The following is a 116,543-nucleotide window of genomic DNA, read 5'->3' on the forward strand; positions in this document are numbered from 1 at the left end:
TTTATATATTTTTATTGAAGTTGGTCACATGCAATACAGAGTCCAATTTTACAGGTTGGGATTTAAAAAGTCTTAACTTTCCTTTCCACAAAATAAGGCCTGAAAAAGGTCTTAAATTAGAGCACAAAGTATTAAATTAATAAAAAATTAAGCAAAAAAAAAAAAAAAAAAGGAAGAGGAAGAATATCTTCTTTAGTGGTTTTTCAATAAAATTATCTAAACATCATTTAGTAAAGAGACATGAACTTGAGATGCTAAGATGTTACATTTTGGGGCACGGAAACTTGTTTTCCCTTTAAATGAAGTTTGTTTTTCTGAGCCCATTGGCTGATGTTTACTGCATATTATGCCTTCTTTTATTCTTATGCCGTTATACTTATTTTGATGTATCTTCATTTAAGACATTTGGTCTTAAAAAGTCTTTAACTTTATAAAACATGTAGATAATGCCCTAAAATAATAATAGTAATTGCAATACATTTATTTTCTTGATGGAGCTGTTCATAATTTAAATTGCAGCTGCATACTATAATCACATCACAAGCAAGTCGATTGTAATCCACTCTTCTTTTCCCCTAGATGTTAAACAAAAGGCTGCAAAATGCAAAGACCTGGCCATCTGCCTGGAGATGAGGGCAGCAATTTATTCTCCTTTAGTTTCTCAGCCAACCAGGATAGGTGGCACAAATGGAGTGTTTTAATTAGAAACTGCTGAGACATTAGGGGAAGATGTCAGCATGGCATGGTTTCCCCACAAGAACACGCTGCTTGTGTTTCATCACTGCAAAACAAATAAGGCAAACAGAATTACTCTTACAATGAAGGGAATATTGTGTTTACATAAACCAGTTACATAAAACAGCTTTATAGAAATTAATATTGAATTTCCTGAGTGCTACAGAAATTAACATTTTAGTTTTTGTTCGTTTGTTTATTCTTTACCCCAAAATACGAGCATTTGAGTTAATTGCAATGTTGAAGGAATTCCCCTGCAACTGTAGACTAAGCAATAAACCTGCTTTGCCATTATTATTTATTAAGTTTTTATTGATTTGCTGTTACCTGAAATAAACATTACAAATTGCTTTGCTCGAGTTGTAACTCAAGTAAACATTTTGTCTATTTAACAAGTATTTGTATTGAACATATACTTAAATGCGATGATACATTACAACATAATGTTGAAAATAAAATAAAGTCCCCACTAAAATCGAGGACATATAGTGGATAGAAAAACATTGGTATAAACAACACCACACTCTCTGATGAATGTTAGAGATCAGAATACATTTCAGCTGACAGAGGGGAGAAGGTTATGCTTTTGTCCAGATGTTTACTAGGAGTCCGTTCTCTGTATTTCCTGGGAGGTTTCCATCGCTATGGTGACAGCAAGCTGCTGATGTCATCCAGTCCAAGTCACTGGGGTTGGTGGGCTTCATTCTGTCCTTTTTCCCTCTGCCTTTCATTTACATCAAATCCTGAACACCAGATCGGAATCAAAATGATTAGAGAATGCTCACTTCATAAGCTACCTCTATTGTTTTCAATTAATTCACTGCATGGTAAACCATGCAAATATAATACAGTGAAAGCAATCTGGATCTTTTGAAAGGATGTTGCCTTTTATTCTTCCTCTGACTGCTAATTAAGTTCTCTGTAATGAGCCCTAGAGGCATGCTAATCACATTAGCACCGTATTTACAGAGAGGAGAGGTGTCCAAGGTGTATATTTGCACAAAGGCAGCTGGAATATATCTATAACAGGAAGGGGAAAGTGAAGGAAATGTTTTTAGGAAATGTTTTTAGGAAATGTTTTGCTGATATACAGCATTAGCTCACAATGAACTTTCAGTTCCTTATTACTAATTTCTGTGGAGTTTTTTTTTTCAGCCTAGTCTTGGCTTTGTATTAAACCAGATGGTATAGTATAATTCAGCACGAGAGAAAATGTTGCTTGAGCTACATTAACCTATTATGGTTGAGGCTTTTATTGCCATTAAAGTTATGACGTTGCTATAATTGTATGCAAGTTTCTCAAGCATGTGACTGATGATTTCATTCTACGTAAATGTAAAATACATTATATTCTAAATAACAGCTATTTTAAACAAGCTTTTGATGCCCTAGTGGTACACAACTTTTGAATAGGAAGAATCTGGTTAACAAACTGCTTCACAACCAAAAAAACAACAAAATAATATATGTACATGAACAGGATTTAATCCTGTTAAAAACTGCAGCCTGCAAGAAGTTTGCAGTACAAGTTGTCTGTATGCTGATTTGGAATGAACAGAAGAATATAAATTTACACTTGCAGAAGCCATGCATGCTGATGTTTTGTTGCAGGTTTGTGAGACTCCTCCCCAGACCTTTTCCTTGCCCGCGATCTTGCTCTTTCATTGGTTGCAGGTTGTCATTTCCAGTCAAAACACATTTCACACTGCAGGACTCTGAGTTGCAGACGGGTCTAGATATTTAACATGCTTCTCTCATTTCAGTGTTTCTCTCAGATTGTCTCTTTGATAATACACTACGATTGTTACTTATGTGAACAAAACTGTCAACAAGTGAAAATCATGCCGTATGTACCCAGCATAAGACTAGCAAACAGTCTTATGCAGTTTTGAGATTTTTTCTTTCAAGGTACTAATAGGAAAATGTCAGTTTAAAATGTAAATTTTGTTCTGGAAACTGTATGTGGCTCAGAAAAAGCACCCACTTGAAATAAATATTACAGGGCTAGCTGAATAATAATTTTTTTCTCATTTAAGACCATTTAAAGTAAAACAAATATATTTCCATGGAAGCAGAAAGAGAAGCTTATTAAACAATGAATCAGTTCATTAAAAATGCATGATATAACAGGGAATTAAAATGCAGGTACAATCAGCACAGTATAACACTTTATGGACTTTTGTGTTTGTTTTCATTTCATGTCTTGTGTTCTTTAAGCTATATATCACCGTAAAACACGGGAAGCACCACCTCCGCTGCACCACCACAGCCACAAGGTAACCCACTTTGAAAAGCTATTCCCAAATTGCATTCCTTGACTTGCCAACTCCACTTATTTCCACCCTCAGTGATAACATTTTTGTCAGTGGTGGGTGTAATGATTAGTTGTCAGTGGTTTTTGTCCTTTCTCAGCATGAGGTCCCGCCGAAAACCCTGTTCTTCACATCCACCCGCACATTCAGGCTGAGTCAGTACACTCTGTGTCATTTGCTGTCTCGAACCCCTTCTTCTCCACACAGCCTCTTCCCATCCATTGCTCATTTACCCCAGATTATTCTCATGGCTGATGCTTAACATGGCTGTTAAGTTCCTTCAGACCTCTCATATGGGTAAAAAAAAAACATCCACATTGCGCTCTTCTCAAAATAAAACCAATTACCTGACGAGTCCACGTGATTATAGGCAAACAGAGAGGCTGTGACTTGAGGCAAGCAGTAAAATGATGCAACTGTGGAAAAGTAATAATGTGCTGGAGCCCAATTTGATTTATTGCGAAAGCAAATACTTATCAGTGAAGGATGAACTCTCCAGTCATGTATTTATAACAACCTTATAGATCTCAAGTGTGCAATTTGTAATCTTTTAGGGGCGAAATATTGATTTTTGAATTGAATTTAAAGTGGGATTTAAACAATAAACAGTTTATAAAATATTATTTTTATTGAAATCCAAAGTTTCAGAGTTAAAGTGCAAATTTCAGGTAATTAAAGTTTTGATTGTGTATGTGTCAAAAGTTGCATTCGGCAACATTAATCATATATTCTAATCCACAGCTGCATTCATTTCTCATGTCCTTAAAATTTCAAATGCAATATCTACTCTTTAAAATCCAAATTGAATTATTTAAACCTAATGCTGAATTATTAAAAGCAGGCACATAAGCATGACAGCTCACCATGGTTAAATAATGGTAGGAATTAAAATTAAAATTCAGAATTTTATTATAGGGTTTTTTTGTTGTTGTTGCCCTTAACAAATGTGTATCATCATCAACAGTTTTACTCAATTTTTCCAGTCCTTAAGCATGATTCCAACCAATATTTTCTTCTATAAATATTTGTTTGATTCATGTCAGCGCTATTCAGACCAAAGGTTATAAAGAAAACCCTACAGGGACATGCATATGGGTGAGAGTTGTTCCCTTGCTTCTCAAAAGGTAGAATACTCTGTGTGCATTTGCATGCTAATAGAGGTGTGCACAGTAACACTTGTGTTATCTATTCATCAAGAGGCTGCCAGACACATTGATTCTCAAGTCAGGGCAAAGGTGTACCGATAGATTCCTTGTCAGTGCAGTTCTAATGTTATTCCTGGTACCTGTTTAAAATGAAGTACATGGAATCCATATAATGGCACAAATTGAATATGGGAAGGAAGTGTGCTTATACACAGGTAAAACTAATGCTGTTGCTTACATCAAAGGAAATGCTAAAGTGAGAGCAGGAGGTCCCTGCAGAGGAAACCAGAGCTCTATCTTTTGCAAATGTGTGCATGAATGTGGTAAAAAGATGAGCAGAGGATTTCAACCTGTCTTTATCAATGTAACAAGTGCAGGAAACTTTGTACAGTGAGTTTTTCTTTAGTTTATATTTAGTATGATAATAATGGCTAACAGAGAATCTGATTTTGATTACTTTAACTTTATGTAACTGTTAAAAACAAATTACTGCACAGAATACAGTGACATTGTTTCAGGTATTACACATCAGGTATTATCCATACTGGTGCCTGGACATTTTACAAATTATAACCGTATATTCATCAATTATATAAAGTGAATATTCCAGTCTACTCTATCTATCACTCTCAAAGGAAAAGGTAAAAAATCTGTCAGTAGGGCAGTACCCTTTCCAAAGGTAGTAATATATACATTTAATGTGATAATATGTACCTTTAAGATACTAATATGCACACTTCAGGGGTAAAAAAAAAAAGCCCAGTGATCGCTTTTTTTCCTGAGAGTGTACCAAAATCTGCTTTTTGACTTAAAATTTACTGATAACCACCACAATAATACAGGTGGTGCAATAGAAAACCAATTGGTTTGTTTACTGTTGTCCTGTCTTGAGAAAAGGATACAGACAATATTTCACCTTTTGTGCATGTGTGAATATGTTGGTGTCAGTAACATGCAATATCAGGCTGTGCGTGTGTGTTGCACTGCTCTGGTGTTCCCAGAAAAGAGCGTATCTCTCTAAGAGCTCGTGGAGTCCTCTGACCGGGGATTCTGTTTGAACTATGATTATACATGCCTTAGACTGCTTTATCAAGACTCTATTTTTTTTACCACGATGTATTTTGTTCTTTGCAACTTCTTTTGAAAACATCTTTTTGATCTCAGTCGATGTGGGCCAAGAATTCCCTTTATAATGTTCTTGGATAAGTCTGATGTTTTTATGAAATGTAAGCTTGTCAGCTTTGTTAGATTTGTTTTGTGCGATGCTTCTTCATTGTGCGAATCTCCCCCCCCCCCCTTCTTCCTGTCCTGGTGTCTCTGGGGATGAGCCTGCCAGCCCAGTGATGTAGCATTGGATCTCATTATGGGGCAGAGATGTAATGGAGCCATGGTTGTCTGGCACACGCTAAGTTGTGCATCCCCCATTAAAAATATAGCCTTTAGGACATTCCTAATCTGTCTTTTTGCTATTTTTATTTTCACATCTGTAGCTACTTAATAGTGCGGAAATTTGGAATTAAAATGCTGGATTGTTTACACTTTAATTGGAACATAGTGTGACACTGAAATGCAATACTCCATGAATTGAACCTTAAATCCTGCACATTTTTAATTATAATTATGGTGTATTTATGGTAATTATGGTGTATATAACTATACACTACCATTCAAAAGTTGTTGTTTTTTGAGTCTGTTTTACCAGTGCTGCATTTATATGTTCAGAATTAGCTTTTTGTTTTATTCTTCACTGAATACAACTATTAATTAAAAAATAATAATAATAATTGTACTGGCTAAAACTTTTGAATGGTGTTACTATAGGCTTCATCCCCAATCTTTCCTCAGTAGGATTTGTGAGAAGCCAGTATCATAATAGTGTCTTCTGATTATAGTGTGGGAGTCTTTTTTTTTTTTTACTTAAAAACTGATAACTACAACATGCAACCAGATACACCACTATTCCAGTAACTATTCATGACATATACTGACAGAAATGTAACAAAATATTATTTTGTATGATTTGCAATCTGTTTTCAGCTTCTTTTGCATTGTCTGTTGGTACTGTTCCATGCATGTCTTACAATTCACACTCCTACACACACACACACACACACACACACACACACACTCATAGTACTACTAAAGGCCTACTATATGTTTCTTTGAAAGATGTCCAGCAAGGCAATTGTTGCTAAGTGGCATATGCAATGACAGGAGAGCATGAACAGTCTTGCTTTTACCACAAGGTACTACTGCAGACTGTCGTGTTCATGCGTGATTGCACAGTAAATGAGGGGAAAAAAGTGAGACAGGAAGTTTTATTCTCAGGGTGCTCTCACTCGTGATGAGAATGAGGTGACCGGTCCCAGTGGACTCTGAGGTGAGGAGCGAAGGACAGCACTTCCGCTCACTGGGGAGATGGGACAGCTGGAGGGATAAAAATAGCAAGTGAATTCCACCCCCAAGCTCTTTTTTGTCCTTCTGGACACTGTGTGAGGGTCTCTCTCCCGGTAGCCTGCTGTCTTCCCCACAGACTCTATGCAGGATCCCACTCTGGATTAACCCAGTGCTGGATTCGGAAGCCAATGCCTGTTTCTGTCCGACAGACTGATAGATAGATAGATAGATAGATAGATAGATAGATAGATAGATAGATAGATAGATAGATAGATAGATAGATAGATAGATAGATAGATAGATAGATAGATAGATAGATAGATAGATAGATAGATAGATAGATAGATAGATAGATAGATAGATAGATGGATGGATGGATGGACGGACAGATAGATAGAAATGTACTGTCTGATTATCTATATTCATTTTGATGTTTGTTAAAAATGTATTTGAACAGTGTTAATTAATTTATGGCTGTCACAACATAATAGTGGCCAAAAAAAATCATAATAATGATATTATGAAAGAAAGAAAGAAAGAAAGAAAGAAAGAAAGAAAGAAAGAAAGAAAGAAAGAACGAAAGAAAGAAAGAACCGACCTTGAGATTTCTCATTCATAATGTTGGTTCATTACAGTATTTTCCATTTCTTTAAACAAAGAGGACAATAAGATAGGGACAGGAAGTGAAAGCATACACTCTGCTGGCACAAGGCAACGCCTCCAGCTCTAACAGCGAAGGGGAAAGTCCCCTCAGAAAGCGAGAGAGCACTAGAGAAAACCAGAGACAAAGAACAGACACCTTACGCAGCCCTGCAGACCTATATACATTTTCCTCTCCTTATTGCATTTCTCTTGCCTTTTTAAAAATATTGTGTCTATTTTACCATGTGAAAACACTTTGTGGGTTTTTCTGATAATGTGCTGTTTTGTGCAAGTGCAAAAAGCATTTTGATGCGGTTCTTCTGTTACCTTTACCACTCTTCTAGGAAATACAGACGTCTCCTCATGTTGACACTCCTACACGTTTCCTAAACACTGATTACTTTATGCACAAGACAGCCAGCTTACCATTCTGAAATGATTACAGTGAGGACCATCTTATCATTTAGTCTTCTTATTTTCCTTTTTTGTCTATAGTAAGAGTGTGTGATCTAATCTCTCAGTGTCCTTCAACTGCAAAATCTCAACAAGCCAGAGGCTTAAGGGTCAGCTCATGTGCTCTGATAGAAACCACATACCTAAAAAGGTCTTTTAGAGCAAATTCATGATTGCTCTCCTTTTAAAAAAAAAAAATAGAAAAAATGATAATGGGATGGCATACCTTAGGTGACAGTCAGGCCAGACATAAACAGTCTGCTTTTGATCAACGGAGCAGGGGAGGAGCGCTCCAGCGCTATTTCTGTCCCCTTTTCTGCTTGTCAAATTAAGTGATGGAGTGATAGTGTAACAGCTTAATTCCCTATTCAGTTGATAAGCCCTGGTCTCATCCCATCATCCTTTGAGGGACCATTATATCATCCCAATGTGACATCGAAAAAGTTTCTCACTATTACAGTCTTAAAAATAAAGGTTCCAAAAAGCGGCTTATATACAAAAAGTGCCAAACAAAAAAACTTTCAGTATCTATGAATGTCCCATCAATATTTTTTTAAATATGAAATATAAATTCTCTCTCGGCTTATATTTATACGTGACAAAAGCTTTGTGGCTCACTTTCCCAACTGACTTAACTGAAATCTTTTTGTGTTTATGGTTTTCTTAAGCCCCCATGAAAACATTCAACAAGCACTGTTGTCTTTTTCTGTGTTGACAAGGATTTTCTTTTGAAACAGGAAATGTCCTATAAGGGCTCATTAATTGCTGTAAAAACAAACAGTTTAAATTAATTTAATAAAATGAGTTTGTTTCACTCAAATAGTACTTTATTGCATTGTTTTAAATTTCTTACTGCATAATTTAATATTCTGTGTTTCTTATATTAGTGTTATTATTTCATCTCTACTGTGTAATTCCTGTGTATAACCTTCTGAAAGTTAATTGTACTTAATAGAAGAAAGTTACGTGAACTCAAAATCTGATTGTAGTAAGCTAAACTTTTGACTAAGTTGCAGCAGATTTCTAGTTCCCAGCATGCTTTGCATCAGACTGTAGTGTTTAGATGAAGTGTTGTTTCGTGTGTTTTTGCACAAGTTTAATATAGGGAGAGATGTTAAGGTTTAACATTCTGCTGTGTTGGGGTTTACGAGGTTTCAGTTATGTTCATATTTTGTAGGGTTACCACTGTGGTGAAGAGGAGCCTTTACTTTTGATTCATTTTCCGGAAGAGAATGATTGTAAAATTTAAATGCATATATATGTAAAGTGTTTTTTTTTTGCACAATATTACAATAGTAATAAGTTTTGCATGTTAGTAAGAAGGTAGAAGACCTCAAAGATAACAGACATGGTATAAAATCCACAAAACTCTCTTTATGATTTTTTAAATAGTCTGCAGTCATCCTCTGCTTTCGTAAAAAAGCTTTTTTTTTTTTTTTAAATGGCACAGCTTTTTAAATATCTGAAAGTACACTCTTAACATCAGTCAGTCAAGCATTATAATATGATATTATGATAATCAAACATTATTTAATGATAGAACTAGTAATTAAAATTAAAACTATTTTTGTCATTTTAACTGAACTTTAGACCAATGTTCCCTCTTATTTTTATTTTATGTATTTTTTGCCAAAACTTTTCTCTACTAGACGGACATTTCGGACAAAAACATTGTTTATACCAGACCTGTAGAAGTGCACAATAAAAAGTGTGTAACATTAAACCTTCATGTAACTAAATGATGCACATTTTATGAAGTTTTTATTTACAGTGCTGTTACCAAAAACACAATTTCTATTATAAATAATAAATAAATATAAAACCTAAAGCAGAACAGTTCAGTTCTTTATAATAAAATAAAATAAAATAATCAACACCAGAACCATCAATCTTCACCTTCCTTCTGCATATTCACATAATGCATTGTAAAAAGATCTCTTTACATCTACATCTCCTTAGAACATTTTTTCACCTCCTTAGAATTATACTTCGAAACCACAACACAACAGATCAGACTTCCTTTAACTCTTACAAATCTGACACACTCATCCTAATTATTTATTTGTTCACATATTATTATACATATTTATACAAGGTTTTAGTAATACTATGAGTGTTTTCAATATTATTATCATTATTAATATCATAGAAACATTGAACAGTAATAAGATGATGTTGATGTGATGATATTTTGTATAAGGACGGTAACTGTTTAATGAAGCTCATAACACTAAATATATATACTTTAAATATATAAAAATAACTAAATAAAATCTGCACCCAACATATACAACACTTTAATGCACCACACCCTTCTTTTAATGCACCACCTCAGCTTACATAAAGTAATCTTACTGTGAATGAAAAAAACAAAAAAACAAACCTTGAACACTGACACAGAAGGGAGGATAGGTGTGGTACGTGTTTGGTATGTGTCATTATTACATTATTATTATTACTATTGTTATTACATTATTATTATTATTACTACTTTTTTATTGATATTAATGTTGCCTTTCTTCACAAGGTATTATTATTATCATCACCATTTTTATTATTATTATTATTATGCATGCTAGTACTACTTAAATACTACTACTATTTTTCAGATTGTCATTGCTGTTTATTTTCCTTGCTGTTTATTTGCATTGCTGTTATTATCATTGCTGTTCTACTGCCGTTTTTGTGTTTGTGTTCACCGTATACAGAAGAAGAAGAAGAAGAAGAAGAAGAAGAAGAAGAAGAAGAAGAAGAAGAAGAAGAAGAAGAAGAAGAAGAATTCTACTACTAATAACAAAAAAGTGCACTAAGGACTAAGCTGCTGGGTTCATGAATATTAATCACGTTGTCAGCGTTCGCTTGAACTGATTTGCTGAAATCAAAATAGGGATGAAAATAGGTGAGAGCCAGCCAATGAGAGAGCGGTTTGTGTATTAGTTCTGCCCACTACTGGAGAAACCGGCATATCTTCTATTTGTTCTTAAAAGCTGAATAATTCTAAATTTTACAGCAAATTACAACAAAGAATATCGTTTACATGTAGCGCATCAATTCTGCATTGTATAAGACTCTATCACTCTCTCTATGTCTTTCTTTGTTTCTATGTGAGAAACAGTGCTCTCAGCAAAGTGATGGCGAGTTGTGCGCCTTCACTCTGGAGTTTACGGTACGTCAAACACAGGTGCGCTGCGCATCCATTGAGATGAAGTGAAAAAGTACAGATTGCTTGATGGAAAGTGAAACTCTGAAGGAGTGTTCGGCGAATGAACATATATCTGTGCTAAACTTATACTTAGCCTCCAACTTACACACTGAGGAGTGAAATCGAAGAATATATTAGCCATGGCTAACAATAAAAATGATTTAGTCACCCAGAAGATTCAGTCGCATATGAGAGTGATTTACTTGCATTGTAAAGGGGTGCATTTTCAGTTGTGCCGATTTAATGTTTGTTGGAACCATGCATATAGCCTAGTATAAGCTGTGAATAAAAAAAGAAAAAAAAATTACATAAATATCTATCAGTTTGATGCATCATTAGGCTACTGTATAAAAGTATTAATTTCTTGCACAATTTTTTAACAGTACTGTATAAAATAAATGAAGTAGAAAAATATAGAACATGTATTAAATCAGTAAATGACCGCATAAAGGCTATTTTAATGTCTTTTGAAGCCATTTTTTTAAAAAAGATGATGTAAACAATACAAATGTCACATTATTCAAGATTCTTTATTCATTATTGAGTTTTCTTTTATTCCCATAAAAGGCATTACACACATAAATGATTTTAGATTTTATTCTACATTAAAGCACATTTTATTTAAAAAAAAAAAAAAAAAAAAACTGGAGAGGGGCACTAACTGTGGTGGTAAGGGTTGTTCACAAGGGGGAGGGCTGGCCCTGTGAGAAGCACTTTGATATTGCTCTGTTGATGAGAGAGAGTGTGTGCAGAGCGAGAGAGCGAGAGAAGCAGAGAGCTCTGTAAACAGGCTGTCAGAAAAGAACGTGCAGGGACATTTTCATCCGCTACAGCCAAAGGCGAGCGTTGCGTACAACACTGAAGGATAATCACGAGAGGGAGCGAGCGCGAGCGAGAGAAGGTTTCATTAATTCATGCAGGAGGGAAGGGATGTTTCTGCCGCTGACTGAGCTGGTTCCACCACTGCCTGTAGCATTTTTTTTGTGAGTCCATCCATGCTGTGAACGTGACAGCACTCAGATCAGGCAGGATTTGACGGACACCATCACCTGAACAAGCAGAGGTAGGGTACAATTTCTCACACACATCTGTTTTCTGCTCACTCACTTTCTTATAAGTGCAATCTGCTGAGCCACTGACCCTTGTTTTCCTTTCACGTTGTCTGTTCTCTTATGTCAACACGGAAAGCCTGCATATTAGATACTGTTGCATCAAAACGTGCTCATTTATCTAGCTTTTTTTAATTAATTGGTGTGTTTTGTCTTTATTTTGGTTTTCTGTTGCTCACAGGAGATGATTTTGAGTGTTTCCTGTGCTTTGTAGAGTTCACGAGAGGATGTTGCCTGCTTAGTGCTTTTGTTATGGTCTCTATTGTCATAGTTTGTCTGTCATGTCAGAGGTGAGTGCAGATAGTGTTTATATTTCACACTCAGTTGAGAGATCAGTGCCATAGGATGATGGATAGATGGCTTGTTGATGGATTCTGTTGATATGTGGGGGGAATGCAGCTCGACCATTTGACCAGGTTTGTTTGTCATCTTCCGTGATGTCCTGGAGCGGCCCACAATCTCTGTTGTGAGGGAATGTAATCAATTTTGATGTGTGGGATGATTCATTCTCTTCACAAACCTGTGCTGTCATGTAATTGGGAGATGCTCCTAAATCTCAAATCGGCTTGCTTAATTACTGCTCATCATTTAATCACCAAAGGCACAGGGTCTTCATGTCTCAACAGGATCTGTGGAGCAGAAACAGTGTGAGGTGTGTGTGTGTGTGTGTGTGTGTCAGAGAGAGAGAGCTTTTTCGCTGTAGCTGCTTGAAGACGCAATTCATGTTGTCAGTCTTCAGAAAGGGCTGAATATTTGTATGCATGTTTGCAATTAGATATGCTCTCATTCATTAGAAAAAGACACGCTGGGTAGAAACAAAACAAAAAAAGGCACACTACCCAAGGTCAAAAACGGCAGTCAGCAGCGGAGTATCTTAATGGAGTCCACAATAACGGAGAGCCTGAATAAACACTCACTGATCATACTGTTGTCTTTGGCTTGTCTCTCATCTTTACTATGCTGCTCTTGGGTAGATGAATATGTTTCTGTCTGTTGGAGAAGCACAGTGATTTATCCTGGTGTCCTCACTGGAAGCACACATTACGAAAGCCACTCAGAGGGTCTGTTTTAGTGTGAAAGTTTTTAAAACAAATAGAAAGGGAGTATGCTGTTTTATTTTAGAAATACCATATAGTACTGTGGTTTTCAGTACCTTAGTGTATTTCCTCTTTCTATTTCCATGTCATGATCAATTACTGTACTGTCATAATAGTAATAATATTATTAAATGTAACAAAAATGTATTTTTTTTATGTGAATATACAATATTATTTATGTGAATATAATTATATATTTTTCTGTAGTTTTAGTTGTTTTTTATGTTATAAGTTTCTCCTGTTGTTGTAAAATAAGAAGAATCGCATCATATTAATTATATGTAGTATTTGCTGCATAATGTAAATTGCATTCATTTCATATAATATTTCTTATACATTATCATTGCATTATATATATATATATATATATATATATATATATATATATATATATATTACTTTTTTTCTGAATTCAGAAATATGGAAATATTGCTTGAATATGTTTATTTTAGAAATATAAGTCATTTTTCACCTTTGGTCTGCCACTTTGTTAGCGCTCTGTTGTTGATGTTGAGTTACATTAATAGACATCCAGACCGGATTGAAGGGCAGTAGGTTTCCCTTAAGCTGTGACTCAGAGCAGGTATTGCCTGGCTTTTCCATCTCGTTGCATTGCAATTTCGAACCAAACCCTCCTGTTGCCATGACATCCAACCTCTGTAAATACTCCCAGGATTTTCTGAGCATGTAGGCCCCAGGAGAAGAGAGAGAGGGAAAGAGGAAAAGATTGCTCATGTTTTTTCAGCTCAGAGAGTCACTTAAGGAATGGTTAAAGGCTAAATTTATTCCCTATTCTGTGTTCTTCCACTTATTCATATATGAGTAAAATTAAAAATAAAATTAAACTGGACCCTGCTGTAAATATATAATTTATATATATTTTTTTATATGTCTGCATCATTTACTTTTATTTATACTTCATTTAAACCTTTATAAAGAGAAAAAGAGACTCTTTAGATTGATTTTCCGATTTGGCACAACTGCAAAGCAGCCCATATACCTAAATAATGGGATATCTGTGTTTTGAGATTGATTGCTTTATGTATGCCTATTTGGCATTGCTCAATTTCAGCAGTGCATGTCAAAGGCAACCATCCATTACATTGTTTTGGACCATTAAGGATATTATGCTAAGTCTCAGTTCAGGCAAACACTTTGCTAATGCATAAGTGGTAAATGCAGATGTAAGTAATTACAGTTGTGAACATCACAAAGATTGCTTTGTGGTTGCTCGCACTCAGAGAGTCATCGAGTTGTGTTTGATGTGAGAAGAGAAAACTCTAAAAGGCATGTCATGTAAATGCATCAGATAGGCCAAACAGCAATGGAGTAAGCACCAACAGAAATGCTGGTTAAACGCTTCTGTCTGCTCTTTAGGCCTCGATATGCTTAGCTGATTCTGCTTCTGTGAAATCAGTAGGAAAAAATGAATCTTTACTCTGACAGCAATACCTGCACAGGCCCAGAAGAAGATCCATACCTAAATGCCCTCAGTGCATTCATCAATCAGATGAAATTTCTGCTCAAGTTGTGTGTTCTAATGTGTGTGTGTGTGTGTGTGTATGTGATTTTTGGTTGTTTCTTCTCTTGCTGATTTGTTCCACTGTTCCTTCTTTGGCCATACATTTAAAAGATAAATTTAAGCCAATATAAATATACATTTTAAGGAGCTTAAAATATGTATTATGTGTGTGTAGAGACTAGAGAGGATATAAAATGTTATGGATATATAGGACATCACAGGGCTGATTATAAAATGGCTGTTGAGATTGTGACATTGACTATTACAAACTTGATCGTTTCAAGAAAAATGATCTGTTTTGTACTGCCTTCAGATCTCTACACACAACAACAATGACAAAAAAAGAAAAAAAGACTTGCTGTTGAAACTGTATTCACCCCCATGGTCCTCTCACACATTGTGTGAAAATTGTAACCTATTAATATGAGTGGTGAAATAAATATGCACTGCTTAAAACAGAAAAAAAAATGTTTTTGTAAGCAGAGATGTTATCAAGTTAACCATCTAGACTTGTTGCAATATGCCCCCCCCCCCCATTCTTAATACTCTGTAAGCACATGACTGGGAGTTTCATGGGAAAAGCCATTTTCTGTCAGTGAAATGGACCTATCGGGTCTCCTCCAGACTCTTCCCTATGATTTGGCAATGTCACATCTTTAGCTGCCACTCTCATCCACTTTGTCAGAGCTCTTTCTGCCAGCCGCACGCCAGACCGTAGAGACTATCTGTGGAGAAGTTGAGACAAAAATATTACACCATACCTTATCATACTTCAAACTGTGACAAGCAACTCTTTGTGGGTTAGCAAAACTGTAAAAACTGTAATGAGTGGTGAAGGGTGCACATGTCAGCGCCTCTGTTGGCTCTGACTGGACTGTGACCTCTGCAGCCCAGCCGTGTTGTTTAATTCTATAACAGCCTGTTTATGACAGCTGGGATTTTGGTATATCTGTGCCCCTCACTAACCTCCCATTGTTTGGCCAGCTAGTTCCCAGAGGTTTTTCATTCATCACAGCTACTCCTGTGTATCAGCTGTCTGTGTGAGCCTGTCCGCTGTCCCACTGGAGGTGTGTGATATTACTGCCATAGCTGGACAGCAGTGCACCTCTCCCTCTCTCTTTATCCCTTTCGGAATTAATGTCCTAATTTGGTTGTGTTCTTCTGCACGGTGGTTCAGGAGACTGGTGCAGTGGTCATACTCAGAAGATGAATCTGAGTAGGTTTTTTTTGTACTTTCTATTTATCAAAGAATCCTTAAAATGTATCACAAAAATACATATGTTCCACAAAAATATAGTGATAAAAATGCATCAAATCAACATATTAGAGTGAATTCATTGGAATATATTGCATTAAAAAAAAATATATATATATATTCACATAGAACATAGCTATTTTAAAATGAAATATTTCACAATATTATTGCTTTTTCTGTATTTTTGTGTATGTCTTTGGGTGTATAGAATAAATAGAGTTGAAATGCTAGCATTTATTTCAATATAATTTGGTTTGTAAAAGTATCTGTATCTGTTAATATTAAATACATTTTTACCCATATGCATTTGAGGGACTCAAATGCATCGACTTTGTAGAATGAGCCAAAAAGGGACTAAATATTTTCATATGCCGAAAATAAGGTTAGGGTTTGTTTGGGTTAGTCTTTAAAAGCAGTTTAATTTAAATACAGTAGTCAAAGGGAGGTCTTCACCATGATGTGCAACAAATGTGTGTGTGTGTGTGTGTGTGTGTGTGTGTGTGTGTGTGAGTGTGTGTGTGTGTGTGTGTGTGCATGCTTGCATGCGTGTGTGTGTGTGTGTGTGTGTGTGTGAAACAACCGTTTCCTATGGTAATGAATAGTGCAAATATGATTAATATGGTTATAGGAAACCGAAAGGGGCAGAGTGGGAAGGGATGATGTGAGGAGGACCAAAGTTGCTCATACTGTAGCCCCATCAACAGCTCAACTGAAAATCGCTGAGGCCACTGAGATTTCTGGTTTATCTGTAAACCACTTTTAGATCCGTGAAGTTTCTTTCCACTGTGGGCAGTACAGGAGTCCATCACATCTGTCACACTGAAACTGTTGCGCCCACATTAAAAATTCTTAGTGCAAATCATTCAAACATTCCCCACAGAAAAGCACTATATAAATGTAAGGAATTATTCAAAAAAATCGTACAATTCTGATACAAACTATTTTACTTATTATATAGAGAAACTATCAGTGTGTTACGTAAAATAACTTATAATAATGAATCCGAGAAAGGGTAAAATAAGGAGGTACATCTAAAAAGATGGTCACATAAATTCTACATGAAAAGGAGATGCATCATATACCGAGCTGATATAGTTTATAGGGAAGTGGGGGAGGAAGAGAGAGAAAGATCTAATATAGATGGCTACAGAGAAAGGGATGTGAGGGAATGGTATAAATACTCCTGGGCTGGAGGATAATGGAGTGTCAGTTGGAGACAGAGAGGCAAATGGAATAACGTACATGCATTTCTTCACTGCTAGACAGGAGAGAGTGGAGGGAGAGGGAAAATAACGAGGCTCATTCTGTTTAATGGGACTGAGAGGCAATATAAGTAACTCTGAGTAAGATCTGCATTCACCGAACAAGCCTATAGTTGTACAACATGCTCTGTGTCCCAGTCTAGACCACATTCCTGCTGCAGTCTGATCTACAGAGGTGTTTTTTGAGCTTCCACTGGCTTCTAAGTCAGGTGGACACTTTAAGAGCACCTTCAGGGTTCAGCAGATAGGATTCAGTGTGAGAAAGATTGTAAACAGTCGATGGAACTGTCACTGCTGTGTTTTACTACGCCTTGTGTTTGTCGTCATGTTTATGTGTTACTGTGATGTATTGCAAATTGTAGTTGTGAATTCTGGTTGTACTGTATACGCTACGTTTAAAAGTAATTTTATTCACTTTTTTTCTAGTAAATGCTGTTCTTTTGAACTTTCTATTCATCAAAGGAAAAAAAATACAGTTTTCACATAAATATTAAGCAGAACAATAATAAGCAATTTCTATTCTTTGCTATTATTGCAAAGTACTTTTTTTTTACTTGATATTTATTCAGAATTAAAGTATAAAGTATGGATATACATTTTTCCTGAGGAATAAAATATGTTGCAATTTATATATATATATATATATATATATATATATATATATATATATATATATATATATATATATATATATATATATGTATATACTAGTCATGTTGTAAGTTAAGATTTTTACGTCATATTAACATCTTAAATTGTTAAGAGAAAATGTGTTGAATATGCTTCAGTATATATATATAGAAATCATAATCATAAAGCACCATGTTTAACCACTTCAGCTGTTATTTTGATTTTTTGAGAATTAGGCATATGCAATATTGGACCCAGAGTTGATGTGGTTAAACAGTAATTAGTACAATAATAATACGGAGCATGTTTAATTTGCGGGGCTTTTTGCATTTGTTTATACTAGGATAGTGTGGTGTAAGCAGGAATATTGGGGTGTGGGGGGGGGGGGGGGGGGTATAAAGGTAAATCAGTAGAAAAACTCGAGATGTTGAACATCTGAATGTGAGAACTTGTCATATTAATATTTGTATTTGTAAGTTGAAATTTACCCTCACAGATCCGATGTGAAAAGCTGAATCTTTCAATTTGCACACACAGACAACGATCAAAACACCTGTGTTTTGAATTGGACGTTGTAGATTAATAGTTACAAATGTTCACAAATTCACACACAAAAAAAAAAAATGACACACAAATGTTAACAACATATTTACTTTAGCACTTTACTTCAGTTTCACTGCACAACGTCAAGTCGGCACTTACAACCTCTCAGATCTGGCAGTACAAGTTCAAATCAGCACTCTGACTTTTGCTACTCTTTTTGGAGTATTCCTGTTGCAAAACTCACTTGTGCACGTGTATATGGAGATGTGAGAGAGCAGAGCCGGGGGCGGGGCTTTGGTGCAAATTAAGACATTTTATTGGTCGATGCCCAACCAATGAACAATGCCAGCCATTGCTACTTGCCAAGAAAGACATTTGTGTTTTATGCATATGTAACAGTTATTTGTAAAACACTGCAAACTGTTTTCACTGAATATCCTTTTTAATTCATTTTGTCATTCAGGAATTATCTGGTAGACAAATAATGCAACATATTTTATATGTATATAGACGTTGTGCAGCAAAACTGAAGTAAAGTGCAAAAGTAAATATGTCGTAAACATTTTCTTTGTGTGAATGTCATTCTACACATTTGTAACTATTAATCTACAACTTCCAATTCAGAACACAGGTGTTTTGATCATTGTCTGTGTGTGCAAATTGAAAGATTCAGCTTTTCACATCAGAGTGTAAATTTTAACTTACAAATACAAATGTTAATATGACAAGTTCTCACGTTCAGATCTTCAACCTCTCGAGTTTAGCTACTGATTTACCCCCATGGGGGGAGTGGGATCAGGATGTGAACCTGACTTCCAATGAGCCACCAGCTCCTATATATGTCACAGCATCGTAGCTCTGACAAGCTTAGTGATTTATGAAGTCTAAAGACAGGAGTCCATTTAGAGATCATTTTCTAACAATAGTGGAATTTCTTTTTTTTCTCCAAACCATTGATTTACACTTTTGAATGTTATCCAAATGTATGAACCTTTGTGTACTTGATTAAGAACAATTCCTTGCATCTACAGTAAGTTGTTCACCTTTATCATATACTAAATCAAGTGAACAGGATGTGTATCAACCATAATTTGATCAGATGGCATTCTGTTAGAATGTTGAAATTTTGATAAGATATGGATTTATTATATTCCTCATGAAAGTGAAGTGACATTCAGCCAAGTATGGTGACCCATACTCAGAATTTGTGCTCTGCATTTAACCCATCCGAAGTGCACACACACAGAGCAGTGAACACACACACACACACTGTGAGCACACACCTGGAGCAGTGGGCAGCCATTTATGCTGCGGCGCCCGGGGAGCAGTTGGGGGTTCAATGCCTTGCTCAAGGGCACCTAAGTCGTGGTATTGAAGGTGGAGAGAGAACTGTACATGCACTCCCCCCACCCACAATTCCTGCCGGCCCGGGACTCGAACTCACAACCTTTCGATTGGGAGTCCGACTCTCTAACCATTAGGCCACGACTTCCCACTAAATATCTTCAATCCTAAATATTGTTCGTTGCATTAGGCCCTAAATTCTAGGTTGGACTGCCACAAGTCCATTAGGTTGGTTTGTAAGCATAAATTTACAAATTCTATATGGGTTTCCCTGTAGAAATATTGGTGCCGTGCACTTCCTGTACCTTTTTATGTTTATGCTAAGGGAATATGAGAATGATAAAACGTCTTGTGGCCTGGTACATACACATAACGCACCAGTGCACACAAACTCCTCCAGATACACACAAACCCATAACCGCTTTCAGTTCATCTCCTTGCTGCTAACTTGTGACGTCAGGTTGCCAGGAAACTGTCTGAGCAAACAGAATCCCTCTCCACACAGAGGGAGGCCCAATCCTGTTGATCAGCGCGTGGCTCCAGCAGTCCATTAGCACACATACAGACACTTTTGCACAATACAGCCATTAACCTTGTTTCTTGATCCTTCCTTTAATGTACACGTTTCCTTTACTGGCTCATTAGTGAATTCTGTCCTTGACAGTAATAATGTATGGTTGTATAGCTTACATTGTTAGGAGGAGGATGCAAAAGAAAATACTATGATGAGTGATGAGGGAAACCCACACAGGAAGAAACCTGGGTTATTTTTAACTGTAAAGAGGAATAGAGAAAACAGAAAGGCATTTTGCATGGTGGGAGGATCAGAAATATTTTCCATTGTGTGGCGATACTAGAATTAAATCCGTCACCACAAACCTTTCATCTCATTCGATGACAGTTATGTTTATAGTGTCTGTACTCTTGTTTTTTTTTTTTTTTTCATCTGTTCACCTTGACTCTACCTTCCATTTTCCATTTTAGCACTCAGTACAGCATGTCTTATTTCATTAGGACAGAGCAGGCAGATTTAATTTTTGCAGTGTTCTAGCAGCAGGAAATTACAACACCTCGATAAAGCTACATTTTTTTTTACATTTTTAGATAAAAGGCAAAAGTCTTGATGACTGATGCAGAGGAAAGTAAACAAGTGAACTTTGACCAATTAAAGGACAGTTTTACTCACATGTGACTCACAAAGTTTGGTGCAATTTGTAATGTTGCCTTGTGAAAGCAAGCCGAACCAAGAAGAAAAGGCAACATTATAAGAAATTAAGTACCTGTTTCAGAACAAAACAAACTTCTTTTATCTTAACACTTTAGCATCTTAAAAACTGCAATACATCAGACTTGAAAAACGTGAAATATGAGGGCAAAAACCAGAAACATCCATCTAGCGCATATTTACATAGAAAAGCAATGGAAGAGAAGTGCAATGGAATGCAATACCACTGTCTGCGAATGGCCCTCCAGTGTAATGTGCTGACATTCTAAAATTCTTAATGTGAAAAACGCTTAACGGTTAATGGTGTTTTTTTCACATTAAACATTTTCAAATGTACTTTTAAGTGAAGTCTGTGAAGGTAAGAAGGATGTTAAGGGGAAAGAGGGATGTGAAGGTAAGATGAATGATTACTGAATCGAATGGACCAGGGCATATGTTGGACACTATAGTCCAGAAAAACAATAACTATTTTGTTGTATCAATCATTTTATGATCATTTTAATAGCTTATAAAAATCGATTTTCCATTATGATTGAAAATTAAAAATCCCTAAAATTACGATTTGTGAAATAATAACCCCCCCCCCTATTAAAAATCCCTAAAATTACGATTTGTGAAATAATAACCCAAAATTTTGTTTAATTTTGGGAATCAAAATATTGTGTGTAATTCAGAGTTATTGCGTTGGGCCGTTTCCCACAGGAATAATTCAGGTCTATTTTTGATTCTCTGTGTGAAATGTTCCACAAGAGAAAAGCAAATTCCCTCTGAAGTCACAGATGGTAACAAAAATGACGTCCTTGATATATGGACCAATAAATCCTTGTGAAGTAAAATTATTTATGGGGGAAAATCAATGGTGTTTCATATGGAGTCTCTTATTAATTGAAACGTAAGCTGTTTATGCTTACAGTACACACTAATGTCAGTGTTTCCATGAGTTATCACTGACTTATTTATCTTTCTGTTATTCCGTCTCCTACCAGACAAGCTTGCATGATTCCTCATTATTGAATAGATCATTTAATTATACAAAGATAATCATCTATGATCAAACTTAATTTAAAGCGATGTTTCAATTACGATTGTGTTTCTGTGTCTGTTCTAGTGCTGAAGAAATTATGTGAATTATGGACATCTTTTCTGAAGTGAGGTTATATGCATATATTTATGATTATATTGGCTTTTAAATAATGTTTTAAAATGCTAAATATATATTAGCATGTTGTGTGTGTGTGTGCTCTCTTGTCTGAAAGGTCCATAATACAAGTCAGTTCAGAGTTTAGTTGGGTTGGATGATTTATTTTGAGACTTGAGAATAACAGGCAAGATTCCACTCAGTTCTCTGTTTTGAAACAGCTGTACTAGTACCTACACCAAGATCTTAATCTATATCTATTCACAACCGATGGCCATACTTTCCCCTATATTTGCTCTTTCAATTTTTGTTTATCAGTTACAATAATACAGGTGCTTCTCAATGAATTAGAATGTTGTGAAAAAGTAAATTTTGTTTCAGTAATTCAACTCAAATTGTGAAACCTGGGTATTAAATAAATTCATTGCACACAGACTGAAGTAGTTTAAGTCTTTGGTCCTTTTAATTGTGATGATTTGGCTCACATTTAACAAAAACCCACCAATTAACTATCTCAACAAATTAGAATATGGTGACATGCCAATCAGCTAATCAATTCAAAAGGTTTTCTGAGCCTTCAAAATGGTCTCTCAGTTTGGTTTACTAGGCTACACAATCATGGGGAAGACTGCTGATCTGACACTTGTCCAGATGACATTGGCAGCCTTCACAAGGAGCCACAAACATTCATTGCCAAAGAAGCTGGCTGTTCACAGAGTGCTGTATCCAAGCATGTTAACAGAAAGTTGAGTAGAAGGAATAACCACTCCTGAGACGTCTTACCTGGGCTAAGGAGAAGAAGAACTGGACTGTTGCCTAGTGGTCCAAAATCCTCTTTTCAAATGAGGGAAGTTTTGTATTTCATTTGGAAACCAAGGTCCTAGAGTCTGGAGGAAGGGTGGAGAAGCTCAAAGTCCCAAGTTGCTTGAAGTCCAGTGTTAAGTTTCCACAGTCTGTGATGATTTGGGGTGCAATGTCATCTGCTGGTGTTGGTCCATTGTGTTTTTTGGAAATCAAAGTCACTGCACCCGTTTACCAAGAAATTTTGGAGCACATCATGCTTCCATTTGCTGACCAGCTTTATGAAGATGCTGATTTCATTTTCCAGCAGGATTTGGCACCTTCCCACACTGCCAAATGCAGCAAAAGTTGGTTAACTGACCATGGTGTTGGTGTACTTGACTGGCCAGCAAACTCACCAGACCTGAACACCATAGGTAATCTATGGGCTTTTGTCTAGAGGAAAATGAGAAACAAGAGACCAAACAATGCAGATGAGCTGAAGGCCCCTATCAAAGTAACCTGGGCTTCCATACCACCTCAGCAGTGCCACAAACTGATCACCTCCATGCCACGCCGAATTGAAGCAATAATTAAAGCAAAATGAGCCCCTACCAAGTATTGAGTACATGTACATTACATTAACATACTTTCCAGAAGGCCAACAATTCCCAAATTTTTTTTATTTTATTTTTTATTGGTCTTACGGAGTATTCTAATTTGTTGAGATTGTGATTTTTTTTTTAAATGTGAGCCTAAATCATCACAATGAAAAGAACCAAAGACTTAAACTACTTCAGTCTGTGAGCATTGAATTTATGTAATACACGAGTTTCACAATTTAAGTTGAATTACTGAAATGACCTTTTTCACGACATTCTTATTCATTGAGAAGCACCTGTACATTTTTAGGGCTGTAAAAGAACACAAAAACACTGGTTCAGTGTGTTTTTAAGGCATGGTTCGAGTCAAGTATGTTTTTGGTACAGCGGGGGAACAAACAAAAAAATAAAATTATTATTATTATTATAATTAAATAATGGTTTGAGGAACATACTATGGATTGGTCTTTAAATAAAGTCTGTTTTTACTGCTGCAACTGGCTGCAACACTCTCTTTGTACTACAGTTTTTGTTGTAAATTTAAAAATAGATTTGAAGTTCTTTCACGTGCAAAGTATTGTACATTTAGGCAGAATTATTGCACTCACATACTATTCCACTTCATCTATTTGACATGTATGTGTGAATCAACACTCATTTAGTGAAGTCTGTGAAGTCTAACACTTCCGATATATTTTGCTGGTGATGTCAAAGGCTGTTTTGTGGTCATGTGGTGCATGCATCTTGAATACAATTTAATGTTTAACCAAGAATGATTTATTTTCCTTTGTATGACTTATGTACAATTTGTGTAGGCCACATGATACTCCTTGTCTTCGCCCTCCCTTGTGTTCAAACTTTTTTCCTCTGTACAACAAACATCACACATCACTCTATGCTTTTTAAACCAGAGGGCATTACTCCCTGGCATGCTGTAACTCATGGCAGCGCTATCAACTTCATTGATTTTTGTCTTTTCCTCTTCTCATCACGGCAGTTTTTCATGCCTTTGCTCCTCGCAAAAGGTTTTATGTCAGTTTCTTCCCTCCCTGTGGATGAGCTGGCAAACTGCTGATGATTTTTCTCTCTGCTTAAACTTATCGGGAGTGTCTAAACAGGGAGAGAAACAGAATTGAGAGAGAAATAGAGACAGAACAGGAGTATTCAGCAGACAGAGAGCGAGAGACATTGATTGGTACATCATGCTGAGCACAGAAGCTGGGCAGGCCCATGTGAGTCATTTGCTGAGCGGCCCTTTGAACTCTCAGCTATATAGAGGAGAACTGCTATGCTGTGTATAACTGAGTGTACTGGAGCAAACGAGATGTCCAAATGAAGGCAAAGACAGCATACAGTATGACTTGTACACCTTGTAAAAAATATATATAAATAAAAGAGAGAGAGAGATTTATTACTCTCTCCCAGTAGTAAAATAGTATTACTAAGAGGCTGCTTTTTCTTAACTTGGGAGACTTAATGTTGTTCCCATTTGTTTGTAAGGTATAAACCTGGTCTTAGATGTTTGTTCTAAAATCTACGGTGGCCGAGAGAGCTCAACACGCTGCAACTTAAGAAAACACATGCAAATTGAAAAAACATCAGCAAATGAAGAAAACATCTTCATTAGTTTGACAACAAAAGTGTTGCAAATCATCACAAAACATGCATATAACGAAACGGGTTGCAAATCATCACAACACATGCATATAACGAAACGCGCTGCTAATCATCACAACACATACATATAACGAAACGCGCTGCAAATACTTCACAACACATGCAAATTAAGAAACGCTGTAAATCCTCACAGCACATATGCACATTAAGAAAAAATTAATGAGGCATTGCAAATTTATTTTCATTAACCTTGAAACTATATTTAGCTGAGGATATTAAAGTTAGCCATGTTAAAGGGATAGTTCACTTTCAAATAAAATTTTGATATGTTTTAGCTTACCTCAAGGACATCCAAGATGTAGGTTTCTTTGTTCCCTCAGTATTTCCCATTTTGATATTTTTAGGTCCAACCATTCTTGTCTGTGACTCACATAATGGATGTCTATGGTCACCACCTCAAAGAGCATGCAAAGAGGAGTCAAAATTAAACAATTCCCCATCATAAGTACACATTGATGACCTAATACAAGAAATTAGCGGTTTGTGTAAGAAAACGAACAGTATTTATATATTTTTTACCTTTTATACACAACCACGTCCAACTGATCTGAGTTCGCGAGTGCTTCCTGATATGACGTCTCGCGGATGTGAAAGCCCCGGATGTGATGTCTCGCGCATGCACATCACTCATTGTTTACCACACGCTACGCTTTCAATCTGCACTGTCTGAAATATAATGCAGTAATTGTAATAAATTAATGTTTATAATGCACCCTATAATCGTTGCGTTTATAATAAAAATACAACACATTACTCACTCTATTGACAGCGTGCCATTGGGTCCCTCTGGCATTGGACGTCGCCTCCAGTTTATACGTGGCAAACTAAACACAACGTGCAAAACTCTGCGTCTCAACAGCGGAGAAAAATCAGGATCTTCAGTCAGGCAGGTGTGTGATGTGATACTGTCAATGTCCTCTCGTCATCTTGTAGTTGTTCCATTCGTGACAACATATGCTCTCTACTTCTGTTGGCAACACTTGCTACTAAAACACCACCAATTTTGAAGAGATCTCCGTCTCTGAGGCTTGAAGACGTGCTGCTTCAGCGGATCGCTCATGAGTACTTGGTCTGTGTATTCTGTTTCAAATAAATATGGTTGTGAAAAAAATTCAACGTTGTCTATGGATATATTGAAATCGTCTTCCATTGCAATTTCCTGTATGTCTAAATATGTTTAGATCTTCACAGTGAAAGGTAATACTTCCGAAATCTGTGTAAACCATAGGCAGTAAGTGTAAACAATGAGTGATGTACACGCGCGAGAGATCGCTTCCGGCGCTTTCCGCGCTTGTGCAGACTAAAGCCAGAGCGCGCGCGCACATCACATCGGGAAGCACTCGCGAACTCAGATCAGTTGGACGTGGTTGTGTACAAGAGGTAAAAACGATATAAATACTGTTCGTTTTCTTACACAATCCACTCGTTTCGTGTCTTAGGTCATCAATGTGTACTTACGATGGGGAATTGTTTAATTTTGGCTCCTCTGTGCATGCTCTTTGAGGTGGTGACCATAGACATCCATTATGTGAGTCACAGACAAGAACGGTTGGACCTAAAAATATCAAAATGGGAAATACTGAGGAAACAGAGAAACCTACATCTTGGATGTCCTTGAGGTAAGCTAAAACATACCAAAATTTAATTTGAAAATGAACTATCCCTTTAATTATTATATACAAGTGTTGTGAGGATTTGCAGCACGTTTCATTATATGCATGTGTTGTGAAGGATTTGCATCACTTGTGTTGTCAAACTGATAAAGATGTTTTTTTTTTATTTGCTGGTGTTTTTCAATTTGCATGTGTTTTGCAATCTGCAGCGCGTTGAGATCTCTCGGCCACCGTAAAAATCTCTTGAATGGAAACAAATGAGAGAATTACTGTAGATGTTATTCTTGAGATTTCCTCTGAAACTGAAACAGCTTCAAAATGGGGTGTGTGATGGTGCTGTAGAGGTTCTGCCAAATATTGTAATGAGAATATGAAAAACAGAACAAAGATTAGTTTAATTGTCCCTTTCACATTAAAATCTATGAGGTAAAATGAAAATATGTATATAGTACAGCTAACTGAAAATAAAAATAAAACCACAAAACTTTTTATTTTATTTGATTATATTGCAAGATATATACAGTATATATATTTAGTTTGGGAGCGCAATTCCATAAAAGTGTGGATGGGAGTGAAAAGTCTTGTGGTTGATCTACTGACAGTGCACAAACGAACACAGACACAGTCAGTTCACATCCAAAATGACCAACACTGCCAACTGATAGCAGCTCAAATTAGCACAGGGTCACAAACCAGCAGAGGCAATGATTACCGGTTCTGTGTATTCTTCTAAGGCCACAGGTGCAAAATGGTTAATTCCTGCTTTTGGGGGGCATTAAATAATGGTGCAAATACCAGTAAATTGACTACCACAACTCTTAGTAATTCTGCTTTTTGCGTTACTAACTCTGGTTCTTCTCTCTCTATAGAGTACATAAGTTGAAAGGTCATCAGCTGCTCCTCCGTGTGCACCTGGCACCTCTCCGCCGCAGAGCTACTCCAATCCCAGCTCCTACCGGTGGCGCAGCACGCCTCACCTTCACACTGCCTTCGTCCTTGTGGCCCTCCTTCATTTCACAACTCCACATCGGGGACGCCGATTCACCATCTGTCACTAAGAAAAGGCGACATAATCATGCCAGATCGTACCATGTCCTTCTCATACCTCACCTGAGGACGATCAGTGTGGTTCCCCAGGCTCGCCGCGAGCACTCTGACCGTTGAGATGGGAGATTGGGTCTGTCTGAGCCCAGCTGAATTCTCCCAGCTGCAGCAGTACAGTGAGTGTAAGTATCTGGGCACAAGAAGCATCTTTCCTCTGACCTCTGGCAGGTTGATTGGAATTTATTTTGGGGCTGTTAGGTGTATAAGCATGGATAAGAGGGTTTGTTGTCTCAACTTCCTGTGTTTAAGATGATGCTTTGTTTAATATATTATGTAGGAGGATGCATTCTGCAGCCAACCCGCTGGACTTTTAGGAAGCACTGCTAGGAATGTAGGCTATATTGATGTAACGCATCAATGTGCTGCCAGTGCTCTCTGCGTCGGTATTGATTAACAACGTTTAATGCAGTTATTGATGCAGACCACTTTATAAGCTAAACAGGCATATGAAATTTTCAATAACATTAAAAAGTGACGGTCTTGCTTATCATCAGTTTAATTATTTTGCAAAGGAAATGTGTTATGACAGATTTGAGGGAATGCAGGATGGTTTTATTGATTTGATGGGGGGGGACTGAAATCGGATGCTAAAGCAGGATATTAATTCAGAGAAATATCTATTATTATAAGGGCTTTCTGTAAATCTGACTCATATTTTGTTATAGGACTGGCTTTGCTAGCACATATGCATGTGTAATGAGGAAGATTATGCTTCATCTGGTCAATAAGGACCTGCTGTTTGCCATTCTCACTAACTACTCAGTTCAGCCTGAGAGGAAGCTTTAGTCTCATCAGCATTTATACTTTCAGTGTTTTCTTTGCAGACAAATTATGTGCATGTTGTGTAATTTGCAGACAGCAAAGCAGGTGGCTGGCTTCAGGCTTGAACTCAAGTGCCAAGAAGAACATTAGAGTGCAAATAATGCAGTCTTTGAAAACATTGCGGTTTGTGTATATATATATATATATATATATATATATATGTATGCATGTATGTATATATTAGCTGCACGCTGCCAGAAACAGTGATGTTGGTTTGATGCTGGCGGGTGCTGACAGTCAATGTAGAGATCATGGCTGTGCAATTAATCGAAAAACGGTTTTGATTTCGATTTTGGCCTCCAATGATTATGAAAATACAATAATCGAGATAAAACGATTATTATGCCCCATTCCGCCCCCTTTTGCATCGCTGCACTTTCGTTCCTCCGTAAAAGCCCAATTACATGTGCAAATCAGTAAAATCATGTAACATGACATTTGCAAAATGGGACGTGCTTGATTAATGGAAGTTTATAGTTTTTAATTTTTTTTAAAAGCGTGACAGAGAACTTGCCCTGCTCCTCGGGAGGAGATATGCGCTCAGAGACGGAACAAAACACGGACATGTAAAATCATCTTTTAGCTTAAGGTGCACGCATAAACGGTCAAACACGCAAAAATGTGTCAAAATGCGGCGCTTAGTGATTATTTAAGTATGCCTTCGTCGGTCCTGTAATAAATGAACGTAAAGAGTTGAGAATGAAAATACTTGCGTGACTTGCGGAAATTGCTTACTTGCGGCTCTTAAAGTGACAGTGGGCTATTTTTCCTGCTGCTACTGTGTGTTTATTAATCAAACAAAAAAAGACAAAATCACACACTGCTCTTGAGTGAAGGACTTTTTTTTAGCTTTATAAAGAAACAAAAAAGTTTAATTCTTACAGTGAAGACTATGCTGTTTTATTTTACATTTGATTATTCATTTTTGTAGTACGCTGTAAACTGTTGAGACTTGCATAAAATAAACATTATGACAATGACAATGACAATTTATTTGTATAGCACTATTAAAAACAACAGTTGTTGACCAATGTGCTTTCCACATGTAATCCAACATAACATCACAACATTGAGTCACATAAATTTCACTTAAGTATACAACATCAGACCACCAGAAAATAAAAAAAATTAAAAGCACATAAAATCACAAACATTTGTAACAAAAAAAACAAAACAAATTAACTAATCTATTTTAACAGATACGAGTTTAATCGAAAGCTTTTGAAAATAAAAAAGTTTTAAGTCTGGATTTAAAAGTAAACAGGGATGGAGCTTGTTTTAAACTAATAGGTAGAGTATTCCAAAGCCTTGGAGCAGCGACGGAAAAAGCTCGGTCTCCTCTACACTTGAGCCTTTTTGTGATTTAAACATTAAATCACAAAAGTTTGTTTCATTTGTATCTTTTTATTCTACTGTATTTGTCCTTTGCTTTTTTATTACGGACAGTTTAATTATTTTTAATAATTTTGAGGACTTTTTTTTTGAAATTTTTTTGAAAAGTTTTTGTTTGAAATTACGCTAGTCTCTACAATGTAGAAGTCATAGCAACCTTATTTACAGGAAATACATATTTGATAAGTATCTTTAAATAAATCACTCATATAAAGTTTTGGTCATATGGCCTCTTCATAATTGTGTTAAATAATCGTGATTACAATATTGAACAAAATAATCGTGATTTAGATTTTTGCCATAATCGAGCAGCCCTAGTAGAAATCAGTGTATAAGTGTAAGACTTTTGGTTAAAAACCAGTCAAATGCAGTATGTCAGCACATAGTGTAATTAATTAGATTTAAAAAAAATTGTTTGATGGACTTATTTTTGTTTAAATGGCAAATTAAAAAAAATAATTACAATGTTAATGAACACTTACTAAACTTTATACTAAACCTCTAAATGCTCCTATTGTTGTTATTATCTGCACAGGCTGCACTGGCTAATATGTATTTCAAAGAGTCCTTTGTGCCACTTTAAGAGGTTACCTGTAAAATTACCATGAAATTTCCAAATGAAGCATCTGTCAGTGCTTTGTCAGGTTAATTGGCTTGTAGGATCCTGGTAATAAATCTAAATCCTCATGAAGTCCATATAATTCCTCTACTTTCGTTGAGGGCGACCCCTGGTATCGGATTTGATTAAAAACCCTTGAGAAACAGTGAAGATTGAATAATCAGTCAGAAGTGCTCTAACCCTGAACTCGGCCAGCATGCCATATTTAAGGTATAATGCCTTCAAAAATAGCAAATGCATGATGTGGAGTATATTCTGGGATACCGGACATTAAGAACTCAGTAGGTGTAAAACGAGGCATTAATCTAAAACTTAATTTCATCTCACAGATTAATTTGCAGGCCCGCCTGGCACAGATTATAGCTGTACTGTAAGGTAATTATGAGTGAAAGTAGGATTTCCAGGATTTCTCTATCAAATATATATATATATATATATTTAATACTGTCAGTCAAAATGTCCCATTCCAAAGACCAGAGATCTATTACCTCTGTGTGTTTGACCTCTGACATTATTCTACATTTTGTGATTCAGGATCTGAAACTTTAACAGCTTGTAAACCTCTGATTGATAATAAAAGTGTGATGTCAATCTTTCCGACCACAGAAATCACCAGATTGCTTTGTTCTGGATTTTACGTGTTGAGGAAAGAATTGTTTTGCTCAGATGAAACAGTGGGTGAAGTTTGGTTTTCAGTCATGAGTGTCAGTCGCATTGCCTGGTGCCTCCACCTGTTTTTCCCTTAACCACTGAGTCTCTATAGCCCCTTTCACACAGAGATTTTGGATAATACACAGGTAATGTGTCCCGGGCAGTTGTTTCCGGATCGTTTTGATTCATTCACACTGTCAGGGATTTCCCGGAAACTGTGCGTGCATTCACACATAACCCGCAAAGGTCCCGTAATGACACGTGACATCAGAATGTCGAAAACACAAGTCGAAAATGCTAGACACGTTAACTTTCACTTAAGCTGGTGAACAATCTTCGCTTCAGTAAGGATAGTGAGGAAACTTATGGTAACGTATGGTAACCCTCGTTCCCTGAAGGAGGGATCGGAGACGCTACGTCGGTGACCGACGAATATGGGATATCGCTTCGATAGACCAATCTACTTCGAGTGTAAACTAAATGAGCCAATGCACATTGGCATGCAATTATTGCATCCAGCTGCCGCTGATCACTGCGTGAGTATAAGAAGGGAGCAGGTGCAATGCACTTTTTCGCTGAGGAGCCAAGCCGAGCTGGGGACCCGGCAGCTCATGGGTGCTGCCCCTTCCAGTGCCCTGTGCGAGCCGCCTGCGCCCCTATTAGGTGTAGACCGGGGCTCAGAACAAGTAGCTCCACTCACCGTTGACAAAGCACTACCTCACTGGGTGAGATTGGATAACACTGGGAAAACGTACCCAGTCCGCTTGGAACCGGGATGCTGCGGAATCCCCATCCTTCCCGAAGGAGGTCTCGGAGGCAAATACACATATAGCATCCATTTAGGAGTATACAGAGAAATTTGAGGTGATTAAAAACCCTCTTGGGAAGGCAGAAGTCTGCCGGGGAAACACGGGCTCTAAGGCTATACCGTGGACTATACACATACGAGTATCGCTTAGGTCTCAATATGGAACCCACTCATTCCACCGCGTCCAGCTGCTTAGGGTGATGGAGGATCTCAACAGGGTCTACAGTACAAACACTCTGGAGCAGTTTAATCAAGCCGACACTAACCGGGGCCTTTCAGTGCCACTACCCGTTTGAGGTGAGAACACAGGAGGATACCGGCTCTACACGAAGGCTATAGAACCTAGCGAACGTGTTAGGGGTCGCCCAGCCCGCAGCTCTACAAATATCTGTCAGCGAGGTGCCACAAGCCAGTGCCCAGGAGGATGCAACACTTCTAGTTGAGTGAGCTCGCAACCTGAACGGGCAGGGCACATCCTGAGCCTGATAAGCCAGGGGCCTCAGGATTACCTGGGAGTCAGCCAACCCGAACTCTAGGCACGAATCGTCGACCGAAAATGCATGCAGGCCCCTACCTTCTTGATGGAGGCCAGTGCAAGCAGGAGCAGGGTTATCAAATGAAAGAAACTTTAGCTCAACTGAATGCAAAGGCTCGAATGGGCCCTGCTGTAGTGATTTAACCACTAGAGACAGGTCCCAAGAGGGTATACAGGGGGGCCGGGAAGTATTTAACCTCCTGGCACCTCTAAGGAAGCTAAAGATGAGGTCATGCTTACCCAAAGACTTCCCATTCACGGGGTCATGGTATGCAGCAATAGCAGCAACCTGGACTTTGAGGGTAGAGGGAGACAGCCTTCACTCTATGACACACCTTTTACAGCATTAGTTGTTCACACAGAGCTCGTTCCGGGCAATGCTACTAGGTCCCCAACCCAGGATCGATCCCAAGAATCAATCCCGGGAAGTGTTTGCGTTCTCACAGAAGGCAATCTGGCAATGTTCTGTCAATTTTCCAGGTCCAAGTTGCAGTGTGAAAGGGGCTTATATAAGGACTCGCCTAACACTGCTGCTTATTATTTGAATATCTGACTTCATTTTAGGTGTGTTTTTTTCCAATTAAACTTGACAGTTCACCCCAAATGTATGTTGTGTCATTTTAGACTCACCTTCGTGTCATTCTATACCTGTATTTATGTTATTTATTTAAAGGTACATGAATGCTGAAAGAATCTATAAACTGTTCCTTTATAATGTCGGTTCATATAGTGACTGATCGGTCAACCTCAAAAAAGATAAAAACTAGAGATGCATAAATTTCAGTTTTCTTGTCCGATTCTGATTTCCAATTCTTTTTATAAGTGTGACCTTTTGATACCGATGTTAAATATTTTTTTAACATACAAATAAGAAATTTTGTGGAAAAATGCAATGATACTTTTAAATATGAAACCAAACCACCTGTAGGTGGCAGCAAATTACTGTTTTGAGTCATTTAGTCATTCAATTAACCAATTCGTTCAAACGCCGAATTCATTCAGTCTTTATAAATGGGTCACTGAATCATTGACTCAATCGATTTGTTCAAAATGTGAATTTATTCAGTAACAAAATACCGCTGTGTGTTGCTGGGAGACACGTGTGATTGGAACTATTTGCATTTGTGAAATTGAGCAAAAACATCAATATTGTGTCTAAAATATAAGTCACTTAATTTTAACTTCTTGTTTATTATACTACTATTGTATAAAATCAGTGTCATATTGCAATGGTGTTGATATTCAGGGGAAACATCTTGGTTGAGTAATGTTGCTTACCTATATAATATACTATAAATATAATTTGATCTCTAGCGCAGTATGCATCTACAATTTTCTGTGTGTGCTGTGGTGCTCATTTGTTTTAATTTCTGCACGAGTCTGTCTCTCACACTCAGACGGGTTGTCTTGAGTAGCTGAGGAGCGTAGCGGTGACATCAAAATGGACAATGTTTGCAGTCATTATTTATTTTTTAAGATTTATTATAGTATTTTTATATTTTTAATTAGTTTACTATTGTTGTCACAAATCAAGTGAATTTAAGTCAAATGTGAATTTTGTTTATTTTCTTAAAGGCCACTAAAAAACAGCAGAAATTGAAAGCAAAGAGATTAAGCATGTGGGAATAATAAACATTAACATACATGTAGCTAGTCAATAGTAGACGGTGATGACTACTATCGGTGGAAATTATCAGATTCTGTGAGAAAAGCACCTTGTTCTGCCCCCTGGGTGGCAGACAGAAGACGTTTGAAAACCAAGGCGAAGCTTATGAAAAATAAAAATGAAGCCTGGGGCCGCAGGCTCATTTCTCCTGTCCTAATGTTAATCAGCTTTGGTGACATCTATTGCTCAGCTATTATCTCTGCTAATAAGCCTGTTTTGTCAGATTACACTATACAGTACATCTAATGTTTCCAGTAATAGATACCAAATGCAAGGCATAACTTTTTTCAAAATGTTATAAATAATGATGCTTGTAGTTTATGTTTCAAGTACATTTCTGTTGTGTTTGGAGATAACTTTGCATTAAGACTTTCAACTCATGCAAATATGAGTTACATTTTGTATTTATTTATTAATTTTTTTTTTCTTATTTTTATGAAACACACCCAGACGCAAGATTAACAAATGTTAATTTGATTGACAATGCCTCATGAAAAGGAGATGTGCTGTAGAACATCAGCCAATATGTTGGGAGCTAAAAGTTACAGTTACAGTTTGCCAGTAAAACATAAGTTATCTAGTCAGCAAAATCCATATCAAATTTGGTGTCTTGGGAAATGCTTTAATTTGCTTAACAGAAGATGCTAATGGCATATACTAGTTCTAATTTCTATTGTTTTTATAGAAAATAAAATTGATAAAAAAAAATGTTATCATTAGTGAATATTCATATATAAAATGGATTGATAAATCTTTTCTGAGTGGAAAACAACACACTAAAGTGTAACTGTCGGCTGTTAAGTGCTATTAAATCTGTTAGCGTCTAATGTCTATAAGCTGTTTCTGCATTTTCAGGTTTCTTGGATGAATATAAAGTTTAAAGAACTACATTTATAGCAATTATTTATAGCATTATAAATGTCATTGCTGTCACTTCTGATTAATTTAATTCAAATTTGTGCAAAATGTTATTTCCTTAAAAGAAAGAAAAAATCTGACAGACCCCAAACTTTTAACAGTATAGTGAATCTAAATATTTCCATTGCCGTATATTTTGCAAAGAGTACCTACACTTGCGAGTACAGCTGTATATCTGTGTATAAGTGTTTTCCTTTATATTTTGTTTTTCTCCAGATTCCTCCAAGAAGCTTAAAGATGTCCTGGAAGAGTTTCATGGAAATGGTGTCCTCTCCAAGTACAACCCTGAACAGGTATGTAATGGCAGGAGCGTATCCGTGATCTCGCCTGATTAAATGATCTGTTTAGAGGCAGTGGAGCCTCTGGCTGTGACTTGACAGAACACCAATACAACCTGACTCTGGCCGCAAGTCATTACAGGAAATGCTTAGTCATCCGCTCCCTGAAACGAAGTGGCCAGATATTGCCTCCTGTTAGAGAAGGTCCTCACTGACATCATGAAGCCCATGCATCACGTTGCCGTGACAACAAAGCCAGCGGGCAGCCACATCTATAATTTGCTTTATGGAGTGTCACCATTATATTTCTCTCCTCTTCTCCACACTGACATACATAAGAGGCTGCTCAGGGTTTGGCGCCGCAGGTTTTTACCCAGAGCCATGGCTGAATCAATAGTGAATAAGCACCGGTGGCAATTAATGGTTCTGAAGCTGACGCCAGGTTGGCTGTGGTGTGACATTGCATGCTTCGCTTTGTTCATCAGTTCAGTTGCAACCACCTTTAAATCATAAAGTCTGGGAGAATCACAAAATGAAGGTGACATTCCAAGAGTGCCACTGTGCTGCCTACTTCTGATGACAGCCTTGTATTTCACTCATGGATACAGCCTTGATTGACTGTTTGACTGAGGTTGGGCTGTAAATATCCTTCATCACAGCCTCAAAAAGTCACAGCTAGTTTGAGTGCCTTTTCATTATGAGGTTTAATTATGGTGACTCTGTAACCTTTGTCTGTAAAAATGGGCGCCAGTGAAAGGTTAAAGAAACCATTTCATTGTTTCCTGGATCATTTGAGAGCAGGGCCAGTCTCTGTGTTTTTGCACTTTTGAAAGCCAGACAGGAAGTTTCTCTTACAGCCACTGCTGGCTGTGCTGCTTTTCACACCAGCAAAACATATAAACGCATTTGCTAATAGTGAGACAAAGAGAGTCATTTGGTTTCAGTTACTTTACCCTTCCTGTTTGTGGTGTGCATCTGCCTACCGTTTGCAGTCCCTCAAACATAGCCTACCTTTAAATTGCATTCAAGTTCCTCTTTTTTCACCACCATTTGATTCTGTCCTACATGCCTTGCCTGTTTCTGCTTTACTGGCTTTTTGCCCGTTTCCAGAGTTTCATTTCAGCAACAAGAAGGATCCAAAGGATTTAGGTTTGTTCATTCCTGCAGTGGTATGATTGAAGGGGAATTCATCCACAATGCCATCAAAATTGTCTTCAACACAGATTTTGTGGGTGGTTTTGGTGGTTTTTGGGTGGTATATTTAATTGAACAAAAGTGACAGTTAAGACACTCATAGGGCCCTATTTTAACGATTTAAACGCATAGTGTAAAGCGCACGGCACAGGTGCACTCAGGGCGTGTCCAAATCCACTTTTGCTATTTTAACGACGGAAAAATGGTTGGCGCCTGGGCGCATGTTCTAAACAGGCTGTCCCTATTCTCTTAATGCGTAATGGGTGTTTTTTAGGCGTAACATGCAATAAACCAATCAGAGTCTCATCTTCCATTCCCTTTAAGAGCCAGTTGCGCTCGTGCCAAGACAGATTTGCTATTTACAAGGCGGAATTTGGCAAGCGCAAAGACAGAACGCGTCTCTGAGATGAAACGGAGCTGCTCGTGTGCGAGCAAATAGATTGCCTAATTCTGATACATGTGATGACTATCCATTATGACATGTAGGCATGTTTATATTTAATTAACCTACAAAAAATTCTTATGCATTGTAATCCTTTAATTTGTAATATTTGGCATGTTTGTGTGCTGCTGTGCGTACCCGTGTTTAATAAGCAACCTATACTATTAGCTCTTTAAATAACAAAGAAAAAACATTGACTTTAGACTTTACACCAGGTTTGAACTGGTCTATGGCGCAGTCTATTTTCAGCTCTTTAAAATAGCATTGCGCCAGCAATGCGCGTGAACACACCTCTTTTTTAGACCAGCACGCCTATGGGGGCACAAATGGGTGCAAATGCATTTGCTAATTAAACGACGTGGCGCTGGACGGGAAAATGCGAACAGCGCCGGACTGAAACTAGCAAACACACTTGCGCTGCGCCTTGCGTCGCATTGCGCCGGGTGTATGATAGGGCCCATAATGTTACAAATGATTTTTTATTTATTTATTTTGACCTTGCTATTTATCAAAGAATAGGGAAAAATGTATTTCCATAACAATTGTAAGCAGCAATTATGCAACATGAAGTTGAGACCAAAATGAATAATTATAATAAAAGCTTTGCCATAACATGAATAAATTATTAAAATCTTTTTACTTTAAACTGTAAAACAAAACAAAAAATATCTTACAATCTCCAAACTTACTGTAGTGTATTTTTGTTTTGTTTCTTTTTTTCCCCAGCTATGCTAAGTTTTATTTCAGTTGACAAGAATTTTTTCATTTAGTTTTCATCATCGGTAATATAGCTGTTTCCTTTTTAGTCCTTTATTTAATTTTTGGCTGTTGTTTTTTTCAATTTTTTATTACTAAGAGAAAATTATCACCTTAAAGAACGAAGTCCGAATTATACAAATAATTATCTCGCCACTAAACCTGCAAAACAGCATTAAATACTGAATAATGAGGATATGAAAGGTAACACCATTCACTGATCCCTTCCCTCTGCACGAACAAACACTGCAGTGTATATAACCCCTCTTTCCCTTTACCCTCTTCATATATCTCTGACTGCCACACAGAAGCAAGATGTTCTCATCCAAGTAAGATGTTAACTTCTGGGTTTGCATGTTCTGTGGTTCAATGTGTCTACAGACTGCATGCCCCGGCCCATTCCTGTCTGACAGGATAGTCTTGCTATAATGTATACTGAAGGTCAAAGGTCGCACCCACTGCTTTTTAATGTGAGCCATGTGTCTGTGATACTTTCAGTTGTATTAACGAGATCTTCATCATGGTGTTTTTGTAACTGCAGATTGTTTCTTTGAGCTGCAAAAAAATGTGTTTTTACTATTCTTTAATGTGTGTCAGTGGGCTCCCTCTGTCTATTGGTTGCCATGTGTCATAATGAAATGCTTGAGCGTGTCATTCATATCCAAAGACAGGAACATCCTCTCTCCTGAAAACATAAAGGAGCAAGAAGCTGCATATTCATACATATCGTCTTATGCCTCATCATCTCTCCACATGTCTCCTGCAGCCCATCGACTATGAGGGCTTCCAGCTATTCATGACGACCTATCTGGAGAATGACATCCCTGAGGAACTTTGCAAGCACCTCTTCACCTCCTTCAAGAGCAAGAATGGTGGAGGCAGCTCCCCTGACACCTCTCGATCTGGAGCAGGCATACTAGGTAAATCATATTTTTTAAAAAGCCTTTATTCTATCAATAACGGGTCGTAAAATATGGATTTCAGATTTCAGTTTTAATGGGAGAAACAGGTGTCAGTTTCTTCTGAGTTTACTGTTTTGGGAGCTAAGGATGAGCAATTGCAGTGAAACACTCTTACAGTTGGGTCCAGAATCTAATCCATTTTAAGCCTGGAAATAAGATTTTGAACCTCAAGACGTAAAATAAGAAATTTTTAAGAGTCACTAATCAGACTTTTGGAGTTCAGCTAGGGCACTGCTGCCATTAATGCAAAAGGGGTACAAACCAAATAAAAATAAATGATTCAGGAAATACTCAGTTTACTGATTATTTATTTTCTAATGGAAAACATATACGCTACCAATCAAATGATGAGGTTGGTAAAATCGATAACCTACTGTTCAAACGTTTGGGGTCGGAAAGATTTTTTACAGGTGCATATCAAAAAAGTAGAATATCATGGAAAATGTCATTAATTTATGTGATGGCAAAGCAAAATTTTCAGCAGAATTCATTCATTTATGCTGATTTGGTGCTCAAGACTCAAACATGTTGATGATGAACAAAAAAAAAATAAAGTACTTTCACATTTGGTCTCAGATCCCACTTTATCTTTTCATTTGAATTAGATTAGATTATTATACTGCATGACCAGTTTGCTTGTAAAGCTGTTTATAACAAACTCTCAGCCTCAAATAGATGTCTGGAGAAACCTGCTCTTGTCGGGAGACCTGCAGCCCGCTTTATAGGCTCTTCATGACTCTTGAGCCATTGTTCTATAAAGAAAAAACTTTATGCATGATGCAAGCATGATGCATGAGTGCACTTTAATGAAAAGACACCCATGGCTTTGCGTCTGAATTACTTCTATCATTGTTGGCCTGAGGTGATTTATGGCAAATATTAGTTGACTGAATAAATAGTTAGACAGCCAACAGTGCCATCTAGTGCCTTGATTTCTCTGGACTGGCAAATACAGTATAATCAGTGTTTTCTGTTGCACCATTTGTCTTTAATGCAACTCAGTCAGTGAATGTAAACGCTAAATGGCAAACTCATTATTGTAGTGATAAATCTGCCATGTTAAGCTGTCCTGGCTGGTGGCGCTCATAAACTATCCCAGCTATCTTTTCCTTACATCACGTGACTCAAACGTTACTTCACCTGATGTTGTTATGTGTTGTCTTGGCAGCTCTTTTTATGTAGTTGTGTTGATGTCAAACAAAGCAACCAGTGACAGATATGATTTTCATCCATCGTGTCAAGTCAACCACTGTGCATTTGTGGTGACAATCGTGATGTACCGTCAGCTTCCTCCTCAGTACCTTATGCAATATTAAAAATGTCTTTCTACCTGTCGGGTTTCCAAAACCTCCCACAAACTGAACAGTTCAAAGCACTGTCCAGGTGTAAACAGACCTGTAACAGGCCAGTAGCAACAATATCCTGTATTATAATGTTCACACAGGTTTTACACAAATCTGTGTGTACACACAGTGAATGAGGCCCTGCGCTATGTTGCTTCCTGTCTCATTTCAGTTTGGCACTTTCATTCTCCCCTTTATCTTCCTGTACTGCTTTTTTCATGGTAGGTATGAATGGGAAGAGTATTTTGTGTGCTATGAGCCGACATACACCAGAGAACTCTGCAGGGATCACTCAAGGCTCAGGGGCCACCACATCACCCTGCTCCTCCCGCTCCTCCTCACAACGCTCAGGCACAGGGGGCCACACACCCAGAGGCCCCCACCGGTCGCCCGGCACACAGCCCAATCCCCCATCGAGCAGCAGCAGCAGCAATGCTTTGGCTCTCTCCAAAACCACCAACTCCCCGCGCCTCTCCCCAGGTCAGATTCGGGACAACTTTTATCTTCACTGCACTTTTTACGCGTGTAATCCATGACTTATAAAGCAATATTGGCTGATCGGAATCATGATACTTTCGTGTTATATCTGCTATCATTACTCATATATTATACATATTCTAATTAACACTCTTCCAGAGCGTAATCAATCTGAAAATCGTTCATCTCTCCGGAGGAGTCCTTCTCCACAAAAAGGATCTCCATCACCCCAAGTGGTCTTCCTTAAAGACATTGTGTGCTACTTGTCCCTGCTGGAAAGGGGAACACCAGAGGACAAGCTTGAGTGTAAGTTAAACATTTTTCAAAAAAAAAATTTCCTGTTAGCATTTTTTTTTTTTATCTTTGCTGTCTTTTGGGAAATTTTAAGAAGGCTTAATTTTAAGACTTAATTTTTAAATATACTTTTTTTTTTTGCATATTGATAGTTGATGTTAGAGCTTGTTCATGTAAAATCAAAGACAACGTGTTTCTTTGTTATCATAGTTTATTGCACATATTGAGGACATATTAGGTTTCTTCCCTTTAATCCCTATTTTATTTACACTAAGACAGCATATCCTCATTAATTCCCACTTTTCCAAAGTTTGTCTAAAGAAAACCAACAGTATTTTAAGTAATTTTGTAAATTATGTCTCCAAACCAGTCGTGCCAAAGCATAGTATCAGTCAATAGTGACTAATGCTATGTGAAAAGTCCCCTCATTCTTGGCTGTCGCAAATTTCATTTCTTTATTGACAATTCATATTTAAACACATCATATGAAATGCAGATATGGATCTTTTGAAATGTTTGAATAGACCATTTAATTTCAGTAACTGAAGCCTATGTGAGGCAAAGCTGAATTTTCAGCAGCCATTACTCCAGTTATCAGCGTAACATGATCCTTCAGAAATCATCCTAATATTTGGTACTTAAGAAAAATTTCTTATCAATGTTGAATCACAGTTGTGCTGTTTAATATATATATATATTTTTTTTTTTTTGTGGAAACGGGATTCTTTTATTCCAGATTATTTGATAAATGGAAAGTTCAAAAGAACAGCATTTGTTTGAAATAGAAATTTCTTTACTGTCACTATTGATCAATTTAATGCATCCTTTTACGAATAAAATAATTATGTTCTAAAAAAAAAAAGTTATTAGCTATTAAATCAGTTTGAGTCTGTTTTTACATATAGGTACATTCAAACACACCTTTGTCAGTTCTGTGTTTTAATTGACCTCTGACCTATACATAGTGAAAATGACAGGAGACTTCCTCTTATTTCGTAAGGGCTTATCTCTGCTCCTGGCCTTATTTACCATGGAGTTAGCTTTCTTTAGCATAGGAAGTTATTTCTGCCCAAAGCTAATCCTCACTAGCTGCCTCAGTCTGCCATTTGATAACCTGAGCTCCAGGTGCCAGCATGGGCTCTGTACTGGACAAATATTTGCCACACGACAAAAAGATACAGTCTCTTATCTTTCACTTCTCTCACCCTAAAGTCATGTTCAGGCTCTACGACACAGATGGCAATGGTCTGCTGGACAATTCGGTAAGTCTGCAATCTCCATTATAATGTGTAATGTCTAAATGTCCAGTTATTTGGCTTTGTGGTTAGAGACTGTAAACAACAAAGAGTTAATAATGCACAGTACACCTTTAATGTGAGATTTACATACACTGTTATAGTACATGATGTCATTGTGTTGAGTTGTTAATGAAGTGATCATCTTTAAATGTTTCATTTATCTTAACACTATCAGGACTCTGTGATTCAGAGTCTCAAAATATTATTGATCTTTTTTTTTTTGTAACTTTAAACAGATAGTTTGGCGAAGCTGTAAATATCAGGCTTCATAAAAAAGTGAATTTGAAAACTGTATGCTTTATAGTGTATAATATCTAAGGCAATTATATCTGTTCGATTTAGGAGCTCGACCGCATCATAAACCAGATGGTCCATGTAGCTGAGTACCTAGAATGGGACTCTACAGAACTACAACCAGTATGGATCACTTTAAACATTACCACCAGGCAATCCTATCATGCATAGTGGAATCCATATGTTACTGTCCCTTATTTTTTATTGTAGATTCTGAAGGAGATGATGGAGGAGATTGATTATGACCGGGATGGAACGGTCACATTAGAGGAATGGATCAGAGGAGGAATGACCACCATACCACTCTTGGTACTGCTGGGAATGGAGACGGTGAGGAGAAACTAATTGTGAGTCATAAAGTGGAAACTATGCATTAAGATACAGTATCTTATTTCCTGTTCCTCTTTCACAAACATTCAGAATGTACAGGAAGATGGGCAGCATGTATGGAGACTGAAGCATTTCAACAAGCCAGCATACTGTAATTACTGCCACACTATGTTGTTAGGAGTACGAAAACAGGGCCTTTGCTGCTCACGTGAGTATCTATCTTTCTGTCATATATCATCTGTGATTTGGTCTAATCATATCTGTTTTGTTCTGTCTGTTGATCTATCTTTCTGTCGTTCTGTCCATCTGTAATCTCTCACCTTTTTGATGTGTCTGACCTGATGGTGTGTAGTTGTCATTTGAAATGTTTTCCTTCAGTCTCTCACGCTCCATCTCTCACAGTCCTGTCTTTTGTTTGGCAGTATGCAAGTACACAGTCCATGAGCGCTGTGTGTCCAAAGACATTGCTCCTTGCATTAGCACCTACGCCAAGTCCCGCAGGCACACCAATGTGAGTGCATAAACAACACACGCTTACAAATGAACACTTCTCACTGTTTAAACATTGTGGACAAGTCAGAAAGGCTATGAGAACATCCTGTGTGTAAGGTCTTTTTTCTGTACTGAGAACTAGAGGGGAAAGACTGAGAGCACACAGCACCGTTTAGTCACTGACACCTCTTTAGAACTTGTGCTCCCCATGCAGTAACTACCGCAGAGATGACAAAATAATGTCATTAGATTATGAGTGTATTGTGTGATGTGTTAAGTGATGTGTACTTTTAGTGTAAAAACCAATTAATTTTCATTGAATAGTGAAAATGTCAGTTCGCATACTTAAGGTGTTTATGAAGACTTGGGGCTTGTGTAAAACTATTATACACTATCAAAAGTAATGTGCTTTAAGTTTCTTCATTAGTCTTACCTTCATCTCACATACTATATATTGTAGTATTCATTTTTTTAGTGACTTTTTAACATTAGTTGTTAGACTAAAGTAAAAATGCAATCTGCAAGACCCTTGCAGTTCTTCCTAGAGGATTATTTTGAAAGCTTTGACCAACAACAACAAAATCTTTATATCATAACATTCTTTTAGTAGATTCCAACATATTATTATTTATTTACTAATATCCTGTGTATTCAAGGAAATTGATATATATATAATTCTATATATATAATAAAACCTCCTCACTTGAGGTTTTACCTTGTGAGGTGATTGTTTTAGTCATTTAAGTAAAAAAATATTGCAGATAGTGATATAATTCTGTTGCAAATGCCTTTTAAATGCATGACAGAGCATGATAACAATTTCAGTAATGTATAGATGGGCTGCTGGATTATTTCCTAACTAAATAATAAATAATGATTCTCTGTTCAATGTTTTTCTAGGCTATGCAGCATGTTTGGATGGAGGGCAACTCCCCAACAAAATGTGACAAATGTCACCGTAGTATCAAGTGCTATCAAGGTCTAACAGGCCTTCACTGTGTTTGGTGTCAAATCACTGTGAGTATATACTTACTTATATAAGTAAGTTAGTCAGCCAGTAAGAGTCAAAAACTTTTGTGTTATCTTTAGTAATATTGTATTTTTAGTAATATTTAATATCTAGTAATAGTAATTAGATTTATGAGCAAAGACTAATGGAAATGTATTTTGTTATGTTTTTCCTCATTAAAAATAACTTATTTTATATATATTTTTTTTTTCTAAAAGCCATTTTTATGTAACTTATTAATACCACTAGGTGGCGTTCTTCACTAAACATTCACACCATTTAGTGGATGTGACCAGTATAGGCCTAATAAAGATGAGTGTCAGCACTTACCACTCATTTAAAGGCTTTTTCACTGCATAATGATTTTTATTATCACATTATATGCTCCTGCACTCTCTTTGAACCATCTCTTCTGACAGTTTGAACTCTAAACCTGCAACTTAATTATTATCAACTACAGATTATGCTGTCCTCTTTATTCCTACCATTCTTACTGTGATTTCTTTCTTAATTCTGATTAGTGAGGATAAACCAAGAAGTAAAAAAATAGATCCAGTCCCTTCTTGATGTTCTTTTTTCACTAGTCCTCATCAATATTTGTGTTTTCCAGCTCCATAACAAGTGTGCATCTAACGTGAAGCCTGAGTGTGATGGTGGACCATTAAAAGATCACACACTCTTACCATCGTACATCTGCCCTGTTATTCTGGTGAGTTCGTTCTCTCCCACTGCACTTTTTTAAAATGCAAGGATCCCAGTACAATTTTTTCATGGGTGGGTCCTGGACAAATTCTTCATGGGCCTACTCTCTTCTGGGACCCAAGAGTACTGTAAATTTTTGAATTAAATATTCATTTTAAAAGTAATTGTGTTCCAGATAAAATGAATCCAGTTAAAGTCTTTTCAATAAGTAATCAAGGAAATCAAGGTAATTTAGAAACATTCAAAATTCGGAGCCAGTAAAAATTTTTTTTGTTTTTTGAAAGAAGTATCTTATGTTTGGGCAAGGCTTCATTTATTGGATACAGTAAAAAAATAAATTAGAAAGAAAAAAACCGTCTCTAGGTTACGAATGTAACCCTAGTTCCTCGAAGGAACGAGACGCTGCGTCAAGCGCTTTGGGGAAACGACTTTGGCAAGATCAACTCTGAATATCGTGTGCAATCTGTCCAATGGAAGAGCGTGACGTCACAGGCGGGGTGACGTAGCGACCAGGAAGCTATAAAGGCACGTGCCACGCAGCTGGCTTCAGCTTCTAGTAGGGAAGCAAGCGCCGGCAGGGGTGCCGGGAGTATGGCTCTGCGACACAGCGTCTCGTTCCTTCGAGGAACTAGGGTTACATTCGTAACCTAGAGACATTCCTCTTCAGGAACTCGAGCTGCGTCAAGCGCTTTGGGGAACGATGTGCCAACGCTGCCAGACTACCAATCCCCTGCCTAGTGTGTATCCGAAGAGCACAGCTAAGGCAAGAGGACAGAAGAGCCAGGAGCGGCTCGCATATCGAGATTGTAAAATCTGGCAAATTTAGAGGACGTGGTCCATCCTGCAGCTTTGCAGATTTCCAAGAGGGACACACCTGCTAGAAAGGCCTTAGAGGCAGCCATCCCCCGAGTAGAGTGAGCCTTGGCTCCCAAAGGAAGGGCAAGACCAGAGGACTCATAGGAGACATTGATAGCCTCGACTTTCCAACGACTAAGGGTCAGATATCCAACGACAATTGGTCAGATTTTCTCCACAGGGCAGCTCTGTGGACGTATATACAATTTAGCTTCTCCTGGTCTGGCTCCCGAAAGGGAGGAGGGCAGAAGGCCTGCAGTACTATAGGCTGTGGCGCAACAGAGGGAACTTTAGGAACATAACCCACTCGAGGGTATAAGAATGCTTTGGCAAAACCAGGGGCAAAGTCTAATTAGTTAGGGGCCGCCGAGAGGGCCTGAATGTCTCCAACTCTCTTTAGAGACGTAATCGCCAGTAAAAGGGCAGTCTTAAGGGTCAGATGTCTATCTGATATATCTTGAACTGGCTCAAATGGAGCTTTACAGAGAGCCTCTAACACCACAACAAAGTCCCACGGGGGAATACGGGACCGTACTGGAGGTCTCAGCCTCAGTGCACCGTGGAGGAAACGTGTAACTAGGGGGTGTCTACCCACTGACTGACCATTGAAAGGGACATGGTAAGCAGCTATGGCTGCCACATACACCTTTAAGGTGGAGAGAGTTAACCCCGCAGAGAGCCTAGCTTGGAGAAACTCAAGAACTGTACCAACTGGGCAGTTAACAGGGTCAAGCTGGCGGTCTCTGCACCATGAGGTGAAGAGTTTCCACCTCAGGGCGTACAGTTTCCTCGTAGAGGGAGCTCTGGATTGGAGGAGGGTCTCAACAACCTCAGTTGAGAGACCGGAAGCTATGAACTGTGCCCCCTCAGGGACCACACCCACAACTTCCAAAGCTCCGAGCGAGGGTGGATTATTTTGCCCTGCGCCTGAGAGAGTAGATCTGTACTCTCGCCAGAACTCCCGGGAGCAGAGCGATGGGGGGAAAGGCCTACAGACGAAGCCTCGGCCAGGTCTGTGTCATGGTATCTAGTCCCAGTGGAGCTGGGTGAACTAGAGAGAACCAAAGGGGACATTGCGATGTCTCTTGAGTCGCGAAGAGGTCCACCTGAGCTTTGCCAAATATCTGCCATATCTGCTCCACCACCCCTGTCTCGACAGCATGTCTGCTCCCACATTCAATCTCCCAGGAATATATACTGCTCTTAATGAGAAGAGTTTGCCCTGGGACCACAGGAGGATCTGGTATACCAGCTTGTACAAGGGGAGCGTGAACACAGACCTCCCTGGTGATTGATATTAGAGACCACAGATGGGTTGTCGGTGCGCACCAACACATGACGGCCTCTCAGGTCTGGGAGGAAATATCTCAATGCTCGATACACTGCTAGCATTTATACACAATTGATGTGCCATGTCAGATGGCGACCGCTCCAATATTACTCAATATTGGTAGGCTTTGCTCCCGAAAGCGAACCTCAGAAACTTGTTGTGGAAGGATGGATATGTGGAAGTATGCATCTTTGAGATCTATTGTGACAAACCATTCCTCGGATCTGATTTGAGCTACAACCTGTTTGACAGTGAGCATTTTGAACTTCAGTGACATTACTGAGAGGTTTAATTGACGTAAGTCTAAGATCGGACGCAACCCCCCATCCTTCTTTAGAACTATGAAATACCGGCTGTAAAACCCGGATTCCCTGTCTAGAGGAGGGACCACCTCGATGGCCGCCTTCCTTAATAGGGTATTCACTTCTTGTTCCATCACCAGAGCCTGCTGGGGGCCGACAACTGTCGGTGTAACCCCATTGAATATCGGCGGTGGATGGCCGAACTGAGTACAATAGCCTCTTTCTACTGTGTGCAGGACCAATTGAGATACATTTGGCAGTAGTTTCCACGCTGCTAAATAATGTACTAAGGGAATCAGTCTCTTGAGACTGATCTCTGGTGTAAGAGGCCCCCGAAGGGGTGGCGAGCTTCCCAGCTCCGCTACGCTCGCGGGCGGACATAACGGAGTTGCGCTCGCGGGAGACCGCTGCGCCCTGAAGCACTGGCAGGGTTGGCAGACCAGCCTCCAGAGGGCACTGGGGTGAGACGGGCCCCGTATAATGAGGTGGACACCGCTCTACTCCAGTGGGGGCTACCCTCAGGGTCACTGCGCCTCTGGCGTCAGGACCTCTTTTTCGAGGACTTCCTAGCTTCGATAATTGCACGAAGATCCGATTTAGCTTTGGAAGTCCCCGACTCGAAGCGACGCTCAGCTTTTGAGCCTCCCGGTATGAGGAGCTTGCCTGTGGCATGGGTATCTCCCGCCCAGATAACCCACGAGAGCGACGAGGGAGGAAACTCTGGAATGCCGCCACCTGTTTGCGTGCCTCCTGGAACCTGTCGACGACAGTATTGACTGTGTCGCCGAACAGGCCCGAGGCTTGAAGCGGGGCACCATAAATGCCTCTCCGCGGCCACCAAGGCTGCCATAGACCAACCAATCGCGCGAGCGGTCTCTTTGGTAGCGCAGAGGGAGAGATCAGCGGTCCATCTAAGCTCTGCGATATCGTCGGACTTGATCCCCTCTCCCTCGTCTAAATCTCTCAGGAGGTCAGCTTGATATGCCTGGAGGACGGCCATAGCGTGAAGGCACGCCCGCGCCTGACCTGCTGCCACATAGCCCTTGCCCATTAACATTAATGTTTTCTTTAACGGTTTCGTGGGCAAGGCCGGAGCCTTCAGAGACGATGCCGAACCGGGTGACAGATAGCTCGTAAGTGTCTGCCCAACCTGTGGCATCGCTCTGTACCCTCGATCAACGAGCCCCGTGACATTGCCATAATATTGAGAGTCTGGGCTGAAGAGACTGGTCAATTTGGGGTGGTTCCATGATCTCGCTAATTCTTAGTGGAGATCGGGAAAAAAGGGAAGGCTCCGGGATGGAGGTGGTTGCCTCGGCCACAGAAATCGTTCATTTAATTTACTTCTCGGCTCTGATTTTTTCTCTGCAGGCCACTCGATTTTTAATTTATCAACTGCACGAGTAACCACCTCCAACAGCTCCTCATACTGGGGCGATAGGGGTGGCGAATCCCTACTAATAGTCTCCACATCCACCTCATCAGACGAAGAGAGGTGGAGTGTCGACCCCTCGCCCTGGGGGGAAGAAACCGACGAGCATGCTTCCGAACCCAGGATTTGGGCGCCGGATCTGGCAGATGAGGAAGGAGATAAGGACTGGCCCGTCTCCATACCCTCCGCCAGATCCACCTGCGAACCCCACGAGTGCTCTTAGGCATTATGTTGTTTATTGGGACAGACAACAATAAATAAGACTCACAAGACAGACTTTAGACATGCACACACAGAGCGATTGCTGAAAGACAAGAAGCTGAAGCCAGCTTCGTGGCACCTGCCTTTATAGCTTCCTGGTCGCTACGTCACCCCGCCTGTGACGTCATGCTCTTCCATTGGACAGATTGCACATGATATTCTGAGTTGATCTTTGGGCGTTTCCCCAAAGCGCTTGATGCAGCTCGATTTCCTGAAGAGGAACTAATATTATGCATTTTACAATGGAGCTATTGAATGCGTGATTCTGATTGATTAAATTATTGTCCAGGAAATGCAAAAATGCACAGCTATGAAGTAGTTCCAAAGGATTTTTTCTGTGAAACTACTTTTTTTTCAGGAATCATTGGTGAATAGAAAGTTATAACAAACAGCAGTTATTGTGAAATAGATTTTCAAATAGAAACAGAACTTGAAAATTTACTTGAAATGCGCATTTTTCAAATGATTGTAAACATCTTCACTGTCACTTTTGCTCAGTTTAATGCATCTTTGCTATATAAATTATCGGAATAATATTCATTTCTGAAGCACACACACACACATACATACACATACATATATGTAAAATGTTCTGAAGCACATAGAAAGAACTTTGACACAGACTCTATGATTGAGACTTGAACATTTCTAGTCTAACGACCTTGTAAAACGACCTGTAAAAATAAACTCAAAATTTCTAAATTACAGGGAGGTAAATTAAAGGGAGGTAGAATCTGAAATTATACTGGTCTTATCTTTTTGATCTCATACAATATGTACATCTGTCTCACTCCATCTCTGTTTGTTGATGTTTACTGTAATTTCTCAATATCTGTAGGACCGTCATTCTGCTGTCAAAAGAGGTGAAGGAGAATCATCCCCCAGTACCAGCCCTGAGGACAACAGCCAGTGTTTCAAGTTCACCGGTGATGGTCAGGCACTGCAGGTAACCCTCAGCAGACACACTCTGGGACTGCAAATCTGTGCAGCACACATATGTGTGTTTGTAACATTTTTCTCCCTTTCTGCCTCTAAGATCACCCCTCTGCCTGGAACGCACCCCCTCCTTGTGCTGGTTAATCCTAAAAGTGGTGGTCGGCAGGGTGAGAGGTAAATGTCTTTGAAGCTCAAACTCTTGCATCAACTCTTATACTGCTGTAATGGTTCCAATGAGGAGGTTTGTCAAAACATCTGAAGTCAGTCGAATCTGCATAGACACGTTTAACAAAAGTCTCACTCTTTTTCTTGCTTACTGGCAGTGTCCTAAATACCATCAAAGCTAGCAGGAGACAGTAATGCTGTTAAAGGAGGAAGAATGTGGGTGTTGTTTCAGCTCTCACCACCCACCCAATGTCCTCCGGGAGACCAGTTTTGGGATTTTGTACTGGCATCACCATAGCAACACCATTTTAAATACCATTAATTGGCCGGTTATCCTCCATTATTAGACATGTGCTCAAACAAAGACGTGATAACTGCCTTGGCCCTAAAAAAAGAAAGACGATTTTAGTGGTTCTTTGATGCAAACAAAGGAACAGAATGGTCACTGTAGAATCATACTCTACCAAGTGTATTTTTCCACCATATTCACCCTGAGCAAAAAAAAAAAAAAAAGCTCATTGGTCAGACTTGATACTTGACTTTTTTGACTCTTTTGTTTTTGCAAAGGAAATGAATGAATTCTTCAGAGTTGATAAGTGCACAAATTATCACCCCCACATTAAAGCATAGCTTGTGACGCACCTTAAACTAACAGCCCATCTTACTTTCTTTCTCTTCCTCTCCTCCTCTGTGTCTCTTTGCATACTAAAGGGGCAGAGTAGCTAACACAGTTAGAAGTGAAGGACATCGCAGAGTACTCAATAATCATTTTATTGCTTCAAGGTTATTGAGGAGCACTGCTGCAACAGCGTGCAATCTGTGTATGTGTGTGTCTTTCTTGACTTCTTTGCTTCCCAGGTTTGTGCGGTCTTTTATTATAATGGATTGGAATGATGGTGTTTTAAGAATATCATTCCTCCATATGTGTATCTATCTGTGTCTTCTCAAGGAACAGTTCAACCAAAAATAGAACATTCTGTCATCATTTAATCATCCTCATGTTGTTCCAACATTAAAGCTGCGACTTACAGTCTGTTGATTTGATTCATTAGGGGGAAAAGGCCAAATGTTATTTTTGGGATTTTACTGAAAATAAATATGTGTAATTCAGATATCACCAGAATATGCTGAATATTATTCTGATTGTTTTATTGTTTTAACGATTTAGAAAAAAAAATAACTAATAAGCAAACTAGATGTAGTTCCCTCTCGCGGCTGGAGACGGTAATATTTTCTATTGGTTCATTTCTCTTGGTTAATTTCTCTCAGTTCATGTCAAATTAATTGATAAATAAGTCGCACCTGACTATAAGTCGCAGGACCAGCCAAACTATGAAAAAAAGTGCGACTTATAGTCCGTAAAATACGGTATCTCTTTAAGCCTTCTATCGTAATGTAAAGTTCACAGTGATTACATGTTTAAAAATGTCATTCCTCTATGTGTGTCTTTTAATGCTTTTCTGCTCTCATCTGTCTTCAACAGAGTGCTACGGAAATTCCAGTACCTGCTTAACCCCAGACAGGTGTACAGTCTGGATCGAGGAGGACCCATGGTGGGGTAAGACTACTAAAAGCGACCATCAAATTTCGAGGGAGATATGTACGAATAAAACGTTTTATTGAGTCTTGACAGGGAATTGCTCAAAAACAGCTTGACATTCTCACTGTTGTTTTGTTCTGGCATGGCTTCCTCTCTCTCTATTCTTTTTTGCTTCTACAAACCTGCAATAAAGTGAGCCAACCTGCAATCAGCTGGTCTGAGAGAGGAACCGCTCACAAAGTAGAGATGACTTTGAGAGACCTATAAGACATTTACTATGACTCAAGCAGCCCCCTGCTGAGTAAATATATTCATTCAAGCACTGAATGTTCTTCTGAGCCTGTCAGTCACGACGAGGCTACCACTTTAAGCAAATCCATTTTACTAAAGCCTCTTCACCTGCCTTTAACAGAAGGCCAGCTCAGGGTGGTCCAAATCAGTTTCAACCCGGAGTGCAGCAGTGGATTCTGAGAATGTCACTGTAAGAGGTTCATATTTACAAATGATTTTATGAACGCCAAATACCTATGTTTATAATAGAAGTATAATAGATTTGAATTTTTTAGATTTGAATAGAGACCAAAGTAGATGACAACATTTCTTATTTTCATTTGTTTTTCATCAAATGTTTATTTTTGATTGAGTCATTTTGATTAGCGAAAACTTTTTGGATGCAGTGGATGAGTAGCACAACAATAGTTTTAGGTACAAATAACAACAATGATATAGAACAATATACTTAAGATGGTATACAATAGATCTTTTGACCTCAGAAGTACCTGATGGGAAATCATCTTAACATCTTAAACCAGTCTAGGATGGTTCACTGAACTAAATTGGTCTCCTAGCATGGTCAGGTTGGTTTGTTAGCGGGTTTAAAGAGATTTTGGCTGGCTTTAGGCTCCCACCAGCTGGTCACCCAGCAAAAACTAGCTTGACTTAACTGAAAGTCCAGCTTAAATCAGTTTACAGTAGGCTGGGTTAAGGATTTTTTTTGTTTTACCATTTTTATGTTCATATTAAAGTTGTCAAATCTGAGCACAGTTTGAAACATTAATATCTTTTCCGGGGGACTTTTTCATTCATGGCGAGGATGTTGTTGTTGTTGACATAGTTTGAACATTTCCATGGCAATACAGCAATAAACCTGAGAAGATACAAAAAACAGAACTGCTTGAATTGACTGCATTTTCATGGTAAATGTAGTAGAACATTTACTCTTTTCTTTCATGCTTGTCCTGCATACTTAAAACATGCTGCATTATCAGAGCCATCAAAAGAGGTTACACAGTATAAATTTTTCACACACTTGTGTGTCAGCTCTGCTGGCATGCTACGTGCTCAGTACTATAGCAAATCTCGCATGTGTCTATGCAGGACATGTCCCAGTCACCCGTGTGCAGCAGCACACGCTCCTGATCAGCAGAGGGGGATGTCTTCTTCAGCCTCTGATTGTAAAGAGTAAAGAGATAGAGCTCAAGTACATACATAGAGAGAGAGAGATTTTTAATTAAGAGTTTTATTATGCTAGGACGGGTTACATTGATCATTTGTTTGAAAACATGGATTTATAATTTATTTGGTTATTTATTTTTAATTGTTTTGTGCAGTCAGCTGTTTCTGCTTCTGTGACTCCCATTTGAATTCATTTCTTTTTTTGTCATAGCTGGGAAAATAAGTTTTATTCAAGTGCTTGTCTCATAGCTCTAGACCAGTTCACTAATAAATAAAAAGTCAAAGTTATAGGACTCTGACTTTAACAGTCAGAACTGTAGAAACTACAATGCAAACTTAATTAGCTGATATTTAAAGAAAGGTATGTTTTCGAGGCTCAATGGGTTCGACTTCCAGAGATTTTCTCCCATGACCCTGTAAATAAAAGCTGCACAAATCTTCTGTAACATCCTTCAGATCAAACATACAGCACTGAATAGTAAACAGTACGTTGCCACTGGGGAATAGTGTGAAAGCTGTAGATTGTTGGGTAGGTTTGCTTTGCTGCAGTGTTGTCACTCCACGGGATCACTTTAATTATAGGACCAAGGAAAGTTTCCAAGCAAATACATTAAAAGGCAAGACTCCATCTCATTGTTTTTTTTGTCTCCCAGGCTCAACTTTTTTCGAGAAGTGCCCAATTTCCGTGTGCTGGCCTGCGGAGGCGATGGATCAGTGGGGTGGATTTTGGACTGCATTGGTAAGTACGCATCAGCATTAGTGCTTTCTAGAGCCGTAATATTTAACATTGTTACATGTTCTTAATAACAGATCATCTGCCTTATCACTTTATATTTCCTGTTATTTTGCATCTGCATTTACGCTGAGAGATCAATAAAGCATGTCAACCAATTCATTGACAAACATTTGAACAGTAGGGCATATTTCCATACACTACATGAGGCTGACTCTAATTTAAGGCACATAGAATCATAACGTATAACCATCAGAAAGATGACAAATCATTGTTTCTAGGAAGCGCATTGACTCATCTGTGACCTCTTTCATATGAGTGAATGCAGAATAACAGTGGAGATATAATGGCCTGTCTTTCGCTCTCCTGACAGCAGTATTGATGTTAATGGACGAGTGCTGGAGAGGAACCTGTGTGGGCAGTGTTAGATATTGCCACTAAGTGATTTAAACTCAACTTGGTCTCCAAACCTTTGGCTTGAAATTGCAATGGGCTGGTGGTACTGAAACCTGAACTTAGATCAGAAGCGATGTGCTCTTTATCCCTTTAGAGAGTCTTTAGCCTGGCAAATTGAGGAGGACAGGGACACTTGTGGGAGTTTGTCCTCCTAACAGCCCTAAAGTGAATGAAAGCCGCTCTGCTATCAGTCCTTGCTTGTTGTTCTCCCACATGAGCTTGACTGGTAAAATGTCTGCTGTTGATGATTACTCAGAGAGCCCCTGCGGTTAGGCAGTACATCTCGCCATACGGACCAGCACTGAAAACAATGTCCCCGCAGTCCCTGTGCACATAGCAATGAGCCACACAGGGACCATCAGCATGAGGACAGAAAGATCCAGCTCATCATGTTGCCTCCTTTCAGCAGAAAGCACACTCTGCTGTTTGTCTCAGAACAAGAGAAACAAACACGTTTACTGTGGATTATTGTGAGGAATGATATACACATCGATGCATGAAGCACTAGTCAATTTTATATGTAACTTCGATGCCTTTTTAAAGGGAGACGTTAGATTAAGTTCTTCAACAAGGCCATGGAAGGATTCCTTGTTACATTTTGTTTAAAAAGAATGTAATATGAAGTTGCATATTAATATATTTACTTTACTGTTCGAAAAAAGTTTTTAAGAAATTAAAATCAGCAAAGATGTATTAAACTGATCAAAAGTGACAGAAAAGATGTATAATCTTACAAAAATGAATCAGAATATTGGAATGATCACTTGAAGTCTAAAGTAATGGCTGCTGAAAATGTAGCTTTGCCATCACAGGAATAAATTGCAATTTATAATATATGAAAATAGAAAACAGTTATTTTAAATAATAATAATATTTCACATTATTACTGTATTTTTATTCAGCCTTGATGAGCATAAGAGGTTTCTTTCAAAAACATGAAATAATCTTACTGACTTTTGAATGGTATTGTACATGTGAATCCATTAAATATAATCATAAATATGTCCAAATTAAATGTGTGCTTTATTTAATGTTTACTTAAAGTTATACATTTTAATGTTTCTCGAGGTGCAAAGTATAAATGCATATTTTCTTTTTTCTTTTTTTTTTCACAAAAAAATGTAATAATACAAAATATAATTAGGAAACAAAAACTGGCTGACCCCCCTTCAGCACTGCTGACACATTTTTTGAGACTTGAATTATACCATATATAAATGAAAATTTTTTCTAGCAGGTTTTCTAACACTCCCTCATGTTACATTATTAAGCCAAACAAATAATCTTGCCCCAAATCTACAGCAAAACGCCGAGCCAGTGTTACTGTGTACAATGTTTTCACCACCACAGAGCCCCTGTGTTTACACTTTTTAAGGAACTCTGCACATTAAACTGGGATAATAGAGAGTGTTTTAACATGGAAATGCCACACAGCAGCTTTAATAACTCTCTGTTTCTCAACAGATAAGGCCAGTTTTGCTCGACATCCACCTGTTGCGATCCTGCCACTGGGTACCGGGAATGACCTCGCTCGCTGCCTGCGCTGGGGTGGAGGTGAGGAATGAAAAAGAGACTGCCCACCAGCAGTTGAAATGAATTACCAAAGGTCTTTGAAATTAAACTTAAAGGACTTAACTTCACATAACCGCTCGAGTTTTTTAAATCTCAGCGCAATCCTGCATAAACCCTTCAAAAGGATTTTTAGACTGCTTTCTTTTAAACATTTCCACACACAGCTCTCAACAGAAAGTCAGACTGTAATTATCAAACTTGATCATAGCTAGCTGAATGTTCCAGAGACCACACTTGAATCTTCATCCCACAGAAGACCACGCCAAACCAATCAAGTAAATTAAGAAATTAAAATTCTCTCTCAGTATTTGCCTTCAGCACAAAAGGAGAACTTTTGAACAATGTACTGGCACCATAAAAGAAGCCTGTGTGCTATTTTCCAAGTTTTTTTAATCCATACTGCTGCGACTGGACCATTGTGACCAAACAGTTGGTGGTACCCATTGACTTTCATCGTTTTTTTTTTTCTGTATTACGGAACTAAATGGCTACCAGCAACTGTTTAGTTACTAACATTCTTCAAAATATCTTCTTTAGTGTTCAGCTTAATCAAGAAACTTATACACGCTTGGACCCACATGAGGTTGAGTACATTTTTGGTTGAACTATTCCTTTAAAATTATTTATCTTAGTTAGTTGCCAAGGCAAATTTTCTCATTTAAAGTAAGCTGAAAGTTTTTCAACAGCATGTACATAATTAATATGTATATATTACATTTTATTTCAGCTATATCACCGAAAAAGATGATATAAAAATGAATTCAGTTACAGTCATTTCTAACAAGAGATAAATAAACTATTATTTGACTATATATAGACTTGCCAATCATTTGCCAACAAGAGACCTGCACGGTTTCATTCCTGTGTGATTACACATACTTGTTCTTGATTAGATATGTGGGTTTATTCAGTAGGTTATGATGGAATGATATGCATCAATGAGCCTGCGTCTGCTTGTGAGGCAGGTGGGGATGGCCTTGTACAGGCTTCTGTATTAATTGGCCTCGTATCAGTGTTTCCTGTGTGAGCATGTGTGTGGTTTGTGCAAACGGGTAAGGTTTTGCATGAATGTATTCTTAATTTCATTTGGATGGTAGATTGACTTTGAAACATGTGTGTCACCTGTATTCAGTGCAGAGCTGCCATGTGAGCGTCCGTTCATGTAACGTTCGATTGGAAGCATCTGGTTCAGAAAGGCAGACTGAGCACCTGGGTGTCATCACACATGTGATATTTCACTGCTTGGGTTGCCAGGCGGGAGCCAGTATCCTCATCTGACTCACAGCATGACGGCTCTCGTTAAGAGATGCCGCCTCTTATGATAACAACCTAACAAGTAAACTCTGTATCCTGCCCATTACTATTAGGAAGTAATTACAGTTCATCCACCTCAGGGAACCTTTCTTAGGATCCCTTCATGTCATTTGGAAGGGTTGCCAGGCATTGACAAAATCCCTTGATGTAATACAGTAGTTGTGTTTTTTATTTATTTTATGTATGTATATATACATTCAAAACAATAAAATCAGAATGTAGTGGTCAAAAAAAATACCTAGGACCAAAAAGCACCTCACAGTTTAGTCAAATAAGTCATACATTTTAGTTTGTGTGTGAAACAGACTGGATTTAAGTTAAGTTATAACTCAGTATTATTCACAGTGAAATATAACATCAGTGTTGTTACAGAGAGCAGATGATGTGCTTTGATGCAAAATCATTAGTCATTCTCACTTCAGACCTATAGTTTTAATTAAAATACATGCAGTTAGGTGGTTGCATACAATTTTAGATCACCTGAAACTCAAATTGGATCAGAAAATTTGCTATACATACATTATATATTCACACTTCTTGTACTACTCTCCATTGGAAATGAATCAATTATCATCTGGCATTTGTCAGAGAAAATGCTGCTTTATACTTTCACAGCATTGTGTTACTAAGGCAAGTTCCTCTTCAGGAACTCGAGCTGCGTCGAACAACGCTTCGGGGAATGCGCTTAGCATGAGCGAATCTGAATATCGTCTGTAATCAGTCCAATGGAAGAGCGTGACGTCACAGGCGGGGTGACGTAAGTGACCAGGAAGCTATAAAAGCATGTGCCGCGCAGCTGGCATCAGCTTCGCGTCTTTCAGCAAGCGCTCTGTGTGTGAATGTCACTTGTTTGTCTTGTGAGTCTTATTTACTGTTGTCTGTCCAGTTAGAGCTCCTAGACATGCCGAAGAGCAAGGCGAAATCAAAACATAGTGAAGGCAATTCCAAATCACGTTATAGGTTGTGTGTTCCTTCCTGCCCGCGATATATAACGGGTTGGGATACACACAGCTTATGCTTGGTTTGCCTGGGAGCGAAGCACGCTGAGTCGGCTCTCGAAGGGGGCCGACTGTCCACACTGTGAGCGTATGTCGGTGCGGCTGCTTCGTTCCCGAAGGGCCTTCTTTGAGGACTTCGCCAGCGTTCCCCACGGTGCTGGTCCCGCTTCTGCCGAGACAGAACGGTGGCTGCGTTTGTGGGGTTCGCAAGTGGATTTGGTGGAGGGAATGGAGACGGGCCAGTCCCTATCTCCTTCCACTTCCGCCAGATCCAGTGCCCAATCTTTGGAGTCGGAAGCACGCTCTGCGGTTCCTTCCACCCAGGGAGAGGGATCGACGCTCCGCCTCTCTTCCTCCGAGAAGGTCGATGTGGAGTCTGTCGACAGGGATTCGCCACCCCATTCGCCGCAATATGAGGAGCTCTTGGAGGTGGTTACTCGTGCGGTGGTCAAACTAAGCATTGAGTGGCCCGCCGAAAAAACGACCGAACCGCAGCGAAGCAAGCTCGATGAATGCTTCCTGTGCGCGAGTCAGCCACCTCCCAGCCGGGGCCTTCCATTCTTTCCCGACCTGCATGATGAGATCGCCAGGTCGTGGAAACGCCCATTTTCAGCCCGCCTCTACATCCGCTCGTCTGACTATTACGGCAAAGTGGTGGGGATGGGAGAGCACGGCTATAGAGCGATGACCCGGGTGGAACAGACGCTCGCTATCTGTCCCCCGGCGCGGCATCGTCTCTGAAGGCCCCGGCATTGCCCTCATAGCCACTCAGAACAACATCGGCTTTGGTGGGCAAAGGGTATGCGGCTGCAGGTCAGGCTGGTGCGTGTCTGCACACCATGGCGGTGTTACAGGCGTACCAAGCCGACCTGCTTAAAGAGCTAGATGAGGGAGAGGAGATCAAGTCCCATGATATTTCAGAGCTAAGAAGGACCGCTGATCTCTCCCTCCGCGCCACCAAGGAGACCGCCGGAGCGATTGGGCGGTCCATGGCAGCTATGGTGGCCACGGAGAATCACTTATGGTTGACCCTGTCCGATATGAAAGAGCGGGACAGGGTCTGCCTCATGGACGCCCCGATTCTGCCGACTGGCCTGTTCGGCGACGCAGTCAATTCTGTCGTCGACAGGTTTCAGGAGGCCCGATAACAAGCGGTGGCGTTCCATAAGTTCCTCCCTCGTCGCTCTCTCGGGGCATCTGGGCGGGAGATGCCCCAGCCGCACCCTAGCTCCTCGTATCGCGAGGCCCAGAAACAGAGCGACGCTCTCGGCCGAGGTCTTCTAAGCTTAAGCAAGATCTTAGGGCAGTCATAGAAGCTAAGAAGTCCTCGGCCAAGAAACCCTAACGCCAAAAGCCCAGGGTTTCAGAGGGCAGCCTCTGCTGGGGTAGAGTGGTACACACCGCAGTAGACGGTGCCCGTCTCACCTCAGCGCCCTCTGGGGGCCAATCTGCCAACCCTGCCAGTGTTCCAGGGCGCAGTTGTCCCCAGCGAGCATCAGTCTCAGTATCTTCCGCCCGTGCGCATAGCGGGGCTGAGACGCTCGCCGCCCCTGCGGGGGCCTCTTACACTCGAGAGACTGATTCACTTAGTAGATTATTTAGCAGCGTGAAAACTACTGCCAAATGTATGTCCTGCACACAGTAAAAAAAGGCTACCGTATTCAGTTCGGCTCTGTGCCGCCAAGATTCAACGGGGTCATCCTGACGATAGTCGGCCCCAGGCAGGGTCTGGTTATGAAACAGGAAGTGAGACTATTAGAGAAGGAGACCATCGAGATGGTCCCTCCTCAAGACAGGGAGTCCGGATTTTACAGCCGGTATTTCATAGTTCCAAAGAAGGATGGGGGGTTGCGTCTGATTATAGACTTGAGGGTCTTAAATCGTTCAGTTATGAGATTGAAGTTCAAAATGCTCACAATCAAGCATGTTGTAACTCAGATCAGGTCCGAGGACTGGTTTGTCACAATAGATCTCAAAGATGCATACTTCCACATATCCATCCTTCCACAAAACAGGAAGTTTCTGAGGTTCACTTTCGGGGGCGAAGCTTACCAATACCGGCTGGGGTGCAGTCATGAGTGGCCACCCTGCCCGTGGTCTGTGGAGCGGTCGCCATCTAACATGGCATATCAATTGTCTAGAAATGCTAGCAGTTTATCGTGCACTGAACCACTTCCTCCCAGACCTAAGGGGTCACCATGTGTTGGTGCGCACCGACAACACATCGGTGGTCTCTTACATCAACCACAAGGGAGGTCTGCGTTTGCGCCTTTTGTACAAGCTGGCGCACCAGATCCTGGTGTGGCCCCAGAGCAAACTCCTCTCATTAAGAGCAGTATATATTCCTGGGAAACTAAATGTGGGAGCAGACAAACTGTCGAGCCCGGGGAATAGAGGCTTCACCCTGTCAAATGGAGAGTATTTGGCAGGGCTCAAGTAGACCTTTTTGCGACTCAAGAGACATCTCAATGCCCCCTTTGGTTCTCTCTAGTTCATCCAGCTCCTCTGTGACTGGACGCTATGGTACAGACCTGGCCGAGGCTTCGTCTGTACGCCTTTCCCCCTATTGCTCTGCTCCCGGGAGTTCTGGCGAGAGTACGCCGGGACGGGGTCCGTCTGTTATAGATAGATAGATAATTTATTGTCCCTTAACGGGAAATTTGTTCTCACAGATTATCATACAGCACACGCAACTGGCAAAAAAAACAAAAAAAACACATACATCCATACATACATGTACACATGTAACAGCAACAACAAAAACACAAAAAGGTAAATGTTCAACTTTGTAGCCTATTAAAGATTGAAATTGCAGATGGTACAAAGCTCTTTTTATTAGTAGCCCCGTTCTGGCCGGGCCGAGTATGGTTCGCAGACCTGGTCTCGCTCCTCGATGGCTCTCCATGGGAGATACTGATCAGGGCAGACCTACTCTCACAGGCGCAGGGCACGATAATTCACCCTCGCCCGGAGTTGTGGAAGCTGTGGGTGTGGCCCCTGGGGGGCACAACTATTAGCAGCTGGTCTCTCAACCGAGGTTGTTGAGACCCTCCTCCAATCCAAAGCTCCCTCAACGAGGAAACATGGTGCAGAGACCGCCAGCTGGACCCAGCTAACTGCCCAGTTGGTACAGTTCTGGGGTTTCTACAGGCCAGGCTCTCTGCAGGGTTGACCCACTCCACGCTGAAGGTTTACGTGCCGGCCATTGCAGCCTACCACGCCCTTCTCGATGGCCAGTCTTTGGGAAGACACCCCCTAGTTACACGTTTCCTCCGCGGTGCGCTGAGGCTGAGACCTCCAGTATGGTTCCGTATTCCCCCGTGGGACTTGGTTGTGGTGTTAGAGGCAATGTGCAAACCCCCGTTTGAACCCATTCAAGATATTTCAGACAGACATCTTACGCTTAAAACCTCCTTTCTGTTGGCTATCACCTCTCTGCGGAGAGTAGGAGATCTTCAGGCCCTCTCTGTGGCCCCCACTTATCTCGAGTTTGCACCTGGCATGACCAAAGCGTTCATATACCCTCGAGCGGGATATGTTCCTAAGGTTCCCTCTGTTACACCATGACCTGTAGTGCTGCAGGCCTTCTGTCCTCCTCCCTTTCGGGAGCCCGACCAAGCGAAGCTTAATTGTGTCCAGTTCGACATTGGACGCATACGTCCACAGAGCTGTCCTGTGGAGAAAAACTGACAATTGCTTGTATGCTATGGTCCCTCCAAGAGGGGTTCTCCTGCTTCTAAGCAGACTATTAGTCGTTGGATAGTCGAGGCTATCAACGCCACCTATGAGTCCTCTGGTCGTCCCCCGCTGTCGGGAGCCAAGGCTCACTCTACTCGGGGTATGGCTTCCTCCAAGGCCTTCCTAGCGGGTGTATCCATGCTGGACATCTGCAATGCTGCGGGGTGGTCCACGCCCTCTACGTTTGTTAAATTCTATGGCCTAGACATGCCAGTCACTCCAGAAGCTTCTGTCCTCCCGTCCTAAGCTGTGCTCTTCGGATACACACTAGGCAGGGGTTTGGTAGTCTGGCGGTGTTGGTACTTGTTCCCCAAAGCGTTGTTCCACGCTGCTCGAGTTCCTGAAGAGGAACGTCTCTAGGTTACGTATGTAACCCTAGTCCCTCGAGGGAACGAGACGCTGCGTCTCGGAGCCATACCCCCGGCACCCCTGCCGGTGCTTGCTGGTACTCGAAGCTGACGCCAGCTGTGCAGCACGTGCTTTTATAGCTTCCTGGTCGCTTACGTCACCCCGTCTGTGATGTCACGCTCTTCCATTGGACTGATTACACACAATATTCACGAGTTCCCCAAAGCGTTGTTCAACGCAGCGTCTCGTTCCCTCAAGGAACTAGGGTTACATACGTAACCTAGAGACGTTTAATCATCTTATCTTGCTGTGTTGAAAATTGAAATAAGCCGTGTTAACCTTGGATTTGAGATAATGTGAGTCTTTCATTGTCGTGAGTTGAACAAAAGTTGAATCGTGCTTGTTTTTTTTTTACGTTTCTATGCGTGGACACTTGCTTGCTCTTGTTCATAGATAAAAAGGAGCTTTTGTGATTTTCTTCATGTGTATGTCTGCAACAGTATCCAATCATAAATTCAAGTCTATAATTAACACGCTCTGTAGGTTCATGCAGTGTCTGTTGTGATTGACAGGCTATGAAGGAGGCAATCTGGTCAAGTTCCTCAGGGATATCGAGCACAGCACCGAATTGATGCTTGACCGCTGGAACATCGACATTGTCCCAGTCGATAAGGAGGAGAAGGGCGACCCTGTGCCCAACAGCATAGTGAACAACTACTTCTCCATTGGAGTGGTGAGAACATACAACACTTTTACACAAATGCTTACAGCTCAAAGAGACTCGATATCAGAACTCCTGAAAGTGCTGTTATATTAAACCTTGTCCTTCTATCCACATTCATCATCAGTCAAAATCTCTTGCTCCCCATTATAAGTGTGTATTTATACCAAAGCCTCAGGCCAAACCTCTCTTTAAAGTAATTTATGATTAATCAGATGTTGTTTCTCATGTGGCATTAGAATTAATTATGATTGTCAGGGGAACAACATGTTTAAACTTTACTGATGTGATTTACTGCGTCTGAAACTGTTTCATGCTTGTGACTCAGTGTATTATTGCACAGAATTCTCCTTCTCACACACAGTTGCTTAGCAACCTTTTCTGTTCGATTGTTATATCCCATGTTGTTGCTATAATCAAGCACTTATTATCAGAGCAGTTCAATGTCGATTTAGTATGTATTTGTTTAGTTTTTTTCAGACTTTCAGAAAGTAGTTACATAATCTTTTTCTACTTCTTTATATATACCAACTTGTGGGGTAGATTATATAACAAACAAATAAGTTATTTTTGTATATGTTTTTCGATAGTTTTTTGCCAGATGGTTTTTATTACTGGAAGAAGTTACTGATGTAGACGATTCAGAATCTTCCATAATTATGAAATGAGAGGGAATCAAAATTCTGAGAAAAGTGAATGCCAATGAGGTTGTTTACAACAAAGGTCAAATTTCTGTCCTTTCGCTGGCACAGTTTGGCCACACAGGGGCCAGTCGTGTCTCCGTTAGCCTGCCGTCCTCCCCTTGTTTAGCTAATGATTAATTTCTGCCCTGTTTTTAGAACCCGTCACTATATATAGAAAGTCTGCTTTCATTTCTGAAAAATGTTCAATATTCTATTATAATCAGCCGAATCCCAGGTGTGTTGGATGACTGCTGTTTTATGTCGCTGTAATGTGCAAGGTAGACAGGCCACATTTAGAATGGCCAGAAATAGTGACGCAGCCTGACTCGGGCCACCTGACCTGGTTGAGATGGTAGTGAAGAGTGGCAGAAGGCACATACAAGCTTTACGCAAGGTGGCATGGAGGAATGCGCCACTTCAGGGCTGTTATGTAACTCAGCTTAGTGTCCTGCTGTCTCTGTGTTCGTCAGCCAATGACACGGACCACATAAGAGTTATTGTTGTAGGAGCCTTGAGAAATTGTTGTAGAAATGTGCAAATAATAAATCTAGCACATGTTTTATGGGAAATGAAATAAAAATAAGCTTTGCATCACAGAAATAAATTGTATTTTTAAGTATATTTATAGAAAACTATTATTTTAAACAATAAATGCAGCCTTCGTGGGACTTGGTTGTGGTGTTAGAGGCAATGTGCAAACCCCCGTTTGAACCCATTCAAGATATTTGAATATATCTTGAGGATCACTCGGAGACAGAGGAGTAACAGATGAAAGATGTAGTTTATTAAATGGACACAAGCAGAGGAGCGGGAAGTAAGGAGTGGATGGGTGCTGGGATCCGTGCCGGGAAGGAGGGTACCACACACACGCACCGTGGGGTCTTTGGGGAGGATCTTGGAGGTAATCCTTGGAGAGAAGACGGAAGAAGAGACTTCGGAGGTTATCCTTGGAGAGAAGGTAAAGAGGAGTTAGTCCTAATAGTTAGCGCAGGAATGATCTTGTCGCGAACGTGACCGGACAATGACTGAGTGCGTGTGTGTGGCTTTTGTGGTGCTGAGGTGGATGAAGGTGATGCGGATCAGGTGGTGGTGATTAGTACTCAGGCGAGGGTGTGCGTCGTGATTGTGTGGAGGAGGAACCTGGTTGTTTGTGACAGTACCCCCCTCCCCAGGGCCCGCTCCTGAGGGCCGGGGACCCCGACGTCGTGGTGGGCGTCCTCTACCCCTGGGAGCTGGTCGGTTGGGGTGTCTTGAGTGGAAGGTATCCAGCAAGGAGGGGTCCAAGATGTCGTTGCGTGGGACCCAGGAGCGTTCCTCTGGACCGTAGCCTTCCCAGTCCACTAGATACTCAAGCTGCCCACCACGCCGCCGGGAGTCCAGGATGTCCTTGACCGAGTAGGCTGCGCCGTCATCTAGGAGGAGAGGAGGGGGGGCTTCCGTCTCGCCAGGTTCTGTGGAGGGAAGAACAGAAGGATGGTGAGGTTTCAGGAGTGAGACATGGAATGTGGGGTGAATCCGGTACTCGGGAGGAAGTTGCAGTTTGTAGGTGACCGGATTGATCTGCTGAGTGATAGTGAACGGGCCAATGAATCTGGGACTAAGCTTGCGGCAGGGTAGACGCAGGCGGATGTCCCGGGTAGACAGCCAGACCTTCTGACCGGGTTGGTACTGGGGGGCCTCGGAACGGCGAAGGTCGGCTGCCGTCCTGCGTCTACGGAGCGCCCGTAGAAGTTGGTGATGGGCCGCGTCCCAGACCCTCTCGCTCTCCCGGAACCAATAGTCGACCGCGGGAACGTCAGAGGGCTCTCCAGACCAGGGAAACAGGGGTGGCTGGTAGCCGAGTACGCACTGGAAGGGTGTGAGTTCGGTGGTGGGTTGACAGAGGGAGTTCTGTGCGTACTCGGCCCACCCCAGGAATTGGTTCCAGGAGTTCTGGTGGCCGTGACAGAAGGTACGGAGGAAGCGTCCGATCTCCTGAACCTTCCTTTCCGTCTGCCCGTTGGACTGCGGGTGGTAGCCGGAGGACAGGCTGATGGCCACACCTAGGAGGGAGTGAAATGCTTTCCATACCCGGGAGATGAATTGGGGGCCCCGATCCGACACTATGTCCTCTGGGATGCCGAAGTACCTGAAGACATGGTTAAACATCAGTTCTGCCGTTTCCATGGCAGTGGGGAGACCCTTCAGAGGAAGAAGACGACATGCTTTAGAAAATCTATCCACAACATAATATGTATCAGAATACATGTGTTATTGTCAGAGGGAGGAAGGTCGGTCATGAAATCCACTCCCAGGTGTGACCACGGGCGGTTGGGGACGGGCAGAGGATGGAGTTTGCCAGATGGTAGATGGCGAGGACTCTTGGACATGGCGCAGCTGTTACATCAACTCACGTACCTTCTGACATCCGAGGCCATGTTGGGCCACCAGAAGCGTTCCCGTAGCAACGAGAGGGTTTCATTGACTCCCGGGTGACCAGTGCCAAGTGATGTATGGGTGGCGTGGATGAGAGGAGTGCGACGTGTCCTGGGGATGTACTGGTGCCCTGGTGGGCAACCCGGCGGAGCGTTGGCAGGAGTTTCGGCTGGAGGTAGGGTTTCGGCAGACCCAGTGATAGGGGCAACAATAAAAGTCTCTTGGCTGCCCTAAGGTATTCCAGGTTTTTATGGTCAGTGAGAACTTGAAAGGGGTGTTTGGCTCCCTCCAGCCAATGTCTCCACTCCTCCAGGGCAAGCTTGATGGCAAGTAGCTCCCTGTTGCCAATGTCGTAGTTCACCTCCGCCGGGTTGAGCTTCCTGGAGAAGAAGGCACATGGATGGAGGCGGCTGGGCATCCCCTGCTGCTGAGACAGGACCGCACCCACTCCGGTGGTAGAGGCGTCCACCTCCACGACGAATGGTAAATCTGGGTTAGGATGCACGAGGAGTGGGGCGGTCGTAAAGGCCAGCTTCAGGGCCTGGAAGGCTTCGGTGGCGGCTGGAGTCCAAGACAGGGACTTGGGCTTCTGACGAAGGAGGTTGGTTAGAGGACTGGTGATGGTACTAAAGTTCTGAATGAATCGTCTGTAGAAGTTTGCGAAGCCCAGGAATCGCTGTAGTTCCTTGATGGTGGTAGGAACGGGCCAATCCCGGACGGCGCTTACCTTCCCCTCGTCCATCCGGATGCCACTGCGGTCGATGGTATAGCCAAGGAACTGCACTGAGGGCTGATGGAATGAGCACTTCTCTGCTTTTAGGTAGAGCTGGAAGTCCCTCAGGCGTTGCAGGACCTCCGCAACGTGGCGTCGATGTTCGGCCTGGCTCCGGGAATATATCAGGATGTCATCGATATACACTAGGACGAATTGATGGATGAAATCCCGGAGCACCTCATGCATGAAATCCTGGAATACGGAGGGGGCGTTTACTAGCCCATACGGCATCACGCAGTACTCGTAGTGGCCAGTAGGGGTGATGAAGGCGGTCTTCCACTCGTCCCCCTCGCGTATCCGGATGAGGTTATACGCGCTGCGGAGGTCCAACTTGGAGAATACAGTGGCACCACGGAGATGTTCTAGGGCCGCTGGGACGAGGGGAAGAGGATAGCGAAACTTCTGAGTAATTTTATTCAGGGCTCTGTAGTCGATACATGGCCGCAAACCTCCATCCTTCTTGGCCACGAAGAAGAAACTCGAAGCAACAGGGGAGGTAGATGGGCGGATGTATCCTTGAGCCAGCGCCTCCCTGATGTAATCCTCCATGGCCTCCTCCTCGGGAACGGAAAGGGGATAGATGGTAGTGATTCGGAGGGACGTTCCACGGGAACCATACAGCCGGAGATACAGGATTGAAAGCAGGCTTCGCCCCACTTCAGGATTTCTCCGGTCTTCCAGGAGATTACCGGGTTATGCTGCTCCAACCACGGGCGCCCTAGGATGACGTCAGCGGTGGAATCCTCCAGAACCAGCAGATGAATGTTCTCATGGTGAAGGAGTCCAGTTTGGAGAGAGATTGGACCCAAGCAGTGGCGTACATTCTTCTTGTTTAACGGACTGCCGGTGATGGTGTGGATTTGGTAAGTGGCCGCCATGGACGAGGTTGGGAGACTGAGTTGACGGCAGAGGGCGCCGGAGATGAAGTTGCCGGCTGACCCAGAATCGAGGAGTGCAGAAACTGGAAGAGACACATCAGCCGCAGTAAGTGTCACAACAGTGGTGAGTGGTTTCATAGAATATCGTGAAGGAAGGATGGCACTCACCATGGGACGAGGAGGACGAACGGTACAGTACACAGTACAGTACAGACAAAGATTCTGGGCCAGCCGTCTTTGACTCTCCGCCATAGTGAGGCGGTAGGAGTCCACGACCATGGGCTCGCTGGCTGGTTCTGGGGAGCTGACGTTCTCTGGCCGGCGAAGCGGAGAGGAGGAATGCGCCTGGCCCTGGTGCTCTTCTAAGCACGACTGCATACGAGTGGCGAAGCGGATGGACAGCTGGATGAATCGCTCGAGGCCGATGGTATCCTCGTATGCAGCGAGATGCAACCGCACTCTGGGCTCCAATCCTTGGCGATAGGTAGTGAGAAGGGCCTGTTCGTTCCATCCACTAGAGGCCGCCAGACTCCTGAACTGCAAGGCATAATCATTGACAGACATATTCCCTTGTTTCAAGTTGTATAATCTCTCACCTATAGAGGAGTCCCAGGCAGGTTTGCCGAAAACTTCCCGGAAGTGTTCGATGAAGCTAGAATATGAATGGGTTACAGGATTATTCTGGGTCCAGAGAGAGTCTGCCCATTGTAAAGCCTTGCCTTGTAACTGGGAGATAATGAAAGCTACCTTGGCTCGATCCGTAGGGTACGAGAGCGGTTGCATCTCCAGGACCAGTGAACACTGAAGCAAGAATCCGCTGCATTCCTCCGCCGAACCAGAGTAGGGCGCTGGCCGTGCCATGGGACTGGCGTGCACGGCAGGTGAAGGAGGGATGATAGGATCCGCGGAAGTGCTCGCTGGTGGTGGTGATGCAGGTGCTGACATAAGTGTACGGCGGAGTGCATCTACTAATTCCTGGAAGGGATCCGTGAGGCTCATGCTTGTGTCTCTCTGTGTTGGTCCGGTCATCTGTTACGGATCACTCGGAGACAGAGGAGTAACAGATGAAAGATGTAGTTTATTAAATGGACACAAGCAGAGGAGCGGGAAGTAAGGAGTGGATGGGTGCTGGGATCCATGCCGGGAAGGAGGGTACCACACACACGCACCGTGGGGTCTTTGGGAGGATCTTGGAGGTAATCCTTGGAGAGAAGACGGAAGAAGAGACTTCGGAGGTTATCCTTGGAGAGAAGGTAAAGAGGAGTTAGTCCTAATAGTTAGCGCAGGAATGATCTTGTCGCGAACGTGACCGGACAATGACTGAGTGCGTGTGTGTGGCTTTTGTGGTGCTGAGGTGGATGAAGGTGATGCGGATCAGGTGGTGGTGATTAGTACTCAGGTGAGGGTGTGCGTCGTGATTGTGTGGAGGAGGAACCTGGCGTGTTTGTGACACCTTGATGAGCATAAGAAATTTATAGAAGAAAAAGTCTTACTGATATATATATATATATATATATATATATATATATATATATATATATATATAATTAAAAACCTAGTTAAAGTTTTCTGAAGGTTCCAAAACAAAATCACTTAGCAACCATACCTTAAAATCTCTGGTAATACTACCAAATTCGGCACTTATGGTGACGTTATTGCAACTAGAGGTGTGAATCTTCACTTGCCTCACAATTTGATTTGATTACATTTCAGAGGTTAACGATTCGATTATAAAACGATTTTCGATGCATCACAATGTCAGTTTTCCTCCAAATTATTTTATTAATAATAATAATAATAATATTAATAATAGTTTCTTTTTTTGTAAAAACAAAGATACGAATAAACATTTGATTTTCAAGAAAAATAATCAAATGTAAAAATTACTACGTAATCTTTAGTCTATTCATTACAAATAAAGTAGTTCAATTAAGAGCAATGGGTGATTCCCTCTTTTATTGTTTCATTAACATTAATGAGACAGACAGCCTATATATTAAGACTTACTGTACTATAATGCACAGATATAATATAATTTTTCACATCAGATAGCCCTAGACAAGAGCTTAACAAACTCAAACACACACACACACATACATATATTTATATGTGTGTGTGTATATATATATACATATATATATATATATATATATATATATATATATATATAGTGACGGGGTGAAGCACACAACACGAGGATCAAGGTAAGTTCCCCGAAGGGTGGATTTTATTGAGGCGGTGAGGGGAAAAATAGCCAACGTGAGGGGTTTTCGGTGCTCAGTGCTCGGCCTTCTCTTCCTCCTTCAGTGCGCAGTGCTGTGTGGGTCCGTGTAGTCCGTGTCCTTAGTGGGCTGGCGGTCACACACTGCTGTCTGGAGGGAAACATAGAGAATAGTTAGCCGAGTCTTTTGGAGACATCTCTCACCTCTGTGTTCGTCGACGCTGCTTATAAAGCCCGTTCCTGATGGGCTGCAGGTGTGACCGCTCAGCCCGTAATGCACACCTGCACCTGCTCTGTTTCCAGGGCGGCGCTGATGAGAGCTCGGGCCACTCGTCACAATATATATTTCTTCACTGTAATTTTTTTTTTAAAGAATTCTTTGAATAGACAATTTCAAGGTAGATTAACCCGTCTGTTAATTGGATATTATTTATTTGTTTGATTGTTTGTTTGTTTGTTTATGATAAATAAAGTATGCTGGTGCAAAGTTTCAATGAAATATAGACAATGCAAAGAAGCAGATGTTTGTTCTGGTCAGGTGTGTGTCAGCCCATCTGATGATACAGTGTGGTGGTTTGAAGAGGCTGGGTAACGTGAAGGAGTACTGACTGTGAATGGACAATGGCCCATACTGTGAACCCTGAGTCTTGTGATGGGGTGGACTGACTGTGCCATGTGGGTCCTTGTGTGGCTTGGCACTAATGCTAGTTCTCACAAGTCAACAATATATTAAAAGAATGACTGGTGGAGCTGGGCATTTTCTTTCAAGCTGTATGTCACTTTTGGATTTGAAAATACTAAGACAAGTAAAAAAAATAATTAATAAAAAGTCTGCTAGTTGTAGGTTAAATGGCTAATTCACTAAAATGGACATTCTATCATCATTTACTCACCCCCATGTTTTAAACCTGTATAATTTTTTTTTTCATTTACATTACATTTACATTTACATTTAATCATTTAGCAGACGCTTTTATCCAAAGTGACTTACAAATGAGAACAATAGAAGCAATCAGACCAACAAGAGAACAACAACAGTATACGAGTGCCATGACGAGTCTCAGTTAGTCTAGTACAGCACATGTAGACAGCTTTTTTTTTTTTTTTCAAGAATATGATAGACTTTGATGTTTTTTGAAAATGAGTAATGACTCAGCTGTTCGAATTAAGACTGGGAGGTCATTCCACCAGCTGGGCACAGTCCAGGAAAAGGTCTGTCAGAGTGATTTTGGGAAACCTTCTTTGGGATGGCACCACAAGGCGTCGTTCACTTGCAGAACGCAAACTTCTGGAGGATGCATAAGTTTGAGCTAGTGAGTTCAGGTATATTGGTGCCGTGCCAGTGGTCATCTTGTAGGCAAGCATCAGTACCTTGAATTTGATGCGAACGACTACTGGTAGCCAGTGTATCCTGATGAGGAGAGGTGTAACGTGACCTTTTTTTGGCTCATTGAAGACGACCCTCGCTGCTGCATTTTGGATCAGTTGCAGAGGATTGATGGTACATGCAGGAAGGCCTTGCATGTACTATCATCTGCAGAACACAAAAGAAGATTTTTTGAATAATTTTGGGGTCCAAACTAATCTCACTAACATTTATAGTATGGACAATATTTCAATATACAAAGTCATACAGGTTTAGAACAACATGAGATGTTGTTAAATGATGAAAGAATGGTAATTTTTGTAATTCCGTTTGGTGATGCTAGTGGCTTCTGCTTTAAGCTATTTAAGATATTAAACTCTGTCATATCATAACTGACTATTCATGAATGAATGATAGCAGTGCAGTACCTAATAATGCATGCTTTGATGCTTGCAGCTGATTGGAATTCAGTTTGATGGACTTTTCTGAGGATGCAAGCCGTACTGAAGGGGTCCTTTGGTGTCTGAAATCATGATACTATTGTGTATGGTGCAGTGTGGCATGGCTCTGGAGCACAGGGGTGGGGTGCTGCGAGTCCAGGAGGACAGGACAGATGGCTCCGCATTGGGTGCCACTGACACCTGAATAAAGCAGTGCCGTGACTCATGCACTGATGTAATCATTAGTAATGCTGTTTCAGCCTTCAACATTTTCCAGTCACTCTCCATAGAGGTTGCCATGGCATTTGTGGTTTTCAGGCTGTTATCACCAAGGTTATGCTTTTCAATATTTGTGACATTCAGAGAGCTCATTTTCTCTTCAGCTTAACTAATATCCATGTGAATAAGAAAAATTTATGTTATCAATTATAATAATCTTTAAGTGTATAATTATATTTTATATAAATATCTAACAATTAAATAAAAGTCACTCAAAGTTTGTTTGTATTTTGTAAATTGTATTTTTTTAAGCTACAGAATGTTATTCACATTATTCATCTATTATATATATAAAAAAAGATTTACAGGAACATGGATAGATATTCTCAGTGTTTTTGAATATATGCATCAGCTGTGGAAAACATTTATTTAGCAATAAGGTGCTAACATACAACACACAAAAGTCTGGCTCTTGAGATCCAAAGTGGTCCGGAAGTAAAAATCTGTGTAGACCTCTTTTTCTGGGCTTTTGTGGGTGGGAGTTGGGCAAAACATGGCAGTTGCGGGCAGGAACAGGACAGAATCTTGAGGAAGTGGGACTGAAAAATAGCTTAACTAGTATAGCTTGGTGCTAACAATGTCAAGGTCATGGGGATTGATTCCTAGGGAACAAATTGAATAAATCAAAATAATCTACCAACTAATACATTACTGAATGCAGTGGTGCTGTTTTTTGGCTAATCAGAATGCTAACACTGAAGAACACAAATCTGTCCCAAGTTGCAAACGTACAAATATTTTAGAAAAATGTGCACTAGTTGAGCAGCTATTATTGACAAGACTGAAAATGTTTTCTCCAGGAACGATAGACTTCTTCACTTGAACCTTAACTCCAAACCATACCAGTTGGTAGGGGAAAGCAGTGTTTCACATCCATGAGAATCTGATTTCTCAGACATCTTCCTGCAATCCTACTACCGGTATGTGAACCAATTCCCCCTGGAAGGAATCCTCAGGAGGAATTAAGGACAGCAAACACACCTCGTCAGCTACCATTTAAGATGTCTCTCCATGTACGTCTCCAGGCCTGGGAGTTGAAATCGAACCACCTCTCTTGACATAAACAACTTATCTGTGTGAGCCTCTCACCCTCCCGTGGTGGTGGTGCTTGGAGAACTGCCCCGCTGCCATCATGTTCTCACTGGTGTGGTATCATGCACACCTTCATCTCCAGTGACACAGTCAGTTCTGTCCTGGGACAGCAGTTCTAGTTGCTTAGTTTAAAGAGCAAAAGATGTCAAATGTGGTGTCACTTACTAAGCCGTTGTATTACAAACACTCTCAATTGCTAGATTTATGGTGTTAATAACTATGGAAAATTTGCCAAACTTCTGCTTCTGAGAAGCCCAGAAATGTGAAAAGTATATTCTGTCATATTGTAATATGATTGTGCTCATGCCGGTTCAATAGGTAGCTAAACAAACAACTTTTTGATTTATACAATCTTTCAACCTCATCTATGTGATAAGTGTTTATTTTAGAGCCTATCAGTGTGTGTGTGTGAGTTTGGAGGGGTATAATACTGGCACGGACTGAAGGTCAGGGGAAGTATCAGTGACAGGAAGTGTTTGACTGCCAGGATCAGACCAGGTTACCATCATAATGAATGGCCGTGCTGAGTGACACCTGGCCAGTCTTAAAGATTGTAGGAAAACAGGACCCACCTCTCCATTCACCTCACACATGCACTCTAGAGATGCATTTGATTAGTATTCACATGAGTATTCACATGATTCACTCCCACACTTATGCAGACTTTAACACAAACACACTCCCAGTCTCACCGTAAGACCCACATGCACCTGCTCGCGGCCGTGCTGACAGGAGCACAGATGGGCACTGCCTCAGTACAGTGCTACTATAACCCGGTCTGGACACACCAGTCACAGGGACCTGAATATCACCTCACTTAATACCCTTCACCTCTTCACCCAAATGATAGATACTGTCCCAGGAGAGCGATATCTGTTTTTGGACTGAATTAATTTTTGAACTTCGCCCACTGATATGCAGAAGTCATCTAACTGTATATGATACAAACTCTGAGATGATACACAACCTTTAGCCCATTCAGATAGCGGATGGGGGAATGCCAAGAACAGTTAAGCCCGCAGTTCCATTCCATAGGGACATGATATGTCTTAGTGGAGGACATGGTGTCCCTGTCCTCCCATAGTGCACAGTTTTGGGATGAATTATAACGTAACACCCCAGAGGATTTTTGTATCTGGGCAGCTAAACCTTTTGAAAATATGCAAGATGGAAAATCGTGAAACTGAAGAGCTTCATGACTCTTGGGTGCTGTTGTATGGATGTGAATGAAAATTAACGAGTTGTTAAAATTAAAATGCACTGCTAGAACAAGCGTCTGTAGATAATATTAGGAAAAGTATGTTCATGTATTAGTTTTTTTAGAGTATGATGCCTTGTATACAGGAATATTCCAGTTGTCTATCAACGATCAATGATATTTCTTATCTTAAATAGATGTGTAATTCCAGTATTAGTTTTAGTAATTTTAGTAATTGTACTTTAAATTATTATATTTCAGCAACATTTCTCATTTTCGTTTAGTTTATGTAATCTTAAGTTTTTAATGATTTATTAAAGCTTTATTTCAATTAACAAACCATTTTTAATAGTTAACAACACTGATCCATGCAATAAAAGTCAATGGGATAAAATGTTGATTTGGACCCCACTGACTTTCACTGTATGGACAAAAGTCTAATTATTATTATTTATTTTAAATATATATCTTTCTTTGTATGTGTGTGTTCCACAAAATAAAGTCATACAGGTTTGAAACAACATGAAGATGAGTCAGGGAGAGCTATCCATTTAATATTTGTTTGCTGTATGTTATAGTCTAAAATGAAGAATTAATGAGGTCCTAATGCCTCGGACCACAAAAGGAAATAAAAGCATCATTGAATAGAAGCCTTGTTTTTTTGAGGGCAGCTTCATGGCATTCATTAGTTGTATTGCTCTTTAAAGTGAAAGGTCGTGCAGTGCCCATTCTGTGTCATTGTGATTGAGGTACAGTGCATTCTATTCTCCTCTGGTATCACACATGCCAGTTTGTGGAACACCTGCATGGGCTTTTTGAGCATCGAAAAATGTCACGTAGACATTGTCCATTCTGTGATGTTTTGACTGACTTCAGTAATACCAGACATTCATAGACCTCAGCAGGCAATAGAAAATGTTTAAATATCTGCATTATTAGCATTGGTTTGGATATGAGGGATACGAGTCCATGTCACTTCCCCACCCCCCACACTTCCTGTACCCTCTCCCATGTGAGCCCTGCAGCACCTGCAAGCACGGGCAGGAAGCCAGCACAGGTGCTAACGTAGCATCGTTCGCTCGTGGCTTGAATGGCGTGCCAGCAGCCATCAAACCCTGAGAATCTCACACTCGCACACTTCCTCCCTGTCTGGGTCTGTGACACGGTGAGCGCTGCAGAGTGCCGAGACCCATCGTTATATTACACAGCGAAACTCCGAGACAGGTGTTACGTGTGTGTGAACATATTCAGGCTCGGGCCTAGCGAAGGATGTGGTGGCTTTGAGCTCTTCTGTCTTTTACATGTGCGTGTGTAAATATAGAAATAATCAGTTACGGCTGCAGACCTGATTCATCAATTAGCTTGTCTGTTTGTGCACTGTTGCTTTGATTTTAATCAAGGCTGCTTCGCTGAGAGTGGGTTCCGCTCTGAGTTGATGCTGCATGAGCAAACAAACTCTGGTGCTTGTAACCAACTGTTTGATCACTTATGCTCTCAGCTGCCATTAGGTCCTCCTTCATATCGTTCAAGCTGACAGGATAATGGCCTTGAAGTAGCCGATGTGGTCAATTTACTAGGCATTGTGGCAGTGCTTCTAATTATAAGTGGTTGCTAAAGCTAGGGTTAAAGATTTAAAGAAAATGCTAGTCTTTGGTGCATAACTTGTCCTGCACCATTTGTGCTACTGATTGATACCTCAATCTGTGTGGCTTGTTAAAGAGACATTTGCTTTAATTCTGAGGGATTGGGCTTCATTATGCCTCCATTATGCTAACATGCAAAACCTCTGTGGTATAGTTATTATATTTAAGTCTTATTTTATTAGTATTTATATGCTAAAAAAATCTTTCAACAATTTTAGAAGTATTTAGAATTTTTATATTTTCAGTTGTTGTTTTTTATTTTAGTTTAACTTTTTGTAAATAAAAAGATAAATCGTAGTTTTTGTTTTAAAAAAATATTTCAAAATAGTAATTTTAGTAATTTCAGCTAGTTACATTTTTTAATATATTGAATTTTATTTAAGCTTTATTTCAGTGAATTCCGATATTATTTAAAATAGTCTTTTGTAGTTTTACTTAATGATGACGTTGTATTTTACAGTATTTAAATAATTATAGTATTTCTTTTAGCTTTGTTTTGCACAGCAAGTGCAGATTGCTGACGGCAACTAAAAAAAAAATTTGTTAACTTATTTATTTTTTAATTATTTATAGTTTTTTGACCTAATATTTAAAACATTTAACCTTGTATCATTGATTTAAATTGATGTCATTACCCCACATTATTTTCATGCTAATGTAAAAAAATATATAAGTGAATACTCCTGTGCAGGCAGCTCTTGTAGGTGAAAAGCATTGTGGGATACTCCTTTTTTTCTGTACTCGTTCAAAGCCGTTGAATAACCATCAACCTTTATTTTCATCCGAAAGAAGTATTTGCTAGAGTTGTAGCAGAAAACCCCTGGATTTTTTTGTTTGTGCATGGGACTGATGAAGTGTAGCTTTCGTGTCACTTGTCTTTGTCTGACTCTTCATTTTTCTGGTCTTCAGCATTATCTTCTTTCACCCCACCCCACCCATCCCCATCCTCTTCTGGCGTTCCTGGAAAGCCTCTTTCTTGCTGATACCATCACTTATTTGTCCAGTTTCACTCTAATTTATTTTTTATTTTTTATCTATTTGTTTTTTTCAGGCCACTCTAGTGCTGTGGCCATATTTCCAGAATTGTATACTTTGTCCAGCAGGCCTATCTGCACGATCATCTTCCCCCCAGGCCACAGCAACTGAGCTGACAAAAAGAGCCCTCCCCCACAGCACATGAGCTCATGATGTGAAACAGTGGTCTGTTAATACCTGAGCAGCTCTCATTTTCTAGGGATGGCTATTTTTACTGCACCAGAGAGAAAATCACATCTCAAGCACCAATTTGAAATCATCAGTCTGTGAACTCAGTGAGCCAAGCTGGAAGGTTTCCACTTTAACACTAGTGTATTGTTTTTTTCTAGATGCCTGATAAACAATGCCTGATGAAGGTCACTTGACTGATATGTTTTAAAATCCATATTAAAATTTAAAAAAGTACCTGTTGGGAAGTGATTATTATACAGTATGTTGTATCTGATGCATCTCTGCTGTTGGTTGTAATATTGGCAAAGTAAATCCACACTTTGCTGAAGAAACGTTAGTAAACTCTTGAGCAGCAACAACAGTACCATGTACTCCGCCATTGTTGCGTACGCACACGCATGACGTCAATGATCTCAAAGATTCCCATAGTGAGTGTTTACACAGAAACGATAAAAGTGGCATTTTCAAAAACTTGCACTATGAAACCTGTTTTCAAAAATATGCGTTTTCAGTCCCCAAAATGCTGTTATCGTGTAAATGAACAGGCAAAACATATAAAAAGTTTCCCACTTGATTTAGGATGTGGCTCCTTTAGCCATCTGACAACAGTGTCTGTAGCTTATTAGCCGAAGACTTAAAAGACTTTTATATGTTAAGCAAAGAGAGGCAGTTAACCTGTTTCCTGTTTTCTGTGTCCCAATTCAGGATGCATCCATAGCACATCGCTTCCACTTGATGAGGGAGAAACATCCAGAGAAGTTTAACAGCAGGTAAGAATACATGCATGTTTGTAAATGAGAATAAACAAAGAAGACAAATGGAAATTTCGATAAAAACGGTGCAGATGAATGACACAAATGAGAAGAAAGGACGTTACTAAAACCTAGTTCCTGTTCAAACCAGTCATGCTAATCGATGAGCGAAACTACATTGTTTTCTAAATCTGCTGAATCATGCCGCATGGCCCCACCCACAGCAAAAATTCACATTGAACCAACATTTTTTACTTTTTGAATGAGGTTCACTTTACTGTGTCATTGCCACTCTTTTCATATTTAAACATCTTTAACTTTGTTGGTCTGAACACACTTTTTACACTTGGCATGAATATAAAATCAAGCCTTTTCTCTATCAATTTGGTGTCCAGAGATCAAAATCATTTCAAATGGAAGTTTTATCATTTGACCTTCAAAAAAGAGGCTTCTTTTTAAGCACAAAAAACACTGATGAATCACTCTTCTGTGTTATGCGTCTCTTCAAGCTGCCTGTATCTGTGTCAGTTCTAGCACAATGGCGACTGGCTGACGGTTTCAATTTCTTTGCTAGCTTGAGTAGAGTCAGTTTGAATGGAGTTTTTTAATAAAATGTTATGCATTGCTTCTCTGCATCAGTGGTGGAAAGTAAACTGGTCGGTCATGTATCCTTTAGAGAAGGCCATTTAGAGTGGTAAAGTAGAAATGATACGGTCTAATTTGGACCCTCTACTATTATCTCCACTCAGTTGGATCATTGAAGTAGGAGGAGAGAGAAATGCTTGAGTTGAGCAGGTAGAATGAATTAGGATGACGTTAGCAAGGCAATTCGGCATGAAAAAGGACAGCAGTGAAATCATCATTGCTCAGATAATAGATAGTGTAGTTTACAATAAGCCTCCATCAGTCTTCCAGCGATAAAAGGGTAACTGCTAAAACTGATCCTAGAACAGCACTTTGGTTCGACTTTAACAGCTCCATGAAATATGATGTTTTATCTTAAGGAAGAGTCCCTCAGAGCCCCTGGTGCACTTTACAGAAGCTGTTCTCAGCTCCCTTTGATGTGGGTCTCTTTCAAGTCTGTTGTACTGTTGTCTATTCTCTTGGTTGATGGCTCTATTGAGAAACACTTTTAAAAGCCTGTGTAGCACTTGGCTGATAAGCACTCTCTAAGAATGGGGCTTTTTGATAAGCATCATTGGTCCTGCTCAGTAGACTCCAGGCATTTAAGGTTGCCATTCAACTCAATGAGGCAGCAGAAATATTGAGATTTATTTATTGGTTGCATAATCTGGTGTGATTGGACAAGCAGTGTTCCACTGGTAACTTAATACACATAATTAATACAAATACATAATACATACATTTGAACTTTATATTAATCAAAAAATGCTGAAAAAGACATATTTTTCAACATTGGCTGTAATAAGAAACATTTCTTGAGCAGCAAATCAGCATATTAGAATGAGGTTTTAAAGAATTATTAGACACTGAAGACAGGAGTAATTCATAGAGAAAATTCAGCTTTACCATCAAAGGAATAAATTGCTTTTGAAAATGTATTTAAATAGAAAAAATGTATTTTTATCAACGTATGAGTGTACATCTTTAAAGTTATCTGTAATTTAAAATGTACTGAGCTCATATTTATGATGCGACAGAGAATCTGTCCTGAATACAGAGCTCTGCTGTAAAAACGCTGGATGCTGGGATTATATAAAGAGGGATGACACCCACCGTCACACCGTTTTCCGTATTAGAGTGAGAACCTGTCATGGCAGCACAGCTTTTTTAATGACTTTAAGTCCCTAATGACTAATACAGAATCTGAATTATGGAACCTGCCTGGCTGAATTAACTAGTTAACGTTTCAGTCGTTCATAATTCATGCACCGTGATTTCCACAGCACATTAAAAGTGTTGTTTCTCCACAATGGGGGTTTTCTAGACTCGTTGCAAGTTTCAGTCAAATGTGGCTTATTTGCAATTAATCTTTAATTGACTGACGGACAGAGAGTCCAAAATAAGAATAAATGGAATTATGTCCTCGGCCCATTTAAATCATTCAGTCTTTAATCCCAGAGTGAGTCACCCAGAAACACAATATAAAACACTGCCAAACCAAATGCTTTATCTGCTTTGCTTTGTTCTGCAGATTTAGAATAGCCAGCCAGTGCATCTGTCAATCTATGGCTTTCTACTGAGGGCTGTGCTCAGTGTTTTTAGGATTTGAGAAAGCACTCTCAGAGGCAGCGTGCCACCAGATGGTACATAAATGATGGTTGCCATGGAGTTTCATGATTTATCCTCATTGAACCTGTTTATGTGACATGTTTCAGTCCACCTGTTATACTTCACCCCCATGAAAACAGTGCTTTTAGTTTTAACAGGCACTCAGAACAGCATAGTGATGCACTTGGTTAAAAATCCAGTTTAAAATCAAATACAAATTCCATTCAGGTGTGTTCATATGTGCGTGCATGTGTTAACATCCACACACATTCCCACAGTGACGTGTGAAACGCGGGGTGGGGGTTTACGTGTGTCTTCTTTTGCTTCGGTTCTCAGTGATCTGCATCAGCAGTCGGGTCTACAGGGAACCCGCGGCCCAGGTGCTAATGACCACGAATGCTCAATGGACCTGCGCCTCTGTGTCCTCTCCTCCCAACGGGCCCACCAGAGGAAGTTTTGGATAAAGAGGTGTCAAATTGCCCCATAGAAAAGAAAAAAGACCTCCAAAATGCCTTTGTCTTTTCGATTAAAATAACAATGACGGCTCTGTGGACTGTCAGTTTCTCAAGCAAACAATGATGAGAAGATGAGAGGCAGGGCTGAACACAGAGTGGGGGCACATGAGGGGTGTTGTTTCTCCTAATATTGTGGTGGATTACATTCCCACACTTATTTTTGTTTTCTGTTGAAGACCAATTTCAAAGTATTTCATTGGTTTAAATGTGTAAATGCAATTTAGAAAAATGTACCGGAAAAGAAAGGATCTGGTGCTATATATATATTAAATTAAAATTAAATTAAATTTATGCATTTAGCAGACGCTTTTATCCAAAGTGACTTACAGTGCATTCAGGCTATCAATTTTTACATAGCATGTGTTCCCGGGGAATCAAACCCCCAACCTTGCGCTTGTGCTCTACCAATTGAGCTACAGGAACACACATATATATATATATATATACGCTGCAGTCAGTAGTAGTAGTAGTAGCCCTTTATTGTCACTAGTCACAAGTACCAGCGAAATTAGCCATCAACCTGTCCATACATACATATACACAACATACATACAATATGACAAGGGGGTAGACAGGACAGGAAGACAGGGAATTGAGGAAGTAATACAGCATAACATTAGGGAAGCGAGGAGAAAAAAAACAACACCCAGACTATGCAAAAATACAAAAGCACATAATCAATACAGCATAACCACACGACTTTGCAACAGGGGAAGGGAGTGGGGGGGTCGAAGGTAATCCAGCGCAAGCAAGCAGCCATCCGGTCCTGCAGCCATTCTCGGCACTGGTCACAGACCCGTTGTCAGACTGCCGGTACAAAGGGACGAAGACGCTGGGTGTGGGAGTAAGGGAGTGCATTAAAATGCATTTATTTCTGCCTCAAATAGCTATCGATTGATCATCAGTATGTAACTCCGCATGCAAGTGGCCGACGGGCAAGTTAGTTAGACTACTGTATTTTCACATTGATCTGTGAAAAGCGTTTGGCTTTTTTTTCCTAGATGTCCCATTTTACTCTGCAGCATGTCATTTGCACCATAAAAATCAAATATGACATTAAAAATGCCATTAGCGGCTGTGCTTTGAAAGACATTTGGCTGCTATGGATGTTCATTTGTCCTGTGGTTAAACGGTTTTATCTTTTATCTTCTTGTTTTCTTTTTTTTCACTTCATGTTTCACTTTTCATGTTCTTTGCAGACACTTTATAAGTTCATACATCTGTAAATCTTTGCTAAAAGACACTTTTGCAGAGAATTTACATTTTTATTAATGATTATACTCTGTCAGTTTTCAAATATATCAGGTCTTTATAACAGATTTTGATAGTTTAATGTCATTGGTTTAAAGTTGGACATAAATCTTGCATTATGTTATACTGCAGACAGATAGAAATGACAATATTATTGAATGAATAGAAATCAACTTTTTTATCCCGGTGAAATTTGGTTTACGTAATAAATATCGCGAGTTACGACTGTACCGTTACGACACCTCCTCTGATCACGTGACCGAGAAAGGAAAAGGCCAAATATGGTCCTGACCCAAGCTGCCGTCTGTCTGCCCAGCATGTGAGCAAGTGTTTCATAACCCCTAAGAAGGTGTCTAGGTTATGTCTATGTGAGTAAGGTTTGTGTGCTCTGTGTGTGTGCCTTGGCCAGTTCATTGTGTATTTTAGTGCATGGACCGTATGTGTGCGTGGGTGTGAAAGTGCGTAAATCCCTCCCCGTGCACATACGTGTGTGTGCCGGACTCAGCAGAAACCCAGCGTGGCTGTGTTCTGGAACCTGTTGTTCCCTGCTGCTCCATGCCCATGATGGGGAGGAATAAATATATGCTTCCCTTCCTCACTGTCTCAGGCTGCTGCCAACAGAGCAGCCCGACAGAACATACCCCCTGCCCTGACCCTCCGTCCCACACACACACCCCCTTGCTGTGGAGCAGGTCGCAGGCAGACTGTGGAGGAGCATGAGCTACCTCGAATCAGAACCTAGAGTCACAGAGTTAGCTGAAGATTAACTGCTATAAAAATGTTCATTTGATCCCACCAATTATAATAATAATTATCCATTCTATTACATTTTATTTTAACAAATTGACTAATAAGAACGCAATTCAAAAATCATTATTATTAATTATAATTATTATTATTAGTTTTTTTTTATAAACATTTTTACTACATTATAAAATGCTCTTACTGAAATGATTAGTCAGATCAACAAATTGTCTAACAAACTGACTAATAAAGAATATGGCTGCAATAATAATAATTATTACTTATAGTAGTAATAATAATTAAAAAATAAGGATAATTATCATTATTAACCATTTTAATTTATCAGAAGTGGTCAACAAAAGGACTTATGAAAAAGAACATGCCTAAAAAAATTGCATTGTAGCATCTTTATTGGCTGGTGTCAAATGAATTTAAAATTATTGTTATTATTATTATTATTATTATTATTATTATTACTAAAACATTTTACAACATTTCTTACAAAGGGCTTTTCAGAAATGAATAGTCGGATCAAGAAATAGAATAATAAGAGATTCAAAAATTAGTTTAAATAAAAATAAAATTATTATTAAAATGTTATCTGATATACTGAATTATTAAATGATCACAATATAAAGTATTATGCAACGAATCACACCATTCATATTAAAGGGGTGCAGTCTAACATGTGTTACTGTTTTTTTTTTTTTTAAAGCACATTATTTTTCACATAATTTACCTTTATTCCACACCACTCTGTCCCTTCTCTGAGAAACGCTCTGATCATTGGCTGCTTTTATGAAGCCCCGCCCTCAGAAATACGCAATGGGCTCAGATTGGTTAGCTGGTCCAGTGTGTTGTGATTGGCTAAAGCACCTCCAGTGTGCATCTAAACGTCCCGCCCCTCAAGCTCAGAATGTGCTCCGGTTGTATTGTAAACAATGGCATCGTCTATATTGCTATATTGCAGTTTAATCCCGATTGAGACGCAGATGATATTAGTGAAGAGGATTGCGCAGAACCTGTTTTTGTTTGTTGTTGTCTCATACTTTTAAATACGCTGTTATTTGTAAATGCTACTGCTTCTGTTAGCTTTTAATGTACGGTTTTATCCTGATTAAAGTTTTAATACAGTATGGTAACTGCGCGCGCATCCATGTTTAACGTTTCTCATAGCTATGTGTAAATAAATGTATAAATTGAACAATTCATTGTTGGAGCTGATCTGGTGATCTAAATGAGAGAGAGAGAGAGAGAGAGAGAGAGAGAGATGCAGAGCAACAGGAGGAACAGGATTGAGAACTGCTGCTTTAGAACATTGGTTTTGAAACTTGTGAATCCATTAAAATTGTTAAAAAAACTGAATTGTGATTAATTTATGAATAGAGTTTTACGTGCACCTCTAGTTTTAAAGTGCTTTCTGGAGACAACTCGTCAAAGAAAGACTGAAATACGCAACCGCAAAAGTCTGTTCTGATGGAAAGGAGTCACATTGATCCATCTGACAGGATGCTCAGCGTGGCCAGATTACAGTGGGGATATTCTCACTGCAGTCTTTCTTCTCTTGTTCCCATCACAAGTGGTTCATCGCATCTTATCTTTAACCCCCAAATGCCCCTCTCCCTCTACAGAACCCCCGTCCTTAAACTCACTCCCATTTGAGCTGTCAGTCAAAGGCTGTATCAGAGTCACGATCAGCAGGATAAGGACTGAGCTGCGTTGTGACTGATTGCTGTAGTGATACAGGGGCAGAGAGCTCACGGGTCAAAAAGTCATCAGTCTCTGAAGGGATTATGGGAGATGGTTATCTGGACCGATGACCAGCAGGGTGTGTGTTTGTGATTGTTTTAGAGGAATGTGTTGGTTAAATGTAAAGGTTCACAGACCCTTAACATCTACATCTTTATGTGCTGATCCAGATTTCAAGCACAATTCTATAGTCAAGAGGATTTTAGTGTAATAGATTAAATCTCTGCTATTTGAATGCTCACTTTTGTCCGATGACCTAGCTGTGCACAGAAAACACTAACCTTAAGATGCTCTTACCAGGAAGCTTTAAGTCTTTGCTGCTTCCTCCGTGCTATTGCAAAGCTCAGAAGACAACTAACAGGCTGCTAACAGAACTTTTTTTTTTCTCCACTTCAAACTTCAGCTGGGGGTGGAACGGAAAGAGAAACCCATGGCTAATTGTGTTTTTTATTTTTTTTTACGGAGCTTCTCAGATGGAAGTTAGCTAATGAGGTTAGGCAGCTTGACCCTGTTGAGATCACAATGTGGGTCTAATTGTGATCTCAAATCTGCTCATAATCCCTTCATTTGACTGAATGAAGGTAGCAAGTTGCTGGAGTATAAACTGAGGGAGAGGATGACAGAGTTAAGTTTAAAAGGAACAGTAGCAATGCTATGGACTTCAAAACAGAGTTGCTTTTCAAGTAGCAAGTAAATGTTTTAAACAGTTAATAGTATATCACAACAAAACTCTAAATTGCTATGTTTGTCACATTGTATGGCATTACTGATCTGTACAGCTGAGAAAGTGAAGGTAATGGTTAAACACACTACTCTAAAATATATATTATTTATGTTAATGCATTTGAGATACATTATGCGTTTTGCCATTCATGAATTTCATTTGTTCTCAACCCCTGATCTAATAATATTTAATTTAAATGATTATGTTCAAATGCTATTTAATGCTGTTACCCTAATAGTTTTAACTCTCTGTGTTTTGTGGTATTAAATATTGTTCTGACTGAAGGAAAAAAATCAACATTGCTTCCCCAACACTGTTTTTTAGCATTTTTTTATAAATGCTTTACACCAGGTTTCTGATTACTTTTGACTTTTTTTTTTCATATTGCATTTGCATAGTTTGACTTAAATTAAGTGTCAGAGTCAGACCATACTGAAAAAAAAGATGGTCTAGAAACAATTTCCCCTCAGAAACGGGTGGTAAATTTCACGAACAATTACAAGGAAACAGCAGGTAACACTATCAAATTAAATGTACATTTTTGAAGTAGAAAAACCTAAATGTTTTTTCTTGTAAAAGCTACTCCAAAATCTTTATTTACAACTTATTTTTACAGTGCAGTTAAATCAAATTTAATTTTTCAAATATATATTTAAAAAAAAAAATGAATTGTTTAGACTCATAAGCATGTTGTATCAGTAGTTTATCTGTAGTTTAGGCTTCACTTACACTTGTGGCTCTTGTATCCTGTACTTCAGCGGATTACATATTTTATATGGTTGACACTGATGGTTGCTCTGTCCATCCCTTGTGAGCCTGGAGAAGCCCCCATTGCATGTTGTCTATTATGCAAACAATAGTGTTGTCATTATCAGCAGAACACCCCTTTGCAGGGCCTTGTCACTGGTTGTCACCATTTGATGAGTGTAAATTACCCTGTTTCATAACCAAAGTGAAAATGCAACACATTTAGAGTAGAGACTAGAGAGAGAATTGATAGGGTCCTGGTGTTATAAAGTCAACTGAGCTGAAGCAGAAGGTCTTCATTATAGATTAGTCCTACCCTTGTGTGATATACTGGCAGTGTCTGTTGTCCTCCGCTGGCTCCTCTCAGTGTCCCAGGCAGTTGATGTCAGGTTGCGCTCAGGTTGCCGATGGTGGTTCTGGTTTCTCCATGGAAGCTGAGGCCAAGTTCACTGTCACTCATGTCCTCTCACACCTGTCTGTCTCGGCTTTCCTTGTAGCGCATTAATTTTTCAGAAGGCCAGAGGGTGACAAAGTGAACTGGCCCAAAGGCTTCTTTCCTTGCCCTAACTATAACCAGCCCTGTCCTCAAGAATAATCAAAGATTGTAATAGGTAAGATGAGACAGACTGACCCATGTGAAAGCACACCTTGTACCATTTTGTTTAATTCAAATTAATGTGACAGAGTTAGACCTGTTCAAGGACAATGCACTACTATTCAAGAGTTTTGGGTCGGAACGATTTTGTAATCTTTTTGAAAGAAGTCTTTAATGTTGAACCAGGCTGCTTATATTTTCCGAAATAAATATAGTAAAAACAGTAATATTGTGAAATATTATTACAATTTAAAATAACAGATTTCTATTTGGATACATTTCAAAATGTAATTTATTCCTGTGATGACAAAGCAGTGTCACATGATCCTTCAGAACATTTATAGAATATTTTATGTGCATACTTTTTTCTTCAGGATTCTTAGATAAATTGAAAGTTTAAAATAACTTTCTTAAAAGGTTTTGTTTTTAAATAAATGTATTCATGTCATTAATGTTAATGTCATTAATGCATTAATGTTAATGACCCCAAACTTTTGATTGGTGTAGTGTAAATTGGTTGTAGATTTACCATCGAAGAGTTGTGTATGGTTTCCTTGGCTTAACAAATTGTAAATTTGATGGCGTAAATCAGGATTCAGCTATTAATCTAAAAAAAAAATTTTTATGTGTTGTTGCAAATGAGGCACTTTTGGGAGTTTTTTGTTCAAAGTTAGATCTGAGAGCAGTTGTCTGTTTAATCCGTTGAAAGCCCAAGGCTCTGTTCATCCCATAATATTTATTTTCACGCCAGTATTAACATTGGGGTGTGTAAACGCAAACTTGTTTGTTGTTCCAATGACAGAACAGCTGCACACGGAGTCATCATTTTTTTCTCATTATGACTGAGCTTGAGATGTTGCATTTTAAATCCTGTTGAACATTATTTCTTATTTGTCAGTTGCTCCTCTGAGATCATATTGAAACATTCAGACGCATAGGTGTTATTTATGACAGGAACCTCGCCAAATTGTTGCCGTGTTAGCATTTTTGTCTTAAAATCAGCAAATACTGTACAACTGGTTTATAAGTTAATACGGGTTAATACATCACATAGATTCTTGATTTATCAGAACCGCGAAAGATCAAGTTGACTTTTTTACGCATAGCCTTATTTTTTTTTTATGAGCTTTTTTCATATCACAGCCCAAAAATGTATTGGATAAATTTTTAGTTTAACGTCTAATCACTTTTGTTTTCTCTCCTCAGGATGAAAAACAAGTTGTGGTACTTTGAATTTGGCACCACAGAGACCATCTCAGCCACTTGTAAAAAGCTGAACGAATCCATCGAGGTGGAGGTGAGTTCAGGACATTTAGCCTCAATAGTGCCTTGTTTTACTTGACAGCAAATGTTGTAATTATATACAGCCACATTCACAGTCTTTTAACTGTGTATATGGTCAGTATGTCCACTGAATACTTCCTTCAACAAACTGTGATTCATTCATGTGCAGCTGGCTACAGTATCTACAGTAAACTTCAGGCTGCTCTTATGTGTTGAGGGAACATGTCAGAACGTCTCTTTGACAAGTAAACAGCGGCTGACGACCTTTGTTAACAGCGTTCCCAGCATGTGAAAGTTTCACACTGGCCAGTTTGTGCCTGTGGTTAAATATACATAATGAATGCAATGAGTTTCAGTGATAATGAGGAGTGTTTCTGTTTGCTACAATACTATTTACTAAAGTGCTTGATATTTAATCTAAGCAGAGTCATTATAAATACGCTTATGAAGTTAGAAGAGCTATGAAAACAACTTCAGCTAGGAAAAGAAAAGTTTCTGTCTCCCACTCTTGTGTGGGATCTCACGTGGATCAAGCTATCTCATTATATCATAAACATGTCAGCATTTGTCTTTTGAAGTTTGTGTGCTTTTCCACTGTACTGACGCCCTTGGTTTGATTCAGGGTGGTCTCTGACATCATACAATACTGAACAGCATTTCTATATCTGGATCGCCCGCAGGCATTTTTAGACTAATTTCACATCTCTCGTGTCTGGAGTGTGATTGCTATTGATGTGCAACTCTTAATAGTTAATGCAGTTTATAATGCTTTAAGTGCTTTATCATTCTATTTTATACAGTATACATTACCGTTCAATATTTTGGGGTCAGTTAATGTTTTTTTTGTAAAGATAATAATACTTTTATTCAGCAGGGATGCATTAAATTTGTCAAAAATTACAACAACGACATAATAATGTTGAACAAGAGTAAAATAGGGTGAAAATAAAAATATAAATGTATATACTGTATAATGATTTTCTGTTTCTGTCCTAGTGTGATGGCCTCATTTTGGATCTCAGCAGCACGTCTCTGGAGGGTATCGCTGTGCTCAATATTCCCAGCATGCATGGGGGCTCCAACCTGTGGGGCGAGTCCAAGAAAAGACTGAATTACAATCGCATGAGTAAGAAAGTGCCAGAGAGAATGACTGGCAGCGCTGTCACCGATGCCAAAGAGCTCAAGTTTTGTGTGCAAGGTAAGTCAGACTTTAGAACATAAACTACTGAAAAAGATCTGGGTTGCTCCTGAAATGTTCTTACAACCTACAAGTTTCTTAATATAGCAGAGAAATGATCGCAGCATCCTTTTACAGTCAGAAACAATCAGAATCAGGAAGAGGTTTATTGCCAGGGATGTTAGGGATGTTGTATATGTTTGTATATACTGTATATATATATATATGTGTGTGTGTGTGTGTGTGTGTGTGTGTGTGTGTGAGGCGATCTAGGATAACCCAACACATAGTGAAATTGTACCTTTTTTAGGTTTTGATACTATGTGAAAGCTGAGCTGACCATTGTCCATAGCTTGAACGTAACAAAAGTTATGGCTATCTGAAGTTGGCTGATCGCTATGTTTTTCCAGAATGGAATTTTGAGAAAAATGGGTTTAAAGTGAGATGGGTTTCACTTTCACTTGTACTAAACTATCGCTGTCTGTCAGGAGCGCCATACTGCATCATTACACAAATAGACTAACGTTACCCTGAAGAGGACTTTTCCGTTGTTTATCATGAGCATAATCTCTGAACTTTTGATCACCCCTTGTATGTTTGGATAGCATGAATAGTGTATCTTGTAAGCGAGCGAAGCGCACCTGTGCATATAACAGACTGTCATCGGACCCCTCCTCTTTAGTAACTTCATCTGATCCTACATCTCTGGATGTAAAATAGTCCATTATAGCATCTTTTAGGGCACTGACATCACCACGATTGAGCAGACAGAGAGGAGCAAGATCGTCTAAGTGAGCAGCTTCAGACTGTGTTGTTTTCCTGCGCCCCGCCTTCTCAGGATATTTAAAAGAATGAAACCCTAATTTTGACAAAAGATTTACATACGACTTATTTTTCAAATTTCCTGAAAACGTCCCAGCGCGATATCCGACGGGTTTTCCCAGATCGCATCACATACTGTATACACATACTACCAGTCAAAAGTTTTTGAACAGTAATGACTTTTAAAGAATTCTCTCCTGCATACCAAGCCTGCATTTATTTGAATACAGCAAAAGCAGTAATATTTTGAAATATTTTTACTATTTAAAAAAAAAACTGCTTCCTATTTGAATATATTTTAAAATGTAATTTATTCATGTGATTTCAAAGCTGATTTTTTTAGCATCATTACTCCAGTCTTCAGTGTCACAAAATCCTTCAGTAATCATTCTTAAACAACATTTATTATTATTATTTAAAACAGATGAGTACTTTTTTTTCAGGATTCTTTGATGAATAGAAAGATCCAAAGATCAGCATTTATCGGAAATAAAAAGCTTTTGTAACTTTATACACTATACCATTCAAAAGCTTTTTATTTTATTTTTATTTTTTTGGAAATAAATTATAGTTATTAAGTTTAGCAAGGATGATAAAGACATTTATAATGTTACAAGACTTCAGATAAATGCTGTTTTTCTGAACTTTCTATTCGTCAAAGAAACCTGAAAAAAATTCTACTCTGCTGTTTTCAACATAATAATAATAATAATAAATGTTTTGAGCAGCAAATCAGAATATTAGAATGATTTAAGCTTAAAATGGCTTAAAAAGAAAGGAAAATGATAATTTTTTTGTGACAATGCAACAATGACGATTGGCGCAATCCTGCGTCCAAATTCTGGACCTGATTAACATAATTTTATTATACAGAGAATTGTGAAATTTATTCAGGTGTGGTTATGTAAATCAGACAAAAATATAGGTGCAGGCTGTTGCCGGGTGGATAATTTATTTAAAGCTGCGGATTTGGGTCACATTTTAGCTCATCTGCGCATCAATAATGCATATATATATTTTTTTTCTATAGGAATAGAAAAAAAACAGTTTTTGCTTCTGACCATTTCATTGTAGTACATTTAAGTGCTGATGATAACTGACTGAAACCTCTAATTTCCTGCCACTTCTAATACATTTCAAATTACTGTCCATCTTCGGTATATCAGCACATCATGTGGAGCTGTTTCATATGCAGCTCTGACTCACAGCTGACAGCTTTTAACCATCGCTAATGAACGGGAGCCTCTCTGGCTGCTCATTACACTGATGTTCAGTCTCACTGTGTTTTGGGACTTCCTGCATTCGTTTCCCAGAGTGTGAAGCTCAATTAGCAGTGCTAATCGTCATTTAGGGATAGCGCTATCTGTGTCAGCGCCTCACTGAGAGTAGAGTACCAGTTTTTCAGATCCCACACTAAAGGTTGGTGTCACCATCCTACTAAATGTCCTTTTGGGGAGGGTAAGTCAGCACAAACGCCCTTGTGACGCCAGCCTCCAGGGTCCCGGCGTCACCATCAGCTGTCTCAGTCACAGATCAGAGCTCGGATGTGACTCTACCTCCCAAGGTCAGAGCAACAGCAGCTGTTTCAGCCTGCAGCTCTGGACCTTTGTTTTTTGTCCAAAAGAAATTCAAACTCTGTCATCATTTTCTAATAATATATAATCAAACGTATTTCTTAATCTTTATATCACAGGTGAAGGTAGTTGCTTATTTACAAGAGTGGCTGTATGTCTCTGGCTCTAAACTGCACTCCAGTGTTCAATCAGCATGCAAAAAAGTTTGTTTATTTAAATGTTTTACTAAGAAATTCTTAGTGAAACAATATTACAATTTAAAAAACTTTGTTCTATTTTAATATACTTTAAAATGTAATGTATTGGTGTGATGGCAAAATTGATTTTTCAGCTGCCATTACTCCAGTCTTCAGTGTCACATGATCCTTTAGAAGTCGTTCTTCTAATGTCTTCATTTGGTTCTCATTTCTTATTATTATCAGTGTTGAAAACAAGTTGTGTTGCTTAATATTTTTGTGGATACACTTAAATCTTTTGTAACATCATACATTTCTTTACTGTCACTTTTGATTAATGTTTCCTCTATGAGTAAAAATATGAATAAAAAAAATCCTATACTGACCACAAACTTTTTTTTTTTTTTGTAGTGCCTTTATATCTTGCAGTGTGACTTTATTCCCCATAATTTCAACTTAAGAATTCCTCTTAGTTTTCAATGTGACTCTTATCTCCCCATTGAGTCTTTATATCTCACAGTGTGACATCTTTCCTCTTTAAACTGCTAATTTTAAACTCTCACAATTACCTTTTTATTTTTTACTGTGGTGGCATGCTGGCAACAGGCTTCCATATGTAGGTGAAAATCTACAAATGACAAGCTGTGACCTTCGAGAGCAGCAACTTGAATTTAAAATGCCTTCTGATGTATTTAGGCACCTCTCTGTTTTTTGATGACCTGTGTGCCCATAACCTGTTCCTAATCTCTATCTTTGATCCGTTTCAACTCTCTCGTCCCGCTCTCTCTCTGTGCTCTTCTGTACTGAACTCACATGAATACTGTTACCATGGAGACCCCCAGGCCCTCCTGAACTAAGGAACAGTGTAGGGATCGAAAGAGAATGTGAGGGAGGTAGAGAGAGTGGGATGCTGTGAGCTGTGTGACTCATATCAGTAATCTTTAACTGGCCTTCAGGCACATATACTCAACCAGCACTGCATACAGCACATACAGTAACTGTATAGAGGTCTGTAGCCACATCCCATCTAAAGTAACTGTGATCACTCTGTCAGTTAGTCAGTTGGTTTTCTTTTCCCATAGCATGAAGGATTTAGTGCTGTGGGGTTTCTGATGACTCACCAGTCAGCTCGCTCCACATGTTCAGACAACACATGTTACACTCTGTGAAAATGACTTGCTGTTTACAGCTGTAAGAGCATGATCTCATCTTCATCTCTCTATGGAGTGTATTTTGAGGTTTATATGAACAGAGAATTCCTCTCACTCACACAACTTCCACATGACTCAGGTCCTAATGGATGTCTGCATGTGACTGTTGCATTAGTAGCACTGAATTTTTTCTGGATAGGTCCTGAAGGTTATAGAGGTTTATTTTTTGGCCATAATAAACAAGCATTTCCCAAATTTGGGTGGGTATAATATTTGGGTAATAGCTTTCCACTACACAGGATACTGTTATATTTAGTCACATTATCACTGTGTCTTTTTTGTTAGTGCTTTTACTGTCTTTTCTAGCCAACCTTGAAGGCAGCATTATTAGCCAAATTAAAAACCTTATTAAAAGTTGAACTTTGGTTTGAAGTATTCATATTTGTTGGTAGCTTTGCTTTATGAAATGACGCTAATATTTTAGAGTTGTTGTTCCATTGATATTATGTTGAATGTTTTCCCCCTAGATTTCTTTCTAACTGTGCGCTTTAATAATTGTTTAAAATTGAGCATAAAGTAACCAAATGCCAAGTTGTTTTCAAATATGTTCTCACTATTCACATCATGAATATTTACTAATAAGCATAGCGCAGATTTTCATGCCAGAGATAAAATTACATGTAACAAAATGAAAAAATAAATAAATAATTATAATAGTTTTGACCCTACAAGGGGTTGGGAGAGTTCAAGAAATAGTTTTTGCTGCTATTATAGAAAAATTCAAAAGTTTGGGGTCAGTGTGATTTTTTATGTTTATGCTCACCAAGAGCATTATATATTACAACAATATATATTACATAAATTTTACATGAAAAAAGATACATTTTAAGAAAAAATTCTGAAAGTTCATAAGAACATTCCTTTGGAAGATATTCCTGAAGAACATCTTTTTTTTTTTTTCTATCTTGATAAAATGACAGGCTTGTCTGTAATATATATTGCTCCTGCTGTATATTACATATATAATGTATATTACATTATATATTACAAAATCATTTTATCATCTTGATAAAATGACAGGCTTGTCTGTAATATATATATATATATATATATATATATATATGTTTTTTTTTTTTTTTTTGCTGCATAATATTGCTGTAGAAACCTTGATACTTTTTTTCAGGATTCAGGATGAATAGGAAGTTTTAAAGAACAGCACTTAACAGTGTAAATTTCTTTACTATCACTTTAGATCAATTTAATGCATCCTGAATAAATGGATATAAAAATCTTACTGAACTCAGTCTTTTGAATGGTAGTGAATGTTCTAGTAATCACAAAGCATGCCTCAGTTAAGGGGTTATAGTTTTAACATTCTGCATGTGACGAGATTCATATGATAATGAGTTAAATATAACATGAAATGATTAGGTGAAAGCATGCATAAGCTGCCTAATCATGATCATCATGATCATCTTGGCAGGAAATATATCTGTTTTTGCCAAAAAATAGCAATCAGTCATGGTTGAAATGTTCATGATTTTTTTGTTTCCTTTCCATGTTTGTATATTCCAAGAATATCTGAAATAATGAGTGAGTATTTGTGTGGTAAACAGCATCTCCACATCTCTTATCTCAAATCGGCTGTTCCCTTTTCCTCTCTTTATTTCAGGGTTACAGAGGGATATTTTGTCCTTTTACCTGCTTCCCACACCCTTGAACTCTCCTATTTCTTTCTCTTTATGGCTCGTACACAAGTCACTCCACCCTTTCCACAGCGATCTTGCCACACACTGCCTCGTGCTGACGGCTATTTCAGGGCACTGGGGCCATTCATTGTTACATCCCACAAACAAACACACACATACATACACTCAGATCCTCGTAAACACAGCAAATGATTTGTGTTGTATTTCCTCACTCCCATCCTCACATGACAGGAATAGAAGTGAAACTCTCCACCCAAAGAGCACTGTGGGAACACGGTGACTTAGTGGACGAAAGGGACACTTTCCGCTGTGGCTCATTGTCCTCGCTTTAGCAAGAATGATGGACATTTGAAGAGTGGCTCTCACCCATCAGGGGTTCAAAATCATTGAAGATGTTTCTGGCCTGAGGGGCCCTTTCCCATGATCTGCGTCATGAGAGCTGTGATTGTTGGCCTGCTTTGTGAGAGGAGCTTTGTTTGTGAATGGCATGAGAACAGAGGTTGGGAGACTGGGGAGCTCTTTTGCATGCAGAACGCTAGTGAACGGAGCGTGTGCGGGTAGAGTGCATCCGTACACTGAGTGTGTGATACAGAGGAGACCATAAGCAGTGTGGCAGACTATCAGTTGGGCTCTCATTGAACAACACCCTCCTCTGTATGTGAATCATGACAAGTTATGAAATCCCAAACAATGTAAAAATTAACACCTATCTTTCATTTGGGCTTGTCACAGTGCTTCTGAAATGTCTGCCGCGGTGTGAGGCTGTTTTAAGACATGTCACAATACTGACATAATGAGAACGCCTTTAATGAATAGTAGCATGGGAAAGTGTGTCATGAGGAGTATGTTGTCTAAGTAGAGCAGGGCTGAAGTATTGAAAGCATGCTCAAGAAAATAAATGTGCAGGGCCCGCATTCACATAAATTTGAAGAAAAAGTTCTGAGAGTTCATAAGAACGTTCCTTTGGAAGATATTCCTGAAGAGCATCTTAATTTTTTTTTTCTACAACCCGAATTCTGGAAAAGTAGGGACGTTTTTTAAATTTGAATAAAATGAAAACTAAAAGACTTTCAAATCACATGAGCCAATATTTTATTCACAATAGAACATAGATAACGTAGCAAATGTTTAAACTGAGAAATTTTACACTTTTATCCACTTAATTAGCTCATTTAAAATTTAATGCCTGCTACAGGTCTCAAAAAAGTTGGCACGGGGGCAACAAATGGCTAAAAAAGCAAGCAGTTTTGAAAAGATTCAGCTGGGAGAACATCTAGTGATTAATTAAGTTAATTGATATCAGGTCTGTAACATGATTAGCTATAAAAGCTTTGTCTTAGAGAAGCAGAGTCTCTCAGAAGTAAAGATGGGCAGAGGCTCTCCAATCTGTGAAAGACTGCGTAAAAAAATTGTGGAAAACTTTAAAAACAATGTTCCTCAACGTCAAATTGCAAAGGCTTTGCAAATCTTATCATCTACAGTGCATAACATCATCAAAAGATTCAGAGAAACTGGAGAAATCTCTGTGCGTAAGGGACAAGGCCGGAGACCTTTATTGGATGCCCGTGGTCTTCGGGCTCTCAGACGACACTGCATCACTCATCGGCATGATTGTGTCAATGACATTACTAAATGAGCCCAGGAATACTTTCAGAAACCACTGTCGGTAAACACAATCCGCCGTGCCATCAGCAGATGCCAACTAAAGCTCTATCATGCAAAAAGGAAGCCATATGTGAACATGGTCCAGAAGCGCCGTCGTGTCCTGTGGGCCAAGGCTCATTTAAAATGGACTATTTCAAAGTGGAATAGTGTTTTATGGTCAGACGAGTCCAAATTTGACATTCTTGTTGGAAATCACGGACGCCGTGTCCTCCGGGCTAAAGAGGAGGGAGACCTTCCAGCATGTTATCAGCGTTCAGTTCAAAAGCCAGCATCTCTGATGGTATGGGGGTGCATAAGTGCATACGGTATGGGCAGCTTGCATGTTTTGGAAGGCTCTGTGAATGCTCTGTGAATGAAGGTATATAAAGGTTTTAGAGCAACATATGCTTCCCTCCAAACAACGTCTATTTCAGGGAAGGCCTTGTTTATTTCAGCAGGACAATGCAAAACCACATACTGCAGCTATAACAACAGCATGGCTTCGTCGTAGAAGAGTCCGGGTGCTAACCTGGCCTGCCAGCAGTCCAGATCTTTCACCTATAGAGAACATTTGGCGCATCATTAAACGAAAAATACGTCAAAGACGACCACAAACTCTTCAACAGCTGGAAATCTATATAAGGCAAGAATGGGACCAAATTCCAACAGCAAAACTCCAGCAACTCATAACCTCAATGCCCAGACGTCTTCAAACTGTTTTGAAAAGAAAAGGAGATGCTACACCATGGTAAACATGCCCCGTCCCAACTATTTTGAGACCTGTAGCAGAAATCAAAATTGAAATGAGCTCATTTTGTGCATAAAATTGTAAACTTTCTCAGTTTAAACATTTGCTACGTTATCTATGTTCTATTGTGAATAAAATATTGGCTCATGTGATTTGAAAGTCTTTTAGTTTTCATTTTATTAAAATTTAAAAAACGTCCCAACTTTTCCGGAATTCGGGTTGTATCTTGATAAAATGACAGGCTTGTCTGATTGTATATTACTCATGAGGTTGCCTTGGCTACAATAAATTCAAAAGTTTACACTGGTAAATCTTAAAGAGCACCTATTATGCCCCTTTTTACAAGATGTAATATAAGTCTCAGGTGTCCCCAGAATTTTTCTGTGAATTTTCAGCTCAAAATACCCCACAGATAATTTATTATATCAGTTTGAAAATGTCACAGTGTCTGGGTTGTGTTCCCTGGGTTTCCACTAGGTGTCCTCCTGTTCCCACGGTGTGTATCATATTATCACTTCCTGTCTCCTTATTTGGTCACCTTCCTCCTTGTTTAGTTAATTGATTGTTCCCCACCTGTCTCCAGTTTCCCCATTATCCTTTTGTGTATTTATACCCGGTCTGTCTGAGTCTTTGTCACGGAGTCCTTGTTGTATGTCGTTTGCGTGATACTTCCCTGAGTCTGCTCTGAGCCGTTCCGGAGGCCGAGGCGGTGCCCGAGGCCATTCCGGAGGCCGAGGCGGTGCCCGAGGCCGTTCCGGAGGCCGAGGCTGTGCCCGAGGCCTAGGCGGTGACCGATGCTGGTCCGGAGGCCGGGGCGGTGCCCGATGCTGTTCCGGAGGCCGAGGCGGTGCCCGATGCCGAGGCGATGCCCGATGCCGTTCCGGAGGCCGAGGCGGTGCCCGATGCTGTTCCGGAGGCCGGGGCGGTGCCCAATGCTGTTCCGAAGGCCGAGGCGGTGCCCGATGCCGAGGCGATGCCCGATGCCGTTCCGGAGGCCGAGGCGGTGCCCGATGCCATTCCGGAGGCCGAGGCGGTGCCCGAGGCCGTTCCCGAGGCGGTGCTCGAGGCCGCTCCCGAGGCCGTTACCGAGGCAGTGCCCGAGGCCGTTCCAGAGGCGGTGTCCGAAGCCGAGGCGTCTCACGTCTCCACAGGAAGTCCTAATTCGAGTCAGGTGTTCATGGACCCTCCTGAGTCAGGGTTAGTCACCGTCGACCATCCAAAGTCAGGGCTAGTTCCAGTTGACCCTCCAGAGTCGAGTCAGGTTCCAGTTGACCCTCCAGAGTCGAGTCAGGTTCCAGTTGACCCTCCAGAGTCGAGTCAGGTTCCAGTTGACCCTCCAGAGTCGAGTCAGGTTCCAGTTGACCCTCCAGAGTCGAGTCAGGTTCCAGTTGACCCTCCAGAGTCGAGTCAGGTTCCAGTGGACCCTCCAGAGGTGAGTCAGGTTCCAGTGGACCCTCCAGAGTCGAGTCAGGTCCCAGTGGACCCTCCAGAGTCGAGTCAGGTCCCAGTGGACCCTCCAGAGTCGAGTCAGGTCCCAGTGGACCCTCCAGAGTCGAGTCAGGTCCCAGTGGACCCTCCAGAGTCGAGTCAGGTCCCAGTGGACCCTCCAGAGTCGAGACAGGTCCCAGTGGACTCTCCAGAGTCGAGACAGGTCCCAGTGGACTCTCCAGAGTCGAGACAGGTCCCAGTGGACTCTCCAGAGTCGAGACAGGTCCCAGTGGACTCTCAAGAGTCGAGTCAGGTCCCAGTGGACTCTCCAGAGTCGAGTCAGGTCCCAGTGGACTCTCCAGAGTCGAGTCAGGTCCCAGTGAACCCTCCAGAGTCGAGTCAGGTGATTGTTGAATTTTCAGAGTTGAGTGAGGTTCCGGTTGACCTTCCAGAGGCTAGTCAGGTGCTTGTGGACCCTCCAGATTCAGGGCCAGTCACCGATGACCCTCCAGAGTCAGGGCAGGTCACCGATGACCCTCCAGCGTCAGGGCCAGTCACCGATGACCCTCCAGCGTCAGGGCCAGTCACCAATGACCCTCCAGCGTCAGGGCCAGTCACCGATGACCCTCCAGCGTCAGGGCCAGTCACCGATGACCCTCCAGCGTCAGGGCCAGTCACCGCTGACCTTCCAGCGTCAGGGCCAGTCACCGCTGACCTTCCAGAGTCAGGGCCAGTCACCGATGACCTTCCAGAGCCAGGGCTAGGTACCATGGACTCTCCAGAGACAAGGCTAGTCATCGTGGACCGTTCTGAGTCAGGTCAAGTCACTGGGTGGCCTTCTGCTCCGCCCTGTTGGACTCCGGCATCGACCACAGGGGCGTGGTGGTCATCTGCTCCGCCCTGGGGGACTCTGGCGTCGACCACGATAATGTGGTGGTCCTCTTCTCCGCCCTGGGGGGCTTCCGCTCTGACCACGCGGACATGGTGGTCCTCTGCTCCGCCCTGGGGGGCTTCCGCTCTGATCACGCGGACATGGTGGTCCTCTGCTCCGCCCTGGGGGGCTTCCGCTCTGACCACACGGACATGGTGGTCTTCTGCTCCGCCCTGGGGGGCGCTTGCCCTGACTACACGGTTGTGGTGGTCTTCCACTCCGCCCTGGAGGACTCTGGCTTAGACCACAAGGGTGTGGTGGTCTTCTGCTCCGCCCTGGGGGGGCTTCATGTTGTTTTTTCCTTTTGTTTTTGTGTTAATGTCTGTCCCTGTTCCCCTCTGTTAGTCTGGCCCTCCGTCCCTCCCCCTGAACCTCCTCCGGTCCTCCTCCCTCCTGGTCTTCTTGTTTTGTGTTTACATTCTGGTGCCTGTTCCCCATGTTTTTCTTTTCTGACCCTCCGTCCCTCCCCCTGAGCCTCCACCTGTCCGCCTCCCTCCTGTTCTCTGTTTTGTGTCTGTCTTGGAGCGTCTGGGAGCCGCTCCGTAGAGGGGGGGTACTGTCACAGTGTCTGGGTTGTGTTCCCTGGGTTTCCATTAGGTTTCCTCCTGTTCCCACGGTGTGTATCATATTATCACTTCCTGTCTCCTTATTTGGTCACCTTCCTCCTTGTTTAGTTAATTGATTGTTCCCCTCCTGTCTCCAGTTTCCCCATTATCCTTTTGTGTATTTATACCCGGTCTGTCTGAGTCTTTGTCACGGAGTCCTTGTTGTATGTCGTTTGCGTGATACTTCCCTGAGTCTGCTCTGTATGTATGTTCGTGTTATGTTATTGGATATTCTGGTTTTGACCTTGCCTGGACTGTTTACCTCTTTTGGATTGCCCCTCAATAAACCTCGTACCTGCATTTGGATCTCTCCCTTGTTTCTTGTATCACCGTACGTGACAGAAAATGCCTATTCTGAGTGGAGGCAGAAACACGCTGTTTGCTGTTGCAGTCGGTAATGTCTATGAAGGTAAACAGCTGGGAAGGAAATCACATGCTTATATTATATCTGTGTATTAAGTGACAGCAGCTTAATATACAGTACCTGCCGCTGTCTATGCTGTTAATATGACTCAAACAATAAATAAAAACAGAAAATCACTGCTTCACCGAATAACTTCTATAGCTTTAGTAATAAGACATTTCTTTCAATTTTTTCAATATAGAATGTGTGATATGTGTTAATGGCGTTGAGTGTCACAAGAAAATTAATTTGCCAGATTAAGTAAAATCTTGCATTAGTAATATGTTTTATATGTAGCTAATACTTTAATGCTTAATATTTGAAACAGCCCAATAAATTAAATTTTAGGGATGCCCCCTAATAGCCGACTAAGGCTTAGTCAATCAAAATTGTATTAGTTGCAGAAAAAAAAGAAAAATATTCCACTGGAAGTGATGAAGTGAGTGATGTATTCAATGATGGACAGATTATTATGGTAATTACAGTACATCAGACATCCAAATGTTTGTTTCGTTCATCGACCTCAAATGTGGCTTATTATCTAAAGCATGTAATTAGTAGCTACATTACGTGGCTGCTCACTCTGACGTTAACCTAGAAAAGTGTGTGCTATTTACTTTTATATTTGTGCACTCACAATAACAACAACAAAACGTTGTGCTTTTGTAAAATAATGAAAGCAAACAGGGTCCGCTTTCTGCAGTCTAGGTCTCTGTGAACTTGAGCACGTAAAAAAAAATTGAAAAGTGGAATGTCTACTTTTAAATGAACCAATTCAAATGGAAAAGTAACAGAATTTTCAGATTATATAATCTATATAAAACATGCATTACCGCCGTAGAGATGACGGGTCGGTGCCGTCGTCTTCATCATTGCAGCCGAAAAACAGAAAACACTAGTTTTTCAATAAATTATTATAATGTTAAGGCAGTCTTCTTGCTGTTTTTTCCCTGACACATTCATAATACATTTCTGTCAGTGTACTGTGGCTAGTTTTATGCGTTTGCTTGAGCACTGATAGGCTTTAGGCAATTAATGGCTCATTATTATGAATTCTATGGTTTATTAATATAAATGTGTGATTAGTTGACTAATTGCTAAAAAGTAACTATTACTAGTCAACTAGAAAAATCTTTAGTCGAGGGCACACCTATTAAATATAATAAATAATATAAATTAATTTGGAGGTTATCCTAACTTTATCCTAAATTATTTTTTTTTATTATTTAGAACAGGTTTTCAAGAATTTGAAAGTTTTTTCTTAAAGGGGACATCGGATGAAATTTTCACTTTTTTTTAGCCTTTTCTGCATTTAGTTGGTTTTCTGGCGTGTCTGCCAGCTCAGAAAACCTGAAAAGTTTCAATTTGCAGCTGGTCTCTACGTTAATAGCTATCTATTTGAATAAGACCACCTCCAAGCCATATTTAGAGTTCAAGGCAGCAATTCACGTGTGTTGATATTCCCCACAGAAGAGAATGGTGGGGTGAGCAGTAGCTCATTATCATTTAAAGAGACATGCACCGAAATTAGTAGCTGTGAACAGTGCCGTTTTTGACAAGGTTAAAATAGTGTCATATGACCATTGAGGAATTTTAACTAAAGTATGTTACAGACATTTCATGCAGACCCTAAAGAATCATATCAACTTTTGGAAAATGGGCATCCGATGTCCCCTTACAGAACAATCCTAGGAAAAAACAAAAGAACATTCTCAAAGGGATAGTTTATCCAAAAATTAAAATTTCTGTCATCATTTACTCCACTTTTTGTCCACTTTTTGAATGCATAAGAAGACCTTGAATGAAGTATGCTAGAAAAGATGTCAGAAGCAGCATTTCTCTGTGTAGCTTGCAGAAGTGTACATAACTTGTGTTGAAAGTGTTGACAATGAAAAGAGATGTGTTGAAAGTTTTGAAAGAGTATGCTGACCTCAGTAGTGTTCACTGACTGACTTTGTTAACTGAGAATGGTCTTGCACTTAAATAAATGGCAGTGGACAGCTAAAGTTTGTCATTTTCTATTGCAAACACAGTTATAGTGTGGATCATGTGATTCGTTTAGATCACTATCATTTGTTCTATACCTTCAACAAGATCCTTTTAGCCGCAACTAAATATCCTCCACACAATGCATTCTGACACGGTTACATAAGAAGGCGTTTGTGAGCTATTCTTAGTGCTGCCTCACTGTGATGCGCTGCCTGGAATAAGAAAGCCCAGACCTGACAGAGCGGGAAATATTCTTGTCGTGAGGAAAATAAGGCTCCCATCAATTTCTTCCCCTCCTTCTCTTTATTATTATTTTATTTGCTGCTTTTGGGACAATCAACAAGAAGCTGTGTGTTTGATAATAATATGTTTGTTCCATGAAACAAAAGACGAGGCTGACAGTAACTACACAGTTGAATATAGAATATAGTATATTATTACTGTTTATTTTATATACAGTATATACAATATATACAGTACAGACCAAAAGTTTGGAAACATTACTATTTTTAATGTTTTTGAAAGAAGTTTCTTCTGCTCATCAAGCCTGCATTTATTTGATCAAAAATACAGAAAAAAAATTAATATTTTGATATATTATTACAATTTAAAATAATTGTTTTTAAATTTATTATACTTTAAATTATCATTTATTTCTGTGATGCAAAGCTGAATTTTTAGGATCATTATCACATGATCCTTTAGAAATTATTCTAATATGTTGATTCATTATCAAAGTTGGAAACAGTTCTGCTGCTTAATATTTTTTCAGAACATGTGATACTTTTTTAGGATACTTTGATGAATAAAAAGTAAAAAAAAAAAAAAGAAGAAGAAGCTATGTTTTTAAAACAATATACACTACTGGTCAGTAATTTGGGGTCAGTGATTTTTTTTTCTTTCTTTTTTTAAAAAAATAAATACTTTTATTCAGCAAGGATGTGTTAAATTGATAAAAAGTGATAGTAAAGAAAATATATTATTAGAATATATATTATTAGAAAAAATATTTTATTTTGAATAAATGCAGTTCTTTTTAACCTTTTATTCATCAAATATATTAGACAGCAGAACTGTTTCCAACACTCATAATAAATCATTTCTAAATGATCATGTGATAGACTGGATGTTACATGTGACACTGAAGGCTGGAGTAATGATGCTGAAAATTCAGCTTTGCATCACAGGAATAAATTATTTTTTTAAGTATATTCAAATAGAAAACTAATATTTTAAGTTGTAATAATATTTCACAATATTACTGTTTTTTTCTGTATTTTTGTTAAAATAAATGCAGGCTTGATGAGCAGAAGAAACTTCTTTCAAAAACATTAAAAATAGTAATGTTTCCAAACTTTTGGTCTGTACTGTATATATATATATATATATATATATATATATATATATATATATATATATATATATATATTATTGCTTGTTGTTTTACAGTGATTTACAGAGTTTTCATAATAACTGGTTATTTTGTTTGCAAAAATGAAAAAATCCCAGCTCTTAAAGCACACACTAGAATACACTGAATAATGGCCCTTACAAAGCAGATAGAGTTTAAATTAGTGGTGGGCATAGATAATTTTTTTTAATCTGGATTATTGTAACTGTGACCTTGAAATTAATCTAGATTAATCTAGATTAAAGTGTCTCATTTCGAATTCTGCCGAAGGCATTCAGAATATGTGTGTTACCCAAATAAAATTGACAAACAGTAAGTCTTTAAGAAGGGGTTTATCAAGATAGGTGGTGCATTAGAAAAGGGGCTCATCCCCTGTTTCCAAAATGCATCACAAAGTGCTTGAAAAAGCTGTAAACTAATTCCACATTGCACAAGGTGCAAACAACCTTACGCCTGTTTCACACATACTCTGTCTGCAGTGCGTATGCCTTGCATATTTTTTTACGCACCCATGTTAACGGATTCCAGTTGCGTTCCAGGAGCGTTGCGTCTGCAGCAGTGCAGCGAATCGTTTACGAACCGAGTAGCGGACTGCAAACGCATCCTGTGTGAAAGCACATCGAGTCCGTGCTGCACCACATACGTAACGCACACGGACTGCACACGCACTGCAGACGGAGTATGTGTGAAACAGGCGTGAGCAAGGCCGTAGCTGGGGTCAGCGGGGACCCGGTTAAGATTGTACCAGTGGGCCCTGTTTGAAATTGTTTAATTTGTATGTTCGTTTATTTTTATTTATTTGTGCTGTTTACACAATGTTTACGTTTTTCAAGTTTGTAGGTGTCAAGGTACAGAAACCAAATAATTAAATGTAAAATAGCACTGGATAGTCTTCAATGTAAAAATGAAATATACAATCAAACCTACATTTATTCAGACACCTTCAACATTTCTCACATTATTACAGTTTTGCTATATATATAAAAAATTATATCTGGTGTCTGAATAATTTTTGGTTTGACTGTTAAAACTACAAAGTAATTCAGTCAAGAGCAGTGAGTGATTTTCTTTCATTTTCTTGGATTAACATTACAGCAGCCAGCAGCTAAATTAGGCGCAGTCACTTTAAGAGACGATGAACGCATCCAATATAATACACATCCCATTTTTTTCCTGAACTGTTTACTTTCACTTAAGAAATAACTGACAGTTTTTTTTTAGCATAATTTCCAAGGTGGATATTTTGACATATTATGTATGTATATGTCGGCACAAGAGCAAAAATAAGCAAATTCGATGTTCAAGTGTTTTGAGATGCCTTTCTCTGCGTGAGCCCTGAACACCAGAACACCGCGAGTACTGAATTGGGCTCTTCCACATCTTTTTGTTTGTTCAAACTGCGATTTGTATTTGTTCGTTCAGGTGCAGGAGGGACTTCGAGGAGAACTTCGGTTCAGTGTCGCTGTCCGTGATACGCGGCTCTAGATCTCTCTCGTGCGCACCGAACACAGCGCGCGAGTAACCGGCTACTCTGTTCAGCTTTTCCGCATCTTGTGTTTGGATGCTTTAATGTTTAAATCGACAAGCGGTAAGGCTTAAAAACACGTGAAAAAGATAAGTTTTCGTGACGATGCGCAGCTGTCATGAGCATCTGGCCCTGAGAGAGCGTTGGTCGGTTATATAACATATCAAGGTGAAAGTCATCATAGCTTGCTTAGTATAGACCCAGCTCCCAACCCAACTTTGAGAATAGATTAACGGCAATATTTTTTTTATCGCCCGATAAGGGTCTCCAGTTAACGCAGCACGTTAACGCCGATAATGGCCCACCACTAGTTTAAATCTTACTTGTAACATTTCCTGATTCCCAGTCATTTGCTGTTATCTCTATAAATGTAAAAAATTTAAGCATTGTTCATGTGCATTTCCAATACTTTTATATTTATATTCATGTATTGTGCACTAAAATGAAATCTTTAGAACACTAATAATTGAATAAGTGTTAGACTTAATCTTTAGCAATTCTCAAAATGAATATCCATTTTTCATAAGGGACATTATAGTTTTGTGGTGCCTGAATTATCTTTACTGATTTTAGTTTTTAGTGTTTTATACTTCACAATATATTTCACAGCCAATAATGTGTGTGTGTGTGTGTGTGTGTGTGTGTGTGTGTGTGTGTGTGTGTGTGTGTGTGTGTGTGTGTGTGTGTGTGTGTATGTGTGTGTGTGTGTGTGTGTGTGTGTGTGCGTGCGTGCGTGTGAGTGAGTGTTCGGAAACCGAAAGATCCATAATGAACATTTTCCATATGCATACATTTACCATTACACCCCTACTATTTACCATATTTAAGTTATCCAAAATATTTAATAAACACAAAAGGAATAAGAAACATATAACATTTTGTGAATGACGACCATTCGTATTTTGCAAAAATTGGCAGATTAGTGTTGGCAGAGCTCTGTGAGTGCAGAGTCCATGTAGATCAGTGTGAGGCTGAATATTGTTGCAGTTTTTGGTGTTAGAGAGCCATTCGTCACTCATATCACTTCATAGTGTCAGTGCTGAAGTCCTAATCTGCCCTCCTTACCTCCCTCTTTTCTTCTTATAGCCCTCAATCCTATTATTCTTTCTTGGAAAACTCCTGAGATGTATAGAGATCAGGAAGCATCAAGATCTTTGACATGTTTGTCAAAAATGCCCCATTTCCACCGCAGGAACTTTACCCAGGAACTAGGGACTTTGGCCTGGTACTCGGTGTGTTTCCACTGCAGGAACCAGGAACTAAATAAAGTTCCGGGTAAAAAAATGCCCCTCAGAAAGTCCCTGCTGGTGAGGTGGTACTTTTTAAAAGTTCCGGAACTTTTGGGGGCGGGACTTGGGCGCTAAACATCCTGATTGGTTGAGTTCACGCAGCATTGGTCGGGTTCAACCACCGTTTATTCGGATCATTTTCAAAATATTACTGTTATTGTGTCATGAAATGTAATTTTGAAAGTATTTCAGGGGAGAATGTAGTTGTTTAAACCTCAAATCTGTGGTTTATTTCTAAAGACAGCGCCTATTTAAAAATGTGTTTTGCCGATCTCAGAGACGTGAGCTCCACGCGATCAGCGGGAGCTCAGTGATCATGTATCCACCGAGAAGCAGCCTCACCTCGGCTAGACCTTCTGATGTGTGCCGCTGGCTCTGATGTCTCTTTAGTGGTTAAACATAACATATAATTCGTTTTGGGTAAATCTAACAGGTTATCTTTGGTCTGTATTGTATCTTTGGTTTCATTGTAAAGACTGTATATATATACACATATCCCTGAATTAAGTACATTTCTGAAGCTGTTATTATGGTTAAATGAAAACAAAAGGAGGCAGAGGTGTTTGATATCCTATTTCGTTTTATTGTAAATATACAGAGAGGAAAATTGCAGTAACCATGGTCAGCTGACTGAAATTATCAAGTATATGCTGCTGTTTGCAGTTTTACCGGATTTGCGTCGTCGCAGACATCACACTCCCGAGATGAATGCACAAAGTCCGCACTACCGAGGATGAACGTCCGAAATCAGCGTACTTTGTATTGAGAAATGCGCGCAGACCTATGTCACCAGTCTATTTGCCTAATCTTCCCGGAGCTTTACACTGTGGTGGAAACACAGAAAGCAACAGGTCTGGGGGGAAAAAGTTCCTGGGGAAAAAGGTTCCTGGTAGAAATGTTCCGGGTAATTTCGGTGGAAACGTGGCAATAGTGACATTGTGGAGGTGAATAAAAAGATACCAAGCACAGATTTCTCTGTTGGGGCTCTTCGCAGCCCTCCAAGCAAAGCATAAGGTTTCGTTCACCTCCTGTCTGACCTTTCAGAGGAAGAGAGTCACAATATCCCCCGGCAAAGCTGCACAGTCAGGCAGGTTCAGACTTCTCCACTTCTCATCAGTCAATAAACACTTTATAAACACTGGCAGGCAGCTTTTTCTTTTCAGCCAGGTCATGACTCAACAAAAGATATTCACAGGTCATACTACATGCTGAAAAATAGCAGTATCAAGAGCCTCAAGAAACCAATTTTATTTTGCTAATCCACTCTGGTCATTCTCCTGACTGCAAGTAACTTTTCAACGACATAACAACTACAACTAACTCTCATTAGTATTAGTAGACTATTAGGTTAGAATTAGGTTTAGATTAATAACTTGTAGTTGCAAAGTTACTTATGGTCAGCAGAACATATAAAGGGGACTATTTAAATAAAGTGTTACCTAAAAGCCATTTAGATGCTGTTTTTGTTTTTTTAGGCTTTTCTGTATAAAATCTTTAATAAAAAAAAACGCAATTGTTTTTACATTCTCTTTGACACATGTAGGCCTCTGCTTAATGAAATGAATCGAAGCTTCTCACAGAAGTTCTTGTTGAGCGAGTAGGCGTTCCTGGAGTGTACTTTGTAGCTTAGAAGTTGGCCACATTCACTGAGGACAAGTTTTGTGATATGTGTGATAAATGCAGTATTAACTGCTGCTGAATTTATTATCTTACAGTATCAGTAACACTGAAATCAGGAACAGAATTGTACTTTTCTTTGTGTAGTTCGTATTGGTTGGAGTCAGGAGACAAAATCTTTATATTAAATGTTTCCAGTGTCTGCTGAGTTAATTCTGGGTTTTGCCATTACTAAGCAGATTTTGGTAACAATTTATAATATGGTTATATTAGTTAACATGAACTTACAATAATATTTAAACACAGGTCATGTTAATTTCAACATTTACTAATACATTATTAAAATCAAAAGCTGTATCTTAATATTTAATGGTCCTGAACTCAAATTAACTAACAATGAACAGTTGTATCTTTATTAAATTGTTAACAAGGATTAATAAATACTGTTGCAAATGGCTTGCTCATTGTTAAGTAATGGCAGGTAATGCATTAACTAATGGAACCCAGAATTGTTGTTAATACTTTTTTTTTTTTGTACCACTGTGCCACAATTGGTTTCAAGGTATAAAAAAACATTTAAAACACTTAATTATGAATGAGCATGAATGAGCAATAGTACATTCATTCATAGAATTAACCTAATCCAATCCTAGATTAACAAATGCTGTAAAAACTATTGTTAATTTTTCGTTCCTGACACACAATGCATTAACTAATGTTTACATGTTGAACTTTCTTGTAAAGTTTTTTTTATAATCATATTTTTTATCTTTATATTTTGACCTTTAATTGAAAGCCAAAGTCAAATGTGTCCATGTGTTCTGTCAGGTGACATTGTGAAATTATTAACTGTGTTTACACTGTTAAACAACATACATTCTCATCTAAACATTGCTGTCTGGATTCTAGGCAGCTGATGGGAGTAAACATAAGCTGTTTGCAGATGTGTCTTTAAGTGCGTCATACACTTTAGAAACCTTTTTGTTAATGATAGGCTGGGTGAGCTTTGAATGTTATAGGCGGACCCAGCTTGAGTAAATTTGAAACATCTCTTTGACAGATCACTCTGTATGGTGTGTATTTGGCTTGAACTGATGAGTAGTTCTGGCTTGTGTGGATGTTGTGCATCCATCTGCTGAAAAGCTGGCTTAAAGCTACCACTGGTAGGCCATTAATCTGGGTCAACCTTTAGAATGGATGAAGTGTGAAAGAAAAGAGAGATTTGTATTACATGGTTTTATGGATTGCAGTATATTAGTATAGCATGCCTCATTTTCTTGAAAATGAATTCTCAGTCTTGGATATAGCTTTAGTAAACTCATTTTTAATTGCTTCTATTTTGCAAATGAAGATGGACATGAGACCAAGTTCTTCTTGGGACACTTGCTGCCATGACCCTGTTGTGTGTGTTAGTGTGAGCGAGAGAAAGTTAATGAGTGGGTAAAGGGATAACAATGTTCCACAAGCATTTACTAAAGCTTAGTCTTCTAGTAGGCTTAACCACTGACCTCAGTGCCTTTTTACCCTCTAGTTCTATCTATTTTTTTCTCATACTACAAACTGAATTTCATTTTACTTTCCCATTGTGTAGAGTTTGCTATTGATATGCTTTAAAAAAAAATGCAGTTTAGATTCACTTTTTCCAAAGAAAAAAAATATTATCTCTCTTTTATCGCAGTTGTTTATCCTAGACCGCAATGATAGAGCATTAAGAATTAATTGAAACTTTTTCCCTATATCTTATGGTTATCATATTGTTCAGTCCCCCAGCATTCTCAGCATGTTTCTCTTTAGGAGTTTCGGAAGAGTTCTTAAATTGTTAGTTACCCAAAAATAGAAATTCTGTCATGATTTATCTCACTCTCATGTCGTTCCACACCTGTATGACTTGATTGTTCATCTTTGACACTCAAATGAAGACATTTTTAACTAAACCTTCAAGATTTTTGTCCCTCTGTGTTTGTATGTGATTAGATAAAACCCTTAAGAATAAAGTTTTAAAATGGCATGAGTTTGAGTAAATTATGACAGAATAAAAATTCGGGGTGAATTTTACATTTAATGACATTACAAACTTTGCTTACAAAATATGCAATCAAAAGATTTTATAATGAATTTGTCATCAGGTTCTTACAAGACCAAATAATCTGAGCCATGCCATCCAATTTAACTAATATTAATAATGTATTCTCCCTTCACCTCTCCTAGGGAATTTTAAAGGAAAAAGCATCTGAGAAAAAGTTGATAATTAAATGAAACATAACCATTTGTTTCTTCTTCTCTGGCAAAACAGATTTGAGTGATCAGCTTCTGGAGGTGGTGGGTTTGGAGGGAGCCATTGAGATGGGTCAGATCTACACAGGTCTCAAGAGCGCTGGACGGCGCCTTGCACAGTGTTCTAGTGTCACCATCAGGTCAGCAGTTTGTGCCTGTCCACATTCACATTGACTAAAAGTTCAGAATATGGTCCAACTCATAGGCAAACCCTCTGATGACTTGTGTCCATGACTCTGAATCATCTCTCTTCGCCCTGCCCGTCAGCAGGACATCCTCTCTTGGCCAGTGCAGCTAGTAAATCAGACCTTTAACCTGCTGTCACTCGCTTTCCCAACAGCTCTAACTTTCTTGACACGTTCACGTACTTATGAGTAATGATGTTTGTAGCATGTCTAAACACACACATACACACTCCTGACGTATGCAAATGAACCAGTGGAGACTTAACTTTTCTGAGGTGCTAGTTCACAAGGTTGTGTTGCCTTGGCCTGCTTTGCTCCATTAAGCACTTTTAATGATCTTAACAGTTAGTTCTGAATGGAAGCGAGGTGGTTATTCACAATTTTCACTGATGTTTCCTCACCTATACACAGAGCCGTTCTGCCTATGACCTAATACTTTCCGTAATAGGCATTAATAGTGCATTCATCATTGTCATTCTCCCATACTGTGTTGCTTTAACTTGTAGTGGCCCTGCTGGAAAGACTAAAGTAACTATTTGTAACTGTGTGTATGTGGGAATGGAGGTTCTGAACTGAGTGAGTGTGTACATTTAGAGAGTAAGGGGTCTGGCTGGGAATAGGGCTGTGGGAACAAAGAGCACAGTGTTCATAGCCGTGTAGGAAAAGTGTTGTATAGGAGCCTCGTGCCTGCAATCTGCCTGGTCAGTGACCTGACCCGTAACAGCTCTGTCCTTGTCTCTGTGTCCACAGGACGTCCCGGCTGCTGCCCATGCAGATTGATGGGGAACCGTGGATGCAGCCCCCATGCACTGTGAGCTCTTTTGATTTTGCTTTTAATAATTTTTTTTTATTTGCAAATATTTTAGACTTTTTTATGACCAACACCAGCCAATGTGTCACAACACTGTAATTAAACAAGACAAGACATTCCACTCATGCTTCAGGCTGATTTCACCTACAGCTCAATTGCTTGGTCCAAACCTGAGTTCGATTCCATGCCAAAGGTCTGGACTTTTGAGTCTGACCCACAATACAATTAGGTTATGATACATAATTAATTGCACAAGTCTAACCTGAACATAGTCCAAGTTTAGTTTTGAGCCAAACAACCTGAAAAATGATGTCCAAAACCAAAATTTGAATTTAAAAATATGTTAGAGTCTTGGCCTAGTGGTTTGTGCATTATGTCATGTTATGACACAGACTTGGGCGATAAAACTTCAAATCAGCTTTTTGGTGTTTTTTAATTTACATTTTCTTTTATGCTTTTATCTAAAATAAATCACACTGCATTCAAGATGATTTTTGTTTCGTTTTTGTTTGCAAGTACTTGTTGGTTCTGTGGAGCTGCAACAGAATAACTCTGCGTTACTACGTCTGAGTGGCAAAATATTTTAATTAAAAACCATATTCTCTGCTTTTAAAGTACACAATGTGATGTAATGTGAAGTCAGATACACCCAATGCTCAATGATAGGTTTCAATTCAGAGCAGGACCTTTTTTCCATCTCAGAAAATTGCCTCCTCCAGTCTGTTGCAGCTTTGTACATTCACCCACCCCAGCAAGCAGACTGTTAATTAAAACACTGTCATGTCACACCCTGCCATTGACTGATTATGTCATTAAGAGAAGGGAATAAACATGCAGCTTTCCATCTGCACATAGCGCCAACACAATGTCCTCTGCTATATATACATCTCTATCAGCACAAGCTCTATAAAAAGTGTGCCGCTGTGCTTTTAGTCCTCTCTAATTTGCCCAACTGTGAAGAGGGGAATATGGGATGTTATTTCAGTTTCAAGGTCAGCTCTCACTTTCTCAAATTTGTGCCTGTTAATCTGGACATGTGTGACTTCTGTCAGCTCATTTGCAGAATGTGAGTGAGAGAACTCCTTAAAACAGTGAGTAATTAACAAGCAGAAGGATTTAACCAACTGTTCAGATTTGGTTGTCTTCAGAGAGTAATTTTGCCTTCTTTCTTGCAGATACGGATCACACATAAGAACCAAGTTCCCATGCTGCTGGGACCACCACAGAAAACATTCTTCTTCTTCAAGAAGCGCAACAGAAGTCGGGACTAAATGTGGGGACTTCAAAATTCAACCACTCTTCTACAGTCGTACAAACACACTCAAACATCTCCACCTTCCTCAGCTAATTCTTGGTCTTTGGCAGGTGGCAGCCAAAGAGAAGACACCTTTCAATCACTTTTGTGAGACAAATCAATACAATACAACACTCTAATGGACTCTATCTCCGAACACATTTCAGATGCACATAGGCTGAACCAGAACCACTCTGAGTGTCATGACCACTTCCTGTGTCTTATCATCCAGAACATCTTATCACAGGCTTGTGACCTGTAAGCTATGACTCAATTCCAACTAAATCGCCCCTCCCAATAGGCCACTGCCTTGGGATCACACTGTGTACCCTCTCCCTCCTCTTGAGACGGCTCATCAGAAGAGACTACCAATTTCAAAGAGAAATACAGAGGGAGGACCAGAAGTGAAGAGACTCACACAGTAAAGGGAAAAGTAGTGTTTTCAAGTCAAAAGAGATGGAGAGTAAGAGACACCCTGGCATGATAATGTTCTTCGCATGAGAGTTGGTGGTGCACATATGGACGTCACCAGGCACTGGCCTAGCCTAGCAGGACCAGGGAACAAACTTTCCTCTTAAAGGAGCTCACTGACTTATATATCAGTGCATGCAAAGCATTCATTCCAGTGCCTCTCCAAGGCCCTGCAGCATGCCATCACTAAAGAGATGAAGCAACATACTCATCCATTGTGAAAATGTTTATGGGGGTCTGCTGATAGAAATAGGTTAGACTGGCCTCTAATGAGATGAAATATTTCAGCTTCTGTTGTTTGCTCTGGGCAGTTCTGCTGTTCACCAATTGACCAGTGCAAGTTTTGTTGCAGTTAGCTGAATGTATATTTATTCACATACTGCCCTTTAAAACAACAATTCTCATGTTCAGTGTGCAGAATGGACGTAAGGTCTTTCAAAAATGCAAGGAGTTTAGAGAACCCTTAGAACAGAGAATCGGTGGACTAAAAGAGTTTGATCAATTAGCATTTATATCGTAGCAATGTGGCAGTTTGTGCAATAATTTGACGATTTTATCATATTTTTTAAGCCAAATCAAAATATCGTGCCATTACGTTGGGGAGTAGATTCTGTGTGATTTTCCCTGTTGATTTAAAACATCTTACACCAGCCTATGCTGGCTATGCTGGTCTGTTGGCTAGTTTGAGCATTTTTGAGCTGGTCAGGTCAGGTTGGGAGACTTGCAGGTTACCCAGCTAGACCAGCTGAAAACCATCGTAATAGCCGTAATCACACCAACATGAACGCACGGCATGAAAATTCGGTCCAGTTTCGGCATGTGATTTGTCTGTTCAGACCAATGCGAATAATGGAGGAATGAAGTAATGAAAAATGCAACTTAACTTTATGGCAGTAGATGGTGCTTACAGAAAATTTATTTTATGTAACAGCAGCGACTCAGGGCATGAGACCAAAAAGTTTTTTTTTTTTTTTGATAGACATATTTCTGTAGAAAAAAAAATCTGTGTGAATGTTTGTCTAAATCTGAGCAGAAGCATTAATAGCCGTTCATTCAAATTAAAATGTATATAACACTGATTTTTCGTCTTGGTATGAACAGGCCTTACACCATCTAAGACCATCAAACCAGCTTAGGCTGTTTTAAGCATTTTATCAGCAAAGTATGATTTTAAAAATTGTTTTATATAACAATAAGGATGCAATGGTAAAACTTTAAGTACAGGATCAATTTGTTAAGATTTGTTAATGCATTAGATGTCAACAACTAACACTGAAAATATATTAACAGCCTTTAATAAACTAGATTAGCCTTAATTTATAAACTCAATTGCTTGGTCCAAGTTCAATTCCACCCCATAAACTGATGCTATTGTTCATTGTTAATTTATATTCATATTATGTTAAATAATATTGATTCATACAACCTGAAAATATATGAATATAGTGCATATATTATTAACATTGACCAGGAGTAATAAATCCTGTAAAAATAGGAATTGTTCATTGATGCATTAACCAATGTTAACAAATTAAATATTATATTTTGTTACAGAAATAATAGTTTAAGGAAAAATATGCTACACATTTTTAAGAAAAACAAGGTCTCCATTCAGAGGCGGGCTGAAATGGATCTAGCGTTGGTATTAACACTGAATCCTCTGGTCCCCATCTGTCACAACAAGCTACTGCAGTGGGGTTTGAATTACTGCTGTATGGACGGAGCCTAAATTTAACTTCCTATTTCAGGGCATGAAACACTATTCCTAATTGCAGCATGAAAACATCAGCTCGCAATTTCAGGTCGACAGTTAAGCGGGTTTGAAAGCAGCCTAGATGAATGCAGAAAACGGAAGTTACTTACAGTTGCTGTCCACACAATTGACTTGGAGATCCAAAAAGTGAGCTTTGTAATCTTTTAGCCCTTCTGAGGCCCATAAAGAGTGTGTAACTTAAAGATGCCCACTATGTATCAGTATTTCTATAATCCAAGAGCCTTGTGTGCATATATACAGTATGAATGTGCAGTGATCATCAGATGCTTTCGCAGTGTGCCATAGGGTGTTGGAACTGTATATATGTATTTCACCAATACACAGTTCACGTGTCGACTTTGGAAACTGAGCTCTTACCAGGGTTAGCAGTTTAATATTCCCTTTAAAGAAAACCGCAGAAGCAACACCAGTTTCCTAAAAAAATGCTAATCTCTTCATATGACCACAGAACTATCACCTCCGGCCTGTGGGCCGGTTTATCAGAAGTTAATGGTGAATTTGGCTAAAAGAGCCCCATTGTTTCTGTGGTCTTTGGACAGATGGTTTATCCTGCATGACATTCTGGTGTTTAAAGAACGGCGGTTTGGCTACAAGTGCATGTTTACAACTACTTTTCATTTTACAGTCTAGAATGATTTTAAACAGTCATGTATATATAGAAATTGTTTATATTTTCTCTAAAATTAAACCACCGCATGCCTGCTGAAACAAAGAAGTCAATGTCTGCTTGAAGAGAGAACACGCTGATTGTTTTACATGATTATATTTTTGGACCCTATCCAGGCCCCTTGTGTCTATCAACTGTACTTTTCCTCAATCAGTTAGTAGCATGTTCATTGTACAAGTACCTCTGTGGATGTACTTTGTTCTGTTTTGTATTTTGTAGACTGGGGTTCGGCGCCAATGTATGCTGATCGATGGGCAACTGAGGAATGTCATGTTTGGGAAATGTCATTTCTAAATCGTACTGATGTCACTTCTTGTGTCATTTCTGTGAATAGCTGATAGCCTTAACTTACCAGTACAAAAAAGCATTTTGCCTGGAGCAAAGACTTTTGCAATACAAGTCACTAAGAAAATAACCCAAATGATGGAACAAAATAGAATAAAACGAGAGGTTAACATGTTTTGCTGTGTTGCAATAACTCATTTTTGTTAGTGTCATCGTACCCGCCTACTTAATCTCAGAGAAAAGTGGTGATAGAGCGATGTCCTGCACATCACAGATGTGCTCCATGACTCTCTGACACCACATCTGTCGTCATTTGTGGACAAGAAGGCTTTTATCTATTTTGTAGCTGTCCTAACTGCTCAATCTACCCATGACTGTCTCTTTTATCATAACAATAATATAAGTTTATCTGTTAAAACCGTGCTGCCTCTTGCAGGGTTGTGCTCTATTCAGAAATGAATTGAGAATGCCTTTTAAATTCTGAATGTGAGGTTTTGATTTAAAAATGAATTGTAATTCAAAGAAGATCGTATAATTTTGATGTATAACTAGAATAACTGCCTTTTTTT

The 116,543-nt window shown here is 39.7% G+C and overlaps 1 protein-coding gene across 2 annotated transcripts; it reads left to right on the top strand.

The window, feature by feature from the left end:
• The first annotated feature begins 11,605 nt into the window (after positions 1-11,605).
• LOC132152878 (diacylglycerol kinase beta-like) lies at positions 11,606-115,340 on the top strand. Of its 2 annotated transcripts, XM_059561815.1 has the most exons (26): positions 11,606-11,949; positions 27,553-27,909; positions 35,415-35,491; positions 38,177-38,197; positions 38,635-38,788; positions 40,399-40,653; positions 40,810-40,956; positions 42,157-42,206; positions 42,585-42,659; positions 42,747-42,866; positions 42,957-43,074; positions 43,289-43,377; positions 44,259-44,375; positions 44,978-45,076; positions 50,088-50,195; positions 50,286-50,359; positions 51,834-51,908; positions 53,999-54,084; positions 55,999-56,088; positions 63,077-63,237; positions 78,127-78,191; positions 87,937-88,027; positions 89,011-89,212; positions 110,507-110,627; positions 111,423-111,483; positions 112,659-115,340. In XM_059561815.1, exons 2-26 carry the CDS (start codon positions 27,849-27,851, stop codon positions 112,752-112,754), a joined length of 2,613 nt encoding a protein of 870 aa, XP_059417798.1. In that variant the 5' UTR covers positions 11,606-11,949; positions 27,553-27,848; the 3' UTR covers positions 112,755-115,340. The 2 variants fall into 2 exon arrangements, with proteins under 2 accessions (XP_059417798.1, XP_059417799.1); XM_059561816.1 differs by lacking the exon at positions 38,177-38,197.
• Positions 115,341-116,543: the final 1,203 nt, after the last annotated feature.

This window comes from Carassius carassius, chromosome 11 (assembly GCF_963082965.1).
Source record: "Carassius carassius chromosome 11, fCarCar2.1, whole genome shotgun sequence".
Lineage (NCBI taxonomy): Eukaryota > Metazoa > Chordata > Actinopteri > Cypriniformes > Cyprinidae > Carassius > Carassius carassius.

Coding starts and splice junctions, on each gene's coding strand:
- LOC132152878 (XM_059561815.1), top strand. CDS start 27,849: ATGGGAGATTGGGTCTGTCTGAGCCCAGCTGAATTCTCCCAGCTGCAG. Junction 43,378..44,258: donor AGTCCCGCAGGCACACCAAT/GTGAGTGCATAA, acceptor ATGTTTTTCTAG/GCTATGCAGCATGTTTGGAT. Junction 50,360..51,833: donor GGTGGTCGGCAGGGTGAGAG/GTAAATGTCTTT, acceptor TGTCTTCAACAG/AGTGCTACGGAAATTCCAGT.